Here is a 144,179-nt window from a genome sequence, read left to right on the forward strand (position 1 = left end):
CACCTCCTGAAACACTTCTTTCTTCCGACGAAGCAGTTGCCGTTTGGGTCTCTGTGGCATGTGGTTGCAGGGGCACCTGGCTCTCTGGGTCTCCCTGGGTCTCTGTGGCATGTGGTTGCAGGGGCACCTGGCTCTCTGGGTCTCCCTGGGTCTCTGTGGCATGTGGTTGCAGGGGAACCTGGCTCTGTGTCTCTGTGGCATGTGGTTGCAGGGGCACCTGGCTCTTTGGAGACTCTGAAATTCTACATGAGGCAACAGCGTCCTCTATTCTCCCATCTCTGGCTGGCATAGCATCCATCCGTATCATCTTAGCAGGGGGCGGGGCAGAGTCCTCAGACGCTGTATCCATGGTGACAGGAGGGATGAGTGATGGAACACCTGCCTGTTGACCAGGGCCAATCACAGCACTGCCATCTGGTACCTGAACCGGAGCTGGAAGAACAGGAAGTAGAAGAGTAGGGTTTGGGTTCATTCATAATATTATTGTCAGTATTTGGGTTAACCCATTTTGGGCGGGAACCCCTTTTGGTGTTAGCATTATGTTATGCTTTAGCTATTGAAAAATAGCAGATCTACAAGCTCATAGCGCGCCACCGAGTGGCGCACTACGAGCTTGTAGGTCTGCTATTTTTGAAAAATCGAAGAACGACTGACATAGAAACATAGCTTTTTCAGAAAACTGTCAGGATGTAGAAGACATTTATAGAATCGGATCTCAGGTCAAAATGGGTTAAAGAGGACACTATTGGACACTATTGGTGCTTTCCCATTGCTATGGTACTCAACTCTCGATTTTGGTACGAGGTACTCTGCTTACCGTCTACTGTTGATAGTGTCCCCTCAATGTAGCTGGTCGTCATACGGACGTCCTACCCTCTGCGTAGAGCACCAAAGAACACTACTCTGGATTTATTATCTTTATTTCAACTGTCGAGTAAACCAAAACCGTTTCTGAATTAATTCATTTCACTTTTACAGCTGCTAAGTTAAAGGGGCATTCCACTCATTTTCAACATTTTACTATGTCATTAATATACCTTAGAGCTGTTGTGTGGAAATAATAAAAAAGCCCCCCCATTCTGTGTTTCCTAGAACTGTAATTATGAAAAAAATCATTAACATGGTGAAACACATCTTGATGATGTCATCAAGATGTGTTTCACCATGTTAATGATTATTTTCAGACCTCTAGTTCTAGGAAACACAGAATGGGGGGGACTTTTTTTTAATTATTATTATCCACACAACAGCTCTAAGGTATATTAATGACATAGTAAAATGTTGAAAATGAGTGGAATGCCCCTTTAAAAGTGTGTCAACAATATTCAAGGGTCCGCCGTAACATGACGCAGCCTTATCTCTCTAGTCAGGACCAATCAGTAGTCTGCAGCATTTTCACATCAACATTTAGTATCGCCTCAGCTCACTTGGAACCTTGATAGAGTACCGAAAAATACCACGTACGTACGGTAGCCTACAAAAAAATAAATAAAAAGGCAAATAGAGTGGAGTTGAGATGGCGCCATGCAGTGGCAAAGTGACATTAAGCAGACAGCACTGACCTGCCACTGTGCTGACGGTTGCTCTCTCTGTGACTGAGTACTCTATCATGGCCGTGCTGCCTTGCTTGGCAAGCAGCTCCTGCAGTCTGCCTTTGTAGTTCGTCTCACCTTAAACACAACATGTATTAATATGAATGAACAAGTGTGGGCAGAAGTTTCCCTTATTATATTTTTACCTTGATTTATCAGATAGAAAAGTATTCAACCTATATAGTTTTACAGTTTTTTAATGTATTCTTTGTATTATTTTATATCAGTAAAGCATAATGACAGTTGTATTTGTGCAATATATATATAAAAGTAAGTGCAAATAATAAAACAAGTTTGCTTTTTTATTCTGACCAGACAAGTTGGAGTCCTTCCCTCCCAGAAGGCCCACCAGACACCTCAGGGCCTCTTTAGCTGCCCATTGTTCTGCCTGCTGCTTCTTAGATGACCACTCTTAGGACAAATACACCATGTTATTAGATTTGAAATGCCAAAATAAATAAATGTGCTTTTGAGATTTTTCCTATTGACAATGACATACCAAGATACCAGAGACAAACAGTTTTCCCATTGTATACGAGAGAGAGAGAGAGAGAGCGAGAGAGAGAGAGAGAGAGAGACAATGGAGCCCCACCTGGACTGTAGAAGGTGAGTTCACCATCAATCGTCAGAGTGCATCTGTGTTTCCCATGATCAGTTGTTTCCAACTTCTCCACAGGAGGGCGACACTTAGACAGAGTGAAGAACTCCAGGACAGGGTCCTGCCTGTCCCCACCATCTAGACAAAAAGTGATATAATTAATTTTATGAATACATTTTTACTTTTACCTTCAGTCTTGCCAATATTTATACTTAATATGTATACTTAAATAAGTGTACTTCTGCAGATCTTTTTGTTAAGTCTAGAGATACGGTGACAGCATGTGCAAATTATGTACTGTACCTTACCTAAACCAGTTGTAGGACCCAGACACAAGGCATTCAATAGACTACTGTAAGCAGCCTGTACTGCCCCCTCCTGGCTTAAGGCCTCAGCAGGTTCCAGTTCCTTTTTTACAGTCACCTTCACACACCCCAAAAATCGTCCACCATCTGTAAAAAGGAATTCAAGTTTTTTTGTGCAGTTAGCGCTCAATCCCAGATCTCAATTATATGGACATCATCGCTATCTTTTGGTTTTCAAAATAAGGACTGGAAACATTTGAGATTCACCTCCTGAGAGTCCTGAAACACTTCTTTCTTCTGACAAAGCAGTTGCCGTTTGGGTCTCTGTGGCATGTGGTTGCAGGGGCACCTGGCTCTGTGTCTCTGTGGCATGTGGATGCAGGGGCACCTGGCTCTTCGGAGACTGACCAGGTTGCACGGTGGGAGTCTCTGAAATTCTACATGAGCCAACGGCGTCCTCTATTCTCCCATCTCTACCTGGCATATCATCCACAGACCGCTTCCTCACCAGTGCTTTGATAGTATCCTCTGTGCTTCTCTCTGTGGCTTGTCCACTTTCTCTTTCTCTCTGCCTCTCAGCTCCCTGCCTTTGGCTCTCCTGGTTCCGTAGCCCTCCCTCTCGTTCCCCTGAACTAACCGGCCGCTGTGTGACATCATAGTGGACACTCTCCAGCTTCCGTGCTTCCAGAAGTTCTTTCAGGGCCCCGATGTAGTTCCCAATCGACACCTCCTTCTTCCCTAGGACCCCACTCAGCCCCCGCAGTACTGCTTTAGCTGCCTGCTGCTGTGCCTGCTTCCTCTTGCTGGAGCCCTCTGGAGTCGGACAAAAATAAAAAGCTTATAAACAATCTGTAAATGATGCATGGTGAATTATTTGAGATTACAAACCTAATTGTGAAAAAAGACAATTAAATAACACATCACGTGGAGATAAACTATTTTCATCGCTGTAGCTAAAAAAGGGTGGATTCACAGTTCACACTGAGTCTATTTGATTCAAACTGTTCCCGAATACGGTTGCCTGGTCCCCCCCGCTGGCCATGATTCACATTAGCCTTGATTCTTCCGCACCCGAGTACACTTCATTCAATTGTATTCAATGCTTTCACATTGCAGCGATCCGTATCAGAGTACACTTCAATCGGTCCCGATGCGGTTCCGGGAACTGTTGGATCCCCCCTAAAAGTAATTCTTACCAGAGTCATAGAAGGTGATTGGTCCTTTGAGTTTCAGGGTGAAGCAATCCGATTTGTCCATTTCCTCCGGAGCCGGAACATCACGCCTCAGACAGTACTGTACAACTGCATCCTTGTAAGAAGAACCTGGATGGACAGAGATGGCAGAGATGGTTAGCAAGAAGGAAAGCAGCAGGGATGATTTTCCATTCAAATAGTGATTATGAGGTTAGTGCTCAGTCTCCAAAGTCTAAACCACCTGGTCCTGAGAGCTCCAGTCCAAACACAGGCATTAATTTGCTATAGGCGGACTCCACACCCTCCTCGATCCCACCACCTCCCTCGTCTGAGAAAACTGTAACGTCAAGGCCCACTGTGACACTGCCAAAGAAGGTGGAGCCTAATAGAGCGAATGAAGTAGAAAGTCAGACCAGCTGCTATGATATTTAATCTTTGGTTAAACACAAGACAACAAACGGCACTGGTCAAGGAAAACGGTACCTGCTGCTGCTGATTGTTGAGTTTGGCTGACAGAGGTGTCCTCGTCCCCTTGCTCACTGGGTGTCTCCTTGACAGAGGTGTCCTCGTCCCCTTGCTCACTGGGTGTCTCCTTGACTAGTTGCTGGAGGGCTATTTGTGCAACTTCCTGGTCGGCTTGCCGTTTGCCCCTGTGCACACGCGTCCCTGTGAATGTCTGGTTCTTAATGCTGACCTGACCTCGGAAACCTGACAAACACAAGGTCAAAGGTCAAAACTCAAAACTGATGAAAATGTGCTGATGCAAACAACTGACAGGTGGTATCACAGCAGGTATCAGCACTTGCAGAAATCGTGTTCACTGGACTTTTTAGGCAGGCTGTATTTTGTAGCTGTTGGTCACAAACACAAAGCCTTGTAACACACGAGAACTGTGGAATTGTTAAGATTCCTGGGCAGTTGACAATACAGAATGATGCGTTCTGTATAGAATAGAAATTTGTCAATAATGCACACATTGATTGCTGCAGGCAGGGCTAAAATACATGAAACTACTTTGAGGTTTACATGTTTACATGATTGCTTGAGTGCTGTGTGTTTATGAAAGAGTGCATAATTGTGCACATGATTCAACACTCACCTGTAGATTCAGGGATCTGAGTGAAGACAGGCTCAGTCCATCCGTGTTTTCTTGCATATTCAAACAGATGGTTTTTATACATCCTGATGTCTGTGTCCCACTCTGGGTCTGTAACACATAAATGACCATAGTGTGACGTAAGAAAGAAATGCAACCGTATGAACATGGCCAATGCACCACCGTTTTTCATTTCACTGTTTTAATGTTGGTGTGTACTTTTTTTGTAATTTCTTAAAAGAATGATGGATCATGGAGTTATGTGATGAGATTCTTTGGGACGTCTTTAGCGATTTAGTGGCTAATACTTTTTGTCATATCTGACGAAAGACACTAAAGTAACTGTGACACGTGACTTTGAACGGCAGTTGTGCTCTTGTGATTGGCGGAGGATTGTTGAGGCATATAAACAGGTATTGTAGTACAGTACTCTAAGTATCATGAAAATGTGTGAATGGTACGATATTGTAAAACACATTTTCCTCATATATGAATCCTAAACATTGACTTGTATTGTTTATAACAGTAAATTAAATCTGTATCTCCAAAAATATGAACTTATAATGAACTTATATGAAATGGCATAATTACCCTACTGTATGGGGACAATCCCAGTGGAGCCTTACTTCCCAAGAAAACGGGCAAGTTATTGTATGAAATGTGTTGGCCAGCAGGTGGTTGCACCATGCCAAACATACCGGAAACCAGTATGGGTACTACATACAGCATGGTATTAATGCATGGCCAAAAAACAACAACTCTTACCAGAGGTGTATGACTTCTTCTCCAGTTCGTCCACCCTGTCGGTAAGTGAGTCGATCTGCTCTCCATGCTGCTCTTGAACCTCTTTCAGTCTCTCCCACTGGGGCACCAGGCTCTCCTTCAGGTCCTTGTTCTCCTCTAGGAACTGTCTAACACACTGCAGCTCCTCTGGCTACACACACACACACACCACAAGTAGTTCTAAGCAACAAGATCGATCTGTTTCACTGTGTTGAAGTGTGTTCTGTATGACTGTGACTGTGCACATGTGCGTGCGCATCTTACCTTCAGCATGTTCTCTTTGTCTCCTTCATACTCTTGAGCCAGGCATTCCATCTTTTCCTTCATGATATCTAGCTCCATGCTGAGGAACCTCTTGGCACGCTCCTCGCTCTCCGTATGAACACTTGGTTCAGTCCACTCTTTGGTCTCCATGGTAGACATGATCACCGTAAAATCTAGATTCTGGAGCTGAGCTCACATGGAGGTACAAACAACAGTCTGGTTGTAAAATGACCCAACATAAGACAATTTATATTTTAGTAAAAGGGTTATATCTGAAGCGAATACAAGGAAGAAAAAAGAAAAAGCTAAATTAACAGGTTGAAAGCTAATGTTGAATTTTTATGGGAGTATTATACTGTAGCAATATTTAATGATGAACCTTGTTGGATACTATTGTATTGTGGCATAAGTGTTGTCTTCCTGGTTTTAAAGGCTGCATTAGAGTACAGTCAGTCATGTCATGTAATGTTCTGATCTTTATACTTGACTCCTCCTGTCTACATGTGTAAGACACTGAACCCCAAATTGCTCCCGATGTGCTGGTTGGTACCTTGCATGGCTTCCGCCGCAATCGGTGTAAGTATGAATGGGTGAATGTAATGCACAATCTATGTAAAGCGCCTTGGATAAAGGCGCTATATAAATGCACCATTTACCATTTACTGTTCTAGCTGTTCCATTATTTCCCTTTCCCCATATTTTACATATTACTGTAGTTATAATTTAGGCAATGCTTATGATTATTTATCAGAAATCCCAATGTGTAAATAATTTACCAATAGTCTTAATTTATATCAAGGTATTTGGAACAGACAAAACATTTAATTTTGTCCATAATGCCCAGCCCTAAGATAGACAGACAGACACTCAAAGAAGTGCACACACACCTCATCAATCTCCTTGTCCAGGATTTGGAACTCAGGGACGTGTTCCTCCAGTGCTTTACCAAGCACTCTTATTCGATCCAAATACTGTTTCAACTGCTCAGCTTTCACCTCAAAGTTGGCATTATGCATGATGTTGTTTCTCACATTTGTAACCTTTGTAACACAGCACAAGAAAGACAGAGGTCACTGGCCTTATAGTATGATTGTATTGATCAATATTGAATTTGATCCATATGTAATTTTATAGGACTTCCAGGCCACATTATCACATTAGACCCTAAATGAATAGCTATTAAACAAGAAAAAACTAAATCTATAAACCATTGCATCTTTGAAAGCCCCTGAAATCTTACTTACCGCTGTAGGATGAGATAAGTCCCTGTATAGATCCCCAGAGGGACATTTGTGTCTAACACTTCCAACACTATACAACAGTATAGTGTTAGAATTAAACACAGTTACACATCACATCTATCACCAGAAAATATATAAATGTATGTACACTGTACAGTCTATCAACGAGTATCAAGGATATACAGTACAGTACTGTGTATAACAATCAATACACAGTAAATCAATGAATATAAAAATGATATGTGCAGTCTATTATGGGTGGATATATGCTTTGTCTATCAACAGTCGATGTTGAGTAGGCCTAAGGTCTATCAACAATGAATATATAATATATTAATAACTTGTGTATGCATGAATTTGATCTGCATGTAGCCTACCTCTTTAAGTAAGGAATTTTTCGCAAATCGCTTGAAGTGCAGACAGTTACTCATGAGGTTAAGAAAGGCAGATATATCAAAGGTATCAGTTGAATTATGTTTTGAATTACCACGGGGCATGTACACCTGAAAACACGCACGCACGCACGCACACGCACACACACACACACACACACACACACACAAACACACACACACACACACACACACACACACACACACACACACACACACACACACACACACACACACACACACACACACACACACACACACTTTGAGATTAATGTAGAAAATACACAATGTTTTAAAATCAATATTTGTGCTTAATACATCTTTGAAGTCAACACAGACTAGTATAGACTGTACCTTAGCCACCTCCCATTTGTTTTTGGGCCAGAGGTAGGGGGAAAAGTTATTCCAATACACCTGACCCCCATTGTGATTTTTCCAAATGTCATCTCTCCAGGGAGCACACACATCACATACTTTAGGAAGAACCTGTAATGATATTATAATTAGTCATAGAACATTAGATCAATGCATTTTCGTGATGTGGTTGCAGGCCCTTTGTAGTTGGTGCATGGGGTTCGGTCACTCGGTCATTACTGTCAATTTGTGTGCCCTAAATACACCCGTACTTTCTTATTGAAGTAGCCTACCATATAATAATAATAATGTGTCGGACTCGGAACTGTCCTAGGGCTACTGTGCGCGTCCGCGTCGTACAAAGAATGTTGTCCGTGGGGAAAGGTGGAGATATTTAATTTGAGTGACTAAAATACTGAAATGGATATGAAATGACAAGCTGAATCCGTGCGGTTGCGCATCATTACTTATTGGGCGAGTTGTGGAGCCTACAACTGAGAATTACCTCTACGAAAAATCATCAATGTTCGATAGCTGTCAGTGTGTGGGTATAGAAGATAGCCCTGAAACATGACTGTCATCTGACTGTCATGTAAAGTTGTGAACATGACATGCGCGTCATGTTACCTCAGTAATATACATATACACGGAAGGGCTAAGTAAAACCACGTGAGAACGTTTTTAATAACATATATTTTTAATTTCACCACCTTGCTTGTCTTGGGTTGGGACTCTTTTAACATGCATTTCTGCTGACACTCCAATAGTCCGTTCCAATGGATTCTTTCCTGTATATCTTGGTGATACGATTCGGTTTCGCTTTCCAGGAAAGATCCCAGTTGGGTTTTCAGATACGCCAAGCCTAGGGATGTTTTGATCCAGTTCTTATAGCCTTCATCTTGAAATCTCCGAAAGGTTCCCATAGTGAGGAGGAGGATGGTATCCGTCGGTGAATAGTTGAATTATAATAGTGTGTATGTTCTAACTTCTACGGAGCGTCGGAGCCGGACTCCGGAGCCATGTTCCACCAGCGGCCGAAAGTCTACGGAGTCCAGACCGACCAGAGCGAGTCGAGTGGGCGGTATTGTAGCCTGGCGTGCACAGTGCTAGCCTGGCGCAGCCACACTAAACCCGCCCCTGCAGTGGTATATTAGTATCGCAACGCGAAATGAAATGAAATGAAATGAGGGCATATTTACCCAGGGTATCTGGGCTAAGCTCAAGAACTTGTTTCCAGCCAGGCCCTGCTCATAGAACACATTTCATCGTAGTGGTTGATGCCTTGTTCAAGGGCATTTCAGCGGTGGTAATTTTTAACGTGTCGGACGGCTGGTTCGAACTGGGAACCTTCCGGTATCTAGACCGCGCCGCTATCCGTTCGGCCACCGCTGCCACGAGGCTAGCACAGTGCAGTGCAGAAGAAAACGAAACTTATTTCAACCCGACTCATTTACAAGCAAATTGTCTGGCTGCATATTTTTTTATTTAGTCAGACAATAAAACTAGTTCACCCTGACATTTTTATTGTGTGGTTTGCAGCCTTCTTCGTGTGATTGATACTAGCAACCAGTATTATGTGTCACCCTCTGGTGTTGTCTGTGCGGTCACTGCAGTGTGCACTGAGCAGGGAAATATAATTTCGAATTTCAGCAGTGCCAGTAGGCTAATCAATGACCCTATGATATAATAATTATGTTTCAGAATTCTCAACATTCTATCTTCAGATAGAGATAGCTGTAGGGATTTTCATTTAAAGCAATGGAGACTGGATTCCATTGCTTTAAACAGCTGATTCCCTGAAGCACCAGCTAGCAAGCTGGTTAATAGGGTTTACAGAGATACAGACCATTTAGCTAATAAAAGTGTTTTTGAATCATTGTCATCCTTCATAGAACTCAAGGTTCAATAGAATTTAATACAACAGAATTGATAAATGATGTGCTGTGAAATCAATCACATTGATTTACCTTAAAAAAGGAGCATTTATGTACATTGTATTATAACATAATAAAGTAACATACTGTACAGTGTTAGTATCAGTGAGACATCCATGTCAGTCACAGACACGGCTTGTTCTAAATATCAACCTGCTGCACACAGACTATAGGCTTGTTCTATATAACAATAATCATGGAGGAGGTATATATAGGCTAGAGCCCGCACAACATTATTTTGGTAAAAGATTACTTTATTGAAAAAACGTTTCGATCCTAGTGGATCTTCGTCAGGTCAGTAAAGTTACTAAGTACTCAAGTACAATTTTGATGTACTTTTACTTTGCTGGAGTATTTCCACTTTTCAATACTTATACTCCATTAGATTTCAGAGACAAATATTGTACTTTTACTCCACTACAATTATTTGAAAACTTCTTCTAAATTAGTTGTAGTTACTTTGTGGATTTGAATTATTCCAAAACATACATTATCCACTTTAGACCTATATGCTCACAATGCAAGATGCAAAACGTTGTAGATCTGCTATTTTCAAAAGATTTGTATACATTTGAAAACTTGTGAAATGAGTGCTTTTACTTGTAAAAGAGTATTTATTCATTACAGTATACTTTTCCTTGAGTACAAAATGAAAGTACTTTTTCCACCACTGATTATCACTGGATGAATGTCTTTCCGAGGACTCGTTTTCTGGCTCGTGATGTCTGTCGCTACTACCCAGGCAGTGACATTAAACTTATTATACTTATGTCAACATTATATTACAAATTTATAAATGCATTTGTATGTATGAATGTGGTATGCATGTGCTCATTAACGCATATGTGTAGCCTACCTGTGTAAATAAGGCATTTTTCCCAAACCGCTTGAAGTGCAGACAATTACTCATAATAAGAAAGGCCCTCTCACACCCATATAGTTATAATAACGGTATTTAACTGTCAAAGCATTCTTTGGTCATTACTCACCAGTAAGACACCTGAGGGCAAAAAGCGACCTCGCCCTTTACGGCGAGGTTGTGTGCACTGGCCATATATGGAGCGTGTCTTGAGTGTACAGGGTGTGATGAGGAATGTCAGAACAGGTCAGCTCCATATATGGAGATCTAAGGTTGGCAGCAGAGACAGTGTCTTGAATGTACAGGGTTTGATGAGGGCCCAGGTAGGGCCGAGCCTTAATTTTCGAGACCTGGGCACAATATATGAGGGCTTCCCCCAAATGGGGATTTTACTATCATCCCTGATGATGTCATATAGTGATGTCACAAGTGACGATTGTGAGTGACAGATGGAGTGACGGGATTGTGAGTGACATGACGTGACGTGACAAAAACCGCAAGGTTTCATAGTTAACTGCGACCTTCAGTCGCATTTACTTGTAAGTGCTTGTAAATGAGGTAAATGATGTTGTAAATAAGTGAGGGGAGGACGGAGAAAGAGATCAGCCAGAGAATCGGAGCGGCAAGGGCGGTCGCTGTATCGCACTGTTGTGACGAAAAGAGAGTTGAGCCAGAAGGCAAAGCTCTCTACCGAGCAATCTTCATTCCTACACTCACCTATGGTCATGAAGTGTGGGAATACAAGCGAATACAAGCGGCCGAAATTAGTTTTCTTCGACGGGTGGCTTGCATCTCCCTTAGAGATAGGGTGAGAAGTTCAGTCACGCGAAAGAGACTCTGAGTAGAGTTGCTGCTTCTTCGCCTGGAAAGGAGCCAGTTTAGGTGGTTCGGGCATCTGGTTAGGATGCCTCTCGGGCATCTCCCTAGGGAGGTCCTTGAGGCACATCCCACTGGGAGGAGGAGTTGGAGGAAACACATCGACTCACTGGCCTTGGAACGTCTCAGGATCCCCCAGGAGGAAGTCACTGCTCTGGAGAGGGAAGTCTGGAACACTGGTGCTTGCCCCCGTGACCCGACTACAGATAAGCGGTTGAAGATGGATGGATGGATGCTTGTAAATGTTAAATAGAAGTGTTGGAAAACAATCCTGTTGTGGAATCTTATCTCCCTCTGAATCTGTGTAGGCTAATAACAATCTTTCTTAGATTTTTTGATATGCTGCAATTAACACCTCTTTCTCTCCCTTCAATAACGAGTCAGTTGTTTGGATTTAATGGTGGCTTTAGATTTCATGCCAAGCTTCAGAGCCAACGTCAAAACTGATAAACACAAGAGAATAAACAGCGTTCAGAACAAACAATAAACAGAAAATATAAATCACAAAATAATAATAAAAACAATTTTATCATGATTAACAATTCTCCCGTCGGGCACGGTGGCACAGTCGGTAGTGCTGTCACCTCACAGCTAGATGGGTTCGATTCCCGCTGGGGACGCTGTGGGCGCTGGGGTGTGTTCCCTCCTCCGCGTCATCAGTGCCCATACCCAAGGCGGGGTTGGCGAAAGGGCCTTTCTGTGTGGAGTTTGCATGTTCTCCCCGTGTCCCCTAGGGTAGGTAGTATAGGTACCCTCACAAAAACATGCAGTAATCCTGGTCTCTAAACTACCTCCCCCTGGCCAGCCGGGGCGCCTGATGGAGGGGAAAGGAATTGGTCGGAATAACGTGTTCCTTCCACGCGATATGTCCAGCCGGGGAAACTCCCCTCTGTCAGGTGAAAAGAAGCAGCTTGGACTCCTCATGCATAGAAGGAAGCATGAGGTCAGTCCGCTGCCCCCCCAGGTTGGTAGAGGAAGTGTAGCGCCCATGGGTTGCAAAATCGTGGGATAAAAACTAGAAATCTCCCGACTACATGTCTACATCTACAGATACCGCGGCGCTGACTCATAACACCATTATGGCCATAATGGTGTTATGAGACAGAGACATCTATAGATTAACAGCTATCTATAGATAGTATATGCACTACAGTTGTCTACAGATGCACAAGAGTGGTCTATAGATATAGTACAGTGGTCTACAGATGCACACTCCTCTGAAACAGTTTGATGACTACAAGTATTTGGGTTCATATTTTCTTCCCTAAAGGACTTTCGAACTAGGAAGGGTTTGGTCTGGTCAGCCTGCAATGACATGCATAATATCTGGTCATCCCATGCAGCTTAGTAAGAGGTTCAAAGTAAAATTATTTAGGACGACTGTCGAGCCGATTATACTCTATCCTCTATTATACTCTAGTGTCCGAGGCATGGACACTTTCAAAGAAATTAGAGAAACGGCTGGACTTACACCCACCTTCTAATGAGAGTGCAAAATCTCTCTTGGAAGAGCCACCCATCGACTTCTCTAATATACGGCAACCTTCCCCGTGTTTCTTCACTAGTCCGATCCAGAAGAACACAGTTTGCTGGCCACTGCTACAGAGCTGATAATGAGGTTATATCTTCCCTTCTTCTCTGGAATCCGGCCTCAAAGTAGACTAGAGTTAGAAAACTGTCGTTCCCTGATGTCATCGCTAGGGACACATACATCAGTAAGCAGGAACTGGGGATGGCAATGAAGGACTGGGAAGTCTGGCGTGACATTGTGAAATCCATTATCTCGACCGCGGTCGAAAGATTATGATGATGACAGATGCACTACAGTTATCTATAGATATACGGTAGTACAGTTGTTTACATAGAGTGGTCTACAGATGCACTAGAGTGGTCTACAGATGCACAAAAAATGCACTAGTGTTCTAAAGATCATGACAGTTGTCTACAGGTGCACTACAGTGGTCTACAGATCACAACAGTTGTCTACAGATGCACTAGAGGGGTCTACAGATATAGTGCAGTGGTGTACAGATGCAGTACAGTGGTCTACAGACGGTCCTTTCAAACGGGAAGCGTTGAACGCACACACCGTTGCCTGGATCAACGACAGGTCTGCTCAAGAGGGGCGTGACAACGCAAGTGTAAAAAAAGCTAAACAGAATCCAGGTCTGGTGAGTCGCGGGCGAGTGCATGAAACGAGCACGCGCGCGACAATTTCACGGGACCGGGACCGCGCCCACGTAAATACGCTTGCGTTGTTGCCCCTCGACTTCTCTGCACGTACCGAAAAAAACGCAGGTCTCATTGAAAATGAACTATAGGTGCGTTAAATCCCTGCCCGTTTGAAAGGACCTCTACAGTTATCTATAGATATAGTAGTGGTCAGCGGTCCCTCATTGCCCAGTGGAGTACACTGACATACACACATACCCAGCTGATACATAGCCCCCTATTGACCATATACTCATTTTGAAACGTACCTTAGTTATGTCATCGAGAACAGTGGTTTCTCATTGGCTGGTGGAATGTACCGACATACATACCCAGCCGATCGCTGTTCTTGGTCCCTGATTGGCCGGTGGACAACACCGACATACATACATTAATTCATTCAAACCTTTATATATTCTCGAAAGACATTAAGGTCATACTCATTTGCAGTGTCGTTGGGATACACATAATACATACATATATATACATTTCAAAGCAAAAACAAAAACAGAACAGAACATTTCTTCATCACGTGACTTAGAACGTAGGCTACGTTTAAAAACAGTTGCAGACACTTGGGGGTAAGTCTGCGATCAAAGATTTAAATTGACCGTATGTTATGGGAGAACAGATCTTTAATTTAAGCTGTAGGTCAGTCCATGTGGTTGGGGTACTAAAACAAAGGGCTGTTTTCCCCACCTCTGTGTTTGGACCTTTAGTGTGAGCCAGTGACTTCCAGCAGAGCTTTAATACAGTACAACGGTGAAGTTCCAACAATTGCTTTAAAAACCAGTAAGACGCCTTAAAGGCGAGTAGCGACCAAATCAAGTATACTTGCGTGCTCTGCTTGCTCAAGTACTAAATAGGGGGACACCTCCGTGGGCCTCTACTAAACGTTTTCTGGTCCTTTTTGCTGTTTCTGTCCTGAAATAGTCAAGATGCGCTTGCATCTTAATAATAACCACTTTAATGAATTCCTTGGGTCCAAATTATTTAGAAATATTTGGCCATTTGTCACCGTATTATGGTATTTTCTATTATCTCCATCTTATGGTTCGTTTTGGGGATAGGTGTAAGAAAGGGTTAAAATGAACCCCTTGTGACATAATCTGACCTGGGCAACAAGTAGACATCTTAACTAGACACCAGGGTCTTAAAAAGCATGTGTTAAAAAGAATACACCTCAAACATTTTGTACAAAGAGAAGTATAGATGTGATTTGAATGTTTTCTTGTAGTTTTGGGTGTTTTTTGTCCTGAAACAAAGTCAAGATGTGCTTGAATCTTAATAATAACCACTTTAATGAATTCCCTGGGTCAAAATTATATCGATAAATGTGTTAATTTGTCTCTGTATGTTGTTTACTTCAAAAGTTAGTCATTTTCTGTTATCTCAATCATACGGTTTGTTTTTGGGGTAGGGGTATGAAAGGGTTAAAATTAACCCCCATGGGTCATTAGTTGACCCGGGCAACAAGAAGAAATCGTAACTAGACACCATAAGGGTCCCAAAAAAAACATGTTACGAAAACCATTTCTGGCCACCAAAATGGTACCAAAATCTCGCCTGGCCCCTGGACTATATGCTCCAGCGGAATGTTCCAGAAAGCACCAGAAATTATGGAAACTCCAGTGACTCACTGGAGTTTCCATAATTTCTGGTGACTCACTGGCAGTGACAACACCAATAACCTTCTACCCAAAGCCAAATAGAAGAGTTGCGATATTGAGGAGACAGAAAACCCGGTCACGTGGTTCATGTACTCGCGCGAGCCCATAGACTCTAATGCATTCCGTAAACTTCCGGTTGTCCCCATTCGTTGTCTCCATTCATAGAAGTCTATGTAGAAGAGCCGCCATTGGACTGGCCCCATGAAGTGAACGGAGTTTGCGTAACTCCCCCACATGGGCGTGGCTAAACCAAATAGGCTGCGGCTGGGCTCTAGCGCCTCTCACTCACTCACTCACTCACTCTCGGGCTGTGGATGTGACAGACATCGGCCGGTGTTTAAACAAGCTGACAAGACCAGACGAACGGCAGACGTGATTGCTACGGAGATAGATAGCCTCAGTACCCAGGCAGGCTTATATTCGTTACGGCTCAAAAATACTAGGAGATAATGGTTGTACTTGTTAAAGTGGCCGTTTTCTCCGTTTTCTGTGTGCTCAACTTCTGCCCTCTATTGATCTTCGCTCACGCATGGGAGTCAGGCTCCACCATTGGCTCCAATGTTGTGGCTCCACACCACATGTTAATAATTGTGAGTTTTTTATTTATATATTATTGCTGTTATCAAGTCCTTTGTCCAATGCCACTGCCGGCTGGGGGCATAGAGGCATAAAGGAAAGGAAGGACGTGCGGACAGCACGCTCTCCTTCCGCATTTGCCAACAACCAACATTTGGTTGGCAAATGCGGAAGTGCAAACGAGCGCTCAATGTTAAACCCCATCTGCTCCAGAACGGTTCACACGGCGATTTTGGAACACAGACCAGGCTTTCCTCCGAGGTGGAAAGCTTGCAGTTCAACACGGGACGGCGCCTCTAACCACGGGGCGGCGCACGATGTCTCTGACGGCGTGACCACGGGACGGCGCACGGCGTCTCTGACCACGGGACGGCGCACGATGTCTCTGACCACGGGACGGCGGACGGCGTCTCTGGCGGCGTTACCACGGGACCACGGGACGGCGCACGATGTCTCTGACGGTGTTTCCACGGGACGGCGCAACCACGGGACGGCGCATGGCGTCTCTGACGGCGTGACCACGGGACGGCGCACGGCGTCTCTGACGACGTGGCCAGAGACATCGTGCACCGCCTTGTGACCACGCCACCAGAGACGCCGTGGTCACAAGGCGGCGCACGATGTCTCTGGCGGCGTGACCATGGGACGGCGCACGATGTCTCTGACGGCGTGACCAAGGGACGGCGCGACCACGGGACGGTGCACGCGTCTCTGACGGCGTGACCATGGGACGGCGCACGGCGTCTCTGGCGGCATGGTCACGGGACGGTGCACGATATCTCTGGTGGCGTGGTCACAGGACGGCGCACGATGTCTCTGGCGGCGTGGTCACGGGACGGTGCACGATGTCTCTGGCGGCGTGATCACGGGACGGCGCACAATGTCTCTGGCGGCGTTACCACGGGACCACGGGACGGCGCACGATGTCTCTGACGGCGTGACCACGGGACGGCGCACGGCGTCTCTGGCGGCGTGACCACAGGACGGCGCACGATGTCTCTGACGGCGTGACCACGGGACGGCGCACGGCGTCTCTGACGGCGTGACCACGGGACGGCGCACGATGACTCTGACGGCGTGACCACGGGACGGCGCACAGCGTCTCTGGCGGCGTGACCACGGGACGGCGCACGATGTCTCTGGCGGCGTGACCACGGGACGGCGCACGGCTTCTCTGGTGGCGTGACCACGGGACGGCGCACGATGTCTTTGACGGCGTGACCACGGGACGGCGCGGCGTCTCTGGCGGCGTGACCACGGGACGGCGCACGGCGTCTCTGACGGCGTGACCACGGGACGGCGCGACCACGGGACGGCGCACGATGTCTCTGACGGCATGACCACGGGACGGCGTCTCTGGCGGCGTGGTCACAGGACGGCGCACGATGTCTCTGGCGGCGTGGTCACGGGACGGCGCACGATGTCTCTGGCGGCGTGATCACGGGACGGCGCACAATGTCTCTGGCGGCGTTACCACGGGACGGCGCACGATGTCTCTGACGGCGTGACCACGGGACGGCGCACGGCGTCTCTGGCGGCGTGACCACGGGACGGCGCACAATGTATCTGACGGCGTGACCACGGGACGGCGCACGGCGTCTCTGGCGGCGTGACCACGGGACGGCGCACAATGTCTCTGGCGGCGTGGTCACGGGACGGCGCACGATGTCTCTGGCGGCGTGACCACGGGACGGCGTACGGCTTCTCTGGTGGCGTGACCACGGGACGGTGCACGATGTCTCTGACGGCGTGACCACGGGACGGCGCACGGCGTCTCTGGCGGCGTGACCACGGGACGGCGCACAATGTCTCTGGCGGCGTGGTCACGGGACGGCGCACGATGTCTCTGGCGGCGTGACCACGGGACGGCGCACAATGTCTCTGGCGGCGTGGTCACGGGACGGCGCACGGCGTCTCTGGCGGCGTGACCACGGGACGGCGCACGATGTCTCTGACGGCGTGACCACGGGACGTCGCACGATGTCTCTGGCGGCGTGACCACGGGACGGCGCACGGCGTCTCTGGCGGCGTGACCACGGGACGGCGCACGATGTCTCTGACAGCGTGACCACGGGACGGCGCACGGCGTCTCTGACGGCGTGACCACGGGACGTCGCACGATGTCTCTGGCGGCGTGACCACGGGACGGCGCACGGCGTCTCTGGCGGCGTGACCACGGGACGGCGCACGATGTCTCTGATGGCGTGACCACGGGACGGCGCACGGCGTCTCTGACGGCGTGACCACGGGACGTCGCACGATGTCTCTGGCGGCGTGACCACGGGACGGCGCACGGCGTGACGGCGCACGATGTCTCTGGCGGCGTGACCACGGGACGGCGCACGGCTTCTCTGGTGGCATGACCACGGGACGGTGCACGATGTCTCTGACGGCGTGACTACGGGACGTCGCACGATGTCTCTGGCGGCGTGACCACGGGACGGCGCACGATGTCTCTGACGGCGTGACCACGGGACGGCGCACGGCGTCTCTGGCGGCGTGACCACGGGACGGCGCACAATGTCTCTGGCGGCGTGGTCACGGGACGGCGCACGATGTCTCTGGCGGCTTGACCACGGGACGGCGCACGGCTTCTCTGGTGGCGTGACCACGGGACGGTGCACGATGTCTCTGACGGCGTGACCACGGGACGTCGCGACCACGGGACAGCGCACGGCGTCTCTGACGGCGTGGTCACGGGACGGCGCACGATGTCTCTGGCGGCATGACCACAGGACGGCGCACGGCGTCTCTGGCGGCGTAATCACGGGACGGCGCACGATGTCTCTGACGGCGTGACCACGGGACGGCGCGGCGTCTCTGGCGGCGTCACCACGGGACGGCGCACGGCGTCTCTGACGGCGTGACCACGGGACGGCGCGACCACGGGACGGCGCACGATGTCTCTGTCGGCGTGACCACGGGACAGCGCACGGCGTCTCTGCCTCTCTGGCGGCGTGGTCACAGGATGGCGCACGATGTCTCTGGCGGCGGGGCGGACCGAACCTCTGACCACGGGACGGAGCCTCCTCTACCGCTGGACGGCGCCTCTTTTCATTGGTGTAAAAATAAAAGATAAGAAAGAAATCTGTTTTTGCTTTTATTATCATTATCACGAATCACCATGCACCCGCTGTTCTTAAATTGGCCTACTCAATAGCTCCGGGACCGTTTTGTTTGGAACGTCTACAGTAGCCTACGCTGAGCGCGGAGCTAAAGCGTAGCAGCAATATTGAGGTTCCAAACGGAGCTAAATAACATCTCAGAGCAAGGGGGTGACCTTTACTTTTGGATTACAATGTGCGGAAAGGGGTAAGAATCAAGCATAATGGCCAATGTCACCATGGGGACCGTATCTATATGTTCCCCAGGGATTCCCATCACTCCAGAGCGCAAGAGAATAACTAAGCTGTGCCAACTGCTGCAAATGCTATCCTTCCTACATGTGTTCTAACAGAACGGTCGCTGTGCCAAGTTGCCAACTGAACTGCTGCAAATATTGTAGGCTATGCCAGTAGGCCTACTATATTGTGTTCTGAGGGGCCGCCGCCGCTGTGCCACTAGCCTAAGATTTAGACTCTCGTAGATGTATTTATCGATTCTGACGAAAATGTCAGAATCGATAAATACATCTATGAGAGTCTAAATCTTAGGCTACTGTGCCACTAGCCTACATAAGCCTACTGGTATGTTCTGATGAATATCGGTGCCTTGCCAGTTGCTGTAGCCTACTGTGAGTAAGTAGCCCATGCCTATATTCTGACAACAGACCCAGATGGATGGGCAGACCTGGTGGCTACGCACTCTGAAGTGCAAGTGAGTAAGTATTTTTTTTTAGTGGTGCAACCACTCCATTAAGTAGCTGTGTGTCCCTGGGTCTGTCCCTGGGTCCGAGCACGAAAATAGCGTTTGGTTTTCACAACCAAGTGTCAATGTTGCGCAGCCTAACACACACACACACACATATTAACTGTATATATGATGATTTGGGGTGTTACAGTACAGTGACAGCACAGTAGAGTAGAGGGACCCCACACGGTAACTCTGTCATTTCTCAACCGTTTCTGACGCGGCTCGTGGCTCGTCAGAATCGGCCCGGGCCCCTGGGCGTGTCCCTGGGGGTCTGGATGTTCTGTGTGTATCACTCACAGATTGCAGTGCGAGGCGCTGTGTCCTGTGTGTATGCAAGTGCCTGTCGGTTCCCCCAGCCAGCCTTGACTTCAATCTGCCTTTGCAATGCATATACGCAGTAAGAACAGATTGGACTTGCACCCCTCAAAAATAATAATAAAAATCACACCCATGTGAAGTGAGGGGTGCTCTTGTCGTCGTGCATCATCCCCTCAAAAAAAGTAATCTTTCCACCATGATCATGTAAGATGACAACTGAATTTATGTGATTGGTTAGCCGATTTGCTTGTCCACATATGACGTAATTTTGCTTTCATTGTCAATGGCATTTAATGTTTGTTGCCATAAATTTACATCATATTTCAGGCACATAGACGTAATTTCTCCTTTCATTGTCAATGGCAAATGTGAGACGTGACGGGAAGGTGTGTATATAGGGAGGGGGCTAGCGCCCCTCAAAAATAAACATGTTCTGTTGATCTGTGATGTAAAAAAATCACCTGTGTGAAGTGAGGGACGCTCTTACCATCGTACATCATCATGATATAAAATAGACACTATGTCTATTTACTCAGACACTATGATGTAAAATTCTCCATTCATTGTCAATGGGAATTTAATGTACACCAAAAGCTGGATAGAACCCCTCAAAAAATATGGAAAGTGAGGGGCGCCTGGTAAGGCGGTAGTTTGTAGTGCTTTATAGACTTGGCTGCCATATGACGTAACGTAAGTAACCGTAATCTCAAAAGCCAGACGGTAGAGGGGAAAAAACTGTATTTGCAAGTAAGGTCATGGTGTTAAACAGCTAAAAAGGCTCTGGTAGTATGGTACTCCTGGTTTACCGGGACAGGGTTCAATTCCCTGCGGTGCCCTGCTGACTGTTTTCACCTTTGTCCTGTTGTATATGTTTACCTTTTTAAAATCTCACTCAATTAATTCACAAGTCACATTGGTAACAAATTCACAATTTCTCTAAAACTCAATTTGAGTGCGAAGACACCTGGAACCTCTGTTCAGATCACCTCACCTGAAACCCGCTTATGTGTTCCTGTAGACACGTTTACTACTACAACTTCACTGGAGATGCTGAAGTACTATTTATTATTGTCATCTCCGCCCGGCCAAAGGCTATGTTTTGCACCCTGTCCGTCCGTCCGTGTGTCTCTGTGACAGCTAATCTCCGGCACTGTTGGCCTGGTTACTGCGAAACTGCACCCAGACTCCTTGGATGCCAAGGCAGAACGGAATGTGATGATGATAAGAGCGCCCCTCACTTCACACAAGTGTGATCTTCCTATATACAGCTTTTGTCCCCACACGTCTCAATATTTGCCATTCACAATGAAAGGAGAAATTAGGTCAACTGTGACTACTCACTGCCTACCAGTGACATCATTAGAAATGGCAGGCTTTCAATTCCTGGAAAGTTAGTGGAAGCATTTGCTATAAATAAAAAAAATAATTTGTTTGGAAAATAATGATAATTAAAAAAATAATAGTAATAATCCCTAATGATCATGCCACATATGCCATATAGTGTTGTTTCCACAGCACTACTATGAGACAGACAGATTATTTTACCATTTTATCATGAGCATTAAGTACCAATGATATGAAATCATTGAGACATCTGCCATGTATTGATCACAATGCATTTGGGTATGAAAACACAATAGGCCTACAGTTATTCAATACACACACTGCAGATATGACTAGAACTGAAGACTGATACTGTGTAGGACAGGTAAGACAGGCTTGCTTTGACATAGCATTTCAGGTAGTTTGAACGAAAACACAAAGTTACACACAAAATGGTTTGTTTAGCGACACAAGGGCATACTTAAAGTTAATAACAAATACATTTGAGCAGACTAGGTTAGTGAACCAGTCTAGAGTAAGGATGCACCGAATATTCGGCCACAGAAACTATTCGGACGAATAGTGGCAAAAAAGAATGCATATTCGGTGTTCGGTTCGGACATCTCACCCCGAACGTCCGGACAACTCACCAGGGGTGAGATGTCTTCACTTTCGGCCACTTTCGGGGTGAGTTGTCTTCACTTTCGGGATGAGTTGTCTGACTGAATATGTAGCCTTTGAGCTCTTTTATATACTTTACTGAATATTGCACAATAATACTTTACTGAATATTTCACAAGAATATAACACAAGAGTCAAATGTACGGTGTGTGTGTGTGTGTGTGTGTGTGTGTGTGTGTTAAACTTCTGAAGAAATGTGTAAAACTGTGTTGGCAAATTGGCCACAAATATGTTAATATTACCTGAACCCCTCCTAATTTGTTTACTCCAGTAATTTCTCACATGCTAATGTATAACTAGCAGTAGCCATCATCATCGTTGTGGGGGGGGGGGGGGGGGTCAATATTGCTTTGCTATTCAGATGTAATTCAGTCAGTATAAGTAGGCCTGCGGAACCGATAGTTAGATCCGAAATTGAATTAGGCCTACTGTAATGGGTGCCACGGAAAGTACAGTCAACTCACCCCGCAATGTCAGAAAGTGAAGACAACTCACGATGAGTTGTCCAGTATTCCCTGAAAGGCGCCTTATAAATAAAATGTATTATTATTATTATTATTAAAATAATGGAGCAAAACTTGCAAAAATGCAATTCTGAGGTCAATGACCCCTCAAGGTCACCAGAGGTCAGTCAGAAAGTGGTTCCACGTCTCAAATCAAACCTTGGGGTGTGTAGATGATATGCTGAAAGTTTCATGCTTTAGTCATAAAATGCACAATACCTTCCATATATGAGCTTAAAGGGACACTTCACCCTTTTTGCAAAAAAATATATATCAATGACCTTTATAAGATTTAGAACACTTTCCTGGCGTTATTTTTTGTGTAATCTCTGATTTTAGATATTTTAGGTTAACGCAATACGGAAGAGTGTCTCTGACGTCAGAGCCACTCTTCCGTATTGCTACCGGACTACATTGTCTCCTCACACTGCAGCTATAGCCCACGGACACTGTTCCACCTACCTACAACCTTCGTTGACTCCACCCCCACATGCGCATTTGTTATTGTCTCCACCAGGCCGAAGGCATGGGGAGAGAGTATGTTTTGCACTCCGTCCGTGTGTGTGTGTGTGTGTGTGTCCGTCCGTCCGTTACCAGCTAATCTCCGGCACCGTTAATCCGGTCGATGCCAAACTTTGCACACACACTCCCTGGATGCCAACGATGAACCTCTGCCCCACATTTTCCAGAACGGCCTGTTATAGCGCCACCATGTGGCAGCTTTTCACTTTTTTACCTAAAACTGCACCGATCTGCGTGAAACGTTGCATGCACACTCCCTAGAGGCCAAGGACAAACCGTTGACCAGCATTTTCCGCATCTGCCTTTTATAGCGCCACCAGGAGGCCGACTTTTGTAAAACAAATTTTTTTATATTACTCCTCCAGATTCTGTCCAAAAATCTCACAAATCGTTACACAGTATCTCTATGGTCATGTGCTCAAGTCGGATCTGTCCGATATTTCATATTCCATCCTAATTGGCTATAATTGGCTTCCACAGTTTGCAAGATTGCCCCGTTTTGAACAAAAGCCTCAAATCATGAACGCAGCATGCAATTTACGTGAAATCTTTCACACATTTTCTTACTAGGCTGAGGAATATATCCCACCCTTTTCACATTGGCCTGTTATAGCGCCACCAACAGGTTGATTTTTGCAAAACACATTTTTGGAACAAAATGCCTCAAAAACATGTTTATATTAATCCTAAACATTTTGCCAAACATCTCACACAGTCCTATCCTCCTGGTGGAGACCTGTGCCCAGAAGGGCACTTTTTCTAGTTGTGTTTGTGTCATGTCGCCGTCGTCAGCAGAGCAGCACCAGAGTATACAGAAAAAAAAACTCAGAGGAGACGAGGAGTGTAGTGTTGCCACGAATCCCCCCCCCCCAGGGTTGCCGAAACAATGTGTACCAGTAACTTCACAATTACAACGCAGCTTTGGACGCACATATAGACAGATGTCTGGAAACATCTGTCCCGCGGGGGGGAAAAGTTTTTTTTAATTTTCATTTCACACTAAACCCAAGCGTTTAGGTTCTAAACACCTTTTAAACGTGTCACAGTGTTTAGATTATAAACAGAAGAGCATGTTTAAATGCCATGATTGCAGGCTAGTCCTGTCCGCCTCGGCAGGTTCTGTAGAACTGTCGCTGGGACGGCGGAAGGTTTCAACGGCAGGCTGGCATCGCTGTTGCCAGCCAGGGTGTAGCCTAAATGCATGCATACAGTACTGTATGCATGCATACCCATACCTGGTAGGTGAAAACAAGCACCCAGATTAGCATTTCAATGCCTGATCTGCATGTGTACAAGGGACAGGCAACGCGGTCCACCCCCCACCCCGTCATTCTAATGCACTGGCTTTTAGAGAACATTCTTGTGGAAGTAAAAAGAAAAAAAAACGTACTGCATTACTGTGTCCTTTTCCATTGTAAGATGCAACCAATGTTATTTGTCAACTAGGGTTCCCAACCGTCCCGTAAAATACGGGATCGTACCGCATTTGCCAACTAAAAGACCTGTCCCGTAATGAACCGATACGGGACGCACTTAATCCCGTATTTTGGGGTCGTGGAAAAATGACAGCACGTTATGGTGATTCTCAGTCACTCGCTCCCATGCAGACACACAGACAAGTAATAAGAAGGGGCAGCCGACTGAGCTATAGGAACAGGAAAGCAAGACACTGAAACCTGGTGTCTGGAAAGGCGCTAGGCTCAGCTCATTGGTCAGTACTCTTCATAGGCATGCAGCAGAGCCAATCACTATGCAGTATCGTATCTGCACTCACCCCGGTGAGTTGTCTTCACTTTCTGACATTGCGGGGTGAGTTGTCTGTACTTTCCGTGGCACCCATTACAGTAGGCCTAATGCAATTTCGGATCTAACTATCAGTTGCGCAGTCACGGCTAATTATTTATTTATTTAACAGTAAAATCCGGTGAAACTGTTGAACAAAGCTAGCGTGTATAGCGTCAAACAACCAACAACTCAGAGCTAGCCGGAAACATGACGGAGGATAAATAAAGAGACTCAGAGAGCAGATATGTCTTTGCTTCTTAGACCATGGCTGAGATGCGAGTGTGTTTATTTCACGTCATTATATACATGTCAGACACAATTGGTACATCCGGCATCCGGTCATATGCTTTCAGTATAAAGGTATATATATATATAAATATACATACAATGATATATATATATACAGGTAATTAATGATCATCTTAATACATTCCAACAGAAACACTTGTAAGTAAGGAGTAGATCAGTAGAGCGTCTCTCTCTCTCACTCTCTATGCAGCATTGAGGGGGGGGGGGGGGGGGGTCGTTTGTGGATAATGTTTGCGCTTCAAAGGCAGAGTCTCACAGCTGTACAAAGTTGCTAATTAGACTGCACTCCCAACGGACGCATGATCAATCAATCACAGTTCTAATAGGCCTACTTATACTGACTGAATTACATCTGAATAGCAAAGCAATATTGACCCCCCCCCCCCCAACAATGATGATGATATGGCTACTGCTAGTTATACATTAGCATGTGAGAAATTACAAGTGACCTTATATAACCATTCAGCCATCTGGAGTAACCAAATTAGGAGGGGTTCAGTTCACATTTCTTCAGAAGTTTAAAACACAAACACGCACGCACGCACGCACGCACGCACGCACGCACGCACACACACACACACACACACACACACACACACACACACACACACACACACACACACACACACACACACACACACACACACACACACACACACACACACACACACACACACACACACACACACACACACACACACACACACTTTAATTCAGGAAGATAAGGTTGAATGAACCTAGATTATATTAAGGATAAATGGGATAAATCATTCAGATTATACAAGGAAATGAGTGGAATCAGAGGTTTAAAGACATTTCCAACAATTTAAGTTGCACATTCATCTAATCATATGGGTAGGCTACTGGGTAGCCTACATACAAACAATAATGTTTGTATTTGTAAGGTTTATTAAATGTATGAATTTGACCTTGACATACTTAAAGGGGAATAGCACTCATTTTCGACATTTTACTGTGTCATAAATATATGTACATCTGTAGCCTATATTGTGATTGTGCTATCATGCCTTGACTTAATTATACTTATATATTATGGTAGAAATTGTTGTTGTTGTTGTTGTTGTAAAGTTCTGAAAATAGACTACTTCAATATCCAATAGGAACTATGTCACCATTAGTTCAGTAAAGTATATAAAAGAGCTCAAAGGCTACATATTCAGTCAGACAACTCACCCCGAAAGTGAAGACAACTCACCCCGAAAGTGGCCGAAAGTGAAGACATCTCACCCCCGAAAGTGAAGACATCTCACCCCTGGTGAGTTGTCCAGACGTTCGGGGTGAGTTGTCCTGACAACTCACCAAAAGTGGCAAAAGGGGTGAGTTCTTGTTACCCTCCGGTCCACAACATTGAAAAAACAAATGGATGCTGTTGACAGCCAAAAATCTTATCTACCTCAGAGTCAGAAAGTTCTAGTAGTGAGATAGAACTAAAAAAGAAGAAAAACTAAGTGCAGAGCTGAGTGGGAAAAAGATTCGGTGGATTTTTATGAAACAACAGCTTTGCAGTTTGAAAGTGGATATTCAAGCTTTCCCTACAGCTGCAATGTTGGTGAGTTTAATGTTGTTTAATACAAGCAGATGCAAATTGGATGAATGGGGAGTTAATGGATGGTTTATGGCAAGTCACTTCACTATTGCCCACGTAACGCGGTCAATTGAGAGTGTTTTTTTATATTATTTTTATATTATTGCTGTTGAAGCCGGCTGGGGGCATATAGTTATAAAGGACGTGCGGACAGCACGCAAACGAGCGCAGTAACACCCCAGTCTCGAACACCACGGGACGGACAAACTTGATACTCTGAAAATGCCGTGGCGAAACACTGTAAAAAAATGATGAGATTCAGACCACGGGACGGCGCCTCCTCTACCGCGGGACGGCGCCTCTTCATTGGTGTAAAAATAAAAGAGTGTGAGTCGTGTGACCGCGGGAGTCCAATCCGCCCGCTCCGTCGGCGTCGAGAACAACATACATTTTTGACTGGGGAATGACAAACCAACAGACGAACTACACAACGCCGGTGACCACGGGACGGCGCCTCCTCTAGCTCTGCCTCTTCATTGGTGTAAAAATAAAAGAGAATAAAGAAATCTGTTTTTTTCTTTTATTATCATTATTACGAATCACCATATGCGCCCGCTGTTCTTAAATTGCCCTATACTCAATAGCTCCGGGACCGTTTCGTTTGGAACGTCAAACTATCTACAGTAGCCTACGCTGAGCGCGGAGCTCAATAGATAAATCATAGTAGCCAGTAGCGGGTAGCCTATTTTATTCGTGGGCCCGAATAAAAAAGACAACTACCGCGTTGAGTCTGTGACTCGAGTTGTCAAAGGAGGAGGAGGCGGAAGAAGAGAGGAGACGTGAAGATTTCATGTAGTATCGCATTAGCCCAAACATGTCATTTAGGGTGCGTTCGGAAATGCGCACCGGGAGCGCACTCGCCTATTAGTTTGCATTGCACAATGCGCTCAGTGCGCTATTTCCGAACGCGCCCTAGAGGTTTTTTTCGATTCTGACGAATCTCTACGAGAGTCTAAAAGGATAGTTCCTTAAAAAAAGTCTCGTGTTTACGTTTGTGCCTCAATCACTCTTATCTTGTACAAATGCAAAATCTAAAATCTAAATAGTTTTGCCCCACATGTCCGGCGGATGTTCGGAAAACAATTACACCCGTAGGGACCGTAGTTTTCAATAAAAAAAACATTTTAATCCACTCCGTCCATACTCCTCCATTGTAAATGCGCAACAGAACATTGGCCAGGGTTCTGTTGCGCATTTACAATGGAGAGAAAACCTGTGGGCCATCTTGGTTTTCTCTCCATTGTAAATGCGCAACAGAACCCTGGCCACTAGGGGCGCGGCCAATGTTCTGTTGCGCATTTACAATAGAGTGGATTCAAATATTTTTTTTATTGAAAACTACGGTCCCTACGGATGTAATTGTTTTCCGAACACCCGCCGGACATGTGGGGCAAAACTATTTAGATTGTAGATTTTGCATTTGTACAAGGTAAGAGTGATTTTGAGGCACAAACGTAAACACGCAACTTTTTTTTAAGGGACTATCCCTTTTAGAGAGATTCGTCAGAATCGAAAAAAACCTCTACGAGAGTCTAAATGTTTGGGCTAGGCCCGAATAAAAAAAGACAACTACCGCGTTGAGTCTGTGACTCGAGTTGTCAAAGGAGGAGGAGGCGGAAGAAGAGAGGAGACGTGAAGATTTCATGTAGTATCGCATCTACTATAGCCCAAACATTTAGACTTTCGTAGAGTTTTTTCCCGATTCTGACTAAATGTTTGGGCTAATCTAGCCCCATTTGCAACCTCTCCCGGCAGTCTCTCTCAAGTCTCAATGCAGCCTATACGGCAGGCGGCAGGGTTGACTGCAGGCTGACTAAAAGCAAAATTATGCATAAATAACATCTCAGAGCAGGGGGCGATCTTTACTTTTGGATTACATGTGCGGAAAGGGGTAAGAATCAAGCATAATGGGCCCAATTTCGGTTGGTCATTGGCTGAACAAGACCGTTTTCCTAATAAAAGTGTTTTTGAATCATTGTTTGGACTTTGGTAGCCCAAACATTTACTTGTGCCTCAAAATCACTCTTACCTTGTACAAATGCAAAATCTAAATAGTTTAGCCCCACATGTCCGGCGGGTGTTCGGGAAACAATTACACCCGTAGGGACCGTAGTTTTCAATAAAACAAATATTTTAATCCACTCCGTCCATACTCCTCCATTGTAAATGCGCAACAGAACATTGGCCAGGGTTCTGTTGCACATTTACAAGAAAACCTGTGGGCCATCTTGGTTTTCTCTCCATTGTAAATGCGCAACAGAACCCTGGCCACTAGGGGCGCGGCCAATGTTCTGTTGCGCATTTACAATGGAGGAGTATGGAGATTCGTCAGAATCGAAAAAAAACCTCTACGAGTCTTAAATGTTTGGGCTAGGACTTGAGTCATCCTTCATAGAACTCAATGTTCAATAGAATTACAGGTGTCTAGAAATATAACGGGTTGAAATATCAGAACATCTGCTGTCACAAATGGTTAATTTACTGGTGTGCAGTGCACAACAACAAATGATAAATAACGTGCTGTCAAATCAATCAGTTGCATTGATTATCCCTAAAAAGGATCATTTATTTACATTTTGTTATTCAAGTAACATACTGTACAGTGTTGGTATCAGTGAGACATCTGCCATGTATTGATCACAATGCATTTGGGTATGAAAACACAATACAGTTATTCAATACACACACTGCAGATATGACTAGAACTGAAGACTGATACTGTGTAGGACAGGCTTGCTTTGACAGCATTTCAGGTAGTTTGAATGAAAACGTTACACACAAAATGGTTTGTTTAGCGACACAAGGGCATACTTAAAGTTAATAACAAATACATTCCACAAAGGACTGTTCTCTCGTTATAGTTTGAGCAGACTAGGTTAGTGAACCAGTCTAGAGTAAGGATGCACCGAATATTCGGCCACAGAAACTATTCGGACGAATAGTGGCAAAGAAAATTGCATATTCGGTGTTCGGTTCAGTTGATTTTAAGAGCCAAAACCTAAGAGTCATAACCTACTGTTTTGTTGTGATGACCTGATGATCAAAACGTAATCATGTCTTTGCCATTATCATGTATCTCTACGACAAAGGTACGGCCATGACAGCAATGGTACACAAACTGGTAACAAAATAAATGATATACAATAATAACCATATTCTGCTATTCGGTTTTCGGACAACTGTTTGCTATATTCGGTATTTGGTTTCGGCCAAGAATTTCCCATTCGGTGCATCCCTAATCTAGGGAAACATGGCTCCTCCAGCTTCATTGCTCTTTCTCGTTGATTTAACTGGGTAGTGGTTCACCAGATACACTATCTGCTGCTGCAAAGGTTCTCTTCTTAAAGAGTTATGCACACTATGTTTTCTGGGCTCTCTCCTCCACGTAGAGCTGCATCTGATGAAGAGATAATGCAGAGAAACAGAACATTGTGAACATATATCAACCTGGTGCACACAGACACTAGGCTTGTTCTAAATATCAACCTGGTGCACACAGACACGGCTTGTTCTAAATATCAACCTGGTGCACACAGACACGGCTTGTTCTAAATATCAACCTGGTGCACACAGACACGGCTTGTTCTAAATATCAACCTGGTGCGCACAGACACTAGGCTTGTTCTAAATATCAACCTGGTGCGCACAGACACGGCTTGTTCTAAATATCAACCTGGTGCACACAGACACGGCTTGTTCTAAATATCAACCTGGTGCACACAGACACGGCTTGTTCTAAATATCAACCTGGTGCACACAGACACTAGACTTGTTCTAAATATCAACCTGGTGCACACAGACACTAGACTTGTTCTAAATATCAACCTGGTGCACACAGACACGGCTTGTTCTAAATATCAACCTGGTGCACACAGACACTAGGCTTGTTCTAAATATCAACCTGGTGCACACAGACACGGCTTGTTCTAAATATCAACCTGGTGCACACAGACACGGCTTGTTCTAAATATCAACCTGGTGCACACAGACACGGCTTGTTCTAAATATCAACCTGGTGCACACAGACACGGCTTGTTCTAAATATCAACCTGGTGCACACAGACACTAGGCTTGTTCTAAATATCAACCTCGGTGCACACAGACACTAGGCTTGTTCTAAATATCAACCTGGTGCGCACAGACACTAGGCTTGTTCTAAATATCAACCTGGTGCGCACAGACACTAGGCTTGTTCTAAATATCAACCTGGTGCACACAGACACTAGGCTTGTTCTAAATATCAACCTGGTGCGCACAGACACTAGGCTTGTTCTAAATATCAACCTGGTGCACACAGACACGGCTTGTTCTAAATATCAACCTGGTGCACACAGACCTGGCTTGTTCTAAATATCAACCTGGTGCACACAGACACGGCTTGTTCTAAATATCAACCTGGTGCACACAGACACTAGGCTTGTTCTAAATATCAACCTGGTGCACACAGACACTAGGCTTGTTCTAAATATCAACCTGGTGCACACAGACACTAGGCTTGTTCTAAATATCAACCTGGTGCGCACAGACACTAGGCTTGTTCTAAATATCAACCTGGTGCACACAGACACGGCTTGTTCTAAATATCAACCTGGTGCACACAGACACGGCTTGTTCTAAATATCAACCTGGTGCACACAGACCTGGCTTGTTCTAAATATCAACCTGGTGCACACAGACACGGCTTGTTCTAAATATCAACCTGGTGCGCACAGACACGGCTTGTTCTAAATATCAACCTGGTGCGCACAGACACGGCTTGTTCTAAATATCAACCTGGTGCACACAGACACGGCTTGTTCTAAATATCAACCTGGTGCGCACAGACTATTCAGTATTTAAGTCCGACGTCATTTTGTAGTGCTACGTAACGTCCGGGTCCAAGTGGCACCAGCTCCCGTCCGCATCTCATTGTAAATGGAATATCTAAACGCGTGAATCTTTTTACAATGGTGTTATTTTTCAGAAAGGAAGCCATTGAGGGTTAAAATGGGTCCTAATGCTTCCAACTCGAGTAGAATTATTAATGTTTTGTACAAGTGTCTATGACAACAACAAAAAATGATGTGGAGACAATAAAGACTATTATTATCATTATTATTGAAGGTGGTAACAGTCCATTTGCTCAGTAAAATATTTCGGGCGCATATTTAGAATGTTTGCAGGCTTGAGTATGTTGAATCTAGTTTGCATTAATTAGGATTTAGTTGACACAATGAAATGAAATGGCGATAGTATTCCGTGTGGGGCAGACGGCCTGTCACCGCCAGATTTGGGAGAGCAGCGCAGCTTTGTTGTTGCGAGGAAAGCAGTAAAATGAGACTTTCGTGGTTGTTTTCGTCTCAGATTTAGTCCGACGGAGCGTCACAGTATAACTCTATGGGGACACAAAAGCGACACAAAGTAGGACCCGGATGTATCTCAGGAGGGGGCGCTCACGTCACAGCTAAAATACTGGCTTGTTCTATATAACAGTAGTGTCAGCCGTGGTGAAAAGTTACTAAGTACTGTACTGTAAGTACTGTACTTAAGTAGGCTACAATTTTGATGTACTGATTATTTCCACTTTTCAATACTTTTACTTATACTCCACTACATTTATTTCAGAGACAAATAATATATTGTACTTTAGTTACTTTGTAGATTTTAATTATTTCAAAACTTACGTTACCCACTTCAGACCTATACAATGCTCACAATGCAACACGATGCAACACATTGTGAGCTTGTAGATCTGCTATTTTCAAAAGAGTTTTATGCATTTGAAAATGTGTGAAACTTACTTTTACCACTAACCAGGCAGGCAGTGACATTATACTTACTTTTACCACTACCCAGGCAGGCAGTGACATTATACTTACTTTTACCACTAACCAGGCAGGCAGTGACATTATACTTACTTTTACCACTAACCAGGCAGGCAGTGACATTATACTTACTTTTACCACTAACCAGGCAGGCAGTGACATTATACTTACTTTTACGATGTCAGACGTCAGAGTCTTCAGTGGGATGAGCCTAGGCTCCTGCATGTGGACTTCTTGCTCATCAGCCACTATCCATGGGAAGTCCTGTAGGCATAAAAAATGTTAAATGTATTGATCACACTGGAGGAATCTATGTTCTTATGTAAGAGCGGAGTAGTGTAATAGTTACAAAGTATCTACGGTCTAGACTATAGTCTAGAGCAGTGGTTCTCAACCAGTGGTCCGGGGACCACCAGTGGTCCTTGAGGGGGTTCCAGGTGGTCCCCAGCTAAATGATGGAGAGTTGGTAACAAAATGGACCCTTATAGATGTATAACTTGAGTGCGTAAACTGAAACATTTCATTTTATGCCGGCAAGTTACATTATTGTTAAACATCTGCATCAGTTAATTTACAAGAAGTCTACACAATTAGAGGAATTGTTATTTTGATCAACGTTTGCCTGTTGCCTCTCCTAATGGTACCACATCAGTACAGTATGGGATTGTGGACAAAATCTTATCCAACGACAACAAAATATTATACGTTTTGAGTCTGAGGCAAAATGTCATCAAATGGTGGTCTGTGGCTCAAATGCAGAATAAATGGGCCTTGATATGAAAAGGGTTGAGAAAGTGTGAAGGAGTGTTGCCAACTTAGCGGATTTGTCACTAGATTTAGCTTCTTTCCAGACCCCCCTAGCGACTGAATTAGTGAAAAGCTTCTGGGGACAAATCTATCTACTTTTTCTGGTGAATTGGGGACAAATCGTGTTGACAGGCGCCAAAGATAAAACCCTATTTTTTCTCTCAGCCTCAAATCCGCTAAGTTGGCAACACTAAAGTGCTCGGCGCGTCTGGCTTCCTCGGCTCGGTTATGTGCACAGAGCAAGGAAATGGTGTTCTGGGCTGGCTCCATATTTTCGTTGCTAGAGGCGCCTAAAAGTCGCTAGGGACGCTAAAAAGTGTGCGTGCGACTTTTCGAAGAGCCACTAGCTCCTTCCGTTACTGGATAGTTGGCAACACTCAGAAGGACATCTCACCTTGATGACTTGAATCTTCTCCATGTTGCGTGTTGCAGCCTCTCTGGTATGCACCAACACCGTAAACGAACAGCCTACCACAAGAACAACGAAACGACATCACAGAAGATAAGTCAAGCCTGATTCACACTTTGTCATACATTGGTGTGGAAAATAGCAGCATCTACAAGCTCACAACATGTACGACAAAGTATAAAGTATGGGTATCATTCCCTGGTCTACTACTACTAAATCTCTGACAGAACTGTTCACATACTTACTGCACACACTCCTTTTAGTCTGCAATAAAAATGTACTGATTTTATGTTCATCAAGCCTTGTGGTTTTTTGATTTGATCAAAACCCCCTGATTTCCCACCATTTCTCTGTAAAAGCTATGGATTTGTTAGGTACTACATATACTGGCTGACAAACAAGACGGGGTCTGTTAATGGCATGGCTTAATATGGATCTTGGACTTCATGTTGATCATCCATGACATCTAGGGATGCACTATATTGAAATTGTAGCCGATATCCGATTATTTGCATAGTCAAGATGGCCGATACCGATATTGCAAGTTTCCATAGGGTTTACCTCCACTAATTATAGAGTGTCTGTGATTCTGGGTGCAGAACAGATGCCGAATTCTGCCAAACAGTACATTCTTATTACCCGATGATGTATTAGTCCTATTGATGCACCTATTACTTCAAACAAGGTAAATGTATTTTTATTTTACATATTTCCAACTTGTTGGCCCTTTTGAAAGCTTCTCCATAAATGCTGATTGTATCTGCATCATCACAAAATGATTTTTCACCTTCACATTCAAACATAAATATCATAAAATAAAACATCGGGTAAAACCGATATATTGGTTCGATAATGATATTGCAGCCTATCAGTATAATCAGCCGTCTCCATATTTGGGCAAGGCTTCGATTCCGATTCGACCGCCACCGATTTCCAGTATAGAATGAAAGTTTTTGAAAGTGAAATATTAGACTTCCTTGGCCTACGGGCAACATGCACTAGACGTTTGGTAGTGATCAGTCCAGCGGTTTGAGAGCCCCAGCCAGAACCACAGACCCTCTTCGACACAGCTTGGCCAGCCACACCGTAAAACTAAGAATGGTTATCAGTGATGAAGAAGTGGTATCGATAACTAATCAGTAACTGGTAAGGCTGCAGTGGACATCAGTAGAAGACTGAGTTTATTGGTATGAGTATGAAGCAAGTCAGTGCATTTGCCATTTGCCATACCATAGTACTTTGTACAACAAATCGCAAAAATGGCACGTTGTGAGCTTGTAGATCTGCTATAATCTTCTATAAATTTGACCAAAATAGGGACACCAGGGTTAATGTGGTTACATGCATGTAAAAAACCATGTTGCTTACCTGGTGGATTGTTATTTAGAACGGCATCACACACGCTGATCTTCAGGATAAAAGCCCTCAGCAGCTGCTCTACGTGCGACAGTAACATGTCAGAACTGTAAATCCAAAACGACACAGAGTTCAGTGGTCATTCAATAAGTTCATAAGGCTAATGGACTTTGACGGCCTATATGACTAAATAGCCTGCAGTGCTTCATGTTGAGGATGAACAGCCAACTAACTAGACTGAGACTCCATGTTTAAATAATGTACGTATTTATATGGTTTGTTACGTTTGTTGTGTTTAACCTCCAGTGTTTTGATTGATTGATTGAAGTATTTATTAGCAGTACTGCAGAATTACAGTACATTTCAAGCACAACTCAATACAACAAACTGTTAACTGTGAGTGGACGACCCAATAAAAAGCACTACACTTGTTTACAAGAGGGTCCACCTTGTTCAATTCATCATAGTGTGACATGCAATGATGGAAAATGTAAACGTATTTTCCATAAAGTAAACATTCTAGGCTAGCCATGAAGAATCTGTGTATACTCGGACACATTATACTACATCACGCCAAGGCTCCAAACACTCATAAAAATGATATGAGAAAATAAATAAATGACCTAATAGACAGTAGCGGAGGCTGGGAGATCTCAAAGACAAATCGCTCCACAGGATGATGTTCTTTATCCATGATAACGACCACCACCTTCTCAGCATCATTCTGGTGGTAGAAATGGAACACAGGTGAAGTCCACACTCCACATGTAAAATGACACATATCACAATACAAGCTCACAATGCGGGGCGGCGGTGGCTCAGGGGTAGAGTGGCTGGATGGTAACCGCAAGGTTGCCAGTTCGAACCCGGGCTCCCCCAGAGTTAGTGTCGAAGTGTCCTTGAGCAAGACACTGAAACCCTAATTGCTCCTGATGTGCTGGTTGGTGCCTTGCATGGTTTCCGCCGTCATCAGTGTATGAATGTGTGTGTGAATGGAATGCACAATCTCTGTAAAGCGCCTTGGATAAAGGCGCTTTAAATGCACCAACTCCTGAGCCACAGCCGCCCTAGACTAAAATGTTAGCGAGGGACTAAGCCAAGTAATTTTACATTGGTTGCATGCTGAGCTTGTAGATCCGATCGGCAATTTTCAGCAAGTGTAAAATCAGCCATTACGATGGCATCAAGTAGGTAAGTAGCCTTGCCGAGCCATGAGGCCCATAGGACAGGAGCCTATCTCCTGTTTCTGTAGCGTGAGGCAGCTTGATGTACAAGTACACCCCCTGGACATGACGCTAGTACGCAGGGACTTACCCCCAATCCAACCCTTGATGCTGAGTGTCAAGCAGGGAGGCACTGTGTCCCATTTTTTAGAGTCTTTGGTATGACCCGGCCGGGGATTGAACCCCGATCTCTCAGTCTCATGGCGGACACTCTAACCACAAGGCCACTGAGCTGGTCTCAGCTCGATGGCACCAAAATACATTTTACTCGACTAAATCAACTGTAGATTTAGTTGACTAAAATCTTATAGCCTGCAGAATCATTGCGGCACAATAAACCACCACTCCTGAATGAAGTGTCTGGTGCAGCGCACAGGTCCTGGCAGTACTCCTGGTGAGAGCAGGAGTGGACCTGGTGAGACGTAGTAGGGGCCCAGACAGGAGTCAAGCAGTCAACCCACAGAGCCTAGTCCCTCCACATGCCAGAATTGTACCTACCAGTCCCGGCAGAGTAGTTCTGGAGTGGATCCAACGGATTGTGTGGCCCTGGTCTTTCCCTAGACAGTGGGTCTGATCGAGGCTAGCTACTGGGACGTGAGTCGGGACTTGGATCACCCCGGCTGGGTCACCCGAGTGAGGGGTATGATACCGCGAGACCCGAAACCCTGATGACCTTGGGATACATCACTGAGTATACGTCCCAGGTGCATCCAAGCGATGTATTTTCGTTCCGTTATAGTCGACTAAAACTAGACTAACTAAAACATTCCAGGTGACAAAAACTAAATGAAAACTATTCAAAAAGACTATGACTAAAACTAAAATCTAAATTTGCTGTCAAAATCAACACCCATGGTGCCCCTTACCTTCTCAATGAGTGGCTTCACACAGTGAAGTGTATCTTGAATGTATTGATTGAGCTCTGGATGACATGACATCTAGAATATAAATTCAACAGACACATAACAGCATTAATAGATCCCTAAATAGATCAAGATGAGTGGCATTGATCTATAATCAGCACATATTTTTTGATTGATTGAATAGATTGATTGATTCGGTGCTGAATATTGAAGTTGTGTATTAGCGGTAATTCACATTATTATTATATTGTAATGTGCAGAGTAGACTGCAGAGGTTTCTTGCTCCTGTATTACCTGAACGGGAACATTATATTTCTTCCTCTTCTGAAATATGCCAGAGGGGTAAACTTCACGGACATATAATATCAGATGAATAGCAACCTCCAGGAATTCGCACAGAATGTCGGCCACCACTGAAAATGAGTCAATAATGTCAGCAATCATAATTTCATCAGCAAAAATAAACTGTCAAGGCGTAAAATAAATGTTCCCATGTTACCTTGTCCGAAATTAAGGTCCTGTCTCGTTAGAGTAGTCATTGTTGTCCCTGTTCGAGGACCTAGAACAAATCTCGTTTATAAGGTATATAACAGGACTATGTTGCAATGTTTTCACGGGTTACAATTTTACGATCGTGTTTACATTTACGATGAAACACCCTTTCCCCTGCAGTTTTAACGTTTTATATTTTCGCTCGCCATTGTTACTTGCACGTTATTGCTGTCCACTACTGATGACGTAAAAACTGAACAGCAGGCTAGCTAGACCATGGGCGCTAGACACCCATTGGCGTAATGCTGCCTCCCGCAGGTCATTTGAAGAATTACATAACTTGAGGGGAAACAATATCAGCTGTTCTTAGAGCGCTTTAGAGCAACTTAATGCAAGTGGATGGGAGGAGAACTCGGGTGCCGTCTCTATTCATATAGTTCTGACATCTGTACGCGTGTTCTGCGATGCGCACATGCACGCACGCACATGCACGCGCGTGCACGTGGCGTCATTAAAACGCCATGGTACCAGTAAAAAAAAAAAACACCATGGCACCACTGATTGTTGCACACATGCAGGGATGGAGATGCACTCTCTTTGCTGCTTCTAACACTAGTAACACAAATAACGTTTGCAAGCCAACACAGCTGATTCCTATCTTCTCATTAAGAGTTACTCAAAAATAAAGCCATTGTAGACAACAGAACAGCATACAATAATGAATCACATTATAAGACAAGGTCATGTATATTTTCAACATCTCATCATGACTCTATAGTCTATACTAGGCTGGAGTTTTGGCAAGAACCATATTAGACCGTAAACTCAGACCACCAGATCAGACCAATCGCGTTGCCTTCAAAATAAAAGCATTCGAGATTAGACGCTTTTCCTTTGACAAAGTGTTGAAAGAAAGAAAAAGAGAAGAAAAATGACATAGTAGGGCCTATAATAAACCTATACAGTATAGGTTTATTATAGGTTGCGGACGCGGTAGTATAGGCTATACTACCGCGTCCGCAACTAAAACATATACTAGCCTACTATATTTCTTGATTGTTTTATTTTGTGTTCATATCCGCCCATAATCCTTTAATACATTATAATCTTACTATTTAAATACATTTATTTCTGCCATCGTACTGATCGTATTATGGTAAGATACTAAAATGGCATTAAAATGATGTAAATAATTTACTGGTCAAGTGGATTTTATTCTGAAGTGAACATGTTGACCACAAAACTCCTATCGCCGATATACCCAGGCTTTCATTTTCTTCGGGGCAAAAAATGAAAACGGAACGGAATGGTGCCGCAATGCTGATACAGCAGTAGCCTAGACTACAGAATACAGACATATCTGGGAAGTTAAACCTTCTACAAACATGTTTATTTACAGGTTAGTATAAGTTAACACAAGCTTTGAATTTGAACTCCGCAAAAATCCAGATGTTTTAGCGATGGGGTGACACTTGAGAAAGCTATGTGTTTCTTAACTTACCAAGTTACAGCAATGTTTCCTTCATTAGAGATTAAATTGACTTGCATTAGGGCATGCTATATATTTATGTAGGCTATTCATAACTAGTAAATACAACTTTAGATTAGTGATTGATAACTTTAGTGAATCACTTCACAAAGTGACAGCGACCATACAAAGAAAGAGGCAAAAACACACCTCCTGTACTATAGCCTGCTAAGTTAAAATGTGCATATGCAACTTCTATGATGACATTCTGATTGGAAATTTTTGTTTTGTTTTAATGTATGATTTTTGCAGCTCTGTCTGTCCACTCCACTGTCCAATAACAAATCTTGTAAAGTGGCATTCATGACAGATTAAATTATTTAGACTGAAATTATATAATTTGCATACCAAATTAAATGTTGACCAATTTACACAGGACCATTGATAAAAATAAAGGATACCTATTTTGTAATGTTAATTAGAAAGGACTGTATCTATAAATACATTCAATAACCCAGCAGGGAGACCCAAATGCCGTGCTGTCTTTACCTTAAAAATGAGTGGAAGTGCCCTTTAAATCTTGAACGACAGCCACGGTACCATAAAACATAGAAAGACCTTAAAAATGATTTGGAGGCAGACGAAATGAAATTCTGAGAGGAAAGTTTAAGGTTTTAACATTCATTTTTAGTATAGGTAATAATCAATTTCCAGGAGAATGTGCTACATGGTTCAGATAATAATACATCATATCATTTAGAATATTCAAATTGTTTCAAGATGGATCCGAACTGAACTGAACTTCACAGTATCTTCCAGGCATTAATACAGTAGATGACGTCAGAATTGTTGATATAAAGTTAATTGGTTGGAGATGATTCATGTCCGCAATGTCAGATGACAAGACCAGGGTTGGCGGTCTCTCATTTTAATAGTCCAACGCATTGATGATGAGGATGACGTAGCGACGTAGAATTCATCTTCCTTGGTTCAGTCATTGATACCGCTTGGAGTCGGGAAGGCGCACAAGCTGGCGTTGCCAGGCAACTCTTTTCTTACTAGGCATCCAGGTCAAATACATGTAGTCTCAAATCAAAATAGACCTTTCATTATGGCAAGTTTGTGGCTGGAGGCAGACAACATGGAGACTGAATAAGGAGTCAACAAGATATAAGATATTAAATCTGAACCTAGCGTCAGGAAGTCCATAATATAAATATGATAAAATAATATAAAGGATAATATAGGGCTGAGATGATTAGGCACGTGGATGGTGACATGACATTAATAGGATAAGGAGAACAACCCGGAGTAAACAGGCAGTAGGCTAAGAGTAAAATGATGAAAAGGGCAACATGACAAAATATGACCTATAAGGAACATGGTCTGGGCCAAAGTTCTATCTGTGTTGACCAACAGACTATGATGACCAACTTGACATGACGTGTAAACAATTCATGACATGTCAACAGTCATGACCTGTCAGTAACACAAAAACGTCTGGGTTTCCGAGGCTAGTAACACATTAACTGTATTGGCTGAATGACCATAGGTTTACAGCAGTTGTAAAGTAGAATGCACGACAACGTCCAGTGTCCACTATGAAGTCTCTTCCGTGTTCATTTAACTCTGAGCATGTACATGTGTAAACTCACAGAGATGCAAATGCATGAATGACCACTGATGATTTTCCCAGTGTTGTTGAGATTAATTGGTGGTCCTGACAGTGACAGGTAGAAATTACCCTGATCTGTCCTTGTAGGTTGTGAAAATCTACCGATCAATCATGCCACTGGTGGAATTTTTAGCTGGGACAATTTCAGGTAATATGAACATCCTTTTGGACAAATATTAAACATTGAGCATACAATTGATACTGTGTGTGTGTATATGTGTTTGTTGACTTAGACATCGAACACACTGTTGATAATGTACATACTGTAGCAGACCTTTGATGTATTATGTATGTATGTTTGTACTGTGGCAGGCGCAGTGGGACTGGCTTTCGGATATCCACTGGACACTGTGAAGGTTGAACGATGAAATATAAATATAATACACATGCATTGTGAGTAAATGCGTGAAACTGGTTTTGTTTAACTTTCTCATGTTTGTTTCAGGTGCGCCTGCAAGCCCAGTCTATATACAAGGGGATCTCTCACTGTGTGGCACAAACATATGCTCATGAAGGGGTAGGTTTCATTCAATAGTGTAGGAGCCAAAATATACATTTTGTTTATTGTTTATTTTTTCCCACGCTTGTTTTTTGATGTTCCACTTCCCACTTAATTGATCTCCTGCTGTGTGTCTGCTAATCACTTTACTTATGTCAGCTGTGTGTCTGGGCAGTGGCATTCAGTGAGAGATTGGGGGTGAGCTCTAGGCTCAATATTTTCTGTTGACCGTTTATCTGCGTTTATCGTTACGTTTTCATCTATCAACATTTTCAGTACATTTTTTGGACCTTGTTATTCTTTCAATAAATCACCTTAACCACAATAAGAAGTTTTCTGGATTAGATCGCGTATACAGTTCCTGCCGACAGCTCAGCCTCATAGCACTACTTCTATGATTCGATGGGAAGAAGTAGTCGCTACAACAAATAGATCTTTAGAGCATTGGGTTCCCAACCTTTTCTGGATCAGGCAGGGCCCACTTGAAAACCTTAAAAGCATTGGCGGCCCACCCATCTGACCACTTAACACTTATCACTTCTTCTAAGGCGAGTGTCGGTACATTCACCAGGTAAAGTCAGCTGGCAGTAGGGCCTTCTCTCATCGTGCTCCCTACTTTTCGAACAAATTGCCCACTTCCGTGAGTTGACTTCCAAAATAGACGGCAGGTCCATTTACCATTTACCTTTTGGGGTTCTTGTTGCTATGTACAGTATATAGCAGCATAACATTTGTGTAATTTTAGTTTTTCAGAAAACTTAGAAACTTGATCATGATTTCATGATTTCGCGTTGTGATTCTATACTTGACTGTTGTCCCAGGTCCGTGGATTCTTCAAGGGAATGACATTTCCCGTCCTCACCACAGGCATCAGCAACTCTGTTGTCTTTGGTTCCTACAGTAACGCTTTAGACTACCTCACTCAGTCTAGACGAAACGACCGTAGTCAAGGCAACCCCGCCTCCGCCACACAAGTCTTCACGGCAGGCTGTTTTTCAGGTCTTGTACAGGTAATATGGACACTCACAAACTCAAAGACTGCATTTCTACCATTGCACACATACACATTTGTGCAGTGCATTGGTTTTGAGAATCCGCATTATAAATGTGATGATGATGGTTATACCTTTTGTTATCGCCCCAATACTTATACTGTCTTATGTTATATTTTGTGTTATGCTACTGATGTAACAAATCGTCTACCTATTTGGGGACACAGTCCCCGACCCTTAGCAGTGTTCTGTTTTAGTGCTGGTGACTCGCAGGACCACAAACACAGTGTGATTGAACAGATATTGCTAAATATTTTGTAAGCAGGGAAATCCCATGAAATTGGTCTAGCATTGCTCTGTGAAAGGGATTGCGGACAACTGTTTCTACTTTCAGGTTGTCGTTACGGCCCCCATTGACCTGGTGAAGGTTCGTCTGCAGGGTCAGACCAACACTGCCAGATACCGCGGGCCCGCCCACTGTGTCACCATTATTCTCAGGGAGAAGGGTCTAAGGGGTCTGTATCGCGGAGGGCTGGCCCTCGCCTTGCGTGACGTGCCCTGCTACGGACTCTATTTTCTGCCTTACGAGGTTGTATGCAAAGCCCTGACCGAGAGCGGCAAACAGCCAGGTCAGTGCACAGGAGACATGTCGTCATCTCTGTTGTGTTTGGAGGTTTCTAAGTTCTGCCTCTCCTCAGTGCCAGTACGTTCAGTGAACAGACATGAACACTATACCTGTGAGCCGAGCAGCTTCTTGCTGAACTGAAAGATGTCACTCGTTGATTTTAGCCTATCCTACAACCTCTTCTGTCCTCATTATCCAGTGAGCGGTTTGTTAACATTGCCGCTATCACTGTTTATAACCATGATTACCCAACCAGTTTTTTACAATCGCGCACATTTAGTGTACTTCAGACCTGACTCGTGAAACCTTTCAGCATTGAACGTAGACTGCTTACTAATGCTCACTATTTATCAGAGCTGTAGACGTGAGACTCGATTTGGAAAGTTTTGGAAAGAAGTTGGATTTGGAAAGTTTTGGAAAGAAGTTGGGAGCCTGTAGATTTTTTTCACTAGTTTAGGTCCGGGGCAAACTAATCCAGGAGGGGTTCGCTGTCTCTCAACTAATTTCCATTTTGGGTCACAAGTTAAAAAGATTGTGAACCCAGTCACCCAGCACCATAAAGTCTGGTTAATAACATACGTCTCTCTCCTGCATGTTCATTCTGACAAATCAAGTTAATGAGCTTTAATGCATTTGTGTCTTGTTATAAATATATTGATTGTGATGTTTGTTGCTTTCCTTGATCAATATCATTCTCTATATCTTCAGGCACGTTTGCAGTGTTGATGGGAGGCGGGGTGGCGGGCGTGGTGACCTGGGCCTTCGCTACACCCATGGATGTGATCAAAGCTCGTCTTCAGATGTCGGGTGCCGGGGGCCGCGAGTACAGCGGGGTCCTGCACTGCATGAGGGTCAGCGTCAGGGAGGAAGGCGTCAGGGTCTTCTTCAAAGGCCTGCTTCTGAACAGCGTCAGGGCTTTCCCCGTCAATGCAGTGACCTTCCTCAGCTACGAGAGTCTGATGAAGGTCTTGTGCCCACCGCCTGCGGGCTGACTTTTAAAAAGCTTGAGCTTTGCATCGGGGGAATAATGGAAAACCTGCTCCGTATTTTTGGAGATTTCCATCAAGGACCAGGGGAGACTGTGGCAGAGCACCAGAGGAAATCTCTGACAAACATGTTTGTTTGTAAGATCATTATTCGGGATGTTTTGGGAGAATGTATGATTCTCTACATTTAAATAAGACGTTAAGTGTGGTTATTAGTAGTCATGCAGCAGTGGTGTCTGTGTCTCAGAAAATGAAACAAACAATTCAAAATGCCCTACCACAATGCATCATACCGTTATTGAAAGAATTGCCATTCCTTGCCCCCCCATCATCACCATGGTTGCATAAGGACGGTGAAAACTGTGTATTATTCACCACCAATGACTCCCAGTCATGGAGTCCTGGAGAAAAGTGAACTTCCAGCCAGAGGATTCCTCCTATGAATCTGCTACTCAATCATTCAAGTGCGTTTTGCTTGAAGGAGGTGTGCGACATCAGTGATGCTGGAAGTCTCTCGTGATTCATTCCACTGAAGGCATTAGTTATTGGGATAAACCCAGAGGAGCGTTCAGTGTTGTTGCGCAGATTCAGTGGACACAATAGAAAGAGAAATCTCTTCTGGGCAAATGTATTACCCACCGCTGAAACAGGGGAAAATGATTAAATCTAAGCACTAAATGGCTTATTTAGTGCTTAGATTTAATCATTTTTGCCCTGTTTCAATCTATCTAATCTAAGTACTTCAATCTACAAGACATAAAAAGCAGGTGCTACTTTTTGTCTTGTCAAGGAAATAGTAATCACTTTCCTTTTTATTATATTATAAAAAGCCAAAGCATTTCCACATTGACCACATGGGGGCGACAGAGACCAACTTCATCCTATGAGCTATGAACTTTTGCTGTTGTCAAAATACAGACATGATAGAGAAGAGAAAGACTTGTGAGTTGTGAGTGACAAAGCATTATGCAGATAGTTTGGTATTTAAGTTGTCAGTCTTTCATTAGTGTCACATCATGAGAACATTAAGTCAATAATGGCAGATGGTCTTGTTTTGTTTGTCTTTATTTCAATTTTTTACAGTATGGTCTGGTTTCCAACGCAACAAACAGAAGCTCCAAATGGTAGAACAAAGTGCAGTTACAAAGATATTTAATTTCTACATTAAAACATACATCCCTATATGTACATCATATAATGAGCAGAATAATATCTGTATCCATTGAATATCATTACACCTTTCATCATATAAATCATCTTCGCAAAAATATACAGTTCTAAGATGAAGAACAAAGTCTACTCTTTTCCACTCCTGATTTTTTTTTTAATTTGCAGAATATCACCTTCCGAGCCCAGCTACACAGGTCCACAAAACATAGCACAAACGTAAAAGACTCGACTGAAAAATCGATGGAAACTCAGCCAATAACTAAAAACTGACTAGCCAAAAATCAGCGATAACTATTCCCATGAAATATACTGTATTGCCAGCATTCCTGTGGTTCAGGCCAATATGTGCTGGCACTAAAAGAAAGGCGTTCAAGGTTAACGTGAAGGCAAAAATATGTTTTCCACTTTAGACCTATGTCCCTGTTTTTGGCATGTCATAGGCACAACTTTTACATTTTCAAATATAGCAAAAATAGATGATCTACGTCGGCTATTTTAACCCATTCAGGCCTGACGTCGAAATAAAAAAAAAAGTCTTTTGAAAGAATATATATATTCAAAGATTTGTGCCGCATTTTCACGATTTTTCAAAAAATAGCAGACCTACAAGCTCGTAGTGCGCCACTCGGTGGCGCGCTATGAGCTTGTAGATCTGCTATTTTTCAATAGCTAAAGTATAACATAATGCTTAGTTAAAACACCAAAAGGGGTTCCCGTCCAGAATGGGTGAACATGGGAAAACAATTCATGCCTGGCCTGTGAGGATAGGCATCACAGGACCAGGATCCCTTTTAGAACCATGTCATCAACGCCATGCATTCTTTATTTAGTATAAAAGTAAAATGTTAATTTGGGGGGCTTCACAACAGCAGAGTACATGACGTAATTGTTCCATTACCTTTACTCTGCTGTTAGAATGTTTTTTACTTTACATGAATAACACATTATCTACGGCTAGCTAAACCTGCAAAACAGGCTTTTTTTCAGTGTCTGCAGAGACACTGAACAAAGACTCGCAGAGCACACATAAGGATTGGAATTATTAACGTATATAATAATGCTATATAGTATCATTTTGATATTATCAATGTGTTAGCTAAAGTGGTCCATACAAAGAACAATGAGTGGTAGACGCCTATGCATTCCCAGAATGCAGTGTGTCATTCAAATGTCGTGTTGCTTTGAAAATGGGTCAAAAAGCGATGACTAAAAATTCTTCAGACAGGCTTCACTTCTCAAATACTGAAGCCCCACACCTCCGACAGGCTTCACTTCTCAAATACTGAAGCCCCACACCTCCGACAGGCTTCACTTCTCAAATACTGAAGCCCCACACCTCCGACAGGCTTCACTTCTCAAATACTGAAGCCCCACACCTCCGTTCAAATACAATCATGAATGTTGCCTGGACAAAGGCAGTATGTTGCCAGTGACACAGAATACCACGAAACGTTATGAGCATACTAGAGGACCAACAAAGTGAAAGATTTCAACAACCATATTATACATACACCCGTTCTATATACTACCACAGATAACTGGGGGGGCAAACTGGAAAGAAAAGCTTAACCCATTTACGCCTGACGTCGAAATTAAAAAAAAAAGTCTTCTGAAAGAATATATATTCAAAGATTTGTGCCGCATTTTCACTATTTAAAAAAAATAGCAGACCTACAAGCTCGTAGCGCGCCACTCGGTGGCACGCTATGAGCTTGTAGATCTGCTATTTTTCAATAGCTAAAGTATAACATAATGCTTAGTTAAAACACCAAAAGGGGTTCCCACCCAGAATGGGTTAAAGAAAACTGAGATTAGGACCATCAATAAGATTACGGTGATTACATTAGCTAGGCCTGTCATGATCGCAATTATTTTTGCATAATCGTTCTCTCTCCACTGTGTCCTATCAAAGGCAGAACAAATATATAAAAAAAAGAAACGGCAGAAACAGAAATGTCATATCTCCATCATTATTTACACACCGTTGTCCAACATGCTCTTTTGACCATTTTCAACCCAGGTCAGTGCACAGGAGACACGTCGTCATCTCTGTTGTGTTTGGAGGTTTGCTTATACTGTAGATCTAGTTTTGAACATTGTTGAAAGAATCAAATTATGAATTATAGGGCATACGTTTTAGCTATAGTACATTATTTAATTTGATTATTTTCACCGTTGTCAGTAATTTCTACATTTTGGTAATAAGCTTTGTATATTTTTAAGTACTTCTACGTACTTCTACTTGTGAATACATAGGACCATGATGTAAACAAGTGTATTACTGTACTTCCATGTTTGCCTATTAAAGTATTCAAAGTTATTTGTAATATCTTCCCTGGACTTTGTTTACATTGCCCAAAAGGCAAATAGGAATGTAATGTAATGTATTCAGATTTTCCAAAAAACACAAAAATATATTTGTATGACAATGAATCGTCAGCTACTTCATGATGGTGACAGACCTAGCAGCAGCAACAGTGGGAATAAAGGCGAGGGAACTCTTAACACATTTGTCCACGGGCGTGGCGAGTGCTTGTCCAAACCCAGAGGGAACTCCTAACGTAGTGGTCCAAACCCAGAGGGAACTCCTAACGTAGTGGTCCAAACCCAGAGGGAACTCCTAACGTAGTGGTCCACACCCAGAGGGAACTCCTAACGTAGTGGTCCACAGGCATGGCAACCCAGAGGGAACTCCTAACGTAGTGGTCCAAACCCAGAGGGAACTCCTAACGTAGTGGTCCACAGGCATGGCAACCCAGAGGGAACTCCTAACGTAGTGGTCCACAGGCATGGCAACCCAGAGGGAACTCCTAACGTAGTGGTCCAAACCCAGAGGGAACTCCTAACGTAGTGGTCCAAACCCAGAGGGAACTCCTAACGTAGTGGGCCACACCCAGAGGGAACTCCTAACGTAGTGGGCCACACCCAGAGGGAACTCCTAACGTAGTGGGCCACAGGCATGGCAACCCAGAGGGAACTCCTAACGTAGTGGTCCACACCCAGAGGGAACTCCTAACGTAGTGGGCCACAGGCATGGCAACCCAGAGGGAACTCCTAACGTAGTGGTCCACAGGCATGGCAAGTCCTTGTTCATCCTCACCGTACTCAAAACGTCAGTGAAGGAAGGCAAGTTCACATTGGACCCTGAAAGGCCTCTCCAACTCTCAACATGGAGAAGTTAAGAGGGGAACAAAACAAAAGCAGCGCTTTCATAACATTGAATAAAGAAAAAAAGAAATCTATGCGCACAGAGATAGCGGTGTAGTGGTTTCTTTCCAAAATACAAAAGGGGATTTGTATGAATCATCCTTTTTCAAATAATTAGTTTTTTTGGAATGTACTATACCAGGGTTTTCCAAAGCTCCAGACATTTTGTTCAAATGAACACAGGTTGGCTGAGAGATGTCCTCCTCCCTCAGCAGTGTTTCAATATCCATCGGCTGCCATACGGTGTGGAGTCAGTCCACCACGCTACGACTTGGGGGCTTGAAAGTCCTGGTCCTGCTGCGGCGGCGGTGGTGGTTTGCCGTGCTGCTCCGTGGCCATGGCCCGTAGGGTCGCTCTCTGCATCTGCCTGGCCTTGTTGTACAGGAGGACGCCGATAAACACGAGGCCGGTGCCGACGGCGCCCAGCACCGTCACGTGGTTACTGAACACTATGACACTCAGCCAGATGGACAGGGCGTGCTTCACCGTGCTGGCAACACTGGGGACATGTCGGAGGTCGTTGGTGTTAGCAAAATGTCAAACCTAAACGTTTAAAACATAACAATGGTGAAGAACTCTAAAAAAGTATACTTTGGGAATGCAAAAAAAAGGGGTCCATGGCACTCTGCTGCAGTCAAGTAAAAAGCCTTTATTGAAAGCGGCATGGCAAATAAAAGACAGACCTAGGCGTTTCCGAAACACGTAGGTCTCATTATCGAACCCTCGCCAACGAGCACCTGTTTACAGTCCACAACCGCACAGACCACGGCAGCGCTTCTCTTCTGTCTATTCACCGTTAGCATACTTTGGGGTTCTAACTAACTGGCCATGTAAGATTTGTCATTTTGGTGTGGTCGAATATGAAGTCTTGTTTTTCAGTTTCATTTATTTCCTTTACCACATGTGACTTAAAGTTTTTGTCTCTTTCTTGCATTCTGTTTCTGTTTGTAATGCATTTGTGTCTCAATGGAAATATTGCGGGACTAGACAGTACATCTGGTACATTTTGCTGGATGGTCAGAAATGAAACCATTGTGGGAACGGGCAGGGAATGGTCAGAAATCCAATGAGAACAGGACCATTGGTGTGTGTAAGAGTGAATGTACTGCACATTGTAAGGTGCTTTGGATAAAGGCACTATACTATTTTAAATGCACCATTTGATTTGCCATATAAATGCACCATTTACAAGGATAAAAGATACAGGGTGTGGGATAGCACACTTTAATTGAAACATAATATACTTCCCTGCTATATACTGTAGCTAATGTGACCAGTGAATTAATCTTCTTCTGAATGTAGTGCTGTTGTGAATTTGTTTTATCTACTTTAATGAGTACAATCAACTTCGCATCCTGTGTGTTTTTGAGTGGTGCAACCACTCCAAGGAACAGCAATGTCTGACCTATGTGTGTGACTATGAGTAGCAGTAGGGGCAAAAGTGGCGCTGTTGTGCCAGAAACAGAGAGAGAGAGATAGTGCTAGCCTGGCTAATAAGCCAGACTCAAATCACACTGTCGTGTGGTATTTGAGTCTGGAGATGCTGTGTATGGATCTTGTTTCCCGGGGGGGCGGGTTCAAACATTTTCTCTTTGACGCAATTGGTCAGAGCTACTGTCAGTCAAAGGTCTCAAGCATTGAACGTCACTGTACCAAAGCCCACCCATATTGCATACTGTGTCCCGATTGGCCACACCAGTTCTCTGGTGTAGGAAATGGGCGTACAATTGAGCCTCTCCAGACCGTAATCCGCCGGCAGGCAATTTTTTTTTTGCCAACGGCTGATTCGGTCTGGCTTATTAGCCAGGCTAAGATAGTGCTGCACTGTTGCCTGCTAATGAGAGAGAGAGAGGGGGGGGGGGGTCTTTGGCAATTGTAGCCAGATAGACTCATATTTCACCTTACCTGAATGTAACTGGGGAGATGCGACCCATGAGAGCGTAGGCAGTGATACTCTGTAAGTGGAACAGGCCACCATCAAAGAGCAACAGGAGGACAATGTCGTGACTGAGTATCAAGCTCTGGCCACTCGCACCAACCAGTGGAATGTCCTGGGGACACAGTGGAGTATTGGGATAAAACAGACGCTACTCCCAAGTCAAACTTTGATCCCATACACTGTGCATAATACACAATTCATTGCTGTATTCTGTGTATGTATTCAGCCCAACCGTGACAAAATATGCAAGAGTACGCCATCGCCGTGTGATTGCAGTGGAACTTATATTTATCTTTACTTTTTTTTAAAAAAGATACAAATGTTGTCAGTTCGTACATACCTCTTAACATTTTAAATAATGTTGCTTGAGGAGGATGCAGGAGTTGTGCAATTGCTTCATGGACTTCTTACGCCCATGTGTTGGTTGTGAAAGAATTGTGCAATGTGTGTAATGTGCTGCTTTGTTTAGGATGTTTCGGTCTGTGCAGCATCTAAGACTAGTCCAAGACAAGTTTCCACACAGGAACAATTAAGTATTGTATCAATAAGTATAGGTCACTGACGATATAAATAGAAGTATGCAAGTCCCTGAATAAAATGAGAAACTGATTCCCATAGCAATACTTCCCATACATACAACAGTAACTTGAATGAATGAATGAATGAATGAATAAATAACTTGACCTACTAAAAGAAATGCCCAGGCGGGTATGAGCATGACGACTGCTGCTGCACTGGTGTAGAACTGCAGTTCTGGAGCGCTGAAAAACATAAACATTCATTAGATGCAATAAACACATTTGCATGCTATTTAAAAAAAGAAAATAAGTGTCGAACCATATTACATTGTAAAGTATTACCGAATGAATTGTATCATATTTGCACGTCATAAAACAACTGTTCAACCGGTCATACCTATTTTAGGCATGTCATAAAACAACTGTTCAACCGGTCATACCTATTTTAGGCATGTCATAAAACAACTGTTCAACCGGTCATACCTATTTTAGGCATGTCATAAAACAACTGTTCAACCGGTCATACCTATTTTAGGCATGTCATAAAACAACTGTTCAACCGGTCATACCTATTTTAGGCATGTCATAAAACAACTGTTCAACCGGTCATACCTATTTTAGGCCATGTCATAAAACAACTGTTCAACCGGTCATACCTATTTTAGGCATGTCATAAAACAACTGTTCAACCGGTCATACCTATTTTAGGCATGTCATAAAACAACTGTTCAACCGGTCATACCTATTTTAGGCATGTCATAAAACAACTGTTCAACCGGTCATACCTATTTTAGGCATGTCATAAAACAACTGTTCAGCCGGTCATACCTATTTTAGGCATGTCATAAAACAACTGTTCAACCGGTCATACCTATTTTAGGCATGTCATAAAACAACTGTTCAACCGGTCATACCTATTTTAGGCATGTCATAAAACAACTGTTCAACCGGTCATACCTATTTTAGGCATGTCATAAAACAACTGTTCAACCGGTCATACCTATTTTAGGCATGTCATAAAACAACTGTTCAACCGGTCATACCTATTTTAGGCATGTCATAAAACAACTGTTCAACCGGTCATACCTATTTTAGGCCATGTCATAAAACAACTGTTCAACCGGTCATACCTATTTTAGGCATGTCATAAAACAACTGTTCAACCGGTCATACCTATTTTAGGCATGTCATAAAACAACTGTTCAACCGGTCATACCTATTTTAGGCATGTCATAAAACAACTGTTCAACCGGTCATACCTATTTTAGGCATGTCATAAAACAACTGTTCAACCAGTCATACCTATTTTAGGCATGTCATAAAACAACTGTTCAACCGGTCATACCTATTTTAGGCATGTCATAAAACAACTGTTCAACCGGTCATACCTATTTTAGGCATGTCATAAAACAACTGTTCAACCGGTCATACCTATTTTAGGCATGTCATAAAACAACTGTTCAACCGGTCATACCTATTTTAGGCATGTCATAAAACAACTGTTCAACCGGTCATACCTATTTTAGGCATGTCATAAAACAACTGTTCAACCGGTCATACCTATTTTAGGCATGTCATAAAACAACTGTTCAACCGGTCATACCTATTTTAGGCATGTCATAAAACAACTGTTCAACCGGTCATACCTATTTTAGGCCATGTCATAAAACAACTGTTCAACCGGTCATACCTATTTTAGGCATGTCATGATGGGACACATTGTGAGCTTGTAGAACAATTTTATTTTGCTATTCATCATGCGACCAAATATAAGTGGTTAACTTTCCATTTTACCTGAATTTATATGTGTCTCCACTTAGTAACTTCTTGGAGAACACATTCTGTAAACTGAGACACAGACATAGCGGTTGGTCAAGTGTTATAGCATTGTGATTTTTTTTTTAAATGTAGATTCCTGCCCTGCGTGTCCTACCAGTCCATGATGTTGGTGGAGAGAGCGGCACAAAAGCCCAGCATGTTAAAGCTGACCTCTGTGGCTGTGCAGAGAGACAGGCCTGCCATGACAGGGAACAGCGACAGGTTGACCCAGAGTCCTACATTAAGAGAAAAAGAACATGAGCACAGTTGCACACACACATCCATATACATCAGATCAACCAGGGACGTGCACACATACATAGACATCAAAGGGGGCTTCAGCCCCTGCCCTTTTACCCGTCTGTAAAACAACTGCCCTTTCCAGACCACAAATGCAGCATTTATACTACGGTGAAAGAAATGCAAATGCCCTCCTCTCCTTTCCATGCCATGCCGGAAGGCAGCATTCAGAAGAATTGCTTTTTTCCCCTGAAGTCTCCTGAACTTGAACGCAGCATTTTGCGTTGAACAAATTTGTTTACAAATCCATGTTGTTACACCGCATCTCCACTAGCTAAAGAGTGCTGGGTTGCGCACCAAAAATAGCTGATCTACAAGCTCTCAACGTGAGTTTGTAGATCTGCTATTTTTGTCCAAAAGTGCCCTCTTATGGGAGTTCAGCCCCTGTCTCTCTAACACTCTCTGCACGTGCCTGAGATCAACACTACTACATCTGAAACCATATACTCTGTAGGTGTGTAAACTAGATCAACACTACTACGGTATATCTGAAACCATATACTCTGTAGGTGTGTAAACTAGATCAACACTACTACGGTACATCTGAAACCATATACTCTGTAGGTGTGTAAACTAGATCAACACTACTACGGTACATCTGAAACCATATACTCTGTAGGTGTGTAAACTAGATCAACACTACTACGGTACATCTGAAACCATATACTCTGTAGGTGTGTAAACTAGATCAACACTACTACGGTACATCTGAAACCATATACTCTGTAGGTGTGTAAACTAGATCAACACTACTACGGTACATCTGAAACCATATACTCTGTAGGTGTGTAAACTAGATCAACACTATTACGGTATATCTGAAACCATATACTCTGTAGGTGTGTAAACTAGATCAACACTACTACGGTACATCTGAAACCATATACTCTGTAGGTGTGTAAACTAGATCAACACTACTACGGTACATCTGAAACCATATACTCTGTAGGTGTGTAAACTAGATCAACACTACTACGGTACATCTGAAACCATATACTCTGTAGGTGTGTAAACTAGATCAACACTACTACTACGGTACATCTGAAACCATATACTCTGTAGGTGTGTAAACTAGATCAACACTATTACGGTACATCTGAAACCATATACTCTGTAGGTGTGTAAACTAGATCAACACTACTACGGTACATCTGAAACCATATACTCTGTAGGTGTGTAAACTAGATCAACACTACTACGGTACATCTGAAACCATATACTCTGTAGGTGTGTAAACTAGATCAACACTACTACGGTACATCTGAAACCATATACTCTGTAGGTGTGTAAACTAGATCAACACTACTACGGTACATCTGAAACCATATACTCTGTAGGTGTGTAAACTAGATCAACACTACTACGGTACATCTGAAACCATATACTCTGTAGGTGTGTAAACTAGATCAACACTACTACGGTACATCTGAAACCATATACTCTGTAGGTGTGTAAACTAGATCAACACTACTACGGTACATCTGAAACCATATACTCTGTAGGTGTGTAAACTAGATCAACACTACTACGGTACATCTGAAACCATATACTCTGTAGGTGTGTAAACTAGATCAACACTACTACGGTACATCTGAAAACATATACTCTGTAGGTGTGTAAACTAGATCAACACTACTACGGTATATCTGAAACCATATACTCTGTAGGTGTGTAAACTAGATCAACACTATTACGGTATATCTGAAACCATATACTCGTGTGAAAAAAGAAGTAGCCATCGCTGTGTGATATGGCTAATCTAATCTCAACTGCGCTGTGCGCAGTTGAGATTGTTTGACATAGGTGGAATCTGAGAGATGTCAATCAAACCACACCTCTTAGTTATGTTGAAAGTTTGAAAAATGAAAGTTTATTTTCATTCAGATTTTAGTGAATGCTTAATGAGTCACTCAACTTTTATATCATATGCTGCATGTTTACTATTTCAAGCCAAAGCAGGTGCTTTAGTGTTCCACTATATGCTTACTATACACATTGCGTTAAACATGTCTCTCTTACACTCAAATATCTCTGGTTATGAAAGCTGAAACCTCTCTATAGGCTGAGGTCAATAGAGTGAATACTTTGTCACACAGAACCTGTTTGCAAACCTGTTTGTAACGTAACATGCACCTCTTTGCCATTTGTTGCAGCAATTTTGTGACCAGTACAGACCAGTAATATTAGTAATAATCAGAAGACAAAAAAAACAATGGAGCACACATGTTCTCATGTTATCTACCTGTGTATTCTCCCAGAATCAGTCTGGACATGATAACAGTGAAAATGGGCGCAGAACTCTTCACAGTCTCAGAAAAGGACACGGCCACGTTCTTCAGGCTCACTAAGCCCAGAACCACAGTGCTGAACCTGATAAATGGACCAAACAAGACAAGCAGGAGGTCAACACTAACACTCTCTATTGTGCATCACAATACCAGGTTTTTCTTTGGTACCTCCCTGCTTTTATTGATAGCCAAGTAAGGAGCTGAAGTTGTTTCATAAGCTTAATTGAGATTAATTATGTCTCTGCTGGCTAGCTGTTAGCATTTATGAAGTTCCCAGTGCCACCATACACGTTCACTTTAAGAGAACATATGGTTGGCATTTGCCAACCATAATTTGGTTGGCAAATGCGGAAGTGCGTTTCCTCGTCATAAATCCACGGGTCCGCCTGCAGTTCACGCTCTAACCAGTAGGGCCGAGTGCTTCAACATTGGAGAGCCTCCCTGGGGGCTTGTTGTACATAGACATGCTTGCCCTGATGAAGACCTGTTAGGTCGAAACATGTTGGCAGTTGCCTTTTAAATCAATAAAGGCGTTCCTCATTTTTTAACTTTGTGTGCCCGGATCCTTCTCTTTTTATCATCTCTCTTTTTATCGTGTATTGATCCCGTTTTTTGATCCGTGTGAGAACCTTTTTATCATGATCACATCCTGCTACCTCCATTGAGCACCTGGTTAGTTCCTCTGTTATAAAGATTTGTTGAAAAAAAACACACTTCCGCTTGACTTCCTGCCTTCATTGGGAGACACCAATGTCGCTCCAATGAACTGCAGCGGCCAGTGGGGCATCTCTTTTTTATAATATCTATGTTGTTGTAACCGAGGAAAACGGTGATCAGATTTGACGTCCCATAGCTGGTGGTGACAGGGCGTTGCCATAACAACCGAACCAATGTTAAAAGCTGCCGTGGGGCTCAACCATTATATATATATATATATATATACATACACGGTCCGTATATATACGGACCTGGCACAAAAATAATTAAAAGGGATATTTCACCTCCAAGTTGGAAGTGAAATATCGCTTTACTGGGGAGGGACCCCAGTGTTCAGAGCTTGAATGTATGTAGAATTATGTGCATGTAATTTGCATAGATGTGAGGGGACTTCATTTTTTTAATGTTTTATTCTAAAAGAAAAATCCTTCCTCTCACACTTATGCCAGGGGGCCAGTGAGCTCCCTCCCCTGTTGGTCTACCCCATGTCCTATATAAACCCATTGTAACTACAAACTCTAAATGAAGAAAACCTTATATTTTTTAAAGCTCAAAAAAGTCTGTTGTTGTAACAAATAAGTAATGTGGAAGCTGTCAATGCTTCCACCTTTCCCGTTCAAAACCAATAAAACCCAAACCCTACATCCAAGAGCTTCCCTTGCATATTCTGGGAACAAACTCACCTCATGAGCCCAACGAACAGCATGGTCATGACAAAGTTGGAGGGATACTCGCTCCTGGACTTGTGCTCATACAGGCAGCAGGGGATAAACATCTTCAGGCACCCTATGACGGTGGTGGAGAGCATTTGGACAGCACCTGGGAGTCGACACGAGATAACCAGTCACAAAATAAGAGTATAATAAGGTTTAATTGGAAACAGCTCCAATCATTTTACAATTTAGGCATTCAGCAGACGATTACCCAGAGCGTCTTACAAGTGCAAATGTCGAGGTAGAAATAACAACAACAAGTAACATAATGATCTCCAAACATCTACACAGGCCATAAAAAGTCGCCTGCGAGGAAAAGTGGGCCATGATGTCCCTTCGTCCATCTCCTTCCCTTACCCAGCATGCCGGGCTCTCCCTCCAGCAGTGACAGGATGTACTTGTTCAGGAACAGCGTGCAGAAGCTGAAGAAGTACCACAGGCCCAGGTACGTCAGCGAGCGCGAGTTCCACACGCCGGACTCTGCCTCCAGCACCGTGGTCTCCGTCACTGTGATCTTCAGCACATGTTCGCCTGGCAGGCTCTCGCTGCGGGCCAGCACCACGCGCTCCTGCCGGTTCCGGAACGGCGAGAGGAGGCTCGACAGCGTGTTCCTCGCGGCAGGCTTCCCGTTCTTGGTCGGCATGGTGGTGGTGGTGACGATGCCCGACGGTGCCCGGGCAAGATCCGAAGGGGTCCCAGTCGCACAGGTGCGGACAAGGGAGGGAAGGTGAGGAGGAGGGGTGTGACGCAGGCTTGGTCAGTCCATCTTCCGTGGAGCCGTCCCGTCATTCCACTTGGCTACAGGCGCATGACTGAAGCACCAGGGCTCCCTTTCCTTTATCTGGAGCAGCAGGAAAGCAAACACACCTTTATCAGCCTTCATTTATTGATATAGCATTAAGTATCTGAAACACTCCCTGATCGCTCTTAAAATTAATGTCTTGGGACTTTTCAGCAAGGCTCAGGATCATGCACCCTCTCACATTATCAGTTTAAAGTTAAAGTTGATAATATGAAAGGGTGCATTTTGACTGTTTAACCTGTAAACCAGGGGTCTGCAACTCTGCAACAGGGGGTCCGGGGTCCCTAGGGGGTCCTCAGAGATACAACAGGGGGGTCCGCCAAATCCTTATTTACATTAACCATTTGAACCCTATAGCATCCCTATTCTGATAAGAACGTTAGACAAATACAGCAGATCGGCTATGTTCAGCAAAGAGGTTTGGTGTAGAGGGGGGAAAAGAGCAGACCAAGTGCAGAGTCAGTGAAAGGTCAAGTTAAAGCATTGAGGGTTTAAGACTGGTTAACTATATATAGCATACACTGGTGACAGACTGACAGTGCTGTCAAACAAGTCTATGAAGCTCTGGCTATCAATGCAATCTATGAAAAGATTGAATCTGCAACACAATGTTATATGTTTGGTATGTGTTCATTTATCCATTTGAAACTCAGACAGTATAAATGGAACCAAATGGACCCGCAATGAACACTTGCTTTTTTCTTTTCTTCTTCACTGTGTAGAGACCACAATCTGATACGTGGCTCTCTCTCTCTCTAATCTAAAAAACATGCACAGGAAACTGTTGCTTCCATTCTGTTTCACATTAAAATACGCATTCAATCAACATGGAATCTAAATAAAATAAACAAATAAGTAACAGTTAAAAACATTTTTTTGACTCATTCTCACCCAGTGAATGATTAGTAAAAGAACAGAAGAAAGTGGAATCCACTGCGGCTGGTTGAACAACTGAACAAAACGACAGGCGCCACCACCGGAATCAAAGTACAACACAATAATAACATGAAGCTAACGCTGTTAGCCTTTAGCTGCAGGCAGGTTGAAGCATAGACATATATACATAGACGCCCCTTCCGGCTCTGAGGCGTGTGTCAAAATTGAAGGCACTATTTTCCCGACATTCCTTGCGAAGAATAGCGGAAGCAAAGCGGAAGCTTGTCAAGCTTCCGCGTGCGTAACATAAGTCCCGGAAAAGACGCGCTGTGATTGGCCAGTAGTCACTTGAGTGACAGCGAGAGACATGGAGGATTCACATGAGTGACGTCACTCGGGCAGCGACGCAGTCGCCTTCAGCAAATGCCTTCAGCACTTCTAAATAAGAAAGCTGCGGAGAACTGTTGCTTTGTGTTCACTCTTTTAATGTTTTCTGTTAGTAATCTAATCCCCCCTGGCTCTGATGTTGTATTGTTAATAACTTTGTTGTTTGTGTTTGTTTGTCTTGTTTTGTAATGTATATTGTCATGACTGTTATAAAGATTTGTTAAAAAAAAAAAAAAGCCTTCAGCACTGCACTTCCGCCTTCATTGGGATACACGTCGCTCCAATGAACTGCAGCGGCAAATGAGGCGTCTATGTATATATGTCTATGGGTTGAAGTGGCCACCCACCCACCCACCACCGTACAGGCAGCGAGAACACAATGCATGGTGGAACAAAACAAGAAAGAAAGAAAGAAATTGGAACCGTACCGAAGCGTCACCGTGGTGGTGTGGTGTAGTAGAGTAGCCCCTCTCCTCTCTCCTCTCGGACACAAACACACTGGATTCAATTCAGACGAAGCCAGCAACACCTCCTCGATCTGTCTCACTCTCTAGCTCTGAGCTGAACAATAACAACAACAGACATAGAACACGAGTCCTCTCCTCTCCTGCACTCAGTCACTGTCAGTACTGTGTGTGTGTGTGTGTGTGTGTGTGTGTGTGTGTGAGTGTGTCCGTGCGTGCAGCAGCAGATCAATCAGTTGATATAGTACTCTACTATCTTCATACACATTTAAAAGCTGAGATCAGCTACATAATTATTATTAATTATTTATTACCGCCAACCGTCATAGTTGTTAGCTGTGTGTGCACGCGCGCGGCGGTGATCAAATCCACTCACATCACACATACTTCGCCGTATCACGGACTCACGGTGCCTCGCATTCCGCATGTGAGAGCCAGCCTAGATCGGCTATTTCCGCGCGACACTGTTTTGTTCTACAGCATAAACGCGGCATTGTGCGCATGATTGAGATTGTACAGTAGGCTACAGTACAGTACAGTGAGTCAGTGGCATAATTGGCATTGTAATGTAAAAATCACACGCGTGTGAAGTGAGGGGCGCTAATATATTAAAGTCTAACTCATGTTGCGCTATGATTAGGTGATGTAAAACAAACGGTGACAAAACAACCATTAAATTCTCTTTATTGGTATTTGACATTTAATGTTTGTGTTTAGGGACAAAATGACGTACAATTTCCCTTCATTGTCAATGGCGTTTTTAAAACAAACATTGATTGAACTTAAAACACAAACAATCATTTCTCTAATTCTCTTCATTGTCAATGGCGTTTTTAAAACAAACATTTAACTAAAAACAAACAATAATTTCTCTTCATTGTCAATGGCGTTTTTAAAACAAACATTGCACTAGGAGGGGCTAAAAAATACAATACTGCCTCCCTTGATTATCTAGTCGAGAGTGACTCGATTTGAGAGGAAACACGACATGTTTTGACAGTCAGTGATGATAATCATCACAGTATCACACTAATAAATGTATTTGCATTATTATTCATGAGCAGATACTAAGATAGTGTACTACTCGCGTAACCTGTCTGTCTGTGGACAGCCAGCCTAGTGTGATTTTTTTTATTGATTTCTTCTGTTGTTGTTGTGATTTTGTGCATTATTGACAATGTATTTTATTCTATTGTGTGCCTCCTTGCTATGTCCTTATATATGTTTCTCTGTTAAAGCACTTTGTGACTGGTTCCTAAAAGGTGCTATACAAATAAAGCTTTATTATTATTTAATACTGACTGTATAAGTGTTCATGATCCGGTCTAGAGCACGCCTGCTGTATGCCATTCCGCATCCGTTCTACACCGGATTACACCGATCACACTCGATCGGAACATCTGGCGCATGCGTACACCTATTCTACACATGTATTTTGTTGTTTTGAAGGCGGAAGTACAGTAAACACCCACATCGATTCTCCATCATCTCTGGTGGGTCTGATGATGTGAACCATACTAACATTTCATCACTGCTTTAGTGTAATGGGATGCTACACATTTACAGTAATGTAGAGTTAACGGCCGCGTTACAGCTGGGAGAGAAATGGACGAAGTAAGGTGAGTTTGTGTGTTGTTAAAAAAAAATGTTTTCGAGTTAAAACCGTAAATAACGGACCGAGGTGCTGATGGGGCATGACAGACCATGTGACACATCTGGATCATGGATGTTTTGTATGGTGTTGTGTTTGTGTTACACTGTTATCCAATGATATGCTGGTGTTATAATGCTGCTATTCTCAAAAACTTAAACTATAGTGCACATTTCAACAAGTTAAATAATATGTAACAACATAAAAGGCATTCTACAGGTTGGATTGATTGATTCATTGGACATTTTGGGTACAGTACTGTCTACAGTACAGTTCAAAGAAAGTACAGATCAATACAAAATCCGCTAAGAGGATAAAACCAGAAAAAGCACTAAGACTTGTTCACATAAGGGTCCTCCATCTCATCTGGGGTCTAATGTCAGGATTGTGACATATTTCTTTGTGCAAAGGATTGGATGCTTTTAATGTGTCTATAGAACTTGTCCCATCATCTATTTCAGTCCTCTGTTAGGCAGCCGGCAAGGACAAGACCCAGACCAGCTCACATCTCCAAACCTGAGACCAAGGCACCAGGACTTGATCCCCACACCATGTGGGCCTGTAAGTCATTTTTCCCCCATTTTTATCAAATTGTATTGTCTAATTATATGACTGATGGAAAAAAAATATATATATATATATACATTTGATATGAGTTATTTCTGATCAAAGTTGTAACCTCCCATCATGTCAATTCAATTCATTTATTGGCATGATAAAACATATGTTTACATACAAATACAAAGTGTCAAAATATAATAAAAACAGTTGAAAATGGGGACAGTAAATATAATAAAAACAGTTGAAAATGGGGACAGTATATACAGTTGGAGGGGGTACAGCATTTTGTAAACAGAGCTATTTCACATTGTGTCGTTATATACATGTTATACAGCGCATAAAGCTTTTTTTGAAACAAGCAGCAATTTTTTAAAGTCACTTAAGGACAAATAGCAGCATTTTTTTCTCACAGCTATTTAAATACTAAAATAAACCTCAGATTTAAGATGTGTTTAAAGGTAGCAGCTCTGTTTACATGTGCAGTAGCAGATGTAGCAGTCTAACTTGGTACAGATAGTAGTCCTTAGAGTGGTTGTATTCCATTGGCTACCCTTCTTTTGTCGCAAAACAGTTCACAAATCTTGCACATCATCATCATGTTAGTGTCATGGCTCAAAAAACAACCCCTCGCTTTCGCAGATCAAGCCTTGGTCGGAGCTGTCGTTCCTGGTGAAGCTCTACTTCTGCTTCACCCTGGCGTCTCTTCTCGCGCTGCTCGGGCTCACAACGTCCAACATCTACCAGCAGAGCAAGGTCTCGTACACCTACCAAGACGACGTGACCGTGTCCCTCATCCAGCTGGTTGGAATCCGTGAGTGGCATGACTTGGATTAGCTTTCCTTTCACCCAAGCAGAACATTTAGTAAACTGGCAGCTATACCATCTGCAGGAAATTGGCTTTAACTTCCCCAAATCCACCCAACCGTGCAGCGGCCAGACATTCCTTAACCCATTTTGGGGCGGGAACGCATTTTGGTGTTAGCATTATGTTATGCTTTAGCTATTGAAAAATAGCAGATCTACAAGCTCATAGCGCGCCACCGAGTGGCGCACTACGAGCTTGTAGGTCTGCTATTTTTGAAAAATCGAAGAACGACTGACATAAAAAAATGGTAAATTGTGCATTTATATAGCGCTTTTATCCAAGGCGCTTTACATAGATTGTGCATTACATTCACCCATTCACACACACATTCATACACCGATTGCGGCGGAAGCCATGAAAGGTACCAACCAGCACATCGGGAGCAATTTGGGGTTCAGTGTCTTGCCCAAGGACACTTCGACATGTAGACAGGAGGAGCCGGGATTCGAACCGCCGACCCATGGATCATTGGACGACCTGCTCTACCTCTTGAGCCACAGTCGCCCCACATAGAAACATAGCTTTTTCAGAAAACTGTCAGGATGTAGAAGACATTCTTAGAATCTGATCTCAGGTCAAAATGGGTTAATATGATCACATCACATGCCATCTGTAGAAGATGATTAATGGTGGAGGTCATTCAGCCGTAGTGGCTGATGTGGCCACTACTTCCCACCAAGGACTTACTTCCCAATTTGCTGATTTAATTGGGAACTGGATGAATGGTTCTGTGGAATTCCCAGCCAAATTAGCACAGCAGCTCCTTATTTCTGCAGCATCGCAAACGTTAACTCGCGATAGAAAAAACAAACCTAGATGTCAGGCAGCCTTAAGTTACAGTTAGTTCACTTTAGTTTGCTGAAATGTTCTGTTGTATCAATCAAGTGTTTATTACTGCTGTACCATTATCCTCCTCAGTGGCGTGCACAGATAGACACTAGGGGGTGCTTATTTTGTACAGTTACACTGTACAGTATGTGGACCATGGTAACATTGATCAATTCTTGATAAAAAGCTTCTAATATATTATTTAGGCCCCACAATCTATAAATCTCACACTATTAAGGCAACCGGCCGGTTCCACGTGCTGCACAAAGTGCCCTTTTTTCCACTTGAGCACCTGCCCCTCTAAATGTCTGTGCACGCCACTGATCCTCCTTTACAACAACGATTTACGATGCATTTTTTATTTGCAAGTGAAGTATACTGTGGGAATATTTTGGTCTGCATGTTGTACTGTAGCACGGCAATGATTATACTTGGATACTTTACAATGAGTACGCAATTTACAATGCGCACGCATTGTGTGTGACTGTGTGCGTGCGTGCGTGCGTGCGTGCGTGCGTGCGTGCGTGCGTGCGTGTGTGTGTGTGTCACACACACAGTCACACACACAGACACAGACACACACACACACACACACACACACACACATTACAATAGTTTCAAAATCAGACTCAAGAGAGACTACATTGATGTAGCTTGGCCACTTGAAGTGTACTTTTGACACAGAGAACACATTAAGAGTTATGTCAGATTTTACTCGTCCTCGCAATAGAACGACATGATTTGGATAGAATAAGAATAAGCCAAGTTGCCCTTAAACCACTTAAGCCCTGTTTTATGCTTAGGGCATTTTTTTTTAAATGTAGACAAATATAGATTCAAACTAGAAAAAGTGCCCCTCGGGGCACAGGTCTCCACCAGGGCAGGTCAGTTTGTGGCCTCCTGGTGGCCCTATAATAGGCCAATGTGAAAAGGGTGCCATTTCTTCATACGCCTTTGATGGCAATTGGATGATTTGAGGCATTTTGTTCCAAAAATGTGTTTTGCAAAAATCAACCTGTTGGTGGCGCTATAACAGGCCAATGTGAAAAGGGTGGGATATATTACTCAGCCTAGTAAGAAAATGTGTGAAAGATTTCACGTAAATTGCATGCTGCGTTCATGATTTGAGGCTTTTGTTCAAAACGGGGCAATCTTGCAAACTGTGAAAGCCAATTATAGCCAATTAGGATGGACAGATTTGGACAGAATCTGGAGGAGTAATATAAAAAAAATGTGTTTTACAAAAGTCGGCCTCCTGGTTGCGCTATAAAAGGCAGATGCGGAAAATGCAGGTCCTTGGCCTCTAGGGAGTGTGCATGCAACGTTTCACACAGATCGGTGCAGGTTTAGGTAAAAAATGTGAAAAGCTGCCTCATGGTGGCGCTATAACAGGCCGTTCTGGAAAATGTGGGGCAGAGGTTCATCATTGGCATCCAGGGAGTGTGTGTGCAAAGTTTGGCATCGACCGGGTTAACGGTGCCGGAGATTAGCTGGTAACAGAAGGACGGACACACACACACACGGACGGAGTGCAAAACATACTCTCTCCCCATGCCTTCGGCCTGGTGGAGACAAAAAGATACATACATGTATATATTATTATTATTATTATTATACTTTTTTTGAAACATTTCCAAAAATAGGGGTGCCAGGGTTAATATGGTTAAACGCAGACAGACCTAGACATGGCTTTGAATCCTCCACGATGTGACCTGCAAACAACCACCATTTGTTTCTCTTGACTCTAAAGTCTAAACTGTACTCTAATTAATTGTAGTGTTGTTTTGAAAATCTATTAAGAATAGAGTAGTTCAGGAAGAACGGATTGAGTGGCCCTGGTTTTTCCCTAATGGGACTGATCGAGGGTAGCTACTGGGACGTAAGTCGGGACTTGATCACCCCGGCTGGGTCACCTGAGCGAGGGGTATGATGTTGCGAGACCCGAAACCCCGATGACCTTAGGATACATCACTGAGGATACGTCCCAGGTGCATCCATGTATGTATGTATTTTGTTTAGTTATTCTATTTATAGTGACTCATAGGAACAGACTACGTGACAACCAGGAATAGTCTGGTGACCACCGGAGAGACGGGTGGCAGCCGGAAATTAGACGGCACCCGGGAGCAGTATGGGTTGGCGCCCCAGCCTGTGTCTTCCGTGAGGAAGAAGCCCAACAAACCCATGGTGAGGCCTTTAGGAGGGCCATTCAAGCCTCAAGCGGCGCCTGCGGCACCACCAAGGGCAAGGTGGAGCCTGCGGAACTGTTGCGGCTCGAGAATCCACTATTCCTGAATAAAGTGCCTGGTGCTGGGAGTCTGGTGCAACGCACAGGGCCTGACCTGGTGAGAGCAGGAGTGGACCTGGTGAGACGTAGGAGGGGCCCGGACAGGAGTCAACCCACAGAGCCTAGTCCTTCCACGCGCCAGAATGGTACCTCCCAGTCCCGGCAGAGTAGTTCAGGAAGAACGGATTGAGTGGCCCTGGTTTTTCTCTAATGGGACTGATCGAGGGTAGCTACTGGGACGTAAGTCGGGACTTGATCACCCCGGCTGGGTCACCTGAGCGAGGGGTATGATGTTGCGAGACCCGAAACCCCGATGACCTTAGGATACATCACTGAGGATACGTCCCAGGTGCATCCATGTATGTATGTATTTTGTTTAGTTTAGAGAAAACACTGACTGTGTTCTCCATGGTGGCTTTTTTAAAATTTTATAATATTTTTTTTATTTGGAAAAAGCAGTACAGTATAGACAGCATTTCTATTTATACATAGGACAAGTGCAATTCCCAGGATTTTCTTTTCACCCCTCTTCCCTCCCTCCCCCTCATCCCCCCTCCAAGTGTCTCCAATGTCTCTGTATAATCCTTGCTTTCTTCAGATGGACTACATATGGCATCAAGTAACCACTTAACAGGGGCAACAGGGCGATATCACTTCAGAGTGTACATTTCAGGAGAAAAAGAAGAAAGAGTGGGCAGAAAAAGAAAAAGACAAAAAACAAAAACAAAACAACAACCAAGAAACGAAAGTATTTACATTATTGCTGAGGGGAACAAAAACAAAACAGCTTTGGACTTCGACCATGAGAGGAGGAAGGGTGTCTTAAACATTTTCTACAAAGATCATAAAGCAGGCAATCCATGGTGGCTTTTTAACGTGGTTTTGTCTCCACACACAGTGTTCTGCATCTACTACATCACATGGTTCTGTCTCCACACACAGTGTTCTGCATCTACTACATCACATGGTTCTGTCTCCACACACAGTGTTCTGCATCTACTACATCACGCGGTTCTGTCTCCACACACAGTGTTCTGCATCTACTACATCACATGGTTCTGTCTCCACACACAGTGTTCTGCATCTACTACATCACGCGCGGGATCCTGCAGGAGAACAGGCAGGAGCTGGTGGTGTTTGTGCTGAGCGTGCTGGTGGTCATGGTGAGGTCCGTGGTCAACTTCTCGGTGCTCCCAGCAAAGGACAAGCCGGAACTAATGGTCAGTGGTGGAAAAACTACTCACAATTACTTACTTAACCCGGCAGCGGTGGCCGAACGGATAGCGGCGCGGTCTAGATACCGGAAGGTTCCCAGTTCGAACCAGCCGTCCGACACGTTAAAATTACCACCGCTGAAATGCCCTTGAACAAGGCATCAACCACTACGATGAAATGTGTTCTATGAGCAGGGCCTGGCTGGAAACAAGTTCTTGAGCTTAGCCCAGATACCCTGGGTAAATATAGATTTCATTTCATTTCATTTCATTTCAACCCATTTTGACCTGAGATCAGATTCTAAAAATGTCTTCTACATCCTGACAGTTTTCTGAAAAATGTTTCTATGTCAGTCGTTCTTCGATTTTTCAAAAATAGCAGACCTACAAGCTCGTAGCGCGCCACTCGGTGGCGCGCTATGAGCTTGTAGATCTGCTATTTTTCAATAGCTAAAGCATAACATAATGCTAACACCAAAAGGGGTTCCCGCTCAAAATGGGTTAAGTAAAAGTATCAATACTGCAATATAGAAATACTATGTCACAAGTAAAAAAAAATTACTTGAGTAAAAGTACAACATTATTTGGCTCGTCCGGCGAGCTCACCGCCAGGAAACCTGTTATGCAAGTAGGGCCGGCTAACCAATGGATTTTTGGGTACAGTGCGTCTATGAGGGGGGCGCGTTCTAGCGTGCACGCACGTGCACTGTTCCGTTCCGTACCTGTGTGTGCACGTCATTTTTTTGGGGGGTACCACACGCCATGGTAGGCTACTCCGTTCTACGAGCATGACACCACTGGCCACTGCTGAGCTGAAACTCCCCCTTTGAACACTCTACCTCAGGGGTCTTCAACATGGGGTCCGGGACCCCTAAGAGTTACTATTGTTCTTATTGAACTTAATCTGTTTAATGAATGACCTCCTCCATTAACACATTCAGACCGTAGGACGTGTGGAAACGTCATATGAAATACAACCGATGGATCCAGAGGACGTGTACACACGTCCTAGTGCTTTTTCATTGATATATAAAAATTTAAAAAAATCAGATTTTGTTTCGGGAGCAGATGATTGATGAATTGAACATGATGGACCCTGTTGTAAACAAGTGTAATGCTTAATTGGGTCGTCCACTCACAGTTAACAGCCTTTGTATTGAGTTTGTGCTTGAAATGTACTGTAATTCTGCAAACTGTTAATAAAATTTTCAATCAATCAAAAAAAAACGTTGTAGTCATCAGGCTGGAACCCTCAAACCAAAACTTGATGGTTTGAGGGTTCCGGCCGGATGACTACAAAACAATGACTACAACATGACGTAACGATGTCACCCGCTCCCGGCCTGATCACGCAGCAATTTAGCAACGTAGACCAACCTCCGAGGTGGAAGGAAAGCCTGGTGACGCATGTATTGTGCATTCCGCTTTATGTTCCATGCATTAGGTGCGGTTTGGATGCATCCTGGGAGTGGGCGTGCTCCACGTGTTCTGTGGCACTCTGCTCATCCAGAGACCAAACATGATGGCCTTCCGTGTGGGCGGGGCCTTGGAGAGCCTACAGGAGCAGTACTTCCTGCTCAACCTGTGCTTCTCTATGGTGACCTTTGACCTGCAGGCCCAGGTAGGACACAAGACCGGCCCCGCGGACAGTGTGATAAACCGGTTCCGGTATTAAACGGTTCCAAATGTGATTAATGTTTGATCTGGTTTCTCCGGTTCCGCCGGGTCCAGATCCCAACCCTACTCAGGCATATTTCCGACAGTGGAGTTATGACAGTGGAGTTATGACAGTGGAGTTATGCCCTACTTAATGTGGTGGACGTGCGGCCCTGGCAGTGACCAATGAGGCGTCTACGTATTGATGTCTGTGCATGAGAGGTTAATGATGATTGAATGCTGTAGGTTTCTTTCTCGTTGTTTTTAGGGCCCACAGTTTAATCCCAGTTTTGTCTTTTAAATCCCTTCTGAAACACTATGGTATATATATAGACATTTATGTCATGTTTTAAGCTGGATGTTTTCATTATTACATTTTATTATTCAAAGGCTTATATTTACTGTACATAAGTCTGTCTAATTTAAGTGAGAATACCATTACTGTGGATATAGTCACTGCTCAGTAACCACGGTAACATACCACTGAAATAGCCTGCTCTGTAGCAGGAAAACTGTCTATTTTGGGCATGTCATCATTATAGGCAAAAGTTGTCAAATTGTATAAAAACAAATTTAAAACTCAAAATGCGTCGCGGTGTACACGTTTGGTCCCAGTTTCAACCATTCTAGGACGATTCTACAAATGTCTTTCTCAGAAAAACCTATGTTTCTATGCCAGTTGTTCTCAAACTATTTCATGTCAAGGAGCCCCAGAATTATATGTAATTGGCCGCCGACCCCCATCTGAAAATATGACAATGACATTTCTTTTGCTCCGAGCACTCTGTCTTATAGACAGATAAACATACAACATGAAAACAAACAATAAGACGAGAGCTGCACTAAGCGTGTCGCCATAGTACGGCGCCAACTTGCTTCCTTGCATCTCCAAGAGAAAAGAAAAGGTAGGGCAGGGGGGGGGGGGGATGCGGGTGCGACTGCCTTCGTTTTGAGAGCAAGCAAGCATGATTTGAGATGTTTGAGATGTTTGTTTTGTATTATTTATTTCCCAGCTGTGCCTGTGCATCCTGATCATGATGGCTGCAGCATCCATGTCGCTGGTCAACGGCATCATCCTGGGGTTCGGTGTCCTCTGGGCCTGCCTCACAGCGGCTGTCGGGGCCATCGCTGTAAGTAGGGGTTGGGTGTCCTCTGGGCCTGCCTCACAGCGGCTGTCGGGGCCATCGCTGTAAGTAGGGGTTCGGTGTCCTCTGGGCCTGCCTCACAGTGGCTGTCGGGGCCATCGCTGTAAGTAGGGGTTCGGTGTCCTCTGGGCCTGCCTCACAGCGGCTGTCGGGGCCATCGCTGTAAGTAGGGGTTCGGTGTCCTCTGGGCCTGCCTCACAGCGGCTGTCGGGGCCATCGCTGTAAGTAGGGGTTCGGTGTCCTCTGGGCCTGCCTCACAGCGGCTGTCGGGGCCATCGCTGTAAGTAGGGGTTCGGTGTCCTCTGGGCCTGCCTCACAGCGGCTGTCGGGGCCATCGCTGTAAGTAGGGGTTCGGTGTCCTCTGGGCCTGCCTCACAGCGGCTGTCGGGGCCATCGCTGTAAGTAGGGGTTGGGTGTCCTCTGGGCCTGCCTCACAGCGGCTGTCGGGGCCATCGCTGTAAGTAGGGGTTGGGTGTCCTCTGGGCCTGCCTCACAGCGGCTGTCGGGGCCATCGCTGTAAGTAGGGGTTGGGTGTCCTCTGGGCCTGCCTCACAGCAGCTGTCGGGGCCATCGCTGTAAGTAGGGGTTCGGTGTCCTCTGGGCCTGCCTCACAGCAGCTGTCGGGGCCATCGCTGTAAGTAGGGGTTGGGTGTCCTCTGGGCCTGCCTCACAGCGGCTGTCGGGGCCATCGCTGTGAGTAGGGGTTGGGTGTCCTCTGGGCCTGCCTCACAGTGGCTGTCGGGGCCATCGCTGTAAGTAGGGGTTCGGTGTCCTCTGGGCCTGCCTCACAGCGGCTGTCGGGGCCATCGCTGTGAGTAGGGGTTCGGTGTCCTCTGGGCCTGCCTCACAGCGGCTGTCGGGGCCATCGCTGTGAGTGGCTCACTCTGGTGCCTTTAATCTAGTCTGTACTGACACAATCTGTCCCAATTACAACTGGGCAATTAAACCCAAATTACAATTTAATACCGATATTTAGAACCACCAATGTGTGTGTGTGTGTGTGTGTGTGTGTGTTTTTTTGTTTTTTTTAAATAATAGATTTTGATTCCATTAACGATTAATCGGACCCATCCCATGGTTCATCAAACAATTGAGAGAAGCAGGTGAAGTTTTAAAAAAAATGCTTTTACATTTCTTATACATCAACGAATTGACAAAATTCAAATAGATTTCTTTATAATCTACTAAATTAACCATTTTCTCTCTTTTGTTATAATTAATCATCATATTAATCACCCAGCCCGAGTCATGTGTGTTATTGGCGCCATCATAAAGAGCTCATAAACCATGACAAAACGTGACACAAAAAGTTAAAAGCAAAGAACCCAGTAAAGGGGATGTATGGATGGAAGCGTGTTGGTGCCATGGCAGACATTTTTATTAATGGATTAGTATCATATTATAACATGAAGTTTGTTATCAAAAGTCGTTTTTAATGTTATAAACTTGTGTTTTTCATTTTATGATATCCTAGTGTTGGGTTATCTGAGTTTAGGGATAGCACCTCCAACCACTGCAAATGTGCTAGTTATAATGTATTAACATACTCTAGTTTAGCCTACGATACAGATTGGTTCAAATACAATCTTATTCATCATAAATTAAGTTCATGATTGCAGCTTTAATGTTTCACACCCCAAAGCCAACCCAGCTTAAGTTTTCTTTGCAACAACAGCAGTGCCCTCTGGTGTTCAAATGACAAACCAGTGCTCTGATATAACGCAAAGACAAAAAAGTAGCATCTGGAGCAGTACCCAGCAGCAACACTTTTAGCCCTAGAATGGCTGTGATATTACATACATTTAATGTATTCCTGATACACAGCCATAGATAAACCGATGCCAGCCCAAGTAGCAGACTGATCAGGAGGGCATTTAAAGTTGCGGCGCTGCGTGTGTACTTCCCCCAATAATAAATTCCTGAGTCAGATATTGGCCTCTATAATGTCCTATCGTGGACTGAACATATTGGGAAGTCCGACCCAAGCCAACACATGGAAACAGTATAAGGTTTAAACAGTGTTTTTATTCAGGAGATTTACCCCAAAGTCAATAAATAATAGTTCTTCCCAACCAAACAATAATGCTTTTCCATTATTCAGTCGCTCTCCTATTTTGCCTAAAAATGGAGAGAGAAAAGTCACGATCTGTAAATCAGTATCAGTCAGCGCTTTTATGAAACAAACACTTTGAGGATAGAAAGAGAATAACTTTTTGTACAGCTGCAATGTTGGCGAGTTTGACAATCAGATAGGACTTTTCTGTTTGGATGAATGGACTGTCTATGGGAAGTTGCACCTTGTTAGCACCTTGCCATTAACTAATATGGTAAGATGGCCGCGGTCTGCATATGCATAGGGCAGTGGTGCCGAGAGGTTACTGAGAGATTACTCATGTAGATAATATGTAAGACAAATGTAACGGGTGGCAAATATATCTCTGTTCTCTCATTTTAGGTTTTAAAAGAAGCCAAGGTCTTGCTTTGGGCATTCATTATGCTTAACATTCCTGAAGTGGCCTATTTTGTTTATTTGATGTACAGGGTGAGTCGTGAACACATTTATTTTATTTCATGTTATTTCAATATATATTTGGGATCGTTCATTGTTTATTTGGATCCCCATTAGCTACCAACTTAGCAGCAGCTACTCTTCCTGGGGTCAACATGGCTTTCTGTGATTTCAGGTCATCGACAAATGGGGCCAGGATAAATCGTACACCCTGGAGGGTGCTGCCGTCACTGGAGCCTTGATCTCAGTCCTGATCAAAGTGGTGCTGTTTTGGGCCCTCTACAGAATGGTCCGGAGCTTTGGCCGAGGCCTGAGGGAGAGGAGTACGTACACTTACTTACAATGTACAAATATACCCAAAGAGTAACAAAATAAGCGTTAGAAACGAGTCAAACAACGCAGAGACTACATTTCCGGGTAGGCGGGTGGCTGCATCTGCCCGTCGCACAACAGAAACTGAATGGTAATTACATTTATTTTATTGATATTTAATGTTTCGTGGTTAGTACGAGTCGAGTCACCACCAGCTGAGCTTACGTCAACGAGGAATCTCAGAAACGCAATGTGTTGACAGCTGGGCATGACGTATATTAGCATTGCCTTCATATGTTGTTTCAAGGCTTTTGCGGCCACATTAATTCAATTTTCTCCAGAAACTGGCTGTATCAAATATGAATGGAAATCATTAACGACGCACAGCCACTCCCCTGACAGAAAGGCCGGGGTGGTCGGTTTATTTTTCAAACACAGTTTGAAAAATAAATGCGACCTAAAATCCCCCTATGGAGATTACAATGCAAATAAAAAATACATGAACCTGGGGACTGACGCCCTCTACTGAAAGTGACATCAGACTTCGGTGCTCTATGGGTTAAACCCCTACGGCGAAGAGATATGGTGTGAAGGAAACAAGTAGGCTACCAGGGAATAGAGGGTTTCAGTTTACAACCTTATCGTCCTGTCTGTGTCTTTACAATTACAATTTACAATTTAGGCATTTAGCAGACGCTCTTAATCCAGAGCGATTTACATGTCTTTGTGCAACGTGTTATCTCAAACTGGGTTCAGATTAAAGCTGCCATTCATAACGCTGATAACCATCTATGACAGAAAGTGGTTATTTTAGCAGAGGATAAGCTGCTATTAGCATTTCCCCTTTACGACGCAATACCTCTTGTCAACCAGTAGGAGTCCAACCTGACCACAGGATCTAAATGTCTCGACAGAAGAGCAGGGGGAGACAAGCTAGTTGTGTTGGTTATATCAGTGGTTCTCAAACGTTTTCATGTCGAGGACCCCCAAATTGACATTTATTGACAGGGACCCCCATAAGAGAAGATTTTTGTACAGTTGTACACTCAAGACATGCCCTTTATATGGCACATGGAACATCATTCCATGTTGATCTGACCCCCCCCCATGCCAAAGCGCCAGCGTTTGCCATAGGGGAGGGGCGTTTGCCCAGCAGTCTGCCGTCAACGAGGCGGATGCGTGCACACTTACTGGTTTAACTCTAGTTACAGACCCGCCCATAAGGGTCCATTTAGCTGGGGACCCCCTGAAACTCCCTCCCTCAAGGACCCCACTTTGAGAACCAAAGAGTTATATATATATATATATATATATATATATTGTGTTAACATACTCTACCATACAGATTGGTTAAAATGACATTGTATTCAATCAACAACAAAAAGTTATAGATTGCAGCTTCAAACTAAAACCAGGCCCATAACAGACAAAGCAAATTATGTCAACAAATGTATTCAACAAGCTGTTATTTTAGACTTTTATTTTATAGGCTTATATATCTGCTATGTATTTATTTACAATTTTCCTAAATGTTGTTTTCCTATAAAGACATGCCCATAACCTAGTAATGCTTGAGGTAATACACCTGTACATATAAATGCGCCTGTTTTATTTCTCTCTGTATTGCTCTGATCTTCACTGTACAAAGCGTTCCCACTTCCCAGACAATAACCCAAATCCTCTTCAGATAGACCCTGACGAAGACCTTGTAGGTCGAAACGCGTTGGTCTTCTTCCTTGTTGCCTTGCTCGTAAATAATATATTTTTTCATTGAAGACGGAGTGCCTTGGAATCTTTTTCTTTGCAAGTCTGCATTTTACACCTTTTTGAAATTAAGCATTACTACTTTGAAGAAAAAAACAACAACTAATTTCTTTCTCCCCAGTGTTTGCATCCACAATGCAGTAAACGTCCCGCACCGATGGAGGGACGACGTCACGTGGTTCGCGGTTATTTCGGGTGGACCTACTGTACGCTTCAGAACGCTTTGGTGTTTTGGAGTGCCATAGTTTTCTCTGGGTCGGTGTTTGAAGAGGACCTCGGCCAACATTTCACTGAACACCATTCCGCTGAGATGACTAACAAAATGAACATGTTCTGAAACATCTTGCTGAAAGGCCAGTTTGAGTGGGCTCCGGTGGGCTCACATTGTGTGCGTTGGATTTCTGTCAATTTTAAACTCACGCGTTTAGCGGATGCTTCTCCTTCAGTGCAGCTTGTATGATGATGCCAAAAGCTCACCAACTGTTCAATCCTAATTTCAAAAGTAACGATAATAGCAGATTTAGGGGCTCACAACCAGTGTTGATTTAGTCGACTAAAACTAAGACGAAGAATGTTCGTCGACTTACCTTTTTTCACTGACGAAAACTAAATGGAAACTAAATGAAAACTAAGCTATGATGACATTTGTTTGTCAACAAAACTAGACTAAAATGTTAGGAAGGGGACTAGTGGACAAGATATCCATTATAAGTCATTTTACACTTGGTTGCATGCTGACAATAGCAGATCTACAAGCTCACAACGTGTGAGCTTGTAGATCGGCTATTTTTGATTGATTGATAATTTTATTAGACAATAATAAGATGCAAACAGTACAGGGTACAGTACAGGGTACAGTCAAGCACAGCATTGGTCCAAAAGGACAGCACCGAAGAAAGACCTTGCGGTCTTGTTTTCATTCGGGTCCCATGATTGATTGATTGATTGATTGATTGAAATATTTATTAACAGTTTGCAGAATTACAGTACATTTCAAGCACAAACTCAATACAAAGACTGTTAACTGTGAGTGGACGACCCAATTAAGCATTACACTTGTTTACAAGAGGGTCCACCTTGTTCAATTCAACAAGTGTAAAATTACGACAGCATCAAGGACCACCAAAATACATTTTAGTCGACTAAATCAACTGTCGATTTAGTTTAGACTAAAACTAGACTAAACTAAAATATTCCAGGTGACTGAAAAACACACGGCGTGTGATGTGTTGTGAGCCTTTAGAGCTGCTATTTTCAGAGAATGTGCCCAAAATAGGGATGCCAGACTGAAATGTGGTCAAGCTGCATGCTACATTAAATTTAAATTATTTGACATTTATTCATAGAATGGCTTCTAATTTTAATTCTGTTTTTAACAGATCGTTTGCTTACAGTGATATTCATCATAGTGGCTTTTGATGTTCAACAAATTCTACAAAATGCTCTACATCTAGAAACCAAAGAATGTTTCTGGTGACATGGAGCTTTTTTATGATTACATTCTGCCTCGATTTAACCAGTGGCGTGCACAGATAGACACTAGGGGGTGCTAGAGCACCCCCTGCCCTTTTGGCAATGTGCCCTTTTGAAAAAAAAAAGAAAAAAAAACTATTTTTTCTCTTTTTTTTTTTTGATTTTTCAAAAATAGCAGACCTACAAGCTCATGGCGCGCCACTCGGTGGCGCGCTATGAGCTTGTAGATCTGCTATTTTTCAATAGCTAAAGCATAACATAATGCTAACACCAAAAGGGGTTCCCGCCCAAAATGGATTAAGGCAACCGGCCGGTTCCACGCGCTGCACAAGGTGCCCTTTTTTAACTTGAGCACCTGCCCCTCTAAATGTCTGTGCACGCCACTGGATTTAACACTGCTGCTTTTAATCTACTGTATGTACATGTTAATACACTGTATATTTCTTCACGACACACTTTATTTTATTTTTGAAGTAAACTATATAGTATTTAAGTATACTAAAAGTATTTGGAAATTGATACTTCTGCTGCACTTTAATACTTGATTAACAACTCAATGTATGTTTTTTTAACTTGATGTTCTTAATAAAATGTTAAAAGAACCATTTTGAAAATAGCATTTCTACTTCCTCAAATAAGTACATGATTAGTGGGGGGGAAGAAAAAGACACTGCAATAGAGGGTATGCGCATGACATCATCAAACCCGGAAGTTATGCAGGAATGCCTACGGCGTGGCAAAAAACGACTTTCTGGCCTTGACAACCCATGCATCCAAACAGAAAATTGCATGATGATTGCATTAAACCATGTTAAACTCACTTTGCCTGTTGCTTTGCCACTCGATGTGCCATTCACTTTAAGCATGCGCATACCCTCTATTGGGAATAGCAGTGGCGTTCAGTTTCTGATAGAGATGTCCAAAAACAATATTTATATTAATTATGTTAAGGCTATAATCAAGCCATCCAGGACCCTGGTGGTGAATCATGAACATTTGATTCTGCGAAAAAACCAAATTCAATATTTAATAATATGATATACTATAAATTAAATTGGGCCTGGATCGATGGAACCAGTTCAATGGCTGCCACTGGTATGCCCTATAAATGGTGTGCCCCAGGGCTTGGGTCTATACTTGGACCCCTTTGTTTTCCCCTGTAAACCACCACCTTTTTTTATATATATAATTTTTATCCCACAATTTTGTAACCCATTTTTCACCCGTGTCAACTATCTAATGTGATCCTGGGCTCTACACACCCTCCGTCAACCTAGTCTCCATATATGGGGGACATGGGGAGAGCAACGGACTTGAACTCATGCTTTGTACACCACCTCTTCAACAAAGATAACAGCTCTACTACCTCACAACGCGCCGTGCCGTGTTGTGAGCTTGTAGATCAGCTATTTTCACAGGAATGTCCGGTGTCTGCCTATTATGGCCAGAATAGGGATGCTAGGGTTCCATAATGGTTAAACGCAGTGAAATACAAATACTGTACTGTACTGTACTGTAAAACAAGGGATTTTGTTTTCACATGTAAAAGTGTGTTTTTGATCACACCTTTATTGGTCAAAAGATTCTTTGTTTATTAAAGTGCTCTGGGAGAGAAAGGAAAATAGCAGAATTCATATCTGAGGAACAGTGTTTACAAGGATCCCATTACAAAAGTCAAAGTTATAGGCTGTTAATAGAGTTAAGGGCCGTCCACACCGAGCACTACAACTATAACATAATGTTGACGATATTATAGTTGTGGCGTGAACTAAAATTATATCTTTATAGTTATTGTACTTGGTGTGAATGGTCTTTTACGGGGCTTTATGAAGAAGTGAAAAGCACTTTGAGAAGACAATGATGCAACACAGGAAAACAAAAGGTTTTTCTCCGAGTGGATCCAGCAATAAACTGCTCAGTTTATTAAACCGAGCAGTTCAGTAAACAATGACAGTTTTTGCCATTTTCTGTGTTCATACATGCAATTCAAAGCATTGCCACAGCAAATTAGACTGTTTTGGAATGCATGTACAGTAAATATTAATAGGATTATTGTATTGACCTTTGGTCCTACAATTCTAACTAGGTCATTCACCCACTCAAATGACTAATTACTGTTATACTGTAGGTCAGGGCCTAAAGGAAAATAACTTAAAAGATTAAACATATCCAAACATTTACAGCCACTAAGAAAGAGAATAGATTTTATTGACTTTAACAAAATAATTATTAAAACCTTTGAGAACTTGGAAAATCTGATTAATATAAAAAGTACCAAATAGACTTCTTCAGAAATGATACATTGTAAACTGGTCAATAAACATATAGACTATACAAAATACATCTTCATTCAAGCGTTGCGTACATTTGTCAAAAGTGTTAAGGAATGACTGACTTAAGAACGAGTCAGAGTTGGTCCTCTTGTGGGATTCTGTTGAACCCGACTTCACTGCTAGTATATATATATATATATTCAGTTAAAGGACCACTTCACCACTTTTCAACATCTCTTCATATAATTGGTCCTCACTAATGTTCATGATAAAACACCACCATTTTTTTCCTACTCTGTCTGTGTCTCATAGGAGGGCTTTGGGCAGTTCGGACACCCGTCCACCAGTGACATCATCATTAGGCAGATTTGTTTTTAAACAAGATTTGTTTTAAAATATATTTAGATTCTTATTATCGTGAGAACGATGGCTTCAACTTTTGCATTGCAACTTTTCAGGAAAAGAAAGCCTGCCGTTTCTATTAGCTTGGATTCACCATCGATGATGTCACTGGTGGACGGGTTTCTGAACTGCCCACAACCTTCCTATGAGACACAGACTGAGTAGGAAAAAATTGTGGTATTTTATCATGAACATTAGTTAGTACCAATTATAGGAAGAGAAGTTGAAAAGTGGTGAAGTGGTCCTTTAAGAGAGTTTTGTTAGGTGGATTTCATAAGGTACGGAATATAAGCACAGATACATCACCAATCCTTTAACACAATGTAAGTTATAGGCCACGTTAAATATATACTAACCCATTTTGGACTGAGGTCGGTTAAAAAAAAAACGGCTTCTAAATCCTAACGTTTTTCTGAAAAACCCATGTTTCTATGTCAGTGGTGCTCAACCTTTTTCATGTCAAGGACCCCCAGAATGATCTCTATTGGGCCACGGACCCCCATCTCAAAACATGTAGTCGCAGGGACCCACCCAGAAGCAAGTATTTTAGTTAAAAATGTTCGCTCCGAAATATATATTCAATGATTTGCGCCACATTTTAACGATTTTTCAAAAATAGCAGACCTAGAAGCTTGTAGCGCGCCACTCGGTGGCGCGCTATGAGCTTGTAGATCTGCTATTTTTCAATAGCTAAATTATAACAATGTTTAAAACACCAAAAAACGCCCAAAATGGGTTAAAGCAGAGACTGCAAAACGGACTTTTAGCACTACAAAATAACAGTCTCGATATGCTCAATCCTGCCGTCAAAGAAGCCCAACTTTGTAATGTGGTCACGTGTTACAACTCGCAAACAGACTACCAGTCTGTAAACTAAACAGTTCAACTATGGCTTCGTGGAGGTTCAAAATAAAGAGTTATGGTCTAAGTGCTTAAGTTGGAATGAGATACATTTTTTTTACAACCGTTCCTCATACTCTTTGCCATGTCGTTTGTGTTCACTCGCTACACAGGGTTTGCAGATAACAGATACGCAACGTTACTATAATTATATAATTATTCCAGTTTCTTTAGCTCCAACAATGCCTGCAACAGTAAAGAGAATAGTATGGGTGTGGTATGGTACATCTGCAACACTGCATTGCAGAGATATGATATATTATACAGTATGATGGGTAGAATTAAGATCACATAAACCTTTAAATTATATATATTTTACATTTATACACAACAGACCAGTGTTTAAGGCACAGCCAGTACATTTGGGCATTGCAGAGGAGTTGTGATCCCCCTGCTCGTTCGGAGAAATTAAGTGATATTGACAATACATTAAATCATTCGTAGTTGCTCACCGGGAAATAGCCGATCTACAAACTTGCGATGCCGTCACCTTGGATTGTGACTTCTATTCTCGGCGAACAACACCATTGCACAACTACGTATAAATTAAGCATTTGACCGTGATAACTCAGGAAATGCAGTGTTCACTTGTAACATAGTAAGAAATATGCCATTTCTTGGCATACCCATTTGGAAACTGTCAAAAAGGAAAAAGATTTGACAGCATCAAACATCCGTCTATACCGTTGGGTTCATTTACAACAACTGCTATCCAGAGCTGATTGGCTAAGCCTGGTTACTCTTTACTTGACTAAGGCCCTATTAGTGTATTAGTGTGGAAATTTCGCCAACCTAAATCCAAGAGTTCTGACATGAAGAGAACATACCTATAACTTCCTGGAAAAAATACCTGTCTTCTACATTCCGTACGCCCAGTCATGTGAAATGACACGTTTGTGACATCACAGGCATGAGCGTCCTTTCCACATTTCACAGGAGAAATACAGAAGACGACTTTTTCCTCCACACTATATCAAACTATATGATCTCCTCACATCAAAACAACTGGATCTAGGTACGTCTGCAAAGTTTCCCTTTAACGTACATGTTTGTACGTAATGAAAATCTCCCCAGTTCATCAAGGGCGGAACTAAAAGTTCAGCACAATTTTCACTACGTATACTCATTTAAATCAATCCTTATACACTCTCAGGTCTCAATGAACACAAATCAGTCTTTCGTAATTAGGTCCGTCATACATAAAAGCATTACCAAAGACCGTGCTGTAAAAACAGCATTAAACCTTTAAAACGTTTGCTATTGATGATGTAAGTATGGAAATAAAAGAAAAGATCTCTGTAAAATCCTTAGTGTTAATTCATCCATTTGTTACTCTTGAGAGTGTGCAAACGTAAAGTTAAATTAACACTCGGGACGTCACACACACACACACACACGCACGTGTGCACACACACACACACACACAGTCACACACACACACACACACACACACACACACACACACACACAGGGGCCTTCTGCGGCAACAACACTGAACAAATTAGAATCCACTCGTGATAGAGATTTGTTGAGTGCTGAATCCGAGCACTTGATGTCGCCGCCAGCTGGCGGTGGAGATCCCCTTTACGGAGGAGTCGGAGGGAGGAAGAGGAAGTCAGCCATCATCATCATCAGAACTCTTCCTCCTCCTCGGAGCTGAGGTAGTTCTGCTTCTTCCTCACGTTCCAGTGTAAACATTGGGCCAGGCTCTCGAACCAGTCGTTGACCGGGTCTCGGAAACAGATGGAGGGAACGGGGTAGCAGGAAGTAGTGATGGTAATACTGTAACGGGTGGGAGGGGGGAGGGAATTGGCACACACATAAAACATTATTGAGTCAGTGGGTAAGAAGAAAAGGAAAACAAAAGAAAGACAAGTCAGAGGTATTTTCAATCACGTAACAAGCCGGAGGTGTTGACACAAGACGTGGCGACATGACTGTGCATTTGTTTTCCGTTATGGCTCAATGAGGCTCGCTTCAGGTGAGGAACCAGGAAGAACACATTTATTTTTGTAAGGCTTAATGAAGGAAGTAGAAACTAAATAACTTGCACAGGGCGTGTGGGACGCACCTGGCTCAAGCCCAGTTAAGCTGGGTCAAGGAAGGTTATGTAACAAACACCTGTGACTGAGAGTCTAGGCAGAGTCCGTGTGGGGGTGGTTAGAGCCGTAAGCCATTAGCATGTCTGTCGCTGTTGTTGTTGTTGTTGTTGTGGTGCTACTCCGACACCGCCGGCTTACCTGTCTCCGTGGCAGACTTCCTGTCGCTTCCTCCCGTCGAACGATACCCAGGCCGTGTTACGTGCGTCGCGAGACAGCATTATCTGCAAAAGGTTGAAACGCAGGGAATGCGGTTGCTTTAGTGGAAGAACCTTTTTGGTGATGCAAACCTGCACAAGAATGTAAACCGGTCACATTGAGATATTCTTTTAAAAAAGGTGTTTTTGAAAACAGACACCCATGTGATTTTCAGCAAGCCACATTGGGTGCTTGCCAGGTATTATTAACATGTCATGCTTCATCATTAACATGTCACTCACAACATGATTTGTATACTCTCAATTCTGAGAGAGTAATTTAAATTCTGAGAGTAATTTGTACACTGTGGCAGCGGTGGCCGAACGGATAGCGGCGCGGTCTAGATACCGGAAGGTTCCCAGTTCGAACCAGCCGTCCGACACGTTAAAATTACCACCGCTGAAATGCCCTTGAACAAGGCATCAACCACTACGATGAAATGTGTTCTATGAGCAGGGCCTGGCTGGAAACAAGTTCTTGAGCTTAGCCCAGATACCCTGGGTAAATATAGATTTCATTTCATTTCATTTCATTTCATTTCATTTCATTTCATTTCATTTCACGCACAGAGTAAAGGGCCGTCACCACCAAGCAATACAAGTGGTGTGGACTCTGCAATCCACTTCAGTTGGAACGATTTTTAAAACAACAATCTTTACAGTTCTAGTTATGCACGTAACAATATATCGTATATCGATATTTTTCCTGACGATATATATTGTTAATCCCGACGATATTAATCAATTTAATAGAAATGTAATAATATATATATATTTTAGGGGGGCTAGTGAATTATGGTGTGTGTGTGATATGAAATGTGAGCTTTAATCATATTCCATCATATTCAAGTGCTTTTTGAGCACTTGAATATGATAGTGCTCTACAGTAGAGCACTGTAGAGGGGAGCTGTGACTGCCCAGGTGATGGTTGTTGATGCTCATTAATACATCAAGGAAGGCAATTATGTTTCTGCAGTCAAAAGTAATGCTACTTTTGCAATGCAATCAAATAATAAATGTGAAAAAGCTCGGGGTGGAAGATAAATCATTAAAAAAAAGATTTTTCTGGAAAATATGCTTTGTTAAAAATATCGTGAAAAGTCGTATCGTAAACCACATATCGTGATACGAATCGTATCGGGAGTTGAGTGAATCGTTACATGCCTAGTTCTAGTGCTTGGTTTGGACTGCCCTTCATAGACCTGTAAGGTTCAACCATCAATCATTTTAGCTGGGTATCCTTGGGACCCTGTCAAGGAGCCCACGGTGGGGAACCATTGACATAGCCATGAGCAGAGCCAAACACAAATGTTAATGGGCTCTATGCATACATGCCCATTTTGTTTTTCAGGGCCCCAGGGATACTTCCATCACAGGTGTTACCGATGATACTAATGAAGGCTCTGTTCCATTCTGGTCAAACAGAGTCAGGGTGCTGCTATTGTGGCACTGGAAACACTCTGCTACACCAGTGGGTCTCAAAGTGTCCTTGAGTGGGTTCCAAATGGTCCCGTTCGGGTGTCTAACTCTGAATGTGTACAAATGGAACGATATGGACCCCTACGGGTCCATTTGTACACTCTAAGAGTCAGGGGGTCCTTGAAATTAAAAAGTTTGAGAACCATTGTACGCTAAATGGAGCAGAGCCTTAATTAGTATCATCGCCAACACCTGTAAAGGAAGTAGGGAAGGGGCCCGGAAGCAAGGACTGTCTAAAGAGGACGAGACGCGAAGACCGTACGGGCGACGCCATGTTGCTCCATGGTGCTCCATGGAAGGAAAGAAACATGCGCAGTTGAGACCAAGGAAGCCGCATGTTTCTTTCCTTCCATGGAGCACCATGGCGTCGCCCGTGCGGTCTTCACGTCTCGTCCTCTTTAGACAGGAAGAGATATTCTGTGTTTACAGAGGCTATTGCACATACCTTGAGTTCCACGCCGGCAGGAACCACGATGGGCCTGAAGGACAGCGAGTGAGGACAGATGGGTGTGATCATGATGGCTGGAACGTTGGGGTGGATCATGGAGGCTCCCGCAGCCACCGCGTACGCCGTGCTCCCCGTGGGAGTGGACACGATCACACCTGGGAAAGACCGCATGACAGAGAGACCCCACTTCAATTTTATTAAAGTGTCAAATCACAACAAGTTGTCTCAAGACACTTTACATGTAGAGGAAAGGACCGACAGAGATCCAACCCAGAGCAAGCAATTTAGCTTGCTCTGTATTAGGTTTGTCCCCTTAGGACAGGGTTCCCCAATTAATTTTCCTCAAGGGCCATATTTTGACTAGGGTACCAGGCTGGGGGCCGAGTCCGCATGAGGTCGAGGTCTTGCCCTGAAAATTCATTTTCAGGGCAGGACCCCATTTGAAAAGGATGCCCAGTTTGACATGCATAGGCTACTGACCCCCATTTAATGCCATTTATATCTGGGACCCCCCCCCAAAAAAAAAAATTCTTCCGCGGGCCGCAAGGGGGCGCTCCGCGGGCCGCAAATGGCCCGCGGGCCGCCTATTGGGGAACCCTGCCTTAGGACAAACCTAATACAGAAAGAAAAGCAACAAAAAAGTATAACATGCAATCTCTCTCTTTTTCTCCCTGCTTGACACACATCGAGGGTTTGGTCCTGCGACATACTACTAGCGTCATCCAGGAGTACCTCACGCTAAGAGAAACAGGAGATAGGATCCCACCCCTTCCCGTAGGAGTCGCTGGTCCCTCCCCCCCCCCCCCCCATCATGGTCAAGTGTGTTCATATATAGATGCTCGGAAATGAGTGGATTTGGGTCTGGTGCATTACCCCTGCAGCACCAGAACGCCCAACCCTCTCTGCTATAATGATATCACGGTCTCTCTAGACATTTACAAAGACGCAGCAGACTAGTTTTCCCAGAAAGGTTCTTCCCGGGAGGTGAAGGTCAGACAGAGAAGGAAGCAAACACTGAACTTCTGGTTCTCTCAGCAGATCGATCTGTTTGGCCTGTCAGACATCCATCCACCCATCACTGCTTGGGTCCTAAATCAAGCACGGAATCGGTGATAAGCGATCAGCCCTCGTGTGCAAAATGTTGGCCTGACAGACCCAACGACAGAGTGGCTAACGCCTGATTTATACTTAGTAGTAGTTGCGCCAACGGACATCAGCTGGACGGACACGCACGCACACACGCACGCACGCACGCACGCACGCGATCCAGGCGGTGGATCCTATTGGTTCACCGATCTGAGCACCCGCCCCGCCACCCTCCTCCCCCCCAGAAAACAGCGGAGAACACTGATATCACCAAATATTGAGTTAATGGTTAGTGAAATACAAGGAAGAGATACAAGGAAGAGAGCTTCCTATGCCAGAATATCCCATGGGTTTCCCCAGGTTTTTTATTTTCGTTTGCATTCGGCTCAAAAATGAAAAGCCTGGGGAAACCCATTGGAAATTCTGGCATAGGAAGCTCACTTCCTTGTATTTCGCTAACCAATAACTCAAGACAAAAATGTAAAAAGAACCACCGCTCATCAGCTGAAAAACCCTTAAAGGAGGTGCTGGAGTCACAAAAGGGAAAATGAGATAAATAAATAACTCAAAATTGGGTACCGAGGCTAGCACTGAAAAATGGTAAATGGTGCATTTATATAGCACCTTTATCCAAGGCGCTTTACATAGGTTGTGCATTACATTCACCCATACATTCATACACCGATGGCAGCGGAAACCATGCAAGGCACCAACCAGCACATCAGGAGCAATTAGAGGTTCAGTGTCTTGCTCAAGGACACTTCGACACCAACTCTGGGGGAGCCCGGGTTCGAACTGGCAACCTTGCGGTTACCATCCAGCCACTCTACCCCTGAGCAACCGGCCTTTGACTGCTAGTTTTGTTTTGTTTGTTTTTTCTTTGTTTCAATGTAAAGCATATTGGTATCGATATAAAAAAACACTCACCATCTCCCTGTACAGTGGTAATGAGGTGTCCGTCAAGGAAGAGGTCAACGTTGGAGAGGTAGGATGATGGACCTCTGTCAACCACCACCTCATTCAACACCTGACCAAAAACACAACAAACAACTGTCAACCACCACCTCATTGAATACCTGAGCAAAACACACAACAAACAACTGTCAACCACCACCTCATTCAATACCTGAGCAAAACACACAACTGTCAACCACCACCTCATTTAACACCTGACCAAAACACAAACAAAACACCACCACTGAAAGCTTATATACTTCATATGACCGGCACGCTCCTAGGAGAATTCCTGCTTTATCGCAGGGGATGACCACCAACACAGGTCATGAACCGGATTTGAACTCAGAATAAATAATGAACATATTAGATAATATATACACATAGAGCTCTTCATGACGGACCCAAACCCTAATGGACCACTGAAATTGGTTAAAAAAAAAAGAACGCACCCGCGGAAACCATTGGAATGGAATGACATTAAATCCCATGTTTTCGCCTTGCTGAATAAGTATTAAAGTAGTCCATGATCACACCATTGACTCCTCAGTGGTTTGATGCGTTTTCTTTTGTGCGTGTGCTCTCCTCTCAGCTTTCACCTTAACTGACGGGAAATAACGTTTTCCCCATACATATATTGCTTCCTGCAGCAGGCGCAGCTCACACCCACACAGCCAGCATACAAAGAACAGTGATTTGTTGTGTATTAGCATGTCCGACACCTCGATGGAGTTTAGACTGAGAGCAACTGCATGGTCATTGCAGTGAGAGGTAGGCATGCAGACAATACACCACGACGACTGCGCAACAAAATGGGAACAGTGCTAGACCAGCGCCGGGCCGGGAAAAAAAATACTGTAAATAAATAGACTAGTCATCCCCCAATATTCAGAGCCTTCTGAATATTTTATTAGACAATAAGAAAAATATCCCCCAATTAAGTGGGGGATTCCCTCTTGGATGAGCCGTACATGTTTTGGACTCCCATGTGGGGAGACCCGGGTTCGAGGCGCGGGTGTTAGTAGTAATTACCTCACGGAAGAGGACATAAAGGTCACGGGACTGCAGCTTTGCGCAATTCCCAAAATCACAAAGTGTCCCATTTCGTTTCTCTCAGATAGCCTCCACAAACAAAGCTTATTCTTGTGCCTGAGAGAGAGAGAGAGAGAGAGAGAGAGAGAGAGAGAGAGAGAGAGAGACAGAGTGACAAGCACAGCTGCGGGGCAGGTCGAACAGGTTAGGTGTTCTTTTCTCCCGGTGCTCTCTCTCTCTCTCTCTCTCTCCCGTGTCTCTCCACGCAGCATTCCTGTGCTTGACAACAATGCTTGCTCACGCACACGCACACGTTGCAGTAATAATGGCAGCCTGGATGGATAACCACAGGCCAGGCGGTGAGGCCTATCGCTATCTTTTGAGACGTGTGCCAAGTAGTTAGGATTGAGTGATGTCGGTGACCTGTTCTGTCCTCAATCTCACCCGGCGTTGTCGCTCCGCTTACCTGCTGCCACCATAATAGCTCTGTTATTGTGTTTTGCTTTGTGGTTTAGCTCTGTGGTTTCACTGTGCTTGTGTGCCAGTCTAACGGACAGGGAGGCACACTGCAATGCAATGTTCCCCACCGTCTGTACATGTTTGTGGAACAGGGTAGACGACCGGCGTGCCGGTCACCGGTGGCACTTCTTGCAATCATTAGTGGAGTTTGAGGTGATTTTAGGGGTAAATATTGGTTACGAAGGGTTGTTGCATAAAGAGTTGTTGCATAAAGGCTTTCAACCATGACATTATGGCAATAAAATCCATTCAACACATCCAAACGGGTAAGGTTTATTATCTTGCAAACATTCTTGGGACGCCTCCGTTTTTATTTGTTATTTTTTGGAAAGGGTCTGTCATGTGCTATGCTTACAGTATGAATGCACGTTACGCTGCCATACACACTAATGGTATGTATCATTAGCTACTTTAAATATAGGTTATATTTCGTGGCAAATTATTCTAGGGCTATTTATATACAGTAGGCTTGATATTATGGTCAACGTTCAATATGGGTTGCATCTTGAAGTGGAGAATTATGAATTAACCCATGTTGGGCGGGAACCCCTTTTGGTGTTAGCATTATGTTATGCTTTAGCTATTGAAAAATAGCAGATCTACAAGCTCATAGCGCGCCACTCGGTGGCGCGCTATGAGCTTGTAGGTCTGCTATTTTTGAAAAATCGAAGAACGACTGACATAGAAACATAGCTTTTTCAGAAAACTGTCAGGATGTAGAAGACATTTTTAGAATCTGATCTCAGGTCAAAATGGGTTAACAACAGTGTAATGTAAAATTACCTTATCCGTTCTGTGCTAAATGTGTTCATGCTGTTTAGCTCATTCTCTCCTTCGTTTAGCCTGTGAATAAACACCTTTGCTCGTTGAACAGGAAGGACACGAGAGAAGAGTTGAAGGAAGCAACACAATCACAGAAATCCGACAGGTTACCAGTTTCGGCGTAACACACACACGCAGTGAACCAACTTGAACCCATTTTGACCTGAGATCAGATTCAAAAAATGTCTTCTACATCCTGACAGTTTTCTGAAAAAGCTATGTTTCGATGTCAGTCGTTCTTCGATTTTTCAAAAATAGCAGACCTACAAGGTCTGTAGCGCGCCACTCGGTGGCGCGCTATGAGCTTGTAGATCTGCTATTTTTCAATAGCTAAAGCATAACATAATGCTAAAACCAAAAGGTGTTCCCGCCCAAAATGGGTTAATAGGGTTGTTGTTTCCCTATTAAAGTTGGTTCACTGCATTTGAAGACGTGTGCGGGTGTTTGTTCCTTTTTCATTGTGGCGCACCGTACCCTCTCCTACGCACCTGTCGCCTGTAGGTGTGCAAAAGCTTTGCTTTTTATCGATGGCGTAACACACTCAAAACAAGACAGTGTTACACAATTTGTTGCCACAACCCCATCATTCACTGTAATGGTAGCGTGCGTGTTGAGTTGAAATGGATAATATTTTCAACATGAAGGGGTAGGAAAAAGAAAGAAAAAAAGGTTTGCTGGTCAATGAGAATGAAAACAGAGCAGTAATGGATGACGTACTGTGGCCAGCTCGCTCACCTGGTAATTGACAGCTTTGCGGCTTCCCTCGCTGTCTCCGTTGGTCATGATGAGACCTTTCTCGTCCACCCTGGCTTTCTTCTCCTTGATGTCCTTGTGAACGCGCACTCTCAGCCGACTGCGCAGGATGATGGCGGCGTTTCCTACGCGAGCAAAAACACATCTCACAGTGAGAAGTGAACCCACACACACGACACAATTAACCCATTTTGGGCGGGAACCCCTTTTGGTGTTAGCATTATGTTATGCTTTAGCTATTGAAAAATAGCATTATGTTATGCTTTAGCTATTGAAAAATAGCAGATCTACAAGCTCATAGCGCACCACCGAGTGGCGCGCTATGAGCTTGTAGGTCTGCTATTTTTGAAAAATCGAAGAACGACTGACATAGAAACATAGCTTTTTCAGAAAACTGTCAGAATGTAGAAGACATTTTAGAATCTGATCTCAGGTCAAAATGGGTTAAAAAACAACCCTGCACGTAACACTGCAATGGTCCATTTGATTACTACGTTTCTACACTCTGAGGTTTACAAATGGGGGGGGAAAAAATAACACTGAATGTGTGGCTATGATAGCGCTGGTCACATACCCTCAATGATTTGGGTGACCTGAGACTGGTAAGTGTCGAAGTTGAAAGGCGTGAGGAACCCCAGGGAACCCAGGTGAAAGGCCATTACTGGTGGAACGCTCTCCTGCAAAACACACAACGCTCCTTTAGAAGTTGTCGTCAGAACAAGTTATCGTTATGAAGGAGCGCCGCCTGGGTAGCTTTCGTACCTGGAAGAGTGAAGATGCGTACAACAGGGTTCCATCTCCACCCAGACAGATGATGAAGTCTACCAGATTGGAAATGTCATCGAGATCTGGTAGGAAAAAAGAAAAAGAAGAGAGAGAATGTTTATCATATATTTTCGTCACGGCTATGTGATGAAGTATAAATGTAAAACCCTATATACTTATTTGCCTGGGGTTGCCAAAAAATATAAGAAAGAGGCAAACATTGTGAAAATAGCCAATCTACAAGCTTACAATGCGGAACCGAGTAAAACTAAATGTAATGCCTCAACTCTTACAATTCCAAGCGCTTGTCAGGGTGGGGGGGTCCCCATCAGTCCCTATTTGAACTGGGTCACCAGTTCAAATAGGGATACTTTTGGGGGTCACTGCCTGAAAAGGTTGAGAACCAACTAGTCTACATCGAAATCTCTTTGCCGTAAATGGTCGCTCTACTTGCAGAGGAGCCATTTTCGTCCAATGTTTGTCTCAGAATAGGGCTCATGTGCTTGAGGCTCTTCTAGGTGAAAAACATTTGGTATGTGATATGAGAGAGAGAGAGAGAGAGAGAGAGAGAGAGAGAGAGAGAGCCCGTTGGCCAGCATACCTTCTCTGAAAGTGCAACATGTCTTAATGATGGTCCCGAAGTTCTCATCGCCTGCGATGGCCGGGTCCTCCAGAACTGTCTTCTCCACGTAAACAATCAGGTTTTTCACCTACAGAATAAACATTCGGACAACAGGTCTGGTCAACACACAGGTAAAGATTGTGCAAAGTCTTTCTACTGTTTAAAGTTAACTAAATGTGGAAATATAATGAAATATAAGCTAGACTATTGTGTTTCAAAACAGTAGGGTAGCAGGGGTTATCCATCTATAAATGCACCAAGTCGGTCAGACCCACGGTTGTCAAAACCGGCCCAAAAAGGCCTCTGAGGACCACTTCAATAAATTCATTGAGAGAGCCATCGCAAAGTTAAGAACAATGCAAATAACTTGCTGAAATAACTAGTGTGTGGACATGGAATTCAAACGATACACATAATGATTTGCTCTGTCGATGTGTGAGTGATGTCACAGCGAAGTGAAGTCACGGGGCATGTGAATGTGTGTGAGTGATGTCACAGCGAAGTGAAGTCACGGGGCGTGTGAATGTGTGTGAGTGATGTCACAGCGAAGTGAAGTCACAGGGCGTGTGAATGTGTGTGAGTGATGTCACAGCGAAGTGAAGTCACAGGGCGTGTGAATGTGTGTGAGTGATGTCACAGCGCACATGGATGGTGAGTGAAGTCACAGGGCGTGTGAATGTGTGTGAGTGATGTCACAGCGCACATGGATGGCGAGTGAAGTCACGGGGCGTGTGAATGTGTGCAAGTGATGTCACAGCGAAGTGAAGTCACAGGGCGTGTGAATGTGTGTGAGTGATGTCACAGCGCACATGGATGGTGAGTGAAGTCACGGGGCGTGTGAATGTGTGTGAGTGATGTCACAGCGAAGTGAAGTCACGGGGCGTGTGAATGTGTGCGAGTGATGTCACAGCGAAGTGAAGTCACGGGGCGTGTGAATGTGTGTGAGTGATGTCACAGCGCACATGGATGGTGAGTGAAGTCACGGGGCGTGTGAATGTGTGTGAGTGAAGTCACGGGGCGTGTGAATGTGTGTGAGTGACACGATGTGACACCGTGCGGTCGGGTGTACCTCGGTCAGGAACGTGCACAGCGATTTGAAAGGCTGCAGCAGGCTGCTGTCGCGGATCTTCTTAATGACAAGGACACTTTTGGGAGGCTTGTTCCACGTCAGTCTCTGACTGGCAGGGTCCTGGATGTGCCTGAGCAAGGAGGAGACATATGGAATAAAGCAAAAACAAATATATCTCATGGCTGAAAGTTTAATGTTTTAGGTATTATCATTCTTTGTTGCTGCTGTTCCACATAACAGCCAACCAGTTGAAGAAATCACAGATTTGAGGCTTTAAACCTTTGCTTTTGTGTTTATCACATTTCTGATAGAAGATGCTTCTAAAAACATGTATTCTATTGCTAGTTTGATCAGTTCAAATACTCTTAAAATTACTAAACCTAATCTTAAAATAATTAACAAATCGAAAATAGCCAATCTATCGCAATGCGGCGTGTTGTGAGCTTATGGATCTGCAATTTTCTGCGAGCGACGCACTTCTATAGTAGACCAGGGGTCTGCTATTTTTTTCAAAAATAGCAGACCTACAAGTTCATAGCGCGCCACTCGGTGGCGCGCTATGAGCTTGTAGATCTGCTATTTTTCAATAGCTAAATTATAACAATGCTTAAAACATCAAAAGGGGTTCCCGCCCAAAATGGTTTAAGGTTATTGTAGCAGTCAATTTATATTGGGGGTCGGGAGGGGGCGGGGCGGGGGTCCCGAGACATTGCCAAAGCATTTCCGGGGGTCCCCGGGCCAAAAACGTTGAGAACCCCTGCTATAGTAGACATGCTGCCTTCTATGGAATCCAAATTACTGAAATAAGTCTTGAAGACTGAGAACTTGAATCCATGGAGAGTCACCACATTTAATTCAGAAGGAAGCGTAAATTAAACAGGCCATTTGTGAGGACTAACAGCTGTAATACAATTAAAGAAATGTACTCTGAACCGGCGGGTTGCCGTTCCTTCTCGGCCAAGAAATCCGTGTTCAGACCAAGCGGTCTGAACACGGATCCCATTCTGAACATGGTGTTCAAGTGCGGCAATCCCAGGCAAATCTATTAATTTGCATGCTGGACCAGAATCTACAAATCTTGTTCATTAGCGTCCCATCTTCCTTAACCCATCTTGAACTGAGATCAGACTCTAAAAATGTCTTCTACATCCTGACAGTTTTCTGAAAAAGCTATGTTTCTATGTCAGTCGTTCTTCGATTTTTCAAAAATAGCAGACCTACAAGCTCGTAGCGCGCCACTCGGTGGCGCGCTATGAGCTTGTAGATCTGCTATTTTTCAATAGCTAAAGCATAACATAATGCTAACACCAAAAGGGGTTCCCGCCCAGAATGGGTTAATGTGAACCAGAGATCTCGTTAGACCGGTAATTGTGCCGGTTTTGGCCTCTTTTTATGACAAAAGCCGGAAAATATAAATGCCTCCGGACATCCTGGCCGATAAAAAACAAACAAAAACCCCACTGCAATTTATTATTATCACTGCAAATCAAACACATTTCAAATCCTCTCTCTCGACATACAGAAATAAGTTGTGTGTGGAACAGTTATGAAAAATTCAATGAAAACTAGGTCAAATGCAATCTGTGCAACGGCAAGTTTAGTTTATTTCGGTCCTATTGACCAAACAATGTACTACAGTACATAAGGCAATTTAAAATGCGGTCCAAAAAAAATAGTGTCAAATGTCCCAAAAGGCAGCAGGTAAAACCACAACGTTCACAAAGATGTACATGGAATTACCACATTACCACTTGACTTGAAAGGATCTATGAGGAAACTGTACAAGACATCCACACAACCTTTATCAACGTTCTGTCTGTCTTACCATAGACGCATTGCTGCTCCCAGTTGTTGGAACACAAGTCCTGTGTCCCTGAAGATTGAGGATATGTATGAGGCTTAGTTCCTCTAATCAATTGAAGAACCCACCAAAACAGGATATCCTACATTACTTGGTCCTTTGTGCAGTAGGAGTGACCAGCAAACGTTGCTCTTCCATGTGCTACTGTTTTGGTTATTACTTTTTTTCATTTTGATTACAGGACTTTAACTTTCTACATTGTGGTGACATAGTGCTACTTTTACTTAAGTAAAACAATCAGACATGTCAACTTGCATAACTCCATGGTTGCCCTTTGGCACCAATCGGGAAAATCCCACAGGCCCCTTTTCACTTTCTCCTCTCCTCTCCTCTCCCACAGACGTTTTTTCATTTTCAATACAAGACTTTAACTTGTAAAGAGTATTTCTACGTTGTGGTATTGCAAGTGCTAGTACTACTTTTACTTATAAAACAATCAGTGTTGTATATATGGAACTTAACCTACTGTGAAGCTGTTCACAAAAGGTTTACCTAACTTTGCTACTACAGGGAAAACATTAACATTTTTAAGCTTTGATTGCTCTTTCTTGCACTCTTTATTCTTGTTTGCTGTGCTTGCTGTGGTTTTGAATGTTATGTTATGCAGCTGCATTGTCTGTAAGGAAGCCAAAACTAAAATAGGTTTTACTCTTATGTACCTGTACACAAGGATGTAACAATAAAGTATAACCGATCGTGAACCTTGATCAGACATGTCAACTTGCCATAACTCCATGTTTGCCCTTTTGCACCAATGAGGAAAATCACACAGGCCCTTTCACTTTCTTTCGTTATAGTCTCGCGCACACACACACGCTCGTTCACACTTCCCTTTAAGAGAGAACAGTGAAATTGAAAAAGCTGAAATTGAAAAGATGCTACACTGACTGACATTTGATGACACAACACATGAAGACACACAGCACTGAAGAAAGTAACCGAAGGTGCAACATCGAGCCACATTGTGAGTGATGTGTGGGACATTAAATATGTAAAAGCTAAAAGATTTCAGTCAAAAACCCTCAATTTAATCTATTTAAAATACAACAGAGCTCTACCAATACATCTGAGAATGTCTGTGCATCTGCGTCTGTCTCTCGATTGGCTTTGCTGATTTGGCTGAAGCACACAGCAGGCGTTGACACTAAGGGTTGCCCACCTGGCCCTGGCAGGTAAATAAAGCTTTCGGGCAAGTAGTTTGCGCTTTCTGGTTGCCGGACCGGGTAAGTGCTCGTTTGAGTGGGGACGCAACCATCTATAAACACAACACAAGCTATCCGTCTAAACACTTGAGTGAGGCTCAGTCTTCTGGTCTGTGGAATATAAAATAAGTGCACTAGTTCTAGTTCTAGTGCTATTTTCACTGTTGCTACACTTCAAAATATAAAATAACAAGTGTGATCCCATAGTCATATTCACTGCTCTGTAGGTATTTGGCATAAAAAAAAAAATGTGTGAACTGAGTGGTGTAAGGTCTTATATAGCCTGATCAGCTCTGATCTGACGTAATGTCTGACGTAATGAAATCACACCCGGGTGAACTGGGTGACCGTAGACAGACAGACAGACAGACACGTAAACTAACAAAGCCAGTCGTAGGAGTGGTTTACACCACTCAAAAATTGGATTCATACCCAATTGTTTATACCAAATACCTACATTTTTTTAATCGCACAGCCCCAGAAAGTAAATAAATAAGTGTTGAACAGCAATTCATATTTTATAATGGACAATTTACTTTTCGGGCAAGTGGGCATGACCTTTGGGCAAGTAGAACATGACCTGTAGTTTGCCCGACGGGCAGGTGCCTCTGAGACCTTAGTGTCAACCCCTGCTCAGCCATAGATGGAGACCCCCCAACTCTCCCAACCTGGTGCATTGTATGTCCGTTTGTCATAGATGACTGAAATCATAGATAGACGTACTGATAACAGGTATTGGTAATTGCACTACTTTCTCTTCAAATCTTTAAATAAAATGAGATCAATGGGATCGAAAGTGAACCGACCGCTGATGAGTTACAAGAGCGATGAAAGAGCGGAACGGGGGACTTGGCCTGGGTCAATAACTTCTGTAATAAATGCTGTTAGTACCTGTTGCTTCTTTCAGCACCTGAAAGCAGTGTTGTCGTGCACGCCCTGACCCTTCCCCAAACACCCTGACCCTTCCCCAAACACCCTGACCCTTCCCCAAACACATTAGTACCTCGCCCAGCCAGACAGGACAGTCCCGCTGGCCCAGGATAACAAACAGCAAGCGTTGCTTTCATTGGATCACAACCATCACTTAAAGAAAGCGCAGACAGAGAGCTTGCCTGTGGTCAATGCACTATGCCTGGCTGCCCTGGATGGACACACGTGACACAGTAAACTGCGTGTTCTTTAACACTCAAGAGTGTACACAAATGGATAAATTGACACCGAGGATTATACTGTGTGAGAATACATTAATATGTAGACAATGAATGCACCTCCATTTCCTCTTTTCCACATGTAAACCACAACAAATAGAGAAACGGAAACCTCAAGCCTTACTTCCCTACTTTTAATGCAATATACGGACACAACATTTAGGTTACTACACAGTCGTGAGCGAGTTGTGTAAGAAATAATGGACCCATATGGGTCAAATCAACACGCAAATATTTTAACTAACCACTTAAACCCCCTTATATTCTTAGTGATACGGAACCGAGTTGCGATTGTACTTGGTGCGCTCTCGTTGAAGTGGTTAACTGTAAAGGGCTGTGTACAAAGAAGCTAACGCACACCAAAGTCCTTGTAGCGGAGCCGGCACACGGGAGAAAACTGTAGAGGAAATCTTGAAAAAACAAGAGGGTGGCCGCACACGCCAATAGCCAGAGTGCCAATACTTTATTCGGACAGCAGGTAAGACAAAAATGAATCCAACGTTTCGGCGGTTAAGCCTTCATCAGGGAATCTAACTGTAAAGGGCCAAAGGACTTGCAGGTGGCAGAAGCATCCCTTTGAAACGGACCGCTACACCAATGGAGCGAGGCACCCGTTTCAACTAAGCATCACAAACAAAACGGCTCCGTCCCCCTTGCCTCTGTAGAGACACAGACAGAAAGGGAGGAGTGGAGGGAGAAAAAAAAAAAAAAAAAGCTCTCACCATTTCCACACTCTGTTGTCGCTGTTGTTGGTTCCTGGAGCATCTTGGAGCACAAACTGGCTGTATTTCATGGCTGTATGCATGTGATGATGACACCGCTTTGGAGAATGAAGCGGTGACGCTTCCAGTCTATACAGTAATGTCCAGTTATACTGTACCTGCTACACGAGGCCTATCGTTAGCATTGTCTTCCCAACGCCTATTATTATAAAAACAAGAAAAACATAATACTAGTCGGAGGCAGCCATGTCATCTGGTCAGTTGTGACTTTTTTTCCCCCCAGTCACCTACTGTTTGCCGAGCTCAATTGTGGCGGAAGCTCCCCTGAAGCGCTGCCTGCGGTGAGTGACGCGTGACGTCTGTCCCCCTCGCTGTCCACGGCTCAACGCAGCTCAGCCACACTCAGCAACAACAACAAGCAACTCTTCTTCTCAGAAGGGCCTCGACACTGAATCACCACGCTGCATTCTGCTGCTCCATTTAAAGCTTACTCATTATTAGGACAGACCTGAGGGGGTGATGTCACCTTCAGCCCTGCCCACCTGAGGGAGACGACGCCCATATCTCAGGGCGAGAGGTTTTCTCATTGGGTGGGTGTGTCCTCCAGGAACTGTTGCTCGTCTACCTTTGCTGTTTAAACGTGACAAGGAAACTCACTCTGCCAAGAAGAGGTGTGAGATATTTTTAAGCCATCCACAACTTGGCAGACGTCAAGATAATAATTACTGTACATTTCTTTGGCTTTCATGCTTTGTTTGTTTGTTTATTGACAGAGTTTTTTAGCCGGAGTGACTAGACGTAGTGAACTTGAGGTGATAATTTTCATGGCTCAAAGCCAGAAACAAAGACAATGCCTGTGGGCAAAGAAAAGTGCAGGGTGACTGACACATGTCAGACGGGGGAATGGCCTAGCATTCAGAATATTTTACTTCGCTCTGTCAAGATGAAAATATACTTAAAAGGGTATCTTTGAAAAACAAAGAAGGGTCCCGCACACTGTCAGAAAACTTGCCAGAAATGTTGCTCTCTTTAAAGAGCAACATTTCTGGCAACAAGTTTTCCCTTTTAAGTATGCTTTATTGCCCTACGCGCCTGTCAATAGCCTTGAGGTGTGCATCGGCCTTTTGCTAAAAGATGAAAATATACAACAGCAACAACACAATCCATCTCAACACTATAACTACTAAGTTATAACCTGAAGAGAAACTCTAGAGCCCACCCAAAATTGAGATTGGAAGATTCCAGGATATGAATCTGTCTAGGCAATAGGCATCTCTGTACATAACACAAGTTAAATTAGTGGTTGCTTTTGTAGTCCTATTAAAACTATTAAGTAAACCTTTCGTTAATATACGTCCTTAAAAAGGAATCCAACTATTAGCATCGTCATCTAGAGTTAAGTGTTTACCTGCAACATGTTGACTAATACTACCAATCGCATGATTAATAATTTTCTCCGTTTAACATTTCAGAAGTTGCTAGCGATATCGACCCGTACATTTAATCAAAGTATGCCCTATATTATAGCAGACTATGACTACTATGATCTACACGGTTTACAATAGTTGCAACTACACACTCTCACAAAACAAGTCTGCAAAGCAAAACTACACCCGTTCACAGAGAGGAAACCAAGCAACTATCCAGTGGGGCTGGTTTGATGGATATGAACAATTTACAATTTACAATTTAGGCATTTAGCAGACGCTCTTAATCCAGAGCGACTTACATTAGGCAGGAACAAAAATGACAGCCATTACCATTTCACTCCAAACATTTGCCCATCACGGATAACAAGTGATAACAGATGAATACATAACTGACACCAGATGTGTATTGCCCCACCAGATGTGTATTGCCCCACGGTGCCACCAAAAAAGGCTTTAGGCGTAATATTTTGCTTTAACTTTTTGGCTGGTTAAAGTTCAGCACCAAGCTCTGACCAGTTAACAGGCATAGTGTGTGACGCCAAACCAAAGATCTGCCATTTGTTTAAGAAAATGTGTCTGTCTGAAGTGAGTGGTGCTGTACTGTACTGTACTGTACTGTACTGTACTGTACTGTACTGTACTGTACTGTACTGTACTGTGTGTTAGGCTGTGCAACAGTGACACTTGTTGGTGAACAAACGCTATAACGCTATTTCCGTGCTCGGACACAGCCAGGGACACATGGACACAGGACCCAGGGACAGACCCAGGGACACAGGACCCAGGGACACAGGGACAGACCCAGGGACACAGCCACATACATAGCTGTCGATAGGAGTGGTTGCACCACTCAAAAATACCCTGTATAACACATAACGACACAATGTGACATAGCTCTGTTTACACAATGCTGTACCCCCTCCAACTGTATATACTTTCCATTTTCAACTGTTTATTATATTTGGACAATTGCTTTGGCAATGTAAACGTATGTTTTCTCATGCCAATAAAGCTCCTTTGAATTGAATTGTGTGATATAAAATGTCAGCTTATCATACAATCACATTCATTGTTTAGTTCAGTCCTTGACTTTTTCATGTCAAGGACTTCCAAATTAATATGTATTTTGTGGAGTCCGATCTAAAAAGATTTTGTGCCAGGGACCCCCAGAAGAGAAGATTTGCGTTTTTAAAAAAAAGTTCAAATTATTAAGCAGCATTAAGTTACATAAACACTCACATCACGTCACCACTTTGTGACGCGATGTGAGCCTGTACATATGCTACTTTTTTGTAATAGCCAAAGTATAAAATATGAATGTAGTGGTAAAGTAATTAACCCATTTTGGGGCGGGAACCCCTTTGTGTATTAAGCATTATGTTATACTTTAGCTATTGAAAAATAGCAGATCTACAAGCTCATAGCGCGGCACCGAGTGCCGCGCTATGAGCTTGTAGGTCTGCTATTTTTTATTAATCGTGAAAATGTAGTGCAAATCTTTGAATATATATTCTTTCAGAGCCAACGTTTTTAACTAAAATCTTTGCTTCTGGGGGGTCCCTGGCACAACATACTTTCAGATGGGGGTCGGCGTCCAATTACATATATTTTTGGGGGTCCTTGACATGAAATAGTTTGAGAAAGACTGACATAGAAACATAGGTTTTTCAGAAAACTGTCAAGATTTAGACTTTTGTAGAATCCGTTGTCAAATCCAAATGGGTTAACTAATGTAGCTGGGGACTCCCTGGAACCCACTCAAGGACTTCAAGCACCTCTAATGTAGCTTGGGACTCCCTGGAACCCACTCAAGGACTTCAAGCACCTCTTTAAGTAACATCAATGTAGTGGTAAAGTAATTAACTAATGTAGCTGGGGACTCCCTGGAACCCACTCAAGGACTTCAAGCACCTCTTTAAGTAACATCAATGTAGTGGTAAAGTAATTAACTAATGTAGCTGGGGACTCCCTGGAACCCACTCAAGGACTTCAAGCACCTCTTTAAGTAACTAATGTAGCTGGGGACTCCCTGGAACCCACTCAAGGACTTCAAGCACCTCTAATGTAGCTGGGGACTCCCTGGAACCCACTCAAGGACTTCAAGCACCTCTAATGTAGCTGGGGACTCCCTGGAACCCACTCAAGGACTTCAAGCACCTCTAATGTAGCTGGGGACTCCCTGGAACCCACTCAAGGACTTCAAGCACCTCTAATGTAGCTGGGGACTCCCTGGAACCCACTCAAGGACTTCAAGCACCTCTTTAAGTAACATCAATGACGCTCTTTCATCTTATGTTCAAAGGGTTTCTAGAGAAACTAAGATTTTTTCAATTGCTCAGAGTCATCACTTCAGCTTCGTGGGAGGGTACAGTCCATTATTAAACATATGGGGGATTTTCATCACTTCAGCTTCGTGGGAGGGTAGTGGGTACAGTCCATTATTAAACATATGGGGGATTTTGTGTCCACGATTATTAGTGATTATTTCTAGGCTTGACTCAGTACTTGCAATATAGTAAATAAGTAATGTTCAAATAATAATAATACAAGTAAGACGCGCAAACGCGGGAAGCGAACGCAGCTCGTAAATTGCAATAACAACAATTAGAATAAATTACGTAAGTTTTTTGTTTAAGTTTTTTTTAAGTTAAGTTTTTTTTAAGTTAAGTTTTTTGTGTGTGTGCGTTTTTCCTTTTTAAGTTTTTTTTTTAAGTTAAGTTTTTTTTTAAGTTAAATTTTTTTTAAGTTAAGTTTTTTGTGTGTGCGTTTTTCCTTTAAGTTTTTTTTTAAGTTAAGTTTTTTGTGTGTGTGCGTTTTTCCTTTAAGTGTTACGGTTTTTTTAAGTTAAGTTTTTTTTTAAGTTAAGTTTTTTTTTAAGTTAAGTTTTGTGTGTGTGTGTGTGTGCGTGCGTGCGTGCGTGCGTGCGTGCGTGCGTGCATGCGTGTGTGTGTGTGTGTGTGTGTTTTTGTGTGTGATACAGCTGCGCCCTCTGGTGGTGGGCGGGTGGTGTTACAGCGTGACACACAGACACACACACACACACACAGACACACAGACGTGATCTGCTGTGTCTCATAGTAAATGCTCACTGCGTTCGCAAATACAAAAATGGGCAAGACACTGAACCCCTAATTGTGCTGGTTGGTGCCTTGCATGGTTTCCACCGCCATCGGTGCATGGATGAGTGTGTGAATGGGTGAATGTAATGCACATCTATGTAAAGCGCCTTGGATAAAGGCGCTATATAAATGCACCATTTACCATTTATATATACACACACACACACACACACACACACACACAATACAGCAGTTTTGTCATAGATAAGAAACTGATGGCTCAATTCTGCTCGGCATGCCGTCTCAACAGTCTGTTGAGACACATTTGGTCAGACTTACAAAATAATGTAAAAGCGCTTAATTGATGCTGTTGAAAGCATAGGTTCTGGTTAGTTCATGCTGTTGTTGAAAGCATAAACTTGCAAGTGAAGTATAAGTAAAGTTGGTTTTCTAGTTGTAATCAGGTCCTATATACACTGTGTGTATATATATATATATATATATATATATATATATATATAAAATGATTATTTTCCAAAAGGAGGGAAATAAACCTTCCAAGGAAGGGACTGCACACTCCAGGGAATAGAGACTGACAACTTACTGCATCAACATATTTATTAGCACTAACTAATAATTAACTAGTGCTAATAAATAAGTTGATGATGCAGTAAGTTGTCCGTGTATATATATATATATATATATATATATCATACACAGTAAGTGATTCATATCAACCGGAAATCGTAGATGTATGACAAGAAATATTGGCCTCTATTCCACTGATATGAGGGATATTTCTTTAGATTTAATGGGGCATTTTCTGCCCATTCTCTATCCGTGACCCTGACTGACAGGCCTCAAGCTAGCAATACCTTTCCCACCTACTGTAGGCTATAGTGTTTTGATCCAAAGATAGCCAAGCTCTGCTACTTTTAACTTTCCTAGGAGGCTTTAGATAGCACGATGCTAATCCTACGCTCCTAAAGTGGAAGGTTCAAGTGTCCAGTAATCATGTGACAGTAGGAGTCAAGAGGCCAGCAGTCTGTCCAAGCCTAGCAAAGGAGAGTTTCAGTGAAATAACAGACTATCATAGCTTGATGTTTATATGTGCAGGTCTATGTGTAAATTCCTGCCTACTAGTCCAATGGCTTAAAAGGACCACTTCACCACTTTTCAACCCATCTTCATATAATTGGTCCTCACTAATGGTCATGATAAAAATAGCACTATATTTTTCCGACTCCGTCTGTGTCTCATAGGAGGGCTGTGGACAGTTCAGGAACCCGTCCACCAGTGACATCATCGATGAGGAATCCAAGCTAATAGAAACTGCAGGCTTTCTATTCCTGAAAAATTACAATCTGAAAATGGAAGTCATCGTTCTCACAATAATAAAAATCTAAATATTCTTTTTTTTTTTAAACGATGATGTCACTGGTTATTGGATTTGGGAAAGCACAGTGGAAAGGTCAGAAACACGAATAGCAACGTTTTTTTCCAACAAAATAGGTTTTAAATAGTCCAACCGACTTACATGACAGCGTGTGGATTCTGAAGCATGCATGCCTTTGGGCCAAACGTGGTCACAGGGCTTGGTCCATGAAGTGATTGGTTTCTCCTAAAAGAAAAAGGCAACAACAAGAGGGAGTTAAGTTGATTCCACAGAAATGATACATTTTACAGCAATTTCTAGAGGAAAAAATAATAGCCTTAGATAATGCAACATTTTCCTCACAAAGTGAGAAAGCTTGTGGCGGGATATGGCGAGCGGTGATTCTAGCTGTCATGTATAATTTACATCAGCTTAATTTTGTCTAATTCACATTAGCCACTGAAATAATTTATGGGGAAAGGAAAAAAAATATTTTTCTAGTATTACTAGAGGCTACTACTGCCGCTACTACTAGTCCATGTTCTGTCCAGTTGAACAGCCTAAAACACAGTTAAATGAAATAACTTTCACAATGTATGGTGAATTTCACGACACATTGTGAAAGGCCTTTGGGGGGCCTATCTCAACCTGATAAAACCATACATTACCTATGATACTCCCTGGTGCGCAAACATCATATCAGTGAATGTTGTAAAAAATATATGTACAATTTAATCCCCATTAACAATGATGCAATGGATTTCTCCATCTATCTACTGTAGTTGTGACTGAGTCTAGCGGGAAGAAGTATGATTAAAAGATTTCAAAAGTAGTATGGGTGTTCAGTTCACCGCCAAATGGATCAAAAAGAGGTCTGAAGAAGTCATAATGCTACAAGAAGACGGTCTCCTCTTTGCTGTCCAGTGGGCCTGGGGCACCAACCATCACGTGATCTGGGTTTACAAATCCTATTAGCGGTCTCTGGTTGGGAGAGTCAACCATCTGCTTCTTTCTGGTTGTCGTTACAATAACGTATCCAGTAGTTTGTTAAAGGCCCACCAACGAGCATGAAACATTGTGTGACAGAATAGCAATGGTATTTGGGACTTGTCATTTTAAGTCATGGTTAATGTTTGTATTCAATGTTCTGCAGTAAAATATTAACATTCTGTAGAACCTAAAATTCATCCAACTGTTAACACTTTCATCGCCCTCTAGTGTTCATGTGATGTTACCGCAGGCAGCCAGGCAATATCTGTGAATTTGCGCCAACTACTTCCGGGGCACACAGCCCAACACAGCGAGGAGGAGGAGCAAAAAGTTGTACCTGGACAGCACGAAAGGTTAGTTTTGAGCTTCGGCTGCTTGGAATTGATATAAACCTTATAACCCGCCATATGGCGGGTATGGCGATCTGCGGGGTAAAATCTTAACCCGTCATCTGGCGGGTTATGGTGCTGCATGGCATCGTGAGTGTTAAAATAAATACAATTCTTTGGTTTATACTGTATATAACCACATTAACCCTGGCTTCCCTATTTTGGGCTCGTCATTATAGGTGAATATGTAAAAGAAAAGGGTTTTTCAATTCAAAGATTTCCCCTACAAAAAGTCAAAAAGTGAAATGAGCAGATCCACTTGAAGTTGAAACACGTGAAAAATAGCACATTATAGTGTTATAGTGTTTAGACAGATATCTCATGTTGTGTTTACAGATGGTTGTGTCGCCTCTCAAACGAGCACTTGTCTTGCCCCCTCGGGCAACCTGAAAGCAAACTCCACCTGCCCGAAAGTTTTATTTACCTGCCAGGGGCAAGTGGGCAACCTGAACCCTTAGTGTTTTATTTAGCTGCCAAGTGCAGGTGGGCAACCCTTAGTGTCAACGTCTGTTACCCTGGTGATCATTTATTTCTCACAACACATTCACAAAAAATGGCATTTGATTAACTCAGTAAACATGTTTGACATCCGTTCATTCTCCACAGTGACAGTTCAGCATGTGGTGGCACCGACTGGTCAGCTACAGTCGTATCAGCCCTAGCTAGGGCTGATGCAGCCTCTGACCATTGAGCTCAAAAGATTGCCATATTTTAATTTTACCCAGGGATAATATGGCAGTTGAGAGAATACTGCATAAGCTAAAGTGGCACTGCATGACTGCAATAAGTTCCAGACATTGAGTTCATGAGTTCAGGCGCAAAGGAACCAAAACACAGAGTGGAAAACAGCAACCTTCTGCAGAAATGATTCCAGCAGCATGGCATTTCCTTTTCCAGTCCAGTTCCTCGTTGGCAGTAATGTTAATCTAACTAACAATTAGCCTAATGCATTCATTATACAAAGACTATTTTGTCTTTGTAAATAAATAAGGCTTTGGGTACGGTATGTAATCAACTAATTATCGCTCAGGATTCTTTATTGCCCTCAGTTGAGTTGGGCAGCGGTGGCCTAAAGGTTAGAGGAGCGGCATTGTTGCCGGTTCGATTACCCGGACCGGCAAGACAATTTTAGGTGGGTTAGTGAATGGTCACACCCCTCCCCCCCAACACTGCCGTGCCCTTGAGCAAGGCACTGAACCCCAAACTGCTCCAGTGGAGCTGATCAGTTACCAACAGGACTGATTGTTGTCAGCTCCCAGGCTTTAATGTCGGTGTTTCTATTGTTCAGGGCGTTGCTGAAAATGATAACTTGTGCTCAACTTTTTCAGTTATTAAAAAAAAATCTTCGGGAAAATTAAAAATATAAGATAAATAAATATCAAATATCTAAATACTGAATGACTCAATCTGAGAAACCATTCAGTTAACATTTGTTTCCCCTTTGTTTTTTCACCACCTCCTTTTTTGTGTAGAAACAGGAACTCGGTTTAGCTCCTCCCCTTTCTTAGTCCACTTCTTCCCAGGTGCTTCTGTGTGTATTCCTACTAACAACAACACTACATGTTTAGGATCGTGGTGCTGATGATGAATTCTGTTGGCAGAATCGGTCTTGAGAGATTTGTTTGACAGTGAAATAAATATCTTTCCCTTTATCCCATTAAGAGGCCTGAAATCAGTTCAAGATTTGTGTAATTAATTTCTTCTAAAGTAAAACTTGGCTTAGCTTGAATTTACATCACAATGATCTTGTGAAACCTTACAAGCAGATGTGCAACTGTGGCTTGTTAAGCAAGTCTGTAAGGGGACTCTTTCACTAAAAACAAAAGACGATTGCTGATGACTAATCCAAGTTTGCAGGTTATATTTCTTCAACCCATTTTGGGCGGGAACCCCTTTTGGTGTTAGCATTATGTTATGCTTTGGCTATTGTAAAATAGCAGATCTACAAGCTCATAGCGCGCCACCGAGTGGCGCGCTACGAGCTTGTAGGTCTGCTATTTTTGAAAAATCAAAGAACGACTGACATAGAAACATAGCTTTTTCAGAAAACTGTCAGGATTTAGAATAATTTTTTAGAATCTGATCTCAGGTCAAAATGGGTTAAACAACATGCTGTATGTACAGCACACAAAGCTGTAACATTGGATTGTTATGTAAATACCTTTATTTCTTTTTTTTATTCAGTGTTAGTAATACTAACCTGGGGTTGAAATCAGTTTTTCAACTAATTTGATATGGGACCCAAGGTAAATCCTCCCCTTAGCCCTTCAGCTTCTGGATTCTGCATATTTACAAAAGGTGCTTAGGACTAAATGCCATGATTGTTATTTTGTCTCCGTTTGCCATTTTTCCAAGTATTTGTGGTATTGCATGATGCAGCACTTAAACTGTTCTCCATTCTCACTTAGATAAATTGCAATAAAAGCACTTGATTTTCAAATGAAATCAATACTAGCCCAATGTCTCACGATGCTGTTTTTTTTATGTTTTAACTTCTCTCATGGAGGGTGATCAATTAATGAATACAGTGGAAACAAATCCAGCTGATTATAGTACTTTGCCAACTGAATATAGCCTGAACAACGAGTATTTAAAATAATTGAATCTGACAAATCAATTTACTCTCTTTTCTCAACTTGCAGACCATAACTGCCAGCATTTTTTTCACCTTTATTTTACGCCAACAAAATTAATGACTGCAATTCTTCACTAATTTCAACATATTCTGAAACAGTGGTAAACATTTCCTCATCAGCAAAAGGGGAAACGTTTGCATTTCTCTCCTTCGAAACAACACACACACCTTTAGTGTTGTTCAAATGCACAGAATTACTCCCTGGACATTTCACTTCTCCATGGAATAACCCTGGGCAATTCCCAACACAGACGCACACAAACACCGACGTGCACTGAATACTTTTGCAACATCCCCAGCGGTCAAAGGGAGTCTACCGGCGCGCCTCAGCCTAATATGGCTAGTCCGGTGCGTCACAGAAGCAGGGACAACAGTTGCAGAAGGGACTGACACTGGAGCAGCTCCAACAGTTAAAGCCTTTTCAGGTGCTAGTACAACAAGAAATTCCTCAGAGTCACCGGGCCGGTGGTCAGACACAATTGAAACACCTTGCTGCTTTTCGGCGACACTGTGCACATAAACACCTCACATAAATCGAGATGCTACAAGATGGTCGTTGCACGTTGTTGCAACAATTCTGTTTCAAAACGGATTTCTCGCACAACATGAAACTTCCTCAACTATAGTATACAACGTCATTGAGATAGGTAAATTGACTTTATTAACCGTCTGCCCACCGGACACATAGAACACGAGAACCTACCTTTCTCTCGTTCCCCACCAGAAACATGGAACACGTAGTTCTCGTGTTTGTATTGTTTAATCCATTTTGAAGGTCCGATCGTAATGCTAGCTGATGTTGCTACCGCAACAACACTCTGGGACACTCTTCATTATGAAGATGCGCGCGCATCCACTTGCATTGTCCGCCCTGTCTTCAGAGGCCGTATCTCGGAAGGGACATTAAGGGGGCAGATTTGGCCCAGACAAGCGTTTTCAACGCCCCCCCCCCCCCCCCCCCCCCCTTTTTTCCCTCACTGTATATGTTTCTTTTCCCTTTTTACCTCCATTATGATGAATTCCTGTTCTGTTCTTTGTCTATATAGAAGTGTCTATTTGTACGTCTCTAAATGTTTTGATGAATTGAACATGGTGGACCCTCTTGTAAACAAGTGTAATGCTTAATTGGGTCGTCCACTCACAGTTAACAGCCTTTGTATCGAGTTTGTGCTTGAAATGTACTGTAATTCTGCAAACTGTTTCAATCAATCAATCAATCTGTAGCAGGCGCTGTGATACTCGCGGTACACTTTTTCCACCGCCAAGCGAGACAACAACAACCAGTGATGACAACACACACAGATTTGTTTCATAGTAACATGCGATTAGGGATATTTTGTTCTTCAAAGTAAGTGTTGAGTTGGCAGTACGCCATCGAGTGATTAATTAATGCTGGCGGGTAAAGTAAAGATTAACCAATCTCTCCCGAGTTTCCACACAGGATTAATAAAGGTCTGTCTCTGTTTGTAAAGAGCAGGCAAGCTACTTGTAGGTTATAACAATGAATGAAGCGGTAGTTGAATGGCATAACAACAAGAGAAAACACAGTGCTTTGCATAATGTCCAAAATAAAGAGCAGGAAAATGTCACCATTCCACTCAACCAAGTCTTCTGAAAAAGTACAGAACATTAGAGAGGAATATAATGGTTCATACACCAGAGTAAAACCCGTGAGAAATCCAGTAAAACCTCAAGTCAGCACAAAATCCACACAAATCTACTTTCCCCCAGGGAATTAACAAGTTGCAGGCGGCCGCATTGGAGAGTAAAGACAACGCGCGGCACAGATGTTTTGGCCTAAGCCTTGACCAGTGTTTAATATTGCACACTGATGAAGGCTTTGGCTGAAACATCTGTGCCGTGTTGTTTGTGTGTCGACTCTCCTACACTGCTGTCCCTCTTAATTGATTGAAGTGGATTTTGCTCTCCCACGTCTCCCACGTGAAAGCCGTAAATCCACTAGCAAATAGCAACGTTCCATTTTGGTTAAGTGTTACTGCATTTCCCACCTTTGTTTTCTCTGCTGCGACAGTCAAAACTGTATATACACAATATACATCCATACAGTTCCTATGGGCTAATTCTCTTTCCATTTGTAAAAGAGGGGAAAACTCCCACTGTATGTATGTCGTCCACACGATAACTATGAATATGTTGCTTTTTTGATCTACCGGTATGTCATTTTAGATTGTAGCGTTGGCCATTAAAAAATAGAAGATGCATTGAAAGTGTTTAACCCATTTTGGGCGGGAACCCCTTTTGGTGTTAGCATTATGTTATGCTTTAGCTATTGAAAAATAGCAGATCTACAAGCTCATAGCGCGCCACCGAGTGGCGCGCTACGAGCTTGTAGGTCTGCTATTTTTGAAAAATCGAAGAACGACTGACATAGAACATATCTTTTTCAGAAAACTGTCATTTTCAAACAGACATTTTTAGAATCTGATCTCAGGTCAAATTTGGGTTAATGACATTTGTAGAATCAGCCTCAAGAGTCCAACTCAAGTGCATGGCCCTCCACGGCTATAACAAACACCACCAGAGCGGAATGCATGCTCAAATTATCATCGACATAATGTTATGATTCTTTGTGTGAACGATTAGGCTCACAGAAGCTGGACACAGGCTTGTCAAAGTGACATTTAACAAATGGGTGACATCATTGTGTAGTCAGAAGATATTATATTCCAGCATCCTTTTGCTCCTAACACAATTACAGGAGTGTTTTCCCCCTACTACGCCCCAGCAACAGTGTTGGGTCAGCTACATGTAGCAATTGCCGTCAGCATTAATTCATCCATCGATTGCGTACTGCCAGGGTTTTATCGCGCGTAACACTTACTTTGAAGAGCCAAATATCCGTAATCGCATGTTACAGTGACAAACTGCTGTGTGTGGTGTCTTGACCGGTTGTTGTTCTCTCGGTCGGTGGTGGAAAAAGTGGACCGCGAGTATCACAGCGCCTGCTACAGGCTGTTGAAAACGCTTGTCTGGGCCAAATCTACCCCTCTAATGTCAGTTCTGAGATACAGCCATCTGAAAACAGAGCAGGCAATGTAAGTGGATGCGGCGCACATCTTCAAAATGGCCACGGCCATTGTGCGTTTGTGTCCCAGAGTGATGTTTGCGTTAGCAATATCAGCCAACGATCGAAACGGGAGTTCCAGACCCGCACCCAGGGTGCCGCCCCGATTCCGGCGAGCCGCCCCGCGTCCGAAACGGTTGAGAAATGACAGAGTTACCGTGTGGGGGTCCCTCTACTGTACCCTCTACTGTACTGTACTGTCACTGTACTGTACTGGCACAGCCGAAATCAGCATATATACAGTTCATATGTGCGTGTGTGTTTGTGTATGCGTCAGGTTGCGCACAGGTGGTGAAAAACAACCATGCTGTTTTCGTGCTCAGACACACCCAGCCACCCAGTCAGTCAGCCACCCAGTCAGTCAGGCACCCACCCACACACAGTCACTTAAGGAAGTGGTTGCACCACTTAAAAAAATCGTGAAAACGTGCCTCAAATCTTTGAATATATATATTCTTTCAGAGCAAACGTTTTTAACTCAAATCTTTGCGTCCCTGGAACAACATATTTTCAGATGGGGGTCAGTGGCCAATTACATATAATGCTGGGGGTCCTTGACATGAAATATGGAGCACCACAGAAACATGAGGTATTTCAGAAAACTGCATTTTTTAAAAATTCGACGTCAGGCCTAAATCATGGGCTAACAACACTCACCTGTATTCTATGGCAGAGGAGGTGCTCAGACTCCGGGTCTTCCTGGTACAGAGGGAAAGGCCGTGGTTGGGAACTTTGCCACCGTCACAGGTGGCGCAGCAATACGGGACCGCCCCGCCCCCTACACCCACCAGCTCCTCTCCGCCGCGTCCACCACGGTCCATGTTCACCGGCTAGACTGGAGACCACACACACAGTCACACACAAAATGAGGATTGGCTGATTTGTGAAACTGGAGAGAGAGGGCAATGTTATGTTTAAAGCAAATAATACACTGCGCAGGAGCAAAGGGCAAATGTGATTTACTCGCCCCGTGTTAATCTCAAAATATCTTGAAAGCAGTGAGTGGGAACTGTGGAAGCCAAGCCACGTGCCACCAAATGTTCCCTGTGCAATGTTTTCCATGTGCATCATGATGATGTCCCGTTGATTAAATTAGACAAGGCAGTAAAAAATAAAGTATAGGATCCGCTCTTCTTTGCAGTTGTCAGCATTATCGTGAAATTGGACAGCAGGACAGCAAACGATCTTGCAGAACATTGCGGGTCATTGTTTGGTTCCGTTTGTACACTTTGTCTTGAATCAACAACACACGGGATTTTACAGTGCAGGATCCTGACTCCTGAAATGATGGACAGCCTAGTACTAAATCATAGCTAATGTAGCTTATGTTGCTAATGTTAACTAGCATGTAAACCAGCAGGCTACTTAGTTTAATATCTTATTATGTGACAGTACACTGTCCAAAAGGTGTATTTAACACTAACCTTTTAATCCACAACGTTACAAGGAGCACGACGATGTCACCAGAGCCTGCTCCATGAATTAGTTGTATTGCATTGAGTTCAAATCATTACAATTATAGCTTTTCCTTGGCTGTAAACAGTCAGCCCATAGTTTCCTGATTCCCTAATGGTACACCGAGACTCGTGACCCATACAATTCTACCACGCCATAAATAGTAGGTTTTTTTTCTTCGCACACTGTTATATTATATAAATGTGGGAAAACGGTGCATATTTTCAACCGTCTCTAGACTCTCACCTATCTGGTGCTTTGCAGTATAACTGCAAATTCCTCTCAGAGTCACCGAATTCGGTAGGTTGCCACTCTCGGTGTCACACAGACGGAGCAGCAGCACCTGACGTCATGTTGGACGAGCTGCTTCGATCTGGTGCGAGTCGTTCATTGGACAGTAGGGTAGGCGCTGTTGTTACGGCTGACTTTTTAATTATGCACCGAATGTAAATATGCATAACCGTTTTTATACTGTGTTATTATTATTATTATTATTATTATTATTATTATTATTATTAGTAGTAGTAGTAGTAGTAGTAGTAGTAGTAGGAGGCCTTGTAGTAGGAGGAGGAGGAGTGGTAGTGGTGGTAGTAGTAGTAGTACTTTTATGTGACTTAATTTCCTCCATTATTAATTAATTTATTAATTAATTTATTCATTCATTCATTCATTCATGCATTCATTCATTCATTGCTTATGAATAATAAGACAATAAAAAGTCCAGACCAGGAGCATCAATCTGCCAAGGAGCCCCTATAGCTAAGCAAAGCAAAAGCAAAGTTACTATATTTACCCAGGGTATCTGGGCTAAGCTCAAGAACTTGTTTCCAGCCAGGCCCTGCTCATTGAACCACTAACATTTCATGGTAGTGGTTCAATGCCTTGCTCAAGGGCACTTCAGCGGTGGTAATTTTAATGTGTCGGACCGCTGATTCGAACTGGCGACCTTCCGGTATCAAGACCGCTCCGCAATCCGTTCGGCCACCGCGGCCACTATCAGCTCTGCTGAGCTCTGACTCGTTGTTGCTCTACACCAGAGCTTGTCCTCAGCAGTACTCTAGGCATCCTCCTCATCCATCCTGTCCTACTATAAAATGAAGAAAACTCTGTCTGTCCATTGTCTGTCAAAGGAACAACATAGTAGCCTATATAAAGAAAAAAGTGGGGTGGGGCGTCTGCTAAATGCCTAAATTGTAAATTATTGTAAATTGAGAAAGGCCCTTATTGAGACCCTGCACACAGAATTCTGCAAATCCATTCTCAGGATCCAGCGGAAAACACCAAATAACGCATGCAGGGCAGAATTAGAACGATACCCACTCACAATCAAAATAAAAGACAGCACTTTACAACAAGGCACTCACACACAGAGAAACTCTAGAGAGATGCCCCCGCAGCCAGCTGGCCCGGCCTGGTCCCATGGTCCTGAAACACAAACAGAGGCTAGAGCCACCAGATAGAAAACTCACTGGACTAAACCAAATGATAATACAGCAAAAGGAAAGCTATCTGACACATTGGAAAGAAGCAACCCAAAAGTAAACTTGAATGCTATATCTTGCCCTAAACAGATAATACACTGTGGCAGAATACCTGAGCACTAGTTAACTTGTGACCGACCCAAAACAAAGAAAAATCTTGACTATAGGTACAGACAGTCTTGCCTTGCGAGTGAGAAAGGCCATCATATGCACCCACTGCACCCAAAATGAAGTGGAAACTGAGCTACATTTCCTAACAGTCTGTTCACCACACCCACAAGCAGAGTTTGAAAACATGACTATTTGGCGCTGCTCTGCGGCGACATGCGCATAAGGGCTACGCTTGCATGCGGGCCCTTTGTCTAAGACAAATGTCTTCCTCGGGAGACAAATAATAAAGAACCTTGAACCTTGAACCTTGACTAATAATGACAAAAAACCTGCATATCTGCTGAGCGAAGTACAAATATGTGCAAACACAGCAGCAAGTTCTGTGAGTTGCTGTGATAGGAGAACAAGCACCTTAAAGACTACTAATCATTGTGTGTATTCCTGCACTATCAGCATAGTGACCAGGTAGCCTACATTGATTTATTGGATACTCTGACTTAAAACATACATTTCGTTTTTATTGTATTGTTCCACTTTTGCTTTGGCCTTTGAGTTTAATTGAAATTGTGTGTGTGTGTGTGTGTGTGTGTGTGTGTGTGTGTGTGTGTGTGTGTGTGTGTGTGTGTGTGTGTGTGTGTGTGTGTGTGTGTGTGTGTGTGTGTGCGCGTGCGCGTGCGCGTGCGTGCCAATGAATGGCTGGCAGGCGACAAATGGTAACATCAGCTCTACTAATGGTGGGTGAATTTAATACATGTAACAAACATTTTGTATTTTAGTTGGCAAAACGTAAGATAATTTGTTAGGCGCTGAGGAACTGTCCGTGGTCCTGGAATAATCAGTCACTTTTCCCCCCCTCTAGTCATTATGGTATGTGACCACGTACTGTTCGTGTGTTTTCTGTACGGTTGGGTTGACAAAGATGATTTTCAGTGCATCGTTGTGTTTATGGGCTATGTGACATATTTGAGCAGTTGTTGTATCGCCTATCTAGGGTTATTTTATTTTATAAGGTGAACTCTACATTACTGCCCTCCTGTGTTTACTTCAGGTAATCACAACCTTGTGTCTGTTCATACAGTATACTGTAGTGCCAATGGCCATGAAATTCCCTCAGGGAATTTCACATTTACAAGGTTGGGACAGACATGATGTCACAGTGACCTTGACCTTTGACATTCAACCACCTACTTCTAATCAGTTCATCCTTGAGGCCAACTGGACATGTTTTGCCAAGTCCTGTACCTGGCCTTATACCTCCATTTTGACTAATTGTGGTGTGGAATTCATTTTTAGTGTGGTTGGCCACAGGGCAATTTGGCGTCACGCCATATGGCCATCTCCATATATGAATATCACAACACTGACCTCATCTAACCCTGGATAACCGAGTGGATCTATAGACCTATAGATCTGCATATATGGAGCCGGCCAGCAACTCTACATCTGACCTCAAACCCTTAGATCTCCATATATGGAGCTCAGCTGACCTGTTCTGACATTCCATATGTTGATCCTTCCCCACCCGTCCTTCCTGTTCTGACATTCCATATGTTGATCTGACCTCATCAAACCCTGTACACTCAAGACACACTCCATATATGGCCAGTACAGAATTAATTCCATGTTGATCTGTTGATCTCGCCCAGCAGTCTGCCGTCACCCAGGCCACCCTCAGGGCGTCTTACTGGTTGTATGTTTCTAGAGTAACTTGGGGCCTCTACAGCGGTGCCCGTTGGGCACTGGCCTACTTGGAGGAACGATGCAAGTTCCAGCAGATATTATGTCTGTGCCCCTTTTATGCAGTCTATGCAGACGTCAGAACGTCATAGTGATGTCATAACAGGCCAGCTCCATATCTAGGTGTGATCAATCGGCTAATTTGGGCCCTGTCCAGAGCCTGGGCAGGGGCCCTCCAGAGCCTCTAGAGCGGTGCCCGTTGGGCCCTGTCCAGAGCCTGGGCAGGGGCCCTCCAGAGCCTCTAGAGCGGTGCCCGTTGGGCCCTGTCCAGAGCCTGGGCAGGGGCCCTCCAGAGCCTCTAGAGCGGTGCCCGTTGGGCCATGTCCAGGGCCTGGGCAGGGGCCCTCCAGAGCCTCTAGAGCGGTGCCCGTTGGGCCATGTCCAGAGCCTGGGCAGGGGCCCTCCAGAGCCTCTAGAGCCTCTAGAGCGGTGCCCGTTGGGCCCTGTCCAGAGCCTGGGCAGGGGCCCTCCAGAGCCTCCAGAGCCTCTAGAGCGGTGCCCGTTGGGCACTGGCCTATAAATGATGCAAGTTGAAAATGCATGCATGAAATACATGGCCATGTATTGAGTTCTTTGTCAGGCATGCCCAAATATTGGAGTCTATGCAGATGTCGGAATGATGTCAGAACAGGCCAGCTCCATATATGGACCCTGGGCAGGGGGGGCCCTGCAGAGCCCGGGCAGAGGCCTTTTGGGGGCACTTCTGGACAACCGTTGGTCTGACCGACTCGACACCGGCCACTGCACCCCCTGCGGTGGTGTGGAACGCATGTGTCAAATTTGAGTTATCTTGAGTTACGTGGATTACACACAGACAGACAGACGTACAGAGACTTGGTGCATTTATAGATAGATTTATTTGTATGACATCAGTATCTTGATATTGTTACCATTTTTTGCGTGATTTTGACCTTTAAAGATCATGGTCATGGTAATTTTGCAATTCCAAAGACGTTGGCCATAACATGGCCATAGTTAGGAGTAAAAACAGGTGCAATACGTCTAATTCAACTACTTCTGAAAATGTATAATTCATTTCTGATATTGTTTTGACCATTAAGAATCAATCAATCAAAATATCAATGTCAATGACACCTTTTCAATAACTCGATTCACAAAATGTTGTTCTTTACTGTAACTGTATATTTCTTCATAATGACAACCTGGAAACAATGCTTAATTTCGACACACAGACCCACAGACGGGGGCAAAAACATAATCTCAGTCTATGACATCACTGACACACCAATATGGGAGAGTTTGGTCATCTCCGATCTCCATATATGAACCTAAACAATCTCAGTCGATGACATCACTGATGCACCAACATGGGAGAGTTTGGGGATCTCCATATATGGGCAAGTGTTTCAACCAATCAGCCTGGGAAGTTTGTAGTATTTCAATGTGGCTCTGACATGTTTTTCATCTATTTATTCTTAGCCAGAGCCTTAGATATAGACAGAGTTACGCAAACTGCGTTCACTTCATGGGGCCAGTCCAATGGCGGCTCTCCTACATAGACTTCTATTGAGCATAAGTAGCCTTGCCGAGCCATGAGGCCCATAGGGCAGGAGCCTATCTCCTGTTTCTGTAGCGTGAGGCAGCTTGATGTACAAGTACACCCCCTGGACATGACGCTAGTATATCACAGGGACTTACCCCCAATCCAAGGGGTCAAGCAGGGAGGCACTGGGTCCCATTTTTTAGAGTCTTTGGTATGACCCGGCCGGGGATTGAACCCCGACCTCCCAGTCTCAGGGCGGACACTCTAACCACACGGCCACTGAGCTGGGGGACAACGAACTGGGACAAGTCCTGGACCGGAAGTAGGCAGAAATGCATCAGCCCAGCTTTAATGATCTTAAATCCCTTTATTTTAAATTGTTTTGTAGTAATAGTACAACATAAACATTAAAGAGACTTTAGTTGTTACTGTACAATACTTTAAAACAGTTGTCATGATGCACACATGCTTAAAATAGCTCTTGTTTGCGCCGCCCTCGTTGAAAACAATGTATTTCCAACTCCAGCTTGACTCAGTTCAGGCTACATGAACAGCACTCGAGCGCTCGGTTTCTGCCCCCTCTATATTGTAACTCTTCTATTAGATGGCTCTGTTCTTAGCGAGCTAAGAATAAATAGATGAAAAAAATGTGACATCAGCACGCATAGCGAGCTATGCACGCTGATGTCACATGGCGGTAGGTGTGCTGGTAACAGTTGAATGATTGCTACCTCTCACAACTGAAGATCAGCTTTAATAACAAGCAGGGAGGGAGCAGTGATATTATGTCTCTCATAGACTACTTGGAGGGAAGAATCACATTTGAGGAGTTCGACAAAACCAGAGAACGAGAGACGAAGGAATCAGCGAGACCGTCTTCAGGTGACGATGGGGAGGAGGCTAATGCTCAGCCCACAACCTCTGGCCAAAACCTCAGGAAAACAGGGAATGTAGAGGAGGAAGTTGACCCTATGGTCCAACAGGCATTCGCCTCCATGTTTGAAGATGGAGAACAGCAGCCGTCTTCAGAAGAGGACGAGGATGACGACAACGAGTCAGACACTCTGAGCTACGTTGACGATGAAAAAGACGAGGACTATAATGTGAAGGAGGTGGCGCGTGGGGGGAAGAGGCGAAGCGGACGAAGCAGGAGAAAGAAGGTGATGGATGAGGAGGAAGAGGATGTGGAGAAGGAGGCGACGGAGAAGCCAGTTGTGGGGGATGTGTTCGCCATGGAAATGGATCTGAGCCATGAGAACAGAAAAGAGGAGCGTCGTCATCGCAGCAAGCTGTCCCGGGCTCTACGGGGCCTGATGGGGGAAGCCAACATCCGCTATGCCAGAGGAGAGAAGGACAACGCCATCCTGATGTGCACAGAGATTATCAGGCAGGCTCCTCTGGCCCACGAGCCCTTCTTGACCCTGGCCATGATCTACGAAGACAACGAGGACATGGACAAGGCGCTGCAGTTTGGGCTGATCGCGGCTCACCTCAACCCCTCAGACTGCGAGGAGTGGGTGAAACTGGCGGAGATGTCTTTGGAGCGAGGGAACGCACGGCAGGCCGTGGTCTGCTACACCAAGGCCATCAAGTACGACCCCACCAACGTGCGCTTCCTGTGGGAGCGCTCCAGCCTCTACATGCAGCTCGGAGAGCACAAGCAGTGCATGGACGGCTACCGTCGCATCCTGTCTCTGTTGCCGATGGAGGACGGACAGAGCTTCATCCGGCTGTCCAAAGACCTGGCCAAGAGGTACTATGAGAGTAATGACCGGCCCTCGGCCTTGGGTGTGATGGAGGATGCCTTATACAGACACCCTGACCTCGTCACCGATGAGCTCACCAACATGGCTGCAGAGCTGTTTATCGCCGACCGCCAACACAGCAAAGCCTTGCAGATTCTGGTCCAGTTCTGTGGTATAGTGGTCGTGAGGGATGAAGGTAAAGCAGACACGTCAGTGCAGATGGAGCCGAGGAGAACGAAGGAAGAAAGAGAGAAGGAGGAGGCTATGGAGTTGACGACAGACGTGGTACAAGAAGAGCTTGGAGAAGTAAAGGAGATTGAGATCCCAGACTCTGTACCGGTGGACATCAGGGCCAAACTAATGGTCTGTCTCATACACGAGCACATCTTCAAACCCCTGGAAGCACTGCTGACAGAGTTAATGGAGCAGAGTCCAGAGGATGTAGGAGATTTGTATCTGGACGTGGCAGAAGCGTGTCTGGAGGAGGGCCAGTATACCTCAGCCCTGCCGCTCCTCTCTGCCCTGGTCACATGTCCCAAATTTAACCTGGCTGTGGTCTGGCTTCGACACGCAGAGTGTTTTAAGGCATTAGGTCATATCGAGACGGCAGCAGAGAGCTACAGCAAGGTAGTGCAGATGGCCCCCCAGCACCTTGAAGCCCGTCTCTGCCTGTCTACACTGCAGCAGCAGCTGGGCCAACCAGACGATGCTCTGAAGGCTCTGGAGCCCATGTATGACCCTGACACACTGGCCCAGGACTCCGCGGCCACTCAGCAGGAGTTGAAGCTGCTACTCCAACGCTCCGCTCTGCTGCAAACTCTGGGCAAAGCACAGGAAAACATAGACACCATGCTCGTCATGTTGGCCATGCTGCTGAAGGTAGCCATGCAGCGTGCCCGAGTGTGTGTGCGGTCAACGTCCGATTCAGGTGAACATCGCCTGAAGCTGGTGAAGCTCAAAACTATGCCGTCGGACGTCGATGACCAGGAGGTCGCTTATCAGAACATCATGGGTAAGACCAGTACGATGTCCAGGGAGGATTGGTGGCAGCTGGTGGTGCGCTGTGTGCATACACTATGTGAGGTGAAGCGCTACAAAGAGGCCGACCTGCTGGTCGATTCGTCCATGGAGTTTGTCGTCTTTTACGAGAACAAAGCCAAGAGGAAAGAGCTGGAGTTCTTCGGCCTGTCGGCCGCCTTCCTCGACCGGAACTACCGGCGGGCGTACGACTACATCAGGTTGATGCTGATGGACAAGGTGGAATGCCCTCAGCTCTGGAACGTTTTCAACCAAGTGACGTTGAACTCTCAGGACCAGCGGCATCACCGCTTCTGCATGCGGCTGATGTTGAAGCACCCGGACAACCTCGCCCTGTGCGTCCTCTGTGGACACAACGCCCTGGTGTCCGGCAGCTTCAAGCACGCCCTGGGTCAGTACGTGCAGGCCTTCCGCACGGACCCCAAGAACCCTCTCCACAGCCTGTTCGTGGGCCTCACCTTCTTCCATATGGCTTCGCAGAAGTTTGTCGCCAAGCGGCATCTGCTGCTGGTGCAGGGGTTCTCCTTCCTGTGGCGTTACGTAGAGTTACGGGGAGCATGCCAGGAGAGCATGTACAACCTGGCCAGAGCCCTGCACGAAATGGGCCTGGTGCACCTGGCTATACACTACTACCAGCAGGCCCTGAGTTTACCCGCACCCACACTGGAGGGTATCCCTCCTGACCAGGTGGATCTGAGGAGGGAGATTGCATTCAATCTGTCCCTCATCTACCAGGCCAGTGGCAACACAGAAATGGCCTGCCAACTTATCAGAACCCACTGCATCATATGACTACAAATGTGCAATTCTTGGGAAATTGCAGATGTGGTTGCTGATGTATGATGATGATGATGTATTGACCCACATGACGTCATACAATGTTTATACGGAATGTTTGTCTAGAGAATAAAGTCGGGCTATAGTCGGTTGCCTCTGGCAGCCACACGAATAAGTAAACACATATTGTGTAATTATTATGCATTATACCGTAGTCAGTCAGGACAACTCAAGAATGGATGGAATATATATTTATTGAATTTAAAATGAGCAATATATTTATTATGGTTTGGCGATTAATTGGATCTGCTTTTTAGGTACTCAGATCAAGCGCATCAGTCCCGACCATAGGGACTCCGAATCCCCCGTACCTAAACAGCAGATCCAAAACGACAGGTGGTAGCTGGGGTGGAGGAGGGTGAGCAGTAAAGGTTTAAGCAGACAGCAGCGCAGCAGTATCAGTGTGCAGCAGCAAACAAGCAGGATGAGCAGTGCAAACTTCCAGTTTAAATAGCCGGTATGAAGATGGAGATGTGTGTGATTGGATGAAGTGAATCAGGTGAATGATAACGTGATGCTGAGGCGGCCCAATGAACGGCCGGCACTGAGTTTCCTGACTGAACGTGCATGTCTGTGACAGGCACGATGCTCATTTGTATGGACATTAAAGACTATAATTTATTGAAATAAATATTCTATATGAAATAATAAACATTAACAATAATGTCTCAACAATAATAAATACATGAAATAATATTCTATGCTGAATGAAGGTTTAGGTCTGTGTTGAATAAAAGGCACTCTCATTGCATCTTCTTATTCATAATGGTTCATTCACACAGTTGTATTTAAAGTGTTATGATTGTGTGTGTGTGTGTGTGTGTGTGTGTGTGTGTGTGTGTGTGTGTGTGTGTGTGTGTGTGTGTGTGTGTGTGTGTGTGTGTGTGTGTGTGTGTGTGTGTGTGTGTGTGTGTGTGTGTGTGTGTGCGTGCGTGCGTGCGTGCGTAGTTTATCTTTGAAAACTACTAGGCTGATCACTGTCTTGTGCATGCCGCCAGCAGCTCAAGGACGTCAATTTCAAAATATTTATATTCAAATTAGGGATGTGAATTATCGATTAATGCATTCATAGTTCATTGATAAGTTTTGATAAGCTAATCGGTTAATCGGTCGATTAACCGGTTAGTGTTGATAAGCGGCGTTTTTGTAAAAAATCTGAGAATCTTAATTTCCATCAATGTCTAACATACAAATCTGCATTTTGCTGATATTCCTTAATCAAATATTTCTTTGACCATTGACGATGCAGGGCCAGGCAATGGCATCCTTGCATGTGTGTTCCTCAGCCACACACGCACGCAGACAGCATTACATTCACAGAAAACCACCCAATGATAGAACCACATAATTTTCGATAACGTAATTACGATTACTGGTAGTTGTCTTTAACCGACTAATTTCTTAATGGCGATTAATCGATTAACGATTAACATCCCTAATTCAAATCAATCAATGACAATGCTGTTTATTATTTGCATTAATGGCAGTGTCAGGTGACTTCTCAAAGACCCTGCCCACTTTCTATCAGTTTGTGAGCTGTACTACGAGAGAGGACAGGACACTGGATCTATTCTATGCAAATGTCAAGAATGCCTATAAATGCACAGCACTGCCCAAGCTGGGTGGATCTGACCACAACCTTGTTCACCTCACATCCCTATACACACCCATGGTAAAACAACTGCCAGTGACCACTATGACAGTGAGAGAGTGGTCACCAGAGGCCAATGAGGTGCTGAGGGGGTGTTTAGAGGCTATACGGACTGGGGAGTTTTCTATGAGTCACACGGGGAGGACATCGATGGATTGACAGACTGTATTACTGACTATGTACAGTTCTGTGTGGATGATGTTGTACCAAAACTGTACGTTGCTTTCCGAACAACAAACCCTCTGGGTTGACTTGAAGGACCTTCTCAACCAAATTAAGAGAGCCTTCAAGGCTAGTGACAGGGCGGAGTGAAGCGGGTGCAAAGGTTAAATGGTGCATTTATATAGCACCTTTATCCACGGCGCTTTACATAGATTGTGCATCAATTCACCCATTCCTATACACATTCATAGTTCATACACTGATGGCGGCAGAAACCATGCAAGGCACTAGCCAGCACATCAGGAGCAATTTGGGGTTCAGTGTCTTGCTCAAGGACACTTCGACACTAACTCTGGGAGAGCCCGGGATTGAACTGGCAACCTTGCGGTTGCCATCCATCCAGCCACTCTACCCCTGAGCCACCGCCACCGGGGAGTTGAAGATGGGGGTAAGTGAGGCAAAAGACACCTACAGAAGGAAAGTAGAGGAGAGTCTGGCACAGAATAATGTGCGGGAGGTGTGGAAGGGTCTTAAAGGACCACTTCACCACTTTTCAACCTATCTTCATATAAGGTCCTCACTAATAATCATGATAAAATGGCATTTTCTTCTACTCTGTCTGTGTTCATAGGAGGGCTGTGGGCAGTTCAGAAACCCGGCCACCATGTGACATCATCGATGAAAAATCCAAGCTAATAGAAACTGCAGTCTTTCTACTAGTCCTGAAAAGTTGCAATGCGAAAATGGAAGCCATCGTTCTCACAATAATACAAATATTTTTGTGGAAAAAATATTGTTTTAAAAATAATCTGCTTAACGATGATGTCACTGGTGGGTTTCTGAACTACCCACAGCCCTCCTATGAGACACAGACTGAGTAGAAAAAAATGGTGCCATTTTATCATGATTATTAGTGAGGAGGTGAAGGAGGTGAAGGAGGTGAAGTGGTCCTGCCACAAGCAATCCACCAGCCGACCAGTGGAGGGCAACCTGGAGAAAGCCAATGACTTCAATCTGTTTTTCAACAGGTTTGATGTTAATGGCTCCCAGGCTAACCCTCCCTGTAGCCCTCCAGCCCATATCCCAGCACAACTCATGGTGATACCCACTACACTTGTGGTGGGCTCCGTGGAGGGGCCTGGTCCACATCAGGTCCAGGTCGTGCTCTGTGAGGAGGCCGGGTCCACGGTCACACTTCTGATGGGCTCCATGAAGAGGCCTGGTCCATGGTCACACTCGGCAGTCAGTTGGGGGTTCAGTGCTTGGAATGGATTCAGAATCATGAAAACCCCCTAGTTTGACATGTCACATGCTACTTAAAGTATGAGGAAACTTTGCCTTACATTGGTTGTCTATGGTGTGGTATACAAAAATGGCCATAACTTATTTTCGTGATATTTCCGGCAGAGCAGACCTCTCATTCTGAATAGAAAAAAAATCACACCTGTGTGAACTGAGTGGTGCAACTACACATTTATTCACTCTGACGTGATATCTGTGATGTCAGTGACGTCACATACTAACCATAGCAACCATGCTCGTTTTTTTGGTTGCTAACCATCACAACCATGCTCGTTTTTTTGGTACGAACAAACACGGGTACACGGGTACACGGGTACAAAGCCAGTTGTTGGAGTGGTTTGCACCACTCAAAAATACAAATAAAAATCACACCCGTGTGAACTGAGTGGTGTAAGGTCTTATATAGACTGATCAGCTGTGGTCTGACGTAATGTCTGACGTAATGAAATCACACCCGTGTGAACTGGGTGACCATAGCAACCGTGCTCATTTTTTTAGCACAGACAGACAGACACGTAAACTAACAAAGCCAGTTGTAGGAGTGGTTTACACCACTCAAAAAGTATGTCATGACATCACAGGTCCTCTCAAATTTAGGGTGGCTGGCTCCCCGGCTACTGAGGTCACAGTACGTCCGGAAACAAGTCCGACGTGGGGGTATTCCTTAGAGGTGGCCTCATGCAGGGTATTCCTTAGAGGTGGCCTCATGCAGGGTATTCATTAGAGGTGGCCTCATGCAGGGTATTCATTAGAGGTGGCCTCATGCAGGGTATTCCTTAGAGGTAGCCTCATGCAGGGTATTCCTTAGAGGTGGCCTCATGCAGGGTATTCCTTAGAGGTGGCCTCATGCAGGGTATTCCTTAGAGGTGGCCTCATGCAGGGTATTCCTTAGAGGTGGCCTCATGCAGGGTATTCCTTAGAGGTGGCCTCATGCAGGGTATTCCTTAGAGGTAGCCTCATGCAGGGTATTCCTTAGAGGTGGCCTCATGCAGGGTATTCCTTAGAGGTGGCCTCATGCAGGGTATTCCTTAGAGGTAGCCTCATGCAGGGTATTCCTTAGAGGTGGCCTCATGCAGGGTATTCCTTAGAGGTAGCCTCATGCAGGGTATTCCTTAGAGGTAGCCTCATGCAGGGTATTCCTTAGAGGTAGCCTCATGCAGGGTATTCCTAGAGGTAGCCTCATGCAGGGTATTCCTTAGAGGTAGCCTCATGCAGGGTATTCCTAGAGGTAGCCTCATGCAGGGTATTCCTAGAGGTAGCCTCATGCAGGGTATTCCTTAGAGGTGGCCTCATGCAGGGTATTCCTTAGAGGTGGCCTCATGCAGGGTATTCCTTAGAGGTGGCCTCATGCAGGGTATTCCTTAGAGGTGGCCTCATGCAGGGTATTCCTTAGAGGTAGCCTCATGCAGGGTATTCCTTAGAGGTAGCCTCATGCAGGGTATTCCTTAGAGGTAGCCTCATGCAGGGTATTCCTAGAGGTAGCCTCATGCAGGGTATTCCTAGAGGTAGCCTCATGCAGGGTATTCCTAGAGGTAGCCTCATGCAGGGTATTCCTAGAGGTAGCCTCATGCAGGGTATTCCTTAGAGGTAGCCTCATGCAGGGTATTCCTTAGAGGTAGCCTCATGCAGGGTATTCCTAGAGGTAGCCTCATGCAGGGTATTCCTTAGAGGTGGCCTCATGCAGGGTATTCCTTAGAGGTAGCCTCATGCAGGGTATTCCTAGAGGTAGCCTCATGCAGGGTATTCCTAGAGGTAGCCTCATGCAGGGTATTCCTAGAGGTAGCCTCATGCAGGGTATTCCTTAGAGGTGGCCTCATGCAGGGTATTCCTTAGAGGTGGCCTCATGCAGGGTATTCCTTAGAGGTGGCCTCATGCAGGGTATTCCTTAGAGGTAGCCTCATGCAGGGTATTCCTTAGAGGTAGCCTCATGCAGGGTATTCCTTAGAGGTGGCCTCATGCAGGGTATTCCTTAGAGGTAGCCTCATGCAGGGTATTCCTTAGAGGTAGCCTCATGCAGGGTATTCCTTAGAGGTGGCCTCATGCAGGGTATTCCTTAGAGGTAGCCTCATGCAGGGTATTCCTTAGAGGTGGCCTCATGCAGGGTATTCCTTAGAGGTAGCCTCATGCAGGGTATTCCTTAGAGGTGGCCTCATGCAGGGTATTCCTTAGAGGTGGCCTCATGCAGGGTATTCCTTAGAGGTAGCCTCATGCAGGGTATTCCTTAGAGGTGGCCTCATGCAGGGTATGCCTTAGAGGTAGCCTCATGCAGGGTATTCCTTAGAAAGCCTCATGCAGGGTATTCCTTAGAGGTAGCCTCATGTAGGGTATTCCTTAGAGGTAGCCTCATGTAGGGTATTCCTTAGAGGTAGCCTCATGCAGGGTATTCCTTAGAGGTAGCCTCATGCAGGGTATTCCTTAGAGGTAGCCTCATGCAGGGTATTCCTTAGAGGTAGCCTCATGCAGGGTATTCCTTAGAGGTAGCCTCATGCAGGGTATTCCTTAGAGGTGGCCTCATGCAGGGTATTCCTTAGAGGTGGCCTCATGCAGGGTATTCCTTAGTGGTAGCCTCATGCAGGGTATTCCTTAGAGGTAGCCTCATGCAGGGTATTCCTTAGAGGTAGCCTCATGCAGGGTATTCCTTAGAGGTAGCCTCATGCAGGGTATTCCTTAGAGGTAGCCTCATGCAGGGTATTCCTTAGAGGTGGCCTCATGCAGGGTATTCCTTAGAGGTAGCCTCATGCAGGGTATTCCTTAGAGGTGGCCTCATGCAGGGTATGCCTTAGAGGTGGCCTCATGCAGGGTATGCCTTAGAGGTAGCCTCATGCAGGGTATTCATTAGAGGTAGCCTCATGCAGGGTATGCCTTAGAGGTAGCCTCATGCAGGGTATGCCTTAGAGGTAGCCTCATGCAGGGTATTCCTTAGAGGTGGCCTCATGCAGGGTATGCCTTAGAGGTAGCCTCATGCAGGGTATTCCTTAGAGGTGGCCTCATGCAGGGTATGCCTTAGAGGTAGCCTCATGCAGGGTATTCCTTAGAGGTGGCCTCATGCAGGGTATGCCTTAGAGGTAGCCTCATGCAGGGTATTCCTTAGAGGTAGCCTCATGCAGAGTATTCCTTAGAGGTAGCCTCATGCAGGGTATTCCTTAGAGGTAGCCTCATGCAGGGTATTCCACAAATTCTGGCTGCAACGCTGGTGCAAACATATTACCAGTGGTGGAAAGTAACTAAGTACATTTACTTGCGATGCGACGCATTGTGAGCTTTGGTACTTTCTTTTATACCAATACCTTTGTAGGCTACTTTTACTCAAGTATATTTTGAATTCCGGAGTTTTACTTGTAAGAGAGTACATCTACATTGCAGGATTGATACTTTTACTTAAAGGACAAGTTTGTTTTTTTCAACCAAGGTTCAATGTTTTGGGTCCAAGTGGCTATGGCCGAATTTAGCCCAAGGAGAGTTCATTGTGCAAGACTAATGCTATTGCATTCAGAATCATGAAAAACTCCTAGTTTGACACTTCACGTGCTACTCAAAGCATAATGAAATTTAAAAAATGCTGCCTTACCGTATCCAGGTTGTTAATGGTACCCCAACTTTCAGCAGCTGTCACAAAGTTTCCCAAGGTCGCCGGCTCGGGCGCCCTAGCTAAATCATTAGAGCATGCCCTGGAGCTAAGGGCCTAGCTGGACTATATATTAGTTTTAGAAGTGGTACTGCCTGAAGGTCAACATTCTATTACTGCATGAAGGTGGTGCACGCACGTCCGTGGCCCAGGTAGGTGCAAGACAAGCAGAAATATCAAAAAGAAGAATAGAGTCTGCACACTGGTGGTGCTGAAAACGCTCCTCTGAAGTTGTATTGCTCGTCAATGTTTCAATCTTATTCAATCTTATCAAAACATATACATGTAGCCTATTATGTTCCGATGAAGATCGAATTTGATTGAAACGTTGACGAGCAATGAATCTTCAAGAGGAGCTTTTTCAGCATCACCACCAGTCCAGTGTGGAGACTCTATTCTTCTTATTCAAATATCAATTTCTCCTTAGAGCAAGCAGGCATACTCTACTGTATTACTGTAGACATGTATGAGTTGTGTAGGTGTGAGTGAGTGAGATTTCTCCAATTTGGCACAGAAAATCGTTACCATATGTTTATGTGGACCGATCGGCAAGAGACTTAATTTGTACACACACAAAGAAACCATTTTTGATCATTTAGATTTAGAAGAATGATTTTTATTATGTAACTGTCTGTTGCCTATATGATATGCCCACAATTTCGATGCCAGATTGAAATAGGTTAATTATACGGTAGGCTATATTAATGACAGTCATCATAATACAAAGACCTTTACAGAGGAACATATATTGCAATTAATTATCAGTGAAAAAGTACCATCCCAACTCCAATGTAATAAAAGTATACCTGGCAAGGCCAGCAATAGGCTCTGCAGTGTATTTGCAGTGTTATGTACCATCCGCTAGGTGGCACCAAATCTGATCATAACTGAGCACAGAGCTGATGTGGAATCTGTGGTATGTCAAAAGTGCCAGTTGGAAGTGTGATACTTTTGTACATACAGACAGTACCTCCATTGTTCAAATGTTTTTAATGTTTTTTGCATGATTACATCCATCACATTATGATAATGTAAAAATAATATTGTGAAATTCTATTTTATTATTATTATTGTTGTTTATATAAAATCATTAAAATGTTAGCTAACGTATCTCTCAGGGACACTGACATGCATTCCTGGGCAGGCTGGGAGGTGGGCCGGTGACCTTCTGATTACCAGACGACCTCTCTATACCCATTAAGCTACGGACGCCCCTTAACTATTAATTGTAACATACCACACATTGTTTCTTTGTAACTTATCTTTGTTAAGTGCTAGTCAATATACACAAAAAGTTTGGAAATGTAAGATCGATTATTTCTCTTTAAGGCTCTGTTGAAGGTCCTCACACCTACATTGCCATCCTCCCTTAAGCCAATTTTTATATACGTACTAGACTCTAGTACGTATATAAAAATAGTAACTAGAGGTTCGGGCCATTATGCGACCCTCACATCGAGTTTGGGTCGCTACACGATAGTGTCAGGGGCTTTGTCAAAGTACCCGTTGTGCCCATCTGTCTGTCAAAGTACCCGTTGTGCCCGTCTGTCTGTCAGAGTACCCGTTGTGCCCGTCTGTCTGTCAGAGTACCCGTTGTGCCCGTCTGTCTGTCAGAGTACCCGTTGTGCCTGTCTGTCTGTCAGAGTACCCGTTGTGCCCGTCTGTCTGTCAGAGTACCCGTTGTGCCCGTCTGTCTGTCAGAGTACCCGTTGTGCCCGTCTGTCTGTCAGAGTACACGTTGTGCCCGTCTGTCTGTCAGAGTGCCCGTTGTGCCCGTCTGTCTGTCAGAGTACACGTTGTGCCCGTCTGTCTGTCAGAGTACCCGTTGTGCCCGTCTGTCTGTCAGAGTACCCGTTGTGCCCGTCTGTCTGTCAGAGTACACGTTGTGCCCGTCTGTCTGTGTCCCTTTTGCCCATACAGGCATTTTGGCTGGATCGGCGGTTCTGGACAACTGGATCCATATACATTGTCTCAAGGTAAACTTTGCATGCACAGTCCCACTAGCACAGTCCCACTAGCACAGTCCCACTATAGGCCAAGGAAGAAATAAAACCCTACTATTAGCTTTCCGGGTTTGTGTAAACACAAACATTGAAGACAAAAGTGAGGATGCAAATTGTAATTGGCCGGCGTGATTGGGTGGGAGATGTGCCATTGGTTGAGCATCATATACTGACCATATATGGAGCGTGTCTTGAGTGTACAGGGTTTGATGAGGTCAGATCAACATATGGAATGTCAGAACAGGTCAGCTCCATAGCCTATATGGAGATCTAAGGGTTTGAGGTTTGAGGTCAGATGTAGAGTTGCTGGTCAGCTCCATATATGCAGATCTAGGTGATGATCCAGTCTTCTCCATGTATGGCTGGCTATCCAGGGTTTGATGAGGTCAGTGTTGTGATCTTTACTATGAAAACCTGCAAACTTACTATGAAAACCTGCATTTCCCGAATGGGCCTGGTCTACAAGATAGGCTACAATACAAATACATACACCTCAAAGACACCCATGTACCTGTCAAAATACTTCTTAAACGTCAACGAAGTCCACACTCACAACACGAGAGGGAGTTCCACAAATCACATTCAACCCAGATGGCTGCAAATCGAAACTGGCCCAGGTAAAAAATAATCACACTTGTGTGAAGGGGCGCTCTTATCATTATACATCATCATACATCAGCCAATCAAATCATCACATTCCGTGTTACAATTTAACACATTTCGTGCTCATACAGACATACACAGTGTCAAAAAATGTATTAGAAATAGAATGAATCGCTATTCTCGTTATGAACGATTCAAAATCGATTCATAATTTGGAGTACAAGACTGGAGTAGATCGTGATGAAATCCTATGTATTGAATAGAGAATCATTTTGAATAGAGAATCGTTTTGAATCTGGAATCGTGACCCTAAGAATCGGAATCGAATCGAATCGTGGGACAACCAAAGATTCACAGCCCTAGCTAGCACCCCTCAAAAGTCTAAAGTGTCCCCACCCACACACACACACACACACACACACACACACACACACACACACACACACACACACACACACACACACACACACACACACACACACTCTACTGTACATATGTTTTTCTTTTGATTTCTTTATTGTTTTCTTGGTTTTTTTGCATAGTACTGTATAGGCCAGGGGTGCCCAAAAGGTAGATCGTGATCTACCAGTAGATCACAAAGCCTGTGCAGGTATAGACCACATGACATGTCTCTAAAAATATATATATATAATTTTAAAATATTTAAAAAAATTGAATTAAGGTGACTTGTTTGATTGACATCAAAAGGGCATGTCAGCTCAAACCCACAAAGCGATACTTTTTCCAGAGTGTTGCCCAAGCGTCAGTATTACAAAGTTATATACAATTCCATTTCCCCATTCCATGTGTGTTTGTCTTATATGTAACGCCAGGTACAGTTTAAACTATTTTCAGCAATGGAATATATCTTTTTTTGCTGGGTAGATCTTGTTGAGCTGGTCATTTTGAAAGTAGCTCTCAAGTCAAAAATGTGTGGGCACCCCTGGTATATGCTATATTTGTGTGTCATTAATGTTCTTTCCTCGAACTGTACTTATTCTACAAACTGTTAAAAAATCTGGAATGCCCTACCCAAGAGTGTTCGACAAGCTGATACTATCACATGGTGACCGATTTGTTTTTTGCTTTGAAAACATTGAAAGGAAAGGAAAGGAAGATGTGCCATACTATCTGAATGGAAAAACATTTTCTTTTCTCTCTCAAAAGATGTCTTTAAAAGATTTTATTTTAAAGACATCTTTTTAATACTTTGTTTTGTGCTGCAGAAAGTTCAATATCAATGTTGAACATGAGGGGCATTCCCCTTTACATGCTTAAAAGAAGAAGAATATTAAGGGACATTGCAGCATATGTTACACTGCTCAAAATAAACAAAGTTTGTTTCTAGCTTAAAAGGGGAATTTCTAAGAGGATAATAATGTTTTATTTGTAGACTTTTTGTTATATTAACAAAATCACACTCGTGTGTGAGGTGAGGGCCTGAGGGGCGCTCTTATCATACATCAGCCAAACAAATCATCACATTTTTTGTTTAAAGTGCTCTAAAAACAAGCATTAAAAGTCCATAGACTTGACTGTACTCTTAAAGTGCTCTAAACCAAATTTAAAATGTCCGACTCCATAGACTTGGCTGCCATATTGACGTAATTTCAAAAGCCAGACATTGGAGGGGATAGCGCCCCTCAAAAATAGTATAGATTGTATACTATAAACTGAACTCCTATCCTATCTCAACAAGGGCCTCTAGTCTTTATATGAACAGCAGATGTCACTAATGCTGTGGACAGACCAATAGGATCGTTCTCTCACACAGACATGTGGTAAGCATTTATCAGAGATTGAAGCAGATTACACTAAATCAGATTACTGTACCCCCAACCTGGCTATAAAAAGCAAGGTCATTATGAGCTTAGCCTAATGTGATGTCACTTGTTTTATGAAATATACAAGATCATATTTAGGCAATATTTCTGTTGCCATTAGGCCTCTTTTTTTCTAATCTGATTTCTCCTCTGACCCCTTACTAATGCTGTGTAATAATGCTACTTCCGATTCATTTATAGCCTATCCCATCTCAACGGGTGACGCTTGCCGGCAAGAACTGCGAGCCATTGTGAGCTTGGAAATCAGTACTTGTCAACAAGCTTATTCGTACGGCTGTAGAAAACAAAACGGCAGATCTAAAAGCTTGTAACACAACGCATTCTGATGTGTTGTGACTCGTGAGTACAGATATTTTCAGCTAGAGACACTGTAGCTATGATATGTACTATGATAAAGTCTAAATTAGGATTTTTGCCGCTCGTTGTCATGTTTTGATTGATTGATTGAAATATTTATTAACAGTTTGCAGAATTACAGTACATTTCAAGCACAAACTCAATACAAAGGCTGTTAACTGTGAGTGGACGAACCAATTAAGCATTACACTTGTTTACAATAGGGTCCACCATGTTCAATTCATCAAAAACATTTAGAGACGTACAAATAGACACTTCTATATAGACAAAGAACAGAACAGGAATTCATCATAATGGAGGTAAAAAGGGAAAAGAAACATATACATGTGATTTTCTATCTGCCTGTCCGTCTGCAAGAAAGTGGTGAAGGAAGCATACTAGCGGTATATAGTGTATAGTATACTGTATTGAGTATACATTGGCTCCAGAGTGTATATAGTGTATAGTATACTGTATTGAGTATACATTGGCTCCAGAGTGTATATAGTGTATAGTATACTGTATTGAGTATACATTGGCTACAGAGTGTATATAGTGTATAGTATACTGTATTGAGTATACATTGGCTCCAGAGTGTATATAGTGTATAGTATACTGTATTGAGTATACATTGGCTACAGAGTGTATATAGTGTATAGTATACTGTATTGAGTATACATTGGCTACAGAGTGTATATAGTGTATAGTATACTGTATTGAGTATACATTGGCTACAGAGTGTATATAGTGTATAGTATACTGTATTGAGTATACATTGGCTCCAGAGTGTATATAGTGTATAGTATACTGTATTGAGTATACATTGGCTACAGAGTGTATATAGTGTATAGTATACTGTATTGAGTATACATTGGCTACAGAGTGTATATAGTGTATAGTATACTGTATTGAGTATACATTGGCTACAGAGTGTATATAGTGTATAGTATACTGTATTGAGTATACATTGGCTCCAGAGTGTATATAGTGTATAGTATACTGTATTGAGTATACATTGGCTACAGAGTGTATATAGTGTATAGTATACTGTATTGAGTATACATTGGCTACAGAGTGTATATAGTGTATAGTATACTGTATTGAGTATACATTGGCTCCAGAGTGTATATAGTGTATAGTATACTGTATTGAGTATACATTGGCTCCAGAGTGTATATAGTGTATAGTATACTGTATTGAGTATACATTGGCTACAGAGTGTATATAGTGTATAGTATACTGTATTGAGTATACATTGGCTACAGAGTGTATATAGTAGTATACTGTATTGAGTATACATTGGCTACAGAGTGTATATAGTGTATAGTATACTGTATTGAGTATACATTGGCTACAGAGTGTATATAGTGTATAGTATACTGTATTGAGTATACATTGGCTACAGAGTGTATATAGTGTATAGTATACTGTATTGAGTATACATTGGCTACAGAGTGTATATAGTGTATAGTACTGTATTGAGTATACATTGGCTCCAGAGTGTATATAGTGTATAGTACTGTATTGAGTATACATTGGCTACAGAGTGTATATAGTGTATAGTATACTGTATTGAGTATACATTGGCTACAGAGTGTATATAGTGTATAGTACTGTATTGAGTATAACATTGGCTCCAGAGTGTATATAGTGTATAGTATACTGTATTGAGTATACATTGGGCTACAGAGTGTATATAGTGTATAGTATACTGTATTGAGTATACATTGGCTCCAGAGTGTATATTAGTGTATAGTATACTGTATTGAGTATACATTGGCTACAGAGTGTATATAGTGTATAGTATACTGTATTGAGTATACATTGGCTACAGAGTGTATATAGTGTATAGTATACTGTATTGAGTATACATTGGCTACAGAGTGTATATAGTGTATAGTATACTGTATTGAGTATACATTGGCTACAGAGTGTATATAGTGTATAGTACTGTATTGAGTATACATTGGCTACAGAGTGTATATAGTGTATAGTACTGTATTGAGTATACATTGGCTCCAGAGTGTATATAGTGTATAGTATACTGTATTGAGTATACATTGGCTCCAGAGTGTATATAGTGTATAGTACTGTATTGAGTATACATTGGCTCCAGAGTGTATATAGTGTATAGTTATACTGTATTGAGTATACATTGGCTCCAGAGTGTATATAGTGTATAGTATACTGTATTGAGTATACATTGGCTACAGAGTGTATATAGTGTATAGTATACTGTATTGAGTATACATTGGCTACAGAGTTGTATATAGTGTATAGTATACTGTATTGAGTATACATTGGCTACAGAGTGTATATAGTGTATAGTATACTGTATTGAGTATACATTGGCTACAGAGTGTATATAGTGTATAGTATACTGTATTGAGTATACATTGGCTACAGAGTGTATATAGTGTATAGTATACTGTATTGAGTATACATTGGCTACAGAGTGTATATAGTGTATAGTATACTGTATTGAGTATACATTGGCTACAGAGTGTATATAGTGTATAGTATACTGTATTGAGTATACATTGGCTACAGAGTGTATATAGTGTATAGTATACTGTATTGAGTATACATTGGCTACAGAGTGTATATAGTGTATAGTATACTGTATTGAGGAGTATACATTGGCTACAGAGTGTATATAGTGTATAGTATACTGTATTGAGTATACATTGGCTACAGAGTGTATATAGTGTATAGTACTGTATTGAGTATACATTGGCTCCAGAGTGTATATAGTGTATAGTATACTGTATTGAGTATACATTGGCTCCAGAGTGTATATAGTGTATAGTATACTGTATTGAGTATACATTGGCTCCAGAGTGTATATAGTGTATAGTATACTGTATTGAGTATACATTGGCTACAGAGTGTATATAGTGTATAGTATACTGTATTGAGTATACATTGGCTACAGAGTGTATATAGTGTATAGTATACTGTATTGAGTATACATTGGCTACAGAGTGTATATAGTGTATAGTACTGTATTGAGTATACATTGGCTCCAGAGTGTATATAGTGTATAGTATACTGTATTGAGTATACATTGGCTCCAGAGTGTATATAGTGTATAGTATACTGTATTGAGTATACATTGGCTACAGAGTGTATATAGTGTATAGTATACTGTATTGAGTATACATTGGCTACAGAGTGTATATAGTGTATAGTATACTGTATTGAGTATACATTGGCTACAGAGTGTATATAGTGTATAGTATACTGTATTGAGTATACATTGGCTCCAGAGTGTATATAGTGTATAGTATACTGTATTGAGTATACATTGGCTACAGAGTGTATATAGTGTATAGTATACTGTATTGAGTATACATTGGCTCCAGAGTGTATATAGTGTATAGTATACTGTATTGAGTATACATTGGCTACAGAGTGTATATAGTGTATAGTATACTGTATTGAGTATACATTGGCTACAGAGTGTATATAGTGTATAGTATACTGTATTGAGTATACATTGGCTACAGAGTGTATATAGTGTATAGTATACTGTATTGAGTATACATTGGCTACAGAGTGTATATAGTGTATAGTATACTGTATTGAGTATACATTGGCTACAGAGTGTATATAGTGTATAGTATACTGTATTGAGTATACATTGGCTACAGAGTGTATATAGTGTATAGTATACTGTATTGAGTATACATTGGCTACAGAGTGTATATAGTGTATAGTATACTGTATTGAGTATACATTGGCTACAGAGTGTATATAGTGTATAGTATACTGTATTGAGTATACATTGGCTACAGAGTGTATATAGTGTATAGTATACTGTATTGAGTATACATTGGCTCCAGAGTGTATATAGTGTATAGTATACTGTATTGAGTATACATTGGCTCCAGAGTGTATATAGTGTATAGTATACTGTATTGAGTATACATTGGCTCCAGAGTGTATATAGTGTATAGTATACTGTATTGAGTATACATTGGCTACAGAGTGTATATAGTGTATAGTATACTGTATTGAGTATACATTGGCTACAGAGTGTATATAGTGTATAGTATACTGTATTGAGTATACATTGGCTACAGAGTGTATATAGTGTATAGTAACTGTATTGAGTATACATTGGCTCCAGAGTGTATATAGTGTATAGTATACTGTATTGAGTATACATTGGCTCCAGAGTGTATATAGTGTATAGTATACTGTATTGAGTATACATTGGCTACAGAGTGTATATAGTGTATAGTATACTGTATTGAGTATACATTGGCTCCAGAGTGTATATAGTGTATAGTATACTGTATTGAGTATACATTGGCTACAGAGTGTATATAGTGTATAGTATACTGTATTGAGTATACATTGGCTACAGAGTGTATATAGTGTATAGTATACTGTATTGAGTATACATTGGCTACAGAGTGTATATAGTGTATAGTATACTGTATTGAGTATACATTGGCTACAGAGTGTATATAGTGTATAGTATACTGTATTGAGTATACATTGGCTACAGAGTGTATATAGTGTATAGTATACTGTATTGAGTATACATTGGCTACAGAGTGTATATAGTGTATAGTATACTGTATTGAGTATACATTGGCTACAGAGTGTATATAGTGTATAGTATACTGTATTGAGTATACATTGGCTACAGAGTGTATATAGTGTATAGTATACTGTATTGAGTATACATTGGCTACAGAGTGTATATAGTGTATAGTACTGTATTGAGTATACATTGGCTCCAGAGTGTATATAGTGTATAGTATACTGTATTGAGTATACATTGGCTCCAGAGTGTATATAGTGTATAGTATACTGTATTGAGTATACATTGGCTCCAGAGTGTATATAGTGTATAGTATACTGTATTGAGTATACATTGGCTACAGAGTGTATATAGTGTATAGTATACTGTATTGAGTATACATTGGCTACAGAGTGTATATAGTGTATAGTATACTGTATTGAGTATACATTGGCTACAGAGTGTATATAGTGTATAGTACTGTATTGAGTATACATTGGCTCCAGAGTGTATATAGTGTATAGTATACTGTATTGAGTATACATTGGCTCCAGAGTGTATATAGTGTATAGTATACTGTATTGAGTATACATTGGCTACAGAGTGTATATAGTGTATAGTATACTGTATTGAGTATACATTGGCTACAGAGTGTATATAGTGTATAGTATACTGTATTGAGTATACATTGGCTACAGAGTGTATATAGTGTATAGTATACTGTATTGAGTATACATTGGCTCCAGAGTGTATATAGTGTATAGTATACTGTATTGAGTATACATTGGCTACAGAGTGTATATAGTGTATAGTATACTGTATTGAGTATACATTGGCTCCAGAGTGTATATAGTGTATAGTATACTGTATTGAGTATACATTGGCTACAGAGTGTATATAGTGTATAGTATACTGTATTGAGTATACATTGGCTACAGAGTGTATATAGTGTATAGTATACTGTATTGAGTATACATTGGCTACAGAGTGTATATAGTGTATAGTATACTGTATTGAGTATACATTGGCTACAGAGTGTATATAGTGTATAGTATACTGTATTGAGTATACATTGGCTACAGAGTGTATATAGTGTATAGTATACTGTATTGAGTATACATTGGCTACAGAGTGTATATAGTGTATAGTATACTGTATTGAGTATACATTGGCTCCAGAGTGTATATAGTGTATAGTATACTGTATTGAGTATACATTGGCTCCAGAGTGTATATAGTGTATAGTATACTGTATTGAGTATACATTGGCTACAGAGTGTATATAGTGTATAGTATACTGTATTGAGTATACATTGGCTCCAGAGTGTATATAGTGTATAGTATACTGTATTGAGTATACATTGGCTACAGAGTGTATATAGTGTATAGTATACTGTATTGAGTATACATTGGCTACAGAGTGTATATAGTGTATAGTATACTGTATTGAGTATACATTGGCTCCAGAGTGTATATAGTGTATAGTATACTGTATTGAGTATACATTGGCTACAGAGTGTATATAGTGTATAGTATACTGTATTGAGTATACATTGGCTACAGAGTGTATATAGTGTATAGTATACTGTATTGAGTATACATTGGCTACAGAGTGGTATATAGTGTATAGTATACTGTATTGAGTATACATTGGCTCCAGAGTGTATATAGTGTATAGTATACTGTATTGAGTATACATTGGCTACAGAGTGTATATAGTGTATAGTATACTGTATTGAGTATACATTGGCTACAGAGTGTATATAGTGTATAGTATACTGTATTGAGTATACATTGGCTCCAGAGTGTATATAGTGTATAGTATACTGTATTGAGTATACATTGGCTACAGAGTGTATATAGTGTATAGTATACTGTATTGAGTATACATTGGCTACAGAGTGTATATAGTGTATAGTATACTGTATTGAGTATACATTGGCTCCAGAGTGTATATAGTGTATAGTATACTGTATTGAGTATACATTGGCTCCAGAGTGTATATAGTGTATAGTATACTGTATTGAGTATACATTGGCTACAGAGTGTATATAGTGTATAGTATACTGTATTGAGTATACATTGGCTCCAGAGTGTATATAGTGTATAGTATACTGTATTGAGTATACATTGGCTACAGAGTGTATATAGTGTATAGTATACTGTATTGAGTATACATTGGCTACAGAGTGTATATAGTGTATAGTATACTGTATTGAGTATACATTGGCTCCAGAGTGTATATAGTGTATAGTATACTGTATTGAGTATACATTGGCTACAGAGTGTATATAGTGTATAGTATACTGTATTGAGTATACATTGGCTACAGAGTGTATATAGTGTATAGTATACTGTATTGAGTATACATTGGCTACAGAGTGGTATATAGTGTATAGTATACTGTATTGAGTATACATTGGCTCCAGAGTGTATATAGTGTATAGTATACTGTATTGAGTATACATTGGCTACAGAGTGTATATAGTGTATAGTATACTGTATTGAGTATACATTAGCTACAGAGTGTATATAGTGTATAGTATACTGTATTGAGTATACATTGGCTCCAGAGTGTATATAGTGTATAGTATACTGTATTGAGTATACATTGGCTACAGAGTGTATATAGTGTATAGTATACTGTATTGAGTATACATTGGCTACAGAGTGGGAGAGATTTCAATGTCTGTACAAAGACATTAAGCCTACTTCTGAGTTATTTACTGTAATCAGAAGCAGTTGCTTCCCTAAACCACTGGGTGGAAATGCTTCCAAGTATGAAACAAGGTGTTTCCACTCCTCTGGTTAATCATACTGTATAAATATAATACACATACTTTTCTCAGTTAAAGCCAATATGTGTTCACAATTCACATTCTGCTTGTGAGTTGAACAAAGAGACAGAGATTGACAATAAGCCCACCCTGAGTTTATTTTTTATTCATATATGAATAAATTAATGATCAGTGGTCAGTGGAATACTCTTTCAGCACATTGTGTTTGCATGATCTGAAGTATTTGATAGCACAACATGCCACAAAACATGAATACATGTAAAATAATACATGCATGTTGTGATATCGGCCTTTGCTGTGTAGGCTACTCCTATATAGGCAAAAGGCAGACAACAAGGATTCCCCAGGAGTGCAGGAGTGCGCACCTGCACAACACACACGTGCAGAGAGGCAGGGGTGTATCCAGGGGCAACTAAAATCTCACCACCACTCCCTAACCTGTGCAGTTGTGTCCCTTTGGAAAACCTAACCCACACCCAGATACCGGTATAGGGCCTAGTACTGAGTAGGCTATGCCTACAAGCAAGCACACACAATACGGACACTTTCTTGTGTGTGTGTGTGTGTGTGTGTGTGTGTGTGTGTGTGTGTGTGTGTGTGTGTGTGTGTGTGTGTGTGTGTGTGTGTGTGTGTGTGTGTGTGTGTGTGTGTGTGACTGCGGGTGCATGCATGTATAATCGTGAGGATTATTGCTAGCAGTCGTGTGTGACAGTCTGCAATCAATGTGTGTGTGTGTGTGTGTGTGTGTGTGTGTGTGTGTGTGTGTGTGTGTGTGTGTGTGTGTGTGTGTGTGTGTGTGTGTCTATTTGTCTGTCATCTACTGTATATGCGCACACACAGGGAAGAAGAAATGCACACGCAGCCATACATGCACATTTACAGTTGCGAACCGTAACTATTGCGTAGGTTATAGAGATGACCGTCCCACAATAAAGGATTGTTCATACAAGATATCAGGCCCGCTTTCATCCTACATGGTGTAGAGAGGTTTCCAGTTCTGCTGGCAGGGAAGCACTATTGGATGTCAAATCTATGAGGGCAAGGCTGTGTGTGTGTGTGTGTGTGTGTGTGTGTGTGTGTGTGTGTGTGTGTGTGTGTGTGTGCGCGTGAGCGCGTGCGTGCGCGCGTGCGTGCGTGCGTGCGTGCGTACTGTAGGCCTATGTATCTGTTTAATAAATAAAAATATACATACCAAACATGATTTTGTATTGTATTGTATTGTATTGTATTGTATTGTATTGTATTGTATTGTATTGTATTGTATTGTATTGTATTGTATTGTATTGTATTGTATTGTATTGTATTGTATTGTGAACTGAAATAAAATGCACACTTATCTTAACGTATTTACATGAACTGATGTGCAGTGAAGAGAACAACATTGTTCACACCGGAGTCTCTCATCCAAGTTGTTGTTGTCTCCTCTGACAGGACCTTTCCCATGGGGTCCTGGGTGAGGGCAAAGTGTTCCAGGTCTCCAAAGTAACACTTTAATTCACTGAGCATTAGCACTTCTCTATCACCGTGATGAAAATGCACAGTCTTTTGAATGTTATTTTAACTGTGTGAGAGCAACATAACATAAAATAAAACACCCCTTTCTATTTTTGGGACAACATAATTGTTGAATTATACTTAGATTGCATTTATGTAGCCTACATACTATGTATTGCAAATTATGTGCAGGGTTGGGTAGTAGCCTACCTTCAGACTGACTACATGTAATAGACCTACATAGCCAGATTATGAAAAGAAATCACACTTGTGTGAACTGAGTGGTGTAAGGTCTTATATAGACTGATCAGCTGTGGTCTGACGTAATGTCTGACGTAATGAAATCACACCCGTGTGAACTGGGTGACCATAGCAACCATGCTCATTTTTTTTGGTACGAACAGACACGGGTACATTTTTTTGAGTGGTGTAAACCACTCCTACAACTGGCTTTTGTGTGCAGAAAAAATGAGCATGGTTGCTATGTTCAAAATAATTTCTGACGTAATTAAATCACACCCGGTTGAACTGGATGACCGTAGCAACCATGCTCATTTTTTCTGCACAAAAAAAGCCAGTTGTGAAATCACATCCGGGTGTGATTTCATTACGTCAGAATGACAGCTGATCATGCTATATAAAACCTTACACCACTCAGTTCACACGGGTGTGATTTTTTTTGGTACGAACAGACACGGGTACATTTTTGAGTGGTACGAACAGACACCGGTACATTTTTTGAGTGGTGTAAACCACTCCTACAACTGGCTTTTGTGTGCAGAAAAAATGAGCATGGTTGCTATGTTCAAAATAATTTCTGACGTAATTAAATCACACCCGGGTGAACTGGATGACCGTAGCAACCGTGCTCATTTTCTCTGCACAAAAAAAGCCAGTTGTGAAATCACATCCGGGTGTGATTTCATTACGTCAGATCAGAGCTGATCAGGCTATATAATACCTTATTACGTCAGACCACAGCTGATCATGCTATATAAAACCTTACACCACTCAGTTCACACGGGTGTGATTTTTTTGGTACAAACAGACACGGGTACAAAGCCAGTTGTTGGAGTGGTTTACACCACTCAATAAGTAACTAAGCATGAGGCCGCCATATTAGATTCTTAAAAATGTGTAATTAAATTAGTTACACTGTTAATGAAGCTTAACTTCATTAACATCATCATGACGTAACATGTCTATTTGCTCAGACATGACGTAAAATTCTCCATTCATTGTCAATGGGAATCATGTCTTTGTGTAGGACGAAAATAGACACAAAGTCGACGTAACATGTCTATTTGCACAGACACATATGACGTAAATTCTCCATATATTGTCAATGGGAATTTAATGTTTGTGTAAGACCAAAATCTACACTAATTGCTGAATATAGCGCCCCTCAAAAATAATCACACCCGTGTGAACTGAGTGGTGCAACTGTTCACACACTACGTCACACACTAACCATAGCAACCATGCTCACCTGTACGTGGCCCCACGGTACACACATACATAGACACATAGACACATAGATACAGACAAAGCTGGTTATTGGAGTGGTTTGCACCACTCAAAAAATCAGATCGGGTACTAATTTGGGAATACAGGATAAACATGTGAACTTGGAAGTGATCAGACGTGAGAAGACAAAAATAATTGGATGAAAGGGGTTGCCAAACCTACTTGAAAATTAAAGATTCTGAGAGACCGCCAGGGTCAGGGAGACCCCTGTTATTGAAAAATCTATATGGCAATAGGCTAACTATCAGAAGAGTTTTAGCTAAAACAAAATCTGTTTAAACTAATATCTTACACTATAGTATTTCATTTTATTTGATACGAGTTTTCAACCCAGCTGCTCACCTCAGTTTCTGAGGACTAGGCCTACTCCTCCTCACCCACCTCCCTCTGCTAAATGTGAACAGAGTCAACAGACAAGGGTGGTGGTGGTAGGCTGGGGGGCGGTGGGTTCACCAGGGGAGCTGTTCATGTAGCCTATAATGAAAAGCACATTTGACATGCAGGGTTTCTCAGCACTGTCTGTTGCATCAGACCGCATACATTACAGTGTCAATGGCTCCTGTAACTGTTGTTGTCTCCACCAGGCCGAAGGCATGGGGAGAGAGTATGTTTTGCACTCCGTCCGTGTGTGTGTGTGTCCGTCCTTCCATCCGTCCGTTACCAGCTAATCTCCGGCACCCTTAACCCGGTCGATGCCAAACTTTGCACACACACTCCCTGGATGCCAACGATGAACCTCTGCCCCACATTTTCCAGAACGGCCTGTTATAGCGCCACCATGAGGCAGCTTTTCACATTTTTTACCTAAAACTGCACCGATCTGCGTGAAACGTTGTATGCACACTCCCTAGAGGCCAAGGACAAACCTTTGACCTGCATTTTCCGCATCTGCCTTTTATAGCGCCACCAGGAGGCCGACTTTTGTAAAACACATCTTTTGATATTACTCCTCCAGATTCTGTCCAAAAATCTCACAAATCGTTACACAGTATATCTATGGTCATGTGCTCAAGTCGGATCTGTCCGATATTTCATATTCCATCCTAATTGGCTATAATTGGCTTTCACAGTTTGCAAGATTGCCCCGTTTTCAACAAAAGCCTCAAATCATGAACGCAGCATGCAATTTACGTGAAATCTTTCACACATTTTCTTACTAGGCTGAGGAATATATCCCACCCTTTTCACATTGGCCTGTTATAGCGCCACCAACAGGTTGATTTTTGCAAAACACATTTTTGGAACAAAATGCCTCAAATCATCCAATTGCCATCAAAGGCGTATGAAGAAATGGCACCCTTTTCACATTGGCCTATTATAGCGTCACCAGGAGGCCACAACCCGACCTGCCCTGGTGGAGACCTGTGCCCCGAGGGGCACTTTTTCTAGTTTATCCTTGCAAAACTATTGGATACATGTATTTGCATTGCAAATATTTCAAGCTGTGACTGCAGCGTCTTTTAGGTGTAACATTTTCAATGTTTGATTTTGCAAGTAAATCCGTAGTCAGAACAGTCAGATTATATAGCCTACTGTACGTTTTTTTGTAATCCATGGGATTAAATTGGGCTACTAATTACAATAGGCTACATTGCTCGGTAGTCTTGTGCTATTATTCATGTGACCGAGATTTAGGTCTAAACTAGATGACCCATTTCCGTCTGCTAAATTATTCCCTTCATGTTCTGTACAGCTAGGCTACTTACTTGTGTCTACTCTGCACTGCAGACCTGTTATGTTTTAGGCATAGCCTACTTATGAGTGAGTAATAAAGCCTTCTGAATATAAAATTATGAAACACAGTTTTCGGATTAACAACACCCACCCGGCTTTAATGCAGTGATAACATATGAATCCGTTGCAACACCAGTATAAGGTGAAATAAAACATTAATAAACAACACAAAATACAAAAAACTGTGTTTTTTTGGAGTGGTCCTCCAGTCCTGACTCCAGCGAGCGACCCCAATTCGCCGTGCATTATGACGCTGTGGCGTCAAAACGTGGGGTTTCCCGCAGCTGAGAGCAGGGTTACTATAGTTAGTACCGCGCCCATCTGTGCAGTTTGATGCCGGCCGGAGCAAGAGAAGAGTGTCACATAAACTCAACTGTGGTGAAGGAAGAAGAAGAAGAAGAAGAAGAAGAGGGGGGACGAACGGACGGGACAGGACAGGGACGGAGCCGGGGAAAGAAAGAAAGACGGAGAAGGATTAGTTTGTTTTTTTTATTTTAAAGACTGAAATAAAGGAGAGTGACGTTTTGATTACCCGCCGGGGAGGGTGGGGGGGACAACAACAAACGCACACACACCGGGGTCATTATTTCATAAACTGAGGAACCCGTTTATTTTTTGTAGTATTTATTTTTGTAGTATTTCTTCTTGGCACCACCAGTTGGGTAGCAGCTGCTAGACTGACTCTCTGGACTGACTGAGCACCGCGCAGCGCAGCGCCTCGTCTCCAGACTCCAGTCCACCGGTGTGTGGGACTGCAGTGCGTTCACCTGACTACTACGGCGGGGCGAAGAGCTGCGGGTTTCGGGGAGTGTGGCGAGAACGGTGGCGTTCCACTGGGGCTAAAGCAAAGAGGGAGAGTCGAATGTGATATCCAAACTACGGACACCCTCCTAGACTGGAAAAGCGGGGTAAGAAAGACGCTGATAAATTGAGGGGGGGTTTCATTTAAATGTTTTCATGTAAAACAAGTAATATTCCTGTGAGCGCAAGATGCAAAGCTTGGACCGACAGGGGGTTAAACAAGTGGGGTTGAGTGTGTGTAGACTAAGTAGACTATAACTATACTAGTGGAGTTGCTGTTAGCTTTGCTACTAGCCTGCTCAGCTGTCTGTCTGTTGGTACACAGATGGGTGGTGGAGGAGACGCGCGTTGTTGTTGTTATGTGTTGTAGTAGGAGCTTTGCTAGTTGTTGCAGAGATGCATATCATCATATCAGCATTCATAACAACAACCCCAGGGCCCAAAAGTAACTTAACACTTCAATCTAAACATCACTTTAGAGTTAGCCAGGAGTAACGTTCTTCTTAGTAGTTCATATTAGTTACTTGGGGCCAGCCTCTTTATGCTTAATGTATGTATGCTCCAGACATACAGTACGAAGAAACATCTATAACGCCTTCGTTATAGTTGGACCTATTGGGTTGTTTTTTGTGCCTGTTTCACCCCTCTCATTCAGTCATCTTCTTCAACCCCGGGGCTTTAGTCACGTCGTTCCACACTTTATTGTTATTTACCAAACAAACCGCACACAACTTTCTTTACCCGTCATTTGAGTCGATCATGTGGGGGGCGCTCCGCATGCACACACCACCACACACTGCTCTTAAAGGGATGGAGCAGAGAGTGGAATGTGTGAAATGAAATGATGAAATGATTACTATATTTACCCAGGGTATCTGGGCTAAGCTCAAGAACTTGTTTCCAGCCAGGCCCTGCTCATAGAACATTTCATCGTAGTGGTTTAATGCCTTGTTCAAGGGCACTTCAGCGGTGGTAC

General features: G+C 43.1%; 7 protein-coding genes across 12 annotated transcripts in view; 3 read left to right on the forward strand and 4 right to left on the reverse strand.

Moving 5' to 3' along the window:
• The window catches only part of LOC306931847 (uncharacterized protein), a 14,313-nt gene extending 7,439 nt beyond the window's left edge, over positions 1–6,874 (reverse strand). Inside the window, exons 1-13 of the mRNA XM_079513492.1 lie at positions 6,719–6,874; positions 5,832–6,017; positions 5,550–5,718; positions 4,788–4,895; positions 4,172–4,396; positions 3,930–4,070; positions 3,692–3,817; positions 2,763–3,308; positions 2,499–2,642; positions 2,185–2,328; positions 1,905–2,003; positions 1,563–1,670; positions 4–432 (exon numbers count right to left, since the gene is read on the reverse strand). Of these exons, the coding sequence (XP_079369618.1) occupies positions 4–432; positions 1,563–1,670; positions 1,905–2,003; positions 2,185–2,328; positions 2,499–2,642; positions 2,763–3,308; positions 3,692–3,817; positions 3,930–4,070; positions 4,172–4,396; positions 4,788–4,895; positions 5,550–5,718; positions 5,832–6,017; positions 6,719–6,847 (2,554 nt within the window). The 5' untranslated portion in view covers positions 6,848–6,874. The remainder of the gene's footprint in view (positions 1–3; positions 433–1,562; positions 1,671–1,904; positions 2,004–2,184; positions 2,329–2,498; positions 2,643–2,762; positions 3,309–3,691; positions 3,818–3,929; positions 4,071–4,171; positions 4,397–4,787; positions 4,896–5,549; positions 5,719–5,831; positions 6,018–6,718) is intronic.
• Positions 6,875–29,368: 22,494 nt separating this feature from the next.
• On the reverse strand, positions 29,369–38,156 carry mad2l2 (mitotic arrest deficient 2 like 2). The gene is made up of 8 exons (XM_079523662.1): positions 37,805–38,156; positions 37,600–37,718; positions 37,309–37,380; positions 35,843–35,943; positions 35,232–35,326; positions 33,849–33,922; positions 32,819–32,911; positions 29,369–30,240 (listed from the first exon to the last, which is right to left on the reverse strand). Exons 1-8 carry the CDS (start codon positions 37,842–37,844, stop codon positions 30,202–30,204), a joined length of 633 nt encoding a protein of 210 aa, XP_079379788.1. The 5' UTR covers positions 37,845–38,156; the 3' UTR covers positions 29,369–30,201.
• A 2,876-nt stretch (positions 38,157–41,032) lies between these two features.
• Positions 41,033–44,686, forward strand: slc25a45 (solute carrier family 25 member 45). Its single transcript, XM_079522732.1, has 6 exons — positions 41,033–41,088; positions 41,253–41,296; positions 41,386–41,457; positions 42,261–42,449; positions 42,826–43,060; positions 43,765–44,686. The coding sequence occupies exons 1-6, from the start codon at positions 41,052–41,054 to the stop codon at positions 44,046–44,048; spliced, it is 861 nt and encodes a 286-aa protein (XP_079378858.1). The 5' UTR covers positions 41,033–41,051; the 3' UTR covers positions 44,049–44,686.
• A 398-nt stretch (positions 44,687–45,084) lies between these two features.
• LOC306937440 (solute carrier family 35 member E2A) lies at positions 45,085–59,361 on the reverse strand. 4 transcript variants are annotated; one of them, XM_079521195.1, is made up of 11 exons: positions 59,206–59,361; positions 57,070–57,553; positions 56,683–56,818; positions 55,237–55,364; positions 52,810–52,930; positions 52,671–52,724; positions 51,047–51,119; positions 50,325–50,470; positions 46,962–48,918; positions 46,509–46,890; positions 45,085–46,468 (listed from the first exon to the last, which is right to left on the reverse strand). In XM_079521195.1, the coding sequence occupies exons 2-9, from the start codon at positions 57,353–57,355 to the stop codon at positions 48,684–48,686; spliced, it is 1,179 nt and encodes a 392-aa protein (XP_079377321.1). In that variant the 5' UTR covers positions 57,356–57,553; positions 59,206–59,361; the 3' UTR covers positions 45,085–46,468; positions 46,509–46,890; positions 46,962–48,683. The 4 variants fall into 4 exon arrangements, with proteins under 4 accessions (XP_079377321.1, XP_079377320.1, XP_079377318.1 ...); XM_079521194.1 differs by having other exon boundaries at positions 45,085–45,822; positions 45,894–46,890; XM_079521192.1 differs by having other exon boundaries at positions 45,085–46,890.
• Positions 59,362–60,724: 1,363 nt separating this feature from the next.
• Positions 60,725–75,044, forward strand: LOC306936293 (uncharacterized protein). Of its 2 annotated transcripts, XR_013791478.1 has the most exons (10): positions 60,725–60,860; positions 61,354–61,453; positions 62,093–62,264; positions 66,508–66,653; positions 68,092–68,268; positions 69,317–69,433; positions 71,904–71,990; positions 72,133–72,280; positions 74,155–74,606; positions 74,667–75,044. XR_013791478.1 is itself a non-coding variant. In XM_079519782.1 (9 exons), exons 1-9 carry the CDS (start codon positions 60,847–60,849, stop codon positions 74,175–74,177), a joined length of 984 nt encoding a protein of 327 aa, XP_079375908.1. In that variant the 5' UTR covers positions 60,725–60,846; the 3' UTR covers positions 74,178–75,044. The 2 variants fall into 2 exon arrangements, 1 of the variants encoding a protein (XP_079375908.1); XM_079519782.1 differs by having other exon boundaries at positions 74,155–75,044.
• Positions 75,045–77,693: 2,649 nt separating this feature from the next.
• nadka (NAD kinase a) lies at positions 77,694–110,467 on the reverse strand. 2 transcript variants are annotated; one of them, XR_013788555.1, is made up of 13 exons: positions 110,307–110,467; positions 109,540–109,717; positions 101,946–102,029; positions 90,927–91,056; positions 89,837–89,945; positions 89,233–89,318; positions 89,045–89,147; positions 88,453–88,595; positions 85,318–85,417; positions 83,302–83,459; positions 81,322–81,404; positions 78,884–80,863; positions 77,694–78,812 (listed from the first exon to the last, which is right to left on the reverse strand). XR_013788555.1 is itself a non-coding variant. In XM_079490260.1 (12 exons), exons 2-12 carry the CDS (start codon positions 109,701–109,703, stop codon positions 80,713–80,715), a joined length of 1,311 nt encoding a protein of 436 aa, XP_079346386.1. In that variant the 5' UTR covers positions 109,704–109,717; positions 110,307–110,467; the 3' UTR covers positions 77,694–80,712. The 2 variants fall into 2 exon arrangements, 1 of the variants encoding a protein (XP_079346386.1); XM_079490260.1 differs by having other exon boundaries at positions 77,694–80,863.
• Positions 110,468–115,955: 5,488 nt separating this feature from the next.
• LOC306931853 (general transcription factor 3C polypeptide 3-like) lies at positions 115,956–118,745 on the forward strand (the record flags this gene model as incomplete). The annotated part of the gene is made up of 1 exon (XM_079513506.1): positions 115,956–118,745. One exon carries the CDS (start codon positions 115,956–115,958, stop codon positions 118,743–118,745), a length of 2,790 nt encoding a protein of 929 aa, XP_079369632.1.
• Positions 118,746–144,179: the final 25,434 nt, after the last annotated feature.

This window comes from Electrona antarctica (assembly GCF_951216825.1).
Source record: "Electrona antarctica genome assembly, chromosome: 2".
In the NCBI taxonomy this organism is placed as follows: domain Eukaryota; kingdom Metazoa; phylum Chordata; class Actinopteri; order Myctophiformes; family Myctophidae; genus Electrona; species Electrona antarctica.

Coding starts and splice junctions, on each gene's coding strand:
- mad2l2 (XM_079523662.1), bottom strand. CDS start 37,844: ATGACTACTCTAACGAGACAGGACCTTAATTTCGGACAAG. Junction 37,719..37,804: donor GGACCTTAATTTCGGACAAG/GTAACATGGGAA, acceptor ACTCATTTTCAG/TGGTGGCCGACATTCTGTGC. Junction 32,912..33,848: donor AGAAGATTCAAGTCATCAAG/GTGAGATGTCCT, acceptor TTATGCCTACAG/GACTTCCCATGGATAGTGGC.
- slc25a45 (XM_079522732.1), top strand. CDS start 41,052: ATGCCACTGGTGGAATTTTTAGCTGGGACAATTTCAG. Junction 41,089..41,252: donor TTTAGCTGGGACAATTTCAG/GTAATATGAACA, acceptor GTACTGTGGCAG/GCGCAGTGGGACTGGCTTTC. Junction 41,297..41,385: donor ATCCACTGGACACTGTGAAG/GTTGAACGATGA, acceptor TGTTTGTTTCAG/GTGCGCCTGCAAGCCCAGTC.
- LOC306937440 (XM_079521195.1), bottom strand. CDS start 57,355: ATGCCGACCAAGAACGGGAAGCCTGCCGCGAGGAACACGCTGTCGAGC. Junction 55,365..56,682: donor CTGTTCGTTGGGCTCATGAG/GTGAGTTTGTTC, acceptor TCCATTTATCAG/GTTCAGCACTGTGGTTCTGG. Junction 50,471..51,046: donor CCGCCTGGGCATTTCTTTTA/GTAGGTCAAGTT, acceptor CTGTGTCCCCAG/GACATTCCACTGGTTGGTGC.
- LOC306936293 (XM_079519782.1), top strand. Junction 62,265..66,507: donor CATCCAGCTGGTTGGAATCC/GTGAGTGGCATG, acceptor CTCCACACACAG/TGTTCTGCATCTACTACATC. Junction 69,434..71,903: donor CGGCTGTCGGGGCCATCGCT/GTAAGTAGGGGT, acceptor CTCTCATTTTAG/GTTTTAAAAGAAGCCAAGGT.
- nadka (XM_079490260.1), bottom strand. CDS start 109,703: ATGGACCGTGGTGGACGCGGCGGAGAGGAGCTGGTGGGTGTAGGGGGC. Junction 89,946..90,926: donor TGTGCACGTTCCTGACCGAG/GTACACCCGACC, acceptor TTTATTCTGTAG/GTGAAAAACCTGATTGTTTA. Junction 85,418..88,452: donor GCAAAGCTGTCAATTACCAG/GTGAGCGAGCTG, acceptor GTTTTTGGTCAG/GTGTTGAATGAGGTGGTGGT.